The sequence below is a fragment of the Oncorhynchus tshawytscha genome, linkage group LG15 (genome assembly GCF_018296145.1).
Source record: "Oncorhynchus tshawytscha isolate Ot180627B linkage group LG15, Otsh_v2.0, whole genome shotgun sequence".
NCBI lineage: Eukaryota > Metazoa > Chordata > Actinopteri > Salmoniformes > Salmonidae > Oncorhynchus > Oncorhynchus tshawytscha.
This window is the reverse complement of record NC_056443.1, coordinates 2,235,345-2,378,792: the sequence shown is the minus strand read 5'-3', so window position 1 is coordinate 2,378,792 and position 143,448 is coordinate 2,235,345. Positions and strand designations below refer to the sequence as shown.

Genomic DNA, 143,448 nt, shown 5'->3' with positions numbered 1-143,448 from the left:
ATTAAGTTGACTTTTCTTCTACTGTTAACAGAATGGACCTCCACGAGAATGGGAAAGCCACCAGATGATGTGACCTGTCTCTGTACAGGATGCACCCACTCCACCGAACACCTTACCACAGCAGGAATATGAGCTTGGACCAGAGATCATGTCAATCTGAGGTGTATGGACTGTCCTCCCCTACTCTGTCCATACCAGGCATAGATTAATGGGTAGCAGTCAGACTTTGTAATTTTTAGAGTGATTTTTGTTCGTTTTCTACCCACGTTTGTATGGATAGGCTCACATATTGTGTGAAGCAATAAAGTTGTCAACAGGCAGTATTTTTTTTTCTGTGCCGTTCTACATTTCTCATGTTTTGGTTAATGGTACGGTGACCGCGAATGGTTGGCATCAAGTCTCATAACAAAATGCAGTTTTGTCAGTTTGGAAGGTTTTTGTCTGAAATATAGTCAAATCCAGCTATGATGGATATTGTATCTTAATTCTACTTTAAGATTCCACAATGAAATGAAAAACGACAATTTTCATGCTTTGTTGTACGTTTTGGTACATAAAGTACAAATGTGTGTAGATTATCACAGCAATACAGTTCCAGTATAAAAGGCACATTCATAATTGCCCTCCTAAGATCCATTAACACTTTGCCTTCCAAAACGGTTGTGCAACACATTTGTCTCAACAACCCTCGTAGTGGCATGAGTAGTGTGTGTATGAACATGTCACAACCTCACTTCCAAGAATGGATTCATTTGTTTGTATGCTTTTCTTCTTGGGATTTGTGTTCCCATGGTCTTATGTGGGTATTGGGGTGGGAACTGGTATTGCAGATGTGGGTGAAATACACTGCTCTTTGATAAGGTAGTCTTCCCTGGAGATATGTGGGAGAGATGCTCTCCACTGGCTGGTGAGGCATTAAGCCACAACCTCGGGGGAGGTGGGGGTACTTCTGGTTGGAACAGGGGGGGCATCCTTGGCCTTATTGTCCTCAGATCCATGGTGTGACCTGGGACAACCCCCTCTGAGGGCCAAATCGCAAGAGTCCTTACCCTCACACGGCTTCTAAAGAAACTGTAAATGTTAGGGTGACTGCCAGAAAGAGGCAGCAGACCACTAGCAGAGCTGTCAACACACTGGCCATCCAATGATAGGGGTCTGTCTGTCGCACTGATACACCAGTGGGATCCGAGGCTGGGACGGTGTTGACAGAAGTGCGATATGGAGTACTGGGGGAAAGAGTGGGACTAGAGGCTATAGTTGTGGCAGTATTTGGGCTGGAAAAACAGTCACGTCTGAAGCTCACAGGGCCTACCTTGCTGATGGGGAACTCTGGGAGCATTGCCTGGCTGAATGCAGGGCTACTCTGTCTGGCCTCTGAACTAATTTCCTCCCACATGCGCCAGACCTGACCCACAGGGCACCGTCCCTCGACACCATCTCCCCCCCACCTGTCATAGGGTGAAGTTGTATCAAGACACAATAGTGGATCCAGGTGCCAGGGACAGCATTGAAGAAGCGGGACCGCTTGTCCAGGAGAGGCTCCAACCTGTGGCGCAGTTGAACATGATCCTTCAAGTTGTCCTCCACATTGGTGTCATACCATGTCATTATGTGTCCAATTACTAGACTGCCTGGTTACGAGGAAACCAGAAATGCTACCAGGCAGGGACCCTCCAAAGGATTCTGACACATTCAAGGCTGGCTGAACACATTGCTTTCTATAGTTTTATATGTTCAGGGTTCCACTTTACTATCATATATAAAATAATATAAAATAACCTTACATTATAACTGTAACTCAAGTTATGTAGTCTACATATATGAAATGCACCTGTCAGCTCATTTATGTAGACAAAACCCTGTAGCAACATGCACAAGATACAGCCACCTCAAAAAGCAGCCCCATCCACCCCTATTATTCAGCCATGTCCTATTTCATCCCCCTCTTACAGTTGTGATGGATAGAGGGGGATGTTGACAAACCCAGGGGGTGACATCAATGAGAGACTTTTTGAAAAAATAAACTATCACTGAGTTTCTCAATGCCGCTAGGCTTTAGTTGCCCTGTCCTTTATTCAGCTCTCCACTGTGAAAGAATGTGGTCACGCAACAGGACAACAGTGGTCAGTTGTTGCTCAAAGTCTCAACATTTCCCTTTTGCCTTTTTCTTTACATATGGAGTTAAGTAACAGAGCGTTACTTAGCTTAGATTTTAATTGACCCAGTTTCCCTGCAGTGAAAGAATGTTTGGCTTGAGTTGCAAGCTGACCCTTGACAAAGTGACCACTTGGTCCCGCTGGGTTTGGGTTTATGCTGTGGGGTCACACCTGAACTAACTTGTATTGGGGGCCACCATGTCTCAGCAGGATATGGATATGGGCCAGGCAGTTTAATGATTAACATGAGGAAATTGGCGCACTGGAATCCCAGACCATAATGATTCCTTATAAGGGATGTAACTGACGATGACAGAATACAGCGCAGTGTAGTAGTGCAAAGCTCAAATAAATCAGTAAATCATAAATTCCACGAATATATTTTTCACAGTGTGGTCAACATATTATTACTACAATTGTTTTTTTAGTTTAGTCCACATGAGTGTACTGTAATGATCAATTATTAACTTGTTATATTCACCACACTAATAAACTCTTAGGACTAGAGGGAGGAGTTAGAAGATGTTCTCAAAGTACATTTAGGTTTTTCCTCTGAGAGGATCAAGGAAATTGCACATCGAGGTAAGTTTAAACAGTTCTTAGCATCTTATATTTGTTTTGCCATATTGATCGTACTTGGGAGCACACTTTGATGTTTCAGCATTGACATACCAATCAAAGAAGTGTCTACTGAACTTGAAGAGAAATACTACAAAGTATATAAAACCAATTAAATATGTGATACAGTATCTATTGAATATTGGAACATTAAAATGGGACAAAATTGATAATTTATATATATATATATATAAAATGTTATACTGTACTTGCATAATTGACTGACATTTAGAAATATAATAACATTTGAAGGATGTACTGTACTGTCTGGTCTTACGAAAATATTGCGAAGACATATTACAGAACTGTACAAGACCCGTTTATTTAGATAACAATAGTATTGTCTCAGTTTCCATATATGAAACAACAATGAATTTGAATGCAGAATGATATAACATTTTTTGTGTGTGTAGTAATTAAAGTGTAATGCTACATTTATGACAAGTCAGAAACTCGGGAACCTCGGAGTTAAAATTAACGTAAGTTGTTTGCGTAAAGCTTCCTATTGGTTGATTCTGATACCCAAGTTTCACACTTGGAAAGTATCATCTTTCTACAACTAGTTTCCAAGTTTGACATTTCCGAGTTTCCTAGTTCTGACTCAATCAGCCTGACTAACCGGTGTCTGTATGTAGCCTCACTACTTTTATAGCCTCGTTACTGTATATAGCCTGTCTTTTTACTGTTGTTTTATTTCTTTACTTACCTATTGCTCACCTAATACCTTTTTTTGCACTATTGGTTAAAGCCTGTAAGAAAGCATTTCACTGTAAGGTTGTATTCGGCGCCCGTGACAAATAAACTTTGATTTGATTTGACATGCAGCATAACTATTTTGTAATTATACAGTAAATACATTACCATTTTCTTATGTGCAAGACCATTCACATATTTCCACCTCTAGTATGTGATTCCAGTGTAATGCCTTTGTAAAGAGATTTTTTTGGTATGGGATGCGTGTGTGTGTGTGTGTGTGTGTGAGTCAGCATGTTAATGAAACCGACTGACTGACTGAATGCATATCTGCTCTCTCTTTACTGGTTGCCTTGGTGAGTTATTGGGCTAAGGTGAAGATGAAAACATCTCTGAACACAAATCCCTCCTAGCTTTACCCTTATTTGGGTTTCATGTTCATTTCTCCCATATATTCCATGTGGAGAAGACTCCTGTGGAGTGGACTCCTTTCTCTGTTGTTCTAAATGCTGGTGTTATGCAAATTAGATTGGAGTTCACCCTAACAGCACGTTTATAATGGACATTACTTTGAGAAATTAAACAACCAGAAATAAGTCATTTCCAATGGGAGGAAAAGACACAGGGAGACATTGTCAGAGGTTGTCCACTATATGTGATAAATTGCAGGAGTCATTATTTTTCAAAGGAGGGAAACACCTTCTGTTAACCTTCCTATTATGTTGCTGATCAACTTGACCCCTAAAATACTAGTTAACCTCTCTTTATCTCCATGAAATTAAATACCTTGTCCTCGTTTAGCGTCATGAACCTAATTCAAAATGTGGACACACTGATGTGTTGTAGAATGTCTGTAGATTTTGTGTACAAACATGATGTTGTGGGTCATTTTGACCCAGAGGCTTTCATGTGTATAGATAATTTCACAGGTCCAAAATAAACAAATGTCTGATGTATTTTGTTTTGACTGGTTCTGGTTGCACTTTTATAATTATGTTTGGGTGAAAAGGAGCTTCCCCAAGATTCTCAGTGTGAGGGCAGCAGATCTCTGACACAGACACTCAAAAATGAGCTCCAACAGAAAATGCTTGTTTGTGAGAAAGAAAATATGTTTAACAAATAGAACTTAAATATAGAGTTCTTTAAATCAAATGTTCTTGCATTTCTTCTTTCTGAAAGGTCTGACAAGACCAAATAAAGTTTTGGATGTTTTTACTTGATTCTTTGACTGTCTTGAGTGTGTTTAAACTATACGGGTCAATCTGACTCATACCACAATGGCCGTACATTTTTTTCAGCAAAGCACCAGGGTTAAATGAGTGAGGCAAACTACTTCTGGTGAACAGAAAGAGGCAAAAAGTTAGGCTGAACTTCATGAAAATCACAGAACAAAACCACTGTGTGATTAACCAATCGGGGGAGGGAAGGTCTCGCGAGTTTGAACAAATGGGCTGGATTGACTATTGATAAATTCCCTATCTGTGTGAATGTTGTTTGATACCACAAGCTACATTTCTTTGGAAATAATAAACTGAAGTGATCCGTCACTTACCGGGCATGTCCACTAGCAAGAGATGCCTCCGACAAAGTTACGCTGGAAGCTATTCTAAGCTTTAATTGGTTGTGCAATATTGGCAATAATTTACATATATCAAGCTTTCCCCAATTTAAGCCCTTCACTGTTCAGGGTCTGTTCAGCGAGCTTCTCTTGCCTTGCTAACTTACTTCCTTACGCTGAAAATGAATGGGCTCCCCCTACTGGATTGGCTGTCGATACCTAGCAGTACCTATCATGTTGTTGGCTTGCTAGCACCCACATGGCAAGCTACTCAGGGCGAAGCTAGCGTGGCTAGGTGAAGCATTGCTTGCTGGTGGATATTGGCCATTTATAGTAGACAGCCTCTGAGCGATTTAACAGTTTGTATCAAGAGGCAACCAGAGTTTTGCTAAACATTATGCAAATTATCATTAGATATACGTAAAAAGTATGAATTAGTTGAACTTTTGATGGACAAAGTGGACAAAACTATATAAACTCAGCAAAAAAAGAAACGTCCCTTTTTCAGGACCCTGTCTTTTAAAGATAATTTGTAAAAATCCAAATAACTTCATAGATCTTCATTGTAAAGGGTATAAACTCTGTTTCCCATGCTTGTTCAACGAATCATAAACAACTAATGAACATCCACCTGTGGAAGGGTCATTAAGACACTAACATCTTACAGACGGTAGGCAATTAAGGTCACAGTTATGAAAACTTAGGACACTAAAGAGGCCTTTCTACTGACTCTGAAAAACACCGTAAGAAAGATGCCCAGGGTCCCTGCTCATCTGCGTGAACGTGCCTTAGGCATGCTGCAAGGAGGAATGAGGATTGCAGATGTGGCCAGAGCAATAAATTGCAATTTCCGTACTGTGAGAAGTCTAAAACAGCGCTACAGGGAGAGCTGATCGCCCTCGCAGTGGCAGACCACGTGTCACAACACCTGCACAGGATCGGTACATCCGAACATCACACCTGCGGGACAGGTACAGGATGGCAACAACAACTCCCTGACTTACACCAGGAACACATAATCCCTCCATCAGTGCTCAGACTGTCCGCAATAGATTGAGAGAGGCTGGACTGAGGGCTTGTAGGCCTGTTGTAAGGCAGGTCCTCATCAGACATCACCGGCAACAACGTCGCCTATTGGCACAAACCCACCATCGCTGGACCAGACAGGACTGGCAAAAAGTGCTCTTCACTGACGAGTAGCGTTTTTGTCTCACCAGGGGTGATGGTCGGATTCATGTTTATCGTCAAAGGAATGAGCGTTACACCGAGACCTGTACTCTGGAGCAGGATCGATTTGGAGGAGGAGGGTCCGTCATGGTCTGGACTGAGCTTGTTGTCATTGCAGGCAATCTCAACGCTGTGCATTACAGGGAAGACATCCTCCTTCCTCATGTGGTACCCTTCCTGCAGGCTCATCCTGACATGATCCTCCAGCATGACAATGCCATCAGCCATCAGCTGCTCGTTCTGTGCGTGATTTCCTGCAAGACAGGAATTTCAGTGTTCTGCCATGGCCAGCGAAGAGCCCGGATCTCAATCCCATTGAGCATGTCTAGGACCTGTTGGATTGGAGGGTGAAGGCTAGGGCCATTCCCCCGCAGAAATGTCCGGGAACTTGTAGGTGCCTTGGTGGAAGATTGGGGTAACATCTCACAGCAAGAACTGGCAAATCTGGTGCAATCCATGAGGAGGAGATGCACTGCAGTACTTAATGCAGCAGGTGGCCACACCAGAAACTGACTGTTACTTCTGATTTTGACCCCCCCTTTGTTCAGGGACACATTATTCCATTTCTGTTAGTCACATGTCTGTGGAACTTGTTCAGTTTATGTCTCAGCTGTTGAATCTTATGTTCACACAAATACTTACACATGTTAAGTTTGCTCAAAATAAATGCAGTTGACAGTGAGAGGACGTTTCTTTTTTTGCCGAGTTTACATTTTCGTCCATCTCTGTGTGACATTGACCTAAGTCTCGATGGTCTGTCGTCAATATTCATGTATCTTATAGAAATTCCCTCTCCTCCCTGAAGATGGCGCTTAACTGGCCCGGCCTGCTGTCAATCGGGGTGTTCTACCTCATCGTCCTCGCGACAGGCGTCTGGGCATCTAGGAAGTCCAAACGCGAGGAGAGGAAGTGCACTGGAAACCTTAGTGAGGTTGCCATGGTTGGAGGGCGTAACCTCAACATCTGGGTCAGCATCTTCACTACCACAGGTGTGTTGTCAACCTAACTAACTTGTAACATAAGATCACCCAGATTTGAAAGTAATTGAGTCTCTTTCAAAGTACTTTAGTGTTTTTCAATGTTTAGTGGTTGTTCTGTGTGATCACCCACTCTCTACAGCTACATGGGTGGGAGGAGGTTTCATCTTAGGCAATGCTGAGGTGGTCTACGACCCTAAAAGAGGCCTGGCTTGGGCCATCGCACCAATAGGCTTCGTCCTTAGCCTGGTTGTAGGTATGTATGGTTATGTTATCATAACACTTGGGCTGTGGAGGCTGCTGAGTGGAGGATGGCTCATAATAATGACTGGAATGGAGCGAATGGAATGGCATCAAACATATGGCAACCATGTAGTGTAAGGTAAATAATTCACAGTAAATGGATTTGTGACTGCAGGTGCGTTGTTCTTTGTGAAACCGGTCCGAGAGAAGAATTACGTCACCATAATGGATCCGTTCCAGGAGAAGTATGGAAACACATTAACTGCTATTCTCTTTATCCCATCACTCCTTGCTGACATCTTCTGGATAGCCTGTGTGCTCGCTGCATTGGGTAAGTCAGTTGTTCTGTCAGCAAAATAGCCATCACAGCACCTTTTAGCACGTGCCAGGACTAGAGCCACGTTTACCTGGTTATGTCACGTGGAAAAACTGTCTCTAGCTTAGATTTCTCTGAGTGATTCTTTGAAGTCATTTATTGAAGAATAAGTCATTGTTTTCCACCACCACATTTTCTGGAAGCATGAGAATGAGTCTAAAGTCTAAACTCTTACATTATTAGTTGCTGATGTTGGCCAACTCCCTGATGCATGAATGAGTGCATGAACCTGCATGGCATGTCTGTAAGTTATACATTGGGTGAATGGTTGAGGCCTTCTAGCGACATCGTGACACTAGATCTCAGGGATGTTGATGGCTATAGGCTACACACAGAAGCTTGCAAGCTACTACGCTAGCTAGAATGTGTGAACAATCTGTACAATGCTTTGCTCTAGGGGGAACGGTGAGTGTGATCATGGATATCCCATCACCCTTGGCTGTGGCCCTGTCTGCTGCCGTGGCAGTTCTCTACACATTACTGGGAGGGCTGTACTCGGTGGCCTACACTGATGTCATCCAGCTCATCTTCATGTTCCTCAGCCTGGTGATAAAACTTTGTCCTGCACTCTTAGAAAAATATGTTTCAAAAGGGTTCTTTGTCTGTCCCCATAGGGCAACCCTTTATGGAAAGGGTTCAACATTTAACCCAAAAGGGTTCTACCTGGAACCAAAAAGTGTTCTTCAAAGGTTTCTGCTATGGGGACAGCGGAATAACTATTGGTTCTAGGGTCAATGTGTTATAGTGAGTGAGGCACGTGTGTGGTCTACTGTATATATACACGCCAAGATTCACTTTATTTACGTGTCAGAGTTTCTGTATGGGAATTGCTTCAACTTCTTTTTTTCTTCCCTTTCAATGGTTTTGTGGTTTAGTTTTTTTTCCTTTCAGCGATTTTGTGGTTTTGTTTTTTCCCTTCCAGTGGTTCTGTGTGCCCTTCATACTGATGAGCCCCGCCTCAACAGACATTACAGTCACAGCGGTGACAAAACTGTATCAGGAGCCATGGACCGGCAGGCTGAAGTTGGCAGACGCAGGGCGCTGGCTGGATGACCTGCTACTGGTGGTAATGTCAACTTAAAAAGTCACATTTCACTCCAATTTCACAGTTTGTCAGAGGTGTTCAGACCTCAAACATGGTCTAATATCTAGTTGATTCCACATCACAGACCATCTGTTGTATAGATCTATATCTAAATGTCTCCCAAACGAAGACCCTATAATTTTCATTGTATTGTGTTACCTTTCTATTTTCTGTGCTGGTTGTTTTGTCATTTAGATCCTGTCACTTTTTGGATTTCAACATTTTTATGGTCCATTTCAATGTCTCGCTCTCTCAGACTCTAGGTGGAATCTGTTACCAGGCCTTCTACCAGAGAGTCCTGGCCACAGCCACTGTGGCTCAGGCTCAGTTCACTTGCTATGCTGCCTCTGTCTTCTGCTTCATCCTCGCCATACCACCTCTTCTCATTGGTGCTGTGGCAGCATCCACAGGTACAGCAGTGTGTTCATCAAAATGGAGGAGTAGGCTTCATGGGAGGAGCCGACTCTGTCCCAATAATGTCAATCACTGGGAGTTCTGTAAATCTCATAAGCTTGCTTTTTTTCTCTCCCTCACTTAGATTGGAACCAGACCAGTTTTGGTCTACCTACTCCCTACGAGCAGGGCAAGGCGGGTATGATTCTGCCCATCTCCCTGCGCTACCTGTGTCCACCTTTCGTCTCTCTTGCCGGAATCGGCGCCATTGCTGCTGCTGTGATGTCATCTATTGACTCAGCCCTGCTGTCTTCTGCGTCCCTTTTTGCCCGAAACATCTACAAAAACATTTTCAGCAAAAGGGTGAGAGAAAGTTGGAGAATCTACTTACAAACATCTTAGTTTATTCTATGTAACTATCTTTTAAACATTTGTAAATGTTTCCCACAAATTTACTGAATAGGGCACTGCGATTGATTTTTCTTCTTCATTTTAGGCCTCTGAGAAACAAATTCTACGGGTTGTAAAGGTGTCCATCCTACTGTTTGGTTTCATGGGGGCGGGCTTGGCAATGACAACCTCCTCTGTGTATGTCTTCTGGATTCTCAGTGGAGATGTGATGTACACGGTAGTGTGTGCACAGTTGATCTGCGTCCTCTTTCTACCTGGGAAGGTCAATGGGTATGGTGCCTTGGCAGGCCTTGTGGTAGGGCTACTGCTGCGGCTACTAGTGGGAGAGCCCCTGCTTGGTGTGCCTGGACTCATGCCCCTTCCCTGGGACAGCCTACACGAGGACGGGCGTCTGCTGCATGTCTTCCCATTCCGCACCGGCATCATGTTGGTCTCTCTGGCCACCATCCTGGTTGTGTCACGTTTCGCAGCCTGCCTTTTCCTTAAAGGGCTACTGCCTGACAACTGGGATGTATATGGACTTGGTCAAAAAAGGAGGATTTTGATGAAGGATATGGTAGCTAAGGATCTGACTGAGAAGATTGGACTGAACACAAGGCAGATGGACCCATCTCCTCATGCGAGCACAGAAGATATGAGGTCTTTACAATGACGTGGGGTTCCATCATGTAGATAGTTACAGTGGGGCAAAAAAGTATTTAGTCAGCCACCAATTGTGCAAGTTCTCCCACTTAAAAAGATGAGAGAGGCCTGTAATTTTCAGCATAGGTACACTTCAACTATGACAGACAAAATGAGAAAAAAAATCCAGAAAATCACATTGTAGGATTTTTAATGAATTTATTTGCAAATTATGGTGGAAAATAAGTATTTGGTCACCTACAAACAAGTAAGATTTCTGGCTCTCACAGACCTGTAACTTCTTCTTTAAGAGCCTCCTCTGTCCTCCACTCGTTACCTGTATTAATGGCACCTGTTTGAACTTGTTATCAGTATAAAATACACCTGTCCACAACCTCAAATAGTCACACTCCAAACTCCACTATGGCCAAGACCAAAGAGCTGTCAAAGGACACCAGAAACAAAATTGTAGACCTGCACCAAACACATGAAAATCATATTTCAACCAGGCAGGTGCGCCACAAAAGTCAGAAATAGCGATATAATTAATGCCTTACTGTTAGTGGAATTCTAAATTCCTCTGTATTATTTCCCAATCAGAATTATTACTCTGTCAATGCATTCTAAAGGGATTGTAAGACCCAATATTTTTATAAGAAATGGACAGAGTCCCGGTCTTAAAAGTCAGGTAGCAGCGTTTATTACAAGAGAGTACTGAAGCAAAATACAAAGAACCTTACATTTTAAAGAGAGGACATGAAATGACATCATCAGTTTCTCACACTCTCTCCGATCCACACAATGGCACAGTGTTTTCAGGTCTGGAGATGTCTGCTACTCCCCTCATAAAGCAGACATTCCAATCTGTCTAAAAGATATCTTCTCCTCCACTAATGAAATATCAAGGACCATTCTTATCTGTCAGAAAAGATATATCATCCCTCTCCCTTAAACTTCCCGCAAGGTACAGACAATTAATTCGTTTTACTTACATTTTCAGTAACAGCTTAAGTTAACCAAGAACCCATACATTTCATACCAAAACAGTATTAGAATAAATGGTTCTTAAATAAATGTATACATAATTAATCATTTCAACTATAATTTCCTCCAACACTTACCTTTGAAAATCTTCTTCTGTTGGCACTCCAAAATGTCCCAGAAACATCACAAATAGTCCTTTTGTTCGATAATGTCCTTCTTTATGTCCCATAAATGTCAATGTATTTGCCCGTTTGATTCAGAAATACACCGGTTTCAACTCGCCCAACATGCCTACAAAGTATCTAATAAGTTACCTGTAAACTTGGTCCAAACATTTCAAACAATGTTCCTAATCCAACCTCAGGTACCCTAAAATGAAAATAATCAATCAAATTTAAGACAGAATAAACTGTTTCTAATACCTGATAAAAACAACGTGAAGCGTGCTCCAGTTCACGCGCACCAAAACAGTAGAGTCCACCTGGAGTGACTATTTCTTAACTTTTCAAAAGAAAAACATTGAACAATTTCTAAAGACTGTTGACATCTAGTGGAAGCCATAAGAACTGCAGCTAGGTTCTTAATAATAAGGGTATCCCATAGAAAACAACTGGAAAATCCTATGACCTCAATTTGTTTTATTCCCTGGATGGTTTGTCCTTGGGGTTTCGCCTGCCATATCAGTTATGTTATACTCACAGACAGTATTTTAACAGTTTTAGAAACTGTAGAGTGTTTTCTATCAAAATCTACCCATTATATCCATATCCTAGCTTCTGTGCCTAAGTAACAGGCAGTTTACTTTGGGCACGCTTTTCATCCGGAGGTGAAAATACTGCCCCATACCCAAGAGAGGTTAATTCAATAAACAATGTTACCTTTTCAAAGAAATGTAGCTTGTGGAAAGTACTGTTTCCTTTTCTTGTTACTTGTTTGTCATCTTCATGTTTATGGTACATTTGTATGAATATCCTTCAAAGTCTGTTTGTTTAGAAATAAATAAAAATACAAGCTAAATAATGAGTGATCAAGCATGAATGACACCATCCTAGTTAGGTGGAAAAACAAGGTAAAACGGTGAACTGTCACTTTAAGAGTTTGTCTCCCAGACACACATTAACTCGGTTCTGGACTAAGTAGCATGTTCAATGGAGATTCTTTGTGTGCACATTCTGGATCCTGAGTGTCTATAATATCATATACACAGTGGTGTTAGCCCAGTTAGCTATCCTATTTCTGTCTAGACAGATGTTGATTATGGAGTGTGTTTGGGCTTTGGCTTTTCCTCTGTGGCCTGTTTGATGTGCCCACACACACATACCTCTTCTTTGCTCTTTCCCTTACTTCTCTCCTCAGCCACAATCCTTCTTGTGTCATGTTTGGCAGGCCCCCTTTTCCTTACTGGCTACTGCACCATAGATGGGATGTGTTAATTAGGTCTGTCAGAAGGTGATCTTTAACAGCTGTGGCTGCTAAGGATCAGACTGAGGAGAAAGGACTGAATACTGTCAAAGAAAATCTAAGGCCTTTCTTCTGCCTGTATCTCATTTACAGTTTAATTAATTTGGTATTAATGAACTGATCATATTAGTTGTCAATTAATCAAACCATTATTTATTTAATTGGTATTCAATTCAATAAACATGTTTATGTTTTTGTTAGTTACTTCCACCTCATCAAAAAAAAAGAAACAGCTTCATGAATGATGTAAAGTAAGTTACTTCATGATCAGAACACGTGCAGCGAAAAGGACTTTTATTTTGACAATTTTGTGGACGTTCCCACCCGGAAGTAGCTAAATACTCGAGGACACGTTTTTTCTTTCTGTTTTGTTCATGCATTTTAGAACAACATCTAATAATAATACCGCAGTTTTACAGCAGAATGCTGTAAACAGTTTTCAGCATTGATACAGTCATTTAGCAGACTTCTAACACAGCAAAAGATGGATGCTATGGGTATGTAGCTAACAGCCTCCTGTAGGTAGCCTAGTTATTTATGGCTTCAAACTTGCCGTGGACATTGTAGCTATTTTAGCACACAGTTTATTTTTACATGAGGGATCTATATGTCTCTATGGCCCCAGCTAGCTAGTTTTGCAACCTGGTCTCAGAGCATGTCGTATTATTCTGTATGTAAATCGACACCTGCCGTTTATTATGATATGTTAAGTTTCGTATGGTATGTAATAATTTGTGGACGATCATTAGCCATTTTGTATGATATGTTACGAAGTACAATATTACGTATTATATTACGTATTATATGTTACACATTTTCAAACGTACAATATGTTACGAATTTGCAAATGTATGATATGTTAAGAATTCTAGCTTGGTGGCTAATGTTAGGGTTAAGTTTAGGAGTTAGGTTAAAGGGTTTGGGGAAAGGTTAGCTAACATACTAAGTAATTGCAAAGTAGTAAGTAGTTGAAAAGTTGATAAAATGCAAAAGTTGTCCTTGATGAGATTCGAATTAGCAACCTTTGGTTGATAGACATTCGCAGTTCGGCGCGAGATCACCGTTAGACGAAGACTTGTTTCTGCGCATGAGCTTAGCTAGCCAACGTTGCCATGACATGTCCTACAAGCAAGATCAGGGATTTCTTATTGGAGAAGCAGTTATCTTTATACTGTACTGTCTTTGATATTACTGTACATCCTTCTCTACACAATAGATTACCCCCTCCCTTTCTCCTCCCTGCGCCTTTTGGTCCCACCTCTACGGCTATTGTCTGCATTTATGTGGCAGGTAGCGCATCAGAGGGCCATCAAGCACTATGGAAAGTTAGAGGAGTTTGTGACAGTGGTTACACAAACTGTCCCAGAACTTATAACTGACAGACAGAGGACATTGCTTCTTCTGGCATTAAGGGCAAGGGTAAGTAAATTCTGAAACGTACCCTGGGTGTAGTAATGTGTTTAACAATGTGTCAGGTGTATGAAGGGCTGTGTCTAGCCCAGATGTACTCTTAAGGAGCCTACCATTACTCCTGAAGGTCCAAGGACCTTATGCTATTTTCAGAGGTAGATTGGCTATGACAGCCAAATACTACCATCTAAACGTGAATCGATTTCAATTGTTACGTGATATGGTTCTAGAAACAAAAAACCCTCTACTTTCATATCACATCAAAAATAATTTCATAAATTCAAAAATGTTAACTTACTGTACACTGTTTTAACTGGCTTTATCACAGTTGCAGCAAACAGTATATTTCAGGTTCAACACGATTCTGCCGGACTTCTTCAGTTACACACAGGTATGCTAGATAGATAATTAGCGCAATTGGTCCCTCTGTCTTCCGTAAACATGCGCTGTAACGAGATATGGCCGTGTGGGAACCATAATTATCCCTATAAAGGTGTGTATCAATTAAATATTTTTTATTATTATTATTTCTCACTAATATGAAAGGTCCTTATGTTTCCAAAACCGTACCGCAAGCGATGCGTGTTAATGTTCAGATTGAGCATAGGGGCTCTTAACAAAACTCTGTACAGAAGACACCTTCATCCAATGACTCTTATGTGTAATGTACTAAAAGTTAAATTAATAAAGGTTAAATCAATAAAAAATAATGGAACAGAGTCATGATCAAGGGCTAGGCTGTGTAGACTTGACAGTTAATGCTGTTTTTGTATTCTGATCATGGAAATCCGAGCACATCATGTGTCTACACCTACATTTAAATGTGGCCCAATTCCCTTTTCCTGCGCTATATTCAAATGCCAGTATGCATTCTGCAAACGGTGGAATAAGCTAAATATGATAACACGACAACAACTTGATGGGAGTAGTTAACTACTGTAGCTTACTAGCCAGCTAACCTCTGTAGCTAGCCAGCAAGCAAAGTTAAAGGGATTGCAAATAACTCTAGCCAAAAAAAGGGCATTATTTTTCAAAATAATGCAACCAAGCTTTAACTTCCTGACTGATGTTGCTTCATTATATTCACATAATTTTCCATCCTCATGATGCCATCTATTTTGTGAAGTGCACCAGTCCCTCCTGCAGCAAAGCACCCCCACAACACAATGCTGGCACCCCCGTGCTTCACTATTGAGATGGTGTTCTTCGGCTTGCAAGCCTCCCAACAGTTCTATTTTTGTTTCATCAAACCAGAGGACATTTCTCCAAAAAGTACAATCTTTCTCCATATGTGGAGTTGTTAACCATAGTCTGTTTTTTTTATGGCGGTTTTGGAGCAATAGCTTTTTCCTTGCTGAGCGGCCTTTCAGGTTATGTCGATATAGGACTTGTTTTACTGTAGATATAGCACCTGTTTCCTCCAGAACCTTCACAAGGTCCTTTGCTGCTGTTCTGGGATTGATTTGCACTTTTCACACCAAAGTATGTTAATCTCTAGGAGACAGAACGCATCTCCTTCCTGAGCGGTATGACGGCTGCGTGGTCCCATGGAGTTTATACTTGCGCACTATTGTTTGTATAGATAAATGTGGTACCTTCAGGCATTTGGAAATTGCTCCCAAGGATGAACCAGACTTGTGGCGGTCTACAATTATTTTTCTGAGGTCTTGGTTTCTTTTGATTTTCCCAAGCAACGAGGCACTAAGTTTGAAGGTAGGCCTTGAAGTACATCCACAGGTGCACGTCCAATTGACTCAAATTATGTAAATTATCCTATCGGAAGCTTCTAAAGCCATGACATAATTTTCTATAATTTTCCAAGCTGTTTAAAGGCACAGTCAACTTAGTGTATGTAAACTTCTGACCCACTGGAATTGTGATACAGTGCGTTATAAGTGAAATAATCTGTAAACAATTTTGGGAAAATTACTTTTGTCATGCACAGAGTAGATGTCTTAACTGACTTGCCAAAATTATAGTTTGTTAACAAGAAATTTGTGGAGTGGTTGAAAAACTAGTTTTAATGACACCAACCTTAGTGTATGTAAACTTCCTACTTCAAGTGTAGACACGGCCAAGGATACAGTTAATATTTTTCAGGTAACTCTTCAGCTGTTTCAAGGTGAGCATCCAGAAGACCTCAACAAAATTAAGATCCATCTTGACAGATTCTCATCCTCTGGTCTTTCACAGGTTAGTTGGTATGGTATGTTCTTGCACTTTTCTGTATATAGGGTCAAATATATCACATTTTCTGGTTGCCCTGCTTTTTGTATCAATGTGTTGGGTTTATGTTACAGAATAATGATGCACAGATGCATGAGTTGGAAGAGAACTTCCTCAAGCTCACCAAAAACCTTCTTGAAGACCCAGTCGAGAGGATCCAATTCTTCAAGGTATGGCTTAAATCTTAATTGTGAATAACAACATTTTGTCACTGAATAGCAGACATTATTAACCAGTTGAATTATCAAAAAAAGTTTATAGTTAATCTCTGACGAATGGTCAGTCTGCCCTTCTGCTATAGCAACTGTGCCAAGGGCAGCAACATCAATATTATCTATCCTTGGTTTGCGGACGTACTTGTCTGTCATACAAATTGTGTGACTCCTTTCACTTGCTCTCTCTATCTCCCTCTCAGGCAGATTTCCCTGTGGTGTATGGCTGTGATTTTGACAGAGCTTTGCAAGCACTTGTTTCTCAGTTCCTCTCCAGACTAGAAGATCTGCTACCAGTGCCAGACCTTAAGCAGGTAGAGAGAAAACCAAGGGAGATGTAAATGTCCCTGCTATTCAATGCAGTCTTTATGAGCTCCATTTTGGCTCTGTTTGTTGTTATATCATCATCTTTAAAATGTTGCATTTAACACATTGAGAGTGATGTTTGAGATGTAAAAAGATTTCTATGCTTTTGTTACACTCTCATTTTCGGGGGTGCTGTCTTCATAGACTGCATCCTGGCTCAGCGCTGTACCCTCTGCCTCGGATGAGTGTCTGCAGTCTCTTTCTCACACAGAGGACCTGCAATACCTGCTTCAGCACCACACATGCTGTGGAAAGTTAGACAAACGTGATAATCTAAGCTCCTTTATCACAAGAAACACATTGTGACAGGCCACATGTTAACTTTTCTGACATGTTAACTTTTCTTAACTTTTTACTTTACTGTCCTCTACCCTTGTGTCTATCAGCATTTCCCTCCTCGGCAGAAGACTGCATCCTTGCTTCACTGTCCCTCCCTACCACAGTGGGAGTGTCATATACCTTTGACAGCAAATTAGATGTCTTGCCTAACTTGGAAGGCTCTACCCATGTGAGCAGAGAGATGGAAACTTTGTCAGACAGCAGAGATTATCAACAGGCAGAATCAAGAGCACGTTTAGAGGGAAACCAGAACAGTAAAGAAGACCGAGTGTCTACCATGGGTAGCGATGATGATGAATGCACAGAGAGAGGTGTGGAAGAGGAGAATGAAAACACAAGTGCTATGGGAAGGGTTATTTCCGAAGCAAAGGACCAGAGGAGATGTGAAGGGGCTGTTGGGGACCTGTGCGCTGCTGGAGCACCAGACCTCGCAGCCAACTCTCCAATGGTCACCTCCAGTGTGGCTCAAAAACCCTCCATATTTCCCGCCCAACTTACACTCAAAATCAAAGGGGACCACAGAGTCAATTCCTCCAAGAGATCTAGAAAGAGCCCAGAAGGGAGGATGGCTGAGTCCAGTGTGAACTCTGATACACCTCTGCTTGAATCCTCACAGGAAACGTAAGAGCAAAGTGTGTTGGAATTGTGCTTGTGAATTAGGTTTATATTTTATTTATTTATATGTATTTCTTTATTTAACCAGGTAGGCCAGTTGAGAACAAGTTCTCATTTACAACTGCGACCTTGCCAAGATAAAGTATAGCAGTGTGACAAAAACAACAACACAGAGTTACACATGAACAAACGTACAGTCAATAACACAAAATAAAATAAAAATAGAAAGATCTATGTACAGTGTGTGCAAATGTAGAAGAGTAGGGAGGTAGGCAATAAATAGGCCATAGAGGCAAAAATAAATAGAATTTAGCATTAATACTGGAGTGATAGATGTGCAGATGATGATGTGCAAGTAGAGATACCGGGGAGCAAAAGAGCAAGTAATAATATGGGGATGAGGTAGTCGGGTGTGCTATTTACGGATTGGCTGTGTACAGGTACTGTGATCGGTAAGCTGCTCTGACAGCTGATGCTTAAAGTTTGAGAGGGAGATATAAGACTCCAGCTTCAGAGATATTTGCAATTCGTTCCAATCATTGGCAGCAGAGAACTGGAAGGAAAGGCTGCCAAAGGAAGTGTTGGCGTTGGGGATGACCAGTGCAATATACCTGCTGGAGCTCGTGCTACGGGTGGATGTTGCTATGGTGACCAGTGAGATGAGATAAGGCAGGGTTTTACCTAGCAAAGACTTATAGATGACCTGGAGCCAGTGGGTTTGGCGACGGATATGTAGTGAAGGCCAGCCAACGAGAGCATAGAGGTTGCAGTGGTGGGTAAGAAATGAGGCTTTGGTGATAAAACGGATGGCACTGTGATAGACTTCATCCAAGAATGCGGTGATTGACAGAGTCGAAAGTCTTGGCCAGGTCGATGAAGATGGCTGCACAGTACTGTCTTTTATCGATGGCGGTTATGATATCGTTTAGAACCTTGAGCGTGGCTGAGGTGCACCCATGACCAGCTCGGAAACTAGATTGCATAGTGGAGAAGGTACGGTGGGATTCGAAATGGTCGGTGATCTGTTTATTAACTTGGCTTTCGAAGATTTTAGAAAGGCAGGGCAGGATGGATATAGGTCTATAACAGTTTGGGTCTGTCTCTACCTTTGAAGAGGGGATGACCGCGGCAGCTTTCCAATCTTTGGGGATCTCAGATGATACGAAAGAGAGATTGAATAGGCTAGTAACGGGTTGCAACCATTTTTGCGGTTGATTTTAGAAAGAGAGGTTCCAGATTGCCTAGCTGATTTGAAGGGATCCAGATTTTGCAGCTCTTTCAGAACATCAGCTGTTTGGATTTGCGTGATGGAGAATGTTTTTGGGCTGGTCAAGGGAAGTCAAGTCTGGGGTGAACCAAGGGCTATATCTGTTCTTAGTTATACATTTTCTGAATGGGGCATGCTTATTTAAGATGGAGCGGGAATCACTTTTGACGAGCAACCAGGCATCCTCTACTGACGGCATGAGGTCAATATCCTTCCAGGATACCCGGGCCAGGTTAGTTAGAAAGGCCTGCTTGCTGAAGTGTTTTAGGGAGCGTTTGACAGTGATGAGGGGTGGTCGTTTGACCGCGGACCCATTACGCACGCAGGCAATGAAGGATGATCTCTAAGAGGGTGCCCATGGTTACGGATTTTGGGTTGTACCTGTTAGGTTCCTTGATAATTTGTGTGAGATTGAGGGCATCTATCTTAGATTGTAGGACGGCCGGGGTGTTAAGCAAGTCCTAGTTTAGGTCACCTAACAGAACGAATTCTGAAGATAGACGGGGGGCAATCAATTCACATATGGTGTCCAGGGCACAGCTGGGGGCTGAAGGGGGTCTATAACAAGCGGCAACGGTGAGAGACGTGTTTCTGAAAAGGTGGATTTTTAAAAGAAGAAGCTCGAATTGTTTGGGCACAGACCTGGATAGTATGACAGAACTCTGCAGGCTATCTCTGCAGTAGATTGCAACTCCACCCCCTTTGGCAGTTTTATCTTGTTGGAAAATGTTAGGTTTGTTTGACATACACCATCAACACCATGCATCTTTACATTTGAATCCATTATATTAAACTACTGTTATCTAATACTGTGGTGCATTAGTATTTAACTGTACATGTGCTGTGGATCCTCCCCTAACAGGACTGGTGCTGAAGAATCAAGACCATTTTCTCCAGACCATGATGACACAGAAGAGGAAAACAAAGGTAAGACTTTTGAAACTTACTTGTAAACGGGGCCCCAAGGATTCCATAGTTGTGCAAAGACAATGGCATTTATTTTATTGCTTTATTCTCCACAGAACCTGCTTCAGGGGAGTCTTCTCGGCTGTCTAGCTGCGCTCAACCACCACCTAGTGACGTATCGCCATCCTCGGAGACCCTTTCCAAAGCATTGTCCACTGCACGGCGTATTGCCAACAAGTGCTCCCAGTGTGGAAGGTGTTTTATCTATCCATCTCAACTGGTTCAGCATCAGCGAATTCACACTGGAGATCGACCCTACAAATGCACCCAGTGCGGGAAGACTTTCAGTAATTCAACTGGGCTTTCAAAACACCACCAAAAACACTGTCTAGACGCGACATTCGATTGCCCCAAGTGCGGAGAGAGTTTCAGATCTCTCCGCGAGCGGTTCAAACACTTATCTACTCACAAGTCCCTCAAATGTCTGTTGTGTGGAAAGAGTTGCCAGACGACTTCTGATTTGCGAAAGCACCAGCAAACACATAGTGTGACGCCGTCGTTCAACTGCTCTCTCTGTGAAAAACGTTTCAAGTTCCTGTCGAGCCTAACCAGGCACAACAGGACCCATTCAGTGGAGGGGGGGTATGCTTGTTCCAAGTGTGGGAAAACATTTGGATCTTTAAGTGAACGGCTCCAACATAAGAGGACACATAGGGCACAGCTCAACTGTACGGATTGCGGACGGAGTTGCAGTTCCCGCTCCGAACTAAAGAGTCACCAGCAAACTCACTCTCGTGAACCTCTCTTCAACTGTCGACACTGTGAAGACAAATTCTTTGGGTCAGTTGAGCTGAAGATCCACCAAAAAACTCATGCAGTGGACAAACCCCATCAGTGTGATGCGTGTGGAAAGTGCTTTGGTGCCTTAGCCACACTTGTACTCCACCAACGGACACACACGGGGGAGAAACCCCACACATGTCCTCGTTGTAATAAGCAGTATATCTCCAAAAGTCAGCTGACGTCACACATGCGGACTCACACGGGCGAGCGTCCATACAGCTGCTCTTACTGTGGGAAGTGTTTCTCTCAGTTGGCTAATCTTACTGTGCACACAAGGATTCACACGGGGGAGAGACCTCACATCTGCTCTCGGTGCAAGAAAGGGTTTTGCTCAGTCGGTGACCTGCAGAAGCATGAGCGCTCTCACACCAAAGAGAAACCTTACAGGTGCACAGTTTGTGGAAAGGCCTTCACAGTGTCAAGTCATTTGACGGTTCACATACGCAGTCACACAGGAGAGCGCCCCTACACCTGCCCTGAGTGTGGAAAGAGTTTTGCGCAGAGCTCTGTCTTAACTAAACATCAATTCACTCATACAGGAGAGAGGCCATACCCATGCCATCACTGTGTAAAAAGTTACACCCGTCTCACACACTTGAAGAGACACCTACAAACACACACTTGAGAGAGTCCGGTGTGTTTTCCTGTTTTGGTTTCATTCTGAAAAGCGTTACATGGATTGCTGTTTCACTGTCTGTCAATGTCTTATGCTGAATAACGTCAATGTATAACTGAAAACCATGCTCACCATGCCTTTTTGTGAAACTGTAGTTTGTGTACATTACTGCCAACATGTACGGAAAATAAACATTTCAAAATATAAAATAACCTCTTTCAAGTTACAGTATGTGTCATAGACAGTATGTGTCATGTCACTTTCTAGCTTGGGCCTGCTTCTCTCTGGACGTTTGTGGTTTGAGTCAGTTTATTTTGAATGTAACAAAAACTGAGAAGACAATATTTGAACTTTGAAATACAACTGTATTTTTTTTCTTTCTTCTATGCAAATGAAAGCTGTTACAGTAGGCTTAATTTATTATATTCTACCTTACCTATTCTATATGTAATAAGCATTTGGCTTAATTAAAAATACACAAACAGGTGTGTACGTAAATGTAAATATTGTTTTTATTAAACTTTTATATATTACCGTTTATAGATTATAATTTCAACACTTAAACTGCTACAAATGTCATCTACATTCCCACATGGAGGTAGTAGGTATTTGAGCAATTACATGTTTTCTATTGTTAAACGTAAACTTGTATGCAGGTGTGTGAGGTTAATTATGGCTTATGGTCATGTGCATGCAGGGCCACTTTCAGTTGCCAAACTTTGCAGTGTGCGGGTTTCTACTTTTTTCTCATTTTATTCAATTGTTACCATGCACCTGCAAAAATGTTAGCTCAGATGTGAGAGTGCCTTTTGAATTTTAAAACTTTGCATATAGAAATAGAGCCGACATGATTCCTTGTCAGAGCAGCATGTTTGTTTTACATTACATATTTATATCTGAAAGTTCCAAAACTAACTTGTGATGTACTGAACCTGCCCCTAGTGTGTGAGGTAACTGTGTCATGGTGACTGGCCTATGCCCATATATGGAGTTCCTGCTGCAAAGGCTGAGATGACACAGACAGCCCAATTCTGATACGTTTTCCTCTAACTGGTATATTGACCAATCCGATCAGCTCTGAAAAAGATCTGTGATTGGTCAAAAGACCAGTTAGTGGAAAAAATATCAGAATTGGCTACTTGTGTAAATGCAGCCAAATATTCATATCAAATACAACTTGTAGACCTTACAGTGAAATGCTTACTTATGAGCCCCTAACCAACAATGCAGTAAAAATAAATAAGTATGGATAAGAATAAAAAATAAAATGAACAAGTAATTAAAGAGCAGTAGTAAAATAACAATAGCAAGAATATATACAGGGGGGTACCGGTACAGAGTCAATGTGCGGGGGCACCAATTAATTGAGGTAATATATATATATATATATATATATACATTTTTAATAAACCTTTTATTTAACTAGGCAAGTCAGTTAAGAACAAATTCTTATTTTCAATGACGGCCTAAGAACAGTGGGTTAACTGCCTGTTCAGGGGCAGAACGACAGGTTTGTACCTTGTCAGCTCAGGGATTTGAACTTGAACTTTCAGTTACTAGGCCAATGCTCTAACCACTAGGCTACCCTGCCACCCCTGTGGGTAGAATTAAAGTGACTATGCATAGATGATAAAAGAGTAGCTGTGGTGTAAAAGAGAGGGAAGGGGGGCAATGCAAATAGTCTGGGTAGCCATTTAATTAGGTGTTCAGGAGTCCTATGGCTTGGGGGTAGAAACTGTTAAGAAGCCACTTGGGGCAGTATGCATAGAAGTAGTTTAGCTCGTCTGGTAGGCTTGTGTCACTGGGCAGCTGCACTACTTTGTGGCTCCATAGCTCCCTACACCATTAACTAGTTGCTCCATAGCTTCCTACTCCACTACCTAGTGGCACCTGTGGATCTGTTGGGGCGGTATGCAAATTAGAGTGGGTCTAGAGTTTCTGGGATAATGGTGTTGATGTGAACAATGACCAGCCTTTGAAAGCACTTCATGGCTACAGACGTAAGTGCTACGGGTCGGTAGTCATTTAGGCAGGTTACCTTAAGTGTTCTTGGACACAGGCACTATGGTGTTGTGCACATGGTCCTGCCAGTCCGTGGTGAGTAATTGCAGTCCTGATGTCCAGAAGTTATTTTTAGTCATAAGAGACGGTAGCGGCAACATTATGTACACAATAAGTAAAAAAACAAGTTACAAAAAACGTAAATAAACTAACAAAAAACACAAACGGTTGGGGAGATGTAAAATTTCTATGCCTTATTATTAAAATGCCTGTCAAACGGCCACATTCCCCATTGACTGTGGATTGAAAATGTCTGATTGCTTGGGAATGTCCTCCCAAGCCCACTTTATTATGTTTGATTGAGATATCTAGAAAATATTGTTTTTGTAGGCTCTGATGATATCTGATTGGATTTTAGTTATTTGGTTTGTGGGTCATTACCAGTATGTCAGCCCTGGGCCCAGTTTTAAAAAAATCTATATGGATTTCATAGAAATATAATGAATAGAACAGGAATCCCCATTCAAGTCAATGATTAGTCCGTTCTATTCATTATATTTCTATGCATTTCAACCTATCCGATAGAATAGATAACGTTTGAAAAACTGGGTTCTGTTGATTCAGAACTATAATTGTTAGTGAAAACAGATTTGATATAATACACAACCAACTCTTACAGTGCAACTGCAAAGGTATTCAAGTCTGCAAGTTTTTATTTGTATCACATGACCAGGTAAGCTTTCTGAAGGTTAGAAAATGCCCCCACCACTTTGCGTATATTGTTTCATTTGCAGAAATCACTTCAATGAGACCATTTGCAAGATTGACACACAGTGAAGAATGTCAGGAATAACAAATGACAAACATTCTGTAGCAGAGTAGCGATGCATCTCATACCTTTACCTTTCTGGGTGTTCAATACAATCACCAGCATTACTTTAACATCGTGAAGAAGAATTGTATTTATTTTATCCACACAGAAGATATCACCCTTCTAGGAAACTGGTCCTGAGGTCCATAGTGTCGGGTCTGGATGAGACACTACCCCCCAGCTGGAGGACTCAGTCCCAACTTGAAGCTCATCTGCATGTAATGTAGTGGTAAAACAAATAGATGGGTAAACCTTGATCGCCGGTCACGGTGAAAAAAGTAACACACCCTATAATTTCAATGACTTTTTCCTCAAAGGTGGGTAAACTGTCAAAAAAACACTTCCGCTGTAGTAAACAACTTGGAAGAACCCTGTGAAACCTGTATGTCTGCATTTACACAGGCAGACAAATTAATATTTTTTTCACTAATGAGTCTTTTGACCAATCAGATCAGCTCTGAAAAAGATTGGTCAAAAGACCAATTAGTGGGAAAAAAGATCAGAATTGGGCTGCCTGTGTCTACACAGCCTATGTGAACTGTGCTGATGGAATCATGTTTCTGGATGGGGTGATAAAGATATCTGTTTCAGCTCATGTTTTACCCACTGCAAAGTGAGAACATGTTACTGATAGAAGCAAAGGAAGATAGAGGTAACTTCCTAAAACGAACATAGTGTCTTAATAGGGCTTTGGGCCTGCCAGCACAGCTTCAATGCCCCTTGCCATAGATTCTACAAGTGTCTGGAACTCTATTGGAAGAATGTGACAAGATTCTTGCTCAAGAAATTCCACAATTTGGGTTTTTGTTGCTGGTGGTGATAAACTCTGTCTCATTGTTCAATTGTGTAGAGATCTGGTGAGACACACCCTTTAAACCCCCTATGCTTCTTTGAAATCCTTGTTTCAAAGTCACAGATCTCTTCTAGCCATTGTAGCCAAAATAATGGGCAACTGGGAATTTTTATACATGACGCTAAGCATAATGAGATGTGAATTGCTTAATTAATTCGGGAACCACACCTGTGTGGAAGCAAAACAGCTTTCAATTGTCTTTGTATCCCTCATTTACTCAAGTGTTTCCTGTATGTTGGCAGTTACCCGTCCTTCTGAGCTTTGGCTTGTTTGATTGCACGAGGCCCAGTCGGGGGCCCTCTGGTCCACCCAGGACATCTAGGGCAGTCACGTCCCAGTTCTGAACAGTCACCTGTACGATAACCCTGTAAGCCAGTGCCAGATGGGAGCACACCAGCATGTAATGATTATAAAAATGCTTGACTCAATCATTCATCTACTTTAATGTTTTGGAATGACACAAAGGCTAAACGGTTGGCATTTTTAGATGGATATGTTTATTGATATTTTAATGCATAACTAAATTACAGAAGAGTAGATTGCCGATTATACTGCATTCAACAGAACAATAAATCACTATATCACCATGGAAATAAATCCAGGTGCTGAACATTTAAACAGTTTCACCAAAACTCCATATAACATTACGTAAACAAACAGATGGAACAGCCCCAACCAGTGGCTTATGTACATATTTGCATCCTCAACTATTATGCAGTGATTTTTAAAAAGGGCAAGTTCACTATTTAACAATTTATTGTTAGATGGTTCATCACCTTGAAAGTAGTCTATGGGCCAGGAAAACCTGTAATCTATGGTTCAGTTTTCTTTAAGCAGCCACTACAAACTTAAGCTAATTTTAAACACCTATAACTATAAATCAAAGGGAGTGATAGGGTCAATTATGCAATTGTTCTAAATGTACAAGCCAAATCAACTGAGATAAATCCAATATTTGGTTTTACATTAGCAAAAGGTAATTTAGCAATTTAAAAAACTTTTTATTTTTTATTTTAATTCATGAATGCCCCATATCACTTCCATTGATTATCAGCTAGTGGAGGCTCACGTTAGTTTGTAGTGTCTGTTTAAAGAAAACTGAAGCACAGATTACAGTGTCTCCTGGCCCATAGACTACTTAAAGGATGAGGAATCGTCAAGCTGTAAATTACTGAACTTCCCCTTGAACTGGGAAACAAGGCTTTAAAGTGTTGAGGATATGATAAATTAGTTTGGTACTGGGTGTACTTCCTGCATCTCCACTAATGCCACTATTACAAAAGCTCTACCAAAAAAAACATATTGTAAATACACTACATCTTTCAATGATTTTTCTTCATGTGATAGTTCAGGTGTGAACTGCGTTTGTAAGTATTCGGGCAACGAAGACATGAATATGGCCTCTCCCCTGAATGAACTAGCAAATGTTTTTTTAAGCAAGTTCTCCGGATAAAACCCCTCCCACATTCATTGCAAGTGTAGGGACGCTCTCCCCTATGCCCACGCATGTGGACCACTAAATGGCTCGACTTAAAAAAACGTTTGTCACACTCTTTGCATTGGTAGGGTCTCTCCCCAGTGTGAAAGCGCTGGTGTACCTGCAGATCCCCTCCTGATGGAAACGCCTTCCCACACACAGAGCACATGTAGGGTCTCTCCCCTGTGTGGAGCCTTATGTGCACAGTGAGATTACCTTTCTGAGTGAAACATTTCCCACAGTAGGAGCAGGAAAAGGGACGATAATTCATATGAGTGCGCATGTGATCCTTGAGGCGACGGTTTGTTACAAAGGACTTTCCACATTGGTGGCAATGATGTGTTCTCGGAAGTTGCAATCCTTTCTTCTTTGGAAGGTGCGACGATGGCCTCAGATCCGACCTCTTGTGGGCTTCCACGTGGTGCACTAGACTGGGCAAGTTGCTGAAGGTAACGCCACATTTGTGACAGTCGAGCGTTTGGACGACACTGTGACTTTTTTCGTGGGCGTCCAGTTGATTCGATTCGGGAAAGCTCCTTGCACAGTGACGACACTGGAATGGATATTGTGGTGATGTCTTAAAACTCTTCCCGCTCTGTGGACAGATGGACATGGCTTCGTTGTGTGGACACTGGTGTCTCAATTTCTCACGCAGAGAACCAAACTCTCTCCAGCACTTGGGACAGCTAAAGGCAGTGCCCACACATTGCATCCTCTTATGGTTTGACAGACTTGTAAAGAATTTGAATCTATTCCCACAGTTGGAGCACTTGTATGGATTATCCCCACAGTGAATTTGCTGGTGTTGGACAAGTTGAGACTGATAATTAAAGCACTTCCCACACTGGGGACACTGGTGGAAAATGTTCATGTGTGATGAACTGGAAGTAGATGGGGCACACTCATTTGAAGCTGAAGAAAGGGGAGTCAACACCTGAAACGACACCCCTGCAACTGGGTCTGTGGAAAAATGAATAAAAACATTGACGTTTCCCCTACCATTGCCCCACAATGGTCAGCTGCGGCTTTCCAAAGGGTAAATGTACTTAGCTAAAAGTTTGTGAGGTCTCACCTGTATCACCACCTTGCATGACACTGGTAGGAGAAAGACCAGAACCAGCCCTGTGAAAGGCACAAAACAGACATGCAAATTGATGACCATTACTAAGTCAAGTGGTAAAGTTGTTTGATGCACTGTTTAAAACAACAAAAATGTATAAATAATTCTCACATACAGGGTCTCAAAATATTCACACCACTTGACTTATTCCACATTTTCTTGTTACAGCCTGAATTTAAAATTGATTAAATAAAAAATATTCTCGCCCATCTACACACAATACCCCATAATGACAAAGTGAAAACATGTTTTTCGAAATGTTTGCAAATGTATTAAATTATATACAGAAATAATTAATTTACATACATATTCACACCCCTGAGTCAATACCTTGTAGAAGCACCTTTAGCAGCAATTACAGCTGTAAGTCAAAACTGTAACTCGGCCACTCCAGAACATTCACCGTCTTCTTGGTAAGCAACTTCAGTGTGGATTTTGTCTTGTGTTTTAGGTTATTGTCCTGCATCTCCAAGTGTCTGGTGGAAAGCAGACTGAACCTGGTTTTCCTCTATAATGTTGCCTGTGCTTAGCTCCATTCCGTTTACTTTTTATCTTGAAAAACTCCCCAGTCCCCAATGATTACAAGCATACCTATAACATGATGCAGCTAACAGTATGCTTGAAAATATGGAGAGTGGTACTGAGTAAGTATTATTTTAGTGCCTTGTATTTTAATTGTTTATTTAACCTTTATTTAACTAGGCAAGTCAGTAAAGAACAAATTCTCATTTACAATGACGGCCTACTTGTAAAGCACGCCTGGCCAAACCCTTCCCTAACCTGGATGACGCTGGGCCAATTGTGCGCCGCCCTCTGGGACTCCCCCGATCACGGCCGATTGTGACGCCTCTAGCACTGCGATGCATTGCCTTACGCAGCTGCGCCATTCGGTAGGCCAAGCATAATGCATGTTTTGGAATATTTGTTATTCTGTACAGGCTTCCTTCTTTTCACTCTGTCAAGGTTAGTATTGTAGAGTAACTACAATGTTGTTGTCCATCCCCAGTTTTCTCCTATCACAGCCATTAAACTCTGCAACTGTTTTATATTCACCATATATTCACCATTGGCGGTTTTCTTTCTCTCCAGCAACTGAGTAGACGCCAGTATCTTTGTACTGACTGGGTGTATTGATACACGACCCAAAGTATAATTAGTAACTTCACCATGCTCAAAGTGATATTCAATGTCTGCTTTTTATTTTATTTGTACCCATCTACCAATAGTTGCCTTTCTTTGCGAAGCATTAGAAAACCTTCCTGGTCTTGGTGGTTGAATCTGTGTTTGAAATTAACTGAGGGACCTAACAAATAATTGTAAGTGTGGGGTACAGAGATGAGGTAGTCATTGAAAAATAATGTTCAACACTTATTGCACACAGTGTGAGTCCATGCAACTTCTTATGTGACTTGTTAAGCAAACTTTTACTCCTGAATTTATTTAGGCTTGCCATAACAAAGGGGTTAAATACTTATTGACTCAAGACATTTCAGCTTTTCATTTGTAAAAATGTCTAAAAACATCATTTAACATTGATATTGTGGGGTATTATGTGTAGGCCAGTGACAAAACATCTTAATTTAATCCATTTTAAATTCAGGCTGTAACACAACAACATTTGGAAAAAGTCAAGGGGTGTGAATACTTTCTGAAGGCACTGTACCTTTTCTGTGCTGACTCGTCCTCTACATCTATGTCATCTTCATTCGCTTCATCACAGGTTTCATCGCAGCCTATAATATCTCTTGTGCTCCCCATTGCCACTAAATGTGCTGTCCTCATAGCCACACCAGTGTCCAGATTGGTACGGTTTAACTGGTCAGGGAAGGCATCAGATTCAATATCTGATTCCTGAGGAATGTCAGAGGAGGAAACTGCACAGACAAAAACAAATACATTAAAAATAAATTAAATATCTGCCAGGCTGTTCTGAATATCCCTCATTTACATTTTAATCTGTCAAATTGTTTATTATTTGGCTAATCCATTCAAAAAGAACAAGAAAGGTAAGGAACATGGTGAGAGGAAGTTCCTGCACATAAATCAGATAATTTTTTTATGGAATCCATGTGAGAGATGCCGACTCAGTCTCGACCTTTAAGTCTTTATTGAAGACTCATCTCTTCAGTAGGTCCTATGATTGAGTGTAGTCTGGCCCAGGAGTGTGAAGGTGAGCGGAAAGGCACTGGAGCAACGAACTGCCCTTGCTGTCTCTGCCTGGCCGGTTCCCCTCTCTCCACTGGGATTCTCTGCCTCTAACCCTATTACAGGGGCTGTGTCACTGGCTTACTGGTGGTCTTCCATGCCGTCCCTAGGAGGGGTGCGTCACTTGAGTGGGTTGAGTCACTGACATGATCTTCCTGTCCGGGTTGGCGCCCCCCCTTGGGGTTTGTGCTGTGGGGGAGATCTTTGTGGGCAATACCCGGCCTTGTCTCAGGATGGTAAGTTGGTGGTTGAAGGTATCCCTTTAGTGGTGTGGGGGCTGTGCTTTGGCAAAGTGGGTGGGGTTATATCCTGCCTGTTTGGCTCTGTCTGGGGGTATTGTCAGTGTCTCCCGGCCCCTCCGGTCTCAGCCTCCAGTATTTATGCTGCAATAGTTTGTGTCGGAGGGCTAGGGTCAGTCTGTTATATCTGGAGTATTTCTACGGTCTTATCCGGTGTCCTGTGTGAATTTAAGTATGCTCTCTCTAATTCTCTCTCTTTTTCTCTTTCCTTCTTTCTTTCTCTCTCTCTCTCTCTCTGATGACCTGAGTCCTAGGACAACCTGGCCTGATTACTCCTTGCTGTCCCCAGTCCATCTGGTCGTGCTGCTGCTTCAGTTTCAACTGTTCTGCCTGCGGCTATGGAACCCTGACCTGTTCACAGGACGTGCTAACTGTCCCAGACCTGCTGCTTTCAACTCTCTAGACACAGCAGGAGCGGCAGAGATACTTTGAATGATCGGCTATGAAAAGCCAACTGACATTTACTCCTGAGGTGCTGACCTGTTGCACCCTTTACAACCACTGTGATTATTATTATTTGACCCTGCTGGTCATCTATGAACATTTGAACAACTTGGCCATGTTCTGCTATAATCTCCAACCAGCATAGCCAGAAGAGGACTGGCCACCCCTCATAGCCTGGTTCCTCTCTAGGTTTCTTCCTAGGTTAAGGCCTTTCTAGGGAGTTTTTTGTAGCCATCGTGCTTCTACACCTGCATTGCTTGCTGTTTGGGGTTTTAGGCTGGGTTTCTGTACAGCACTTTGTGACATCAGCTGATGTAAGAAGGGCTTTATAAATAAATTTGATAGATTGATCCTCAGATGCAGTTGTTACATCAATAAACCTTATCTGACCATGTTGTGCTAAAATGATGCATAAAAAAATTATAATTTTCTATGAACTTACTGTTTGTGTACAATGTTCGGCATTGTTTGTAATTCTGGAGCAGAAACTGGAGATCTTCTGAGTGAGAGAAAGACTGCAGGCATTCATCCAGGCCAGAGGAGCCAGCACTCAGCAACAATGCAGTCTAGGGAAAAGAAGGACACAAATAAAATGACAAAATAGATTCCAGGCCTACTACAGTTATTCATTTGAATGCTGTTGTCTCAAGACAATCTTACGAAAGTGATTCTGCACCTGCTTAAAGTCTGGTAGTGTAAGCAGCTCTTCCAACCTAGTGAGGAAGTCACAGACCAGTTCCTGAAGTGCTTTGTCAAAATCAGGTCTGAATTCCTCAAGGAACACCACCTGAAAAGATGGAGAGTCAGTGAGATAATGCAAAAGGAAAACGGTTAGCCTACTTAATGATTGGTTGGGAGACCCTGCATGATCCTACTTTGGGTGCCAAGTCTTTTTCTTCTCTCTTGCCAGAGTCTACTAGTTATGACTTATCATACAACAAAATGCAATTTTTCAAGGAAATTATTACTAGGTTCTCTCTGGCTGTACCATCGATCCAGTCAAGCCATATGGCAAAGACTGCCTTTCCAAACTGCCTCAACTATCCGAAGCTGACTAGACACCATTCACTTTCCATTTTGAATATTTGCTGTGCCGGTTTGTTTTGCTTTTGAAGCGTTTTGAGATTCCATTTTGTAATGAGAAGAGCTATATAAGCAAAATAAATTATTATTAGGTTGAGTCAGGCTAAAGAAAATGTTAAACTAAAACAGGTTCAAGACAAGCTTGACAAGCTGCTACTTACTTGAACGAAGTGTTCACGCTCAACTGGGTCTGTAATCAAGCTTTGGGTGAGCTTGGCGAAGTTAGCTTCAGGTGATTCCATGCCTGCATCATAGGACTGTAAAACAATGTGGAAAACACACTGAAACCGGACGGTCATTTTTAGACTTGGTGTTAAAGGGGGTGACAAATGGAACACAACTGTCCATACCAACACTCTTAAGGTCTTGATTTAAATGTGGCTGAATTATCAGGGTGTTAATTCTCATTTAAGTGTCCAGCAGGGGAAAAAAAGTTCAAATCCTGACATTGCACTATGACATTTGATTTACCAACCTGAACCTGTGCAAGTTGAGAAGACTTTATAGAATAAAGGAGGGTTTGGAGGCTGACAGGGTGTTCAGCAGAAAATCGCCCCAAAGTTACCTGCAAGAAAAGTGGTGATGGAGTCTGATACTTTGCATAAAACTATTCTCTGCACTTCACCAAATGAAGTGATCCTGTATGAAAGATTAGAAAGAATTGTCTTACCCTTGCTCTCAGCCCCAAAATAAGGAGGGTCCTCTGTCTGTCAGTCATAAGTTCTGGGACAGTTTGTGTTACCACGGTCACAAACTCCTCTAATTTTCCATAGTGCTTAATGGCCCTCTGTTGTGATACCTGCCACATAAATGCAGACATCAGTCGTAGAGGTGGGACCAAAAGGCGCAGGGAGGAGAGAGGGATGGGGGAATCTATAATGTGAAAAGCACAGTGTGTTACTGTTAGATGGCTAGTTAAATCAATTACGTTTAGCTATGCACATCTTAGCTACCGTTATGTCATAATAACATTGTCATAACAAATTTCATAACAATCCCAGCAGACAATAGCTTGCGCCAAATGCGCATGTGGACACTCAATAACATAATAATAGCTGGCTAGCTAGTCAATAACATATTATAAACTTGGTGGATGGAACCCTGAATGCTGATTGGCTGACAGCCGTGGTATATCAGACCGTATACCACAGTATTATAAAATATGTATTTTTACTGCTCTAATTACCTTGGAAACCAGCTTATAATTGCAATAAGGCACCTCAGGGGTTTTGTGGTATATTGCCAATATACAATGGCTAAGGGCTGTATCCAGGCACTCCGCGTTGCGTCGTGTGAAACAGCCCTTAAGCCGTGGTATATTGGCCATATACCACAACCTTTCGGTCTTACTGCTTAATAAAAAATATCGAAAGGCACAGCTAGCCAACGTTAGATATACAAGAGGTTTTGCTAGAAACGACACAATAGCTAGCTAGATATCCAGCTACTTCCTTGATGTCCGAGTCGTCTTAGCTAGACACCAAGTGCTAGAAAACTGACTGAAACGTGGAGCGACGACCCGAATTTGTCCAATTAGAAACGCTCGTTTAGATGTTCCGTTGCAAAACGTTTAGCTACGGTTTGTTCTTATACGACCCTGGTCATAGCTAGCTAGCGACCTGGTTTTTACGCCCACCTAGGTTAGAAAGCTAGCTATCAAACACACAATATTGTTTTCTAATCTTGCAAGTTACCACCAATACCGTATACATACCCATTATGGCCCATGTGCCAATCAATATCTTAGCTACCTTAGCTAGTGAGCGCCGCATGAGACAGTAGAAAGTAAATCTAGCTAGCTAACGTTACCACCATAAGAGGATGTGAAACCTTTGCCACCAAGTACTATTTTAACGTCAGTGTCCAAAATGTCTTCAAAATAAAAGTCATCAATTATGCTAAATGTGTAATATTTAACTATCAAGTTATTCAATATAAGTATTTATGAACTTGATTATTGCCAATACAATCTGCATTTTAGTTATTACTAACTATATTTACATGTAACCATTAACTTCAACATTAGTATAATAAGAGGTCTAAGACATCTGTAACAAGGGCGTTGTAGACTAACATGAGACATCTACATCATCATACCATTATAGACCATATCTGTCTAAAATAGTATGCCTACTAATCACTTCCTCATGCTGTGATTGTGAATTGAATAGTCATAATCAATGGCAGCCTAAGATGTGTCCCTATCAAGGAAAACTATGTAAGGGTAGGGCTTACATCCGTTATATACTTACATTTTTTATTATGCGAGCCACTTGACCTACTGGAGCTTCATGGGAGTGGAGTCATAATTCTCTGTGACGTGTCAGACCGAGGGACCATAGGGAATTTGGTCATTTCTGATAGTTGATAAGGTATCCACAAATGTGTTTACCTGTGTTGTTCATGATGCCTCTCCATTGAGTCACTTTGTGCCAAAATAGAGTACGGCAGTCACACACACTAAACCCTGTTCATATAATTCACTGTACACTATTCAGGGAGTAAATGCTGATTGCACCCACAATTCTATGAAACTGTATGGAAGAGGGTGAGTGTTTTCAGAAACAGTGTGTTGTGAGTAGGGTTGCACATTTTGGGGAATATTCAGAGGTGGAAACTTTCCATGGGAATTAATGGAATATGTGGGAGTTAACGGAAATATATGCAAAGTAATATTAATACCACTTAAATGTAGATGTTTTTTGCAATGGACATATTTACCATATATGGAGACAGAAACATAAACCTTTTACCTTATCATAAGTAGACATAATTGCAAATGATTAAATTCTTCCAATAGAAAAAACAAAAACAATTTAGTTACCAATTGAACTTTAATTAAATGAGTTGACTCTTCACATGGGATGATTTCACCGAACATCAAAAGAAAGGGAATATTGAATGATCCCCAATGATCCATCGCATCTCCCAAAAATGTTTTTAACATACATCTGTAAAATTATAGTTTAGAAACTAAATATTTGGTTGTCTTCCTCTCAGGCTTCCTCCTCAATCAGACTGAGGCCTCATCTTCACTGTCACTTTCCAACCTAGATGGCTCATTGTCAGGCTCAAAAAGCCAAAACAAATTTGCCCAGATGGCCACCAATTCTTCAACCCTTGTATTGGTCAGCCTGTTGGGTGATTTGGTGTGTGTTCCCAAACAAGGACCAGTTGTGCTGAGGCCGGCTGATGTTGGTGGGATTTGGAGGATGATGGAGGCAACAGGGGAAAGAGCCTCAGAAACACAAAGTCCTTTCCACCAGGTGGCTGATGAGATATGTTGGCACGACTGCCATATTGCATCTCCATCCCAAAGCCCTTGCTTGGAAGTGTACTTTGCCAGACTGCCAAGAACCTTGCCCTCATCCAGGCCAAGGTGGCGAGACATGGTAGTGATGACACCATAGGCCTTGTTGATCTCTGCACCAGACAGGATGCTCTTGCCAGCATACTTCGGGTTCAACATGTAAGCTGTGGCGTGTATGGGCTTCAGGCAGAAGTCTTCACGCTTTTAGATGGATTTCAGACCTGCAGTTTCCTCTGCTTGGAGCAACAGTGAAGTAGGCTGGGCAGTACGGATGTCTTCTCTTGCATCTGCAAGCAGAGTCTGAACATCAGACAGGATGGCATTGTCTCCCTTAATCCGTGCCATGGCTACTGCTATAGGTTTCAGGCTGCTTACCACTCTCTCCCAAACTACATCATCCAGGAGGATCCTCTTGATGGGGCTGTCCATATCGGCAGACTGTGATATGGCTATTTCTTGGAGACTCCTTCCCCTCCAGGAGACTGTCAAACATGATGACAACACCACCCCAACGGGTGTTGCTGGGCAGCTACAATGTGGTGCTCTTATTCTTCTCATTTTGCTTGGTGAGGTAGATTGCTGTTATAACTTGATGACCCTTCACATACCTAACCATTTCCTTATCTCTCTTGTAGAGTGTATCCATTGTTTTCAGTGCCATGATGTCCTTGAGGAGCAGATTCAATGCATGAGCAGCACAGCCAATGGGTGTGATGCGAGGGTAGGATTCCTCCACTTTAGACCAAACAGCCTTCATGTTCGCAGCATTGTCTGTCACCAGTGCAAATACTTTGTGGTCCAAGGTCAGTGATGACTGCCTTCAGCTCATCTGCAATGTAGAGACCGGTGTGTGTTGTCCCTAGTGTCTGTGCTCTTGTAGAATACTGGTTGAGGGGTGGAGATTATGTAGTTAATTATTCCTTGCCCACAAACATTCGATCACCCATCTGAGATGATTGCAATACAGTCTGCTTTCTCTATGATTTGCTTGACCTTCACTTGAACTCTGCATCCAGCAAATGAGTAGATAAAGTATGTCTGGGTGGACGGGTGTTTACTGGGCAAAGAATATTCAGAAATCTCTTCCAATACACATTGCCTGTGAGCATCAGAGGTGAACCAGTTGCATACACAGCTCGACCAAGACATTCATCAGCATTTCTCGGACTACGTTCCTCCATTGAGTCAAAAAAAACTTGATTCCAGGAGGCCCATGAGCTGTTGCTATTGATAAGGTGTCTGATTCATCATTTTCACCTCAAATAGAAGTAGAGGGACTTTTGTCAGAGGTTGCTTGTAGTGAGTGTTGAGGGAACTTTATGCACTTGGGACAGATGATTCTGCATCTTTGTTGCATTCTTCACATATGATTTGGCACAGTGTTTGCAAATGTACACAGCTTTTCCTTCTACATTAGCTGCAGTGAAATGTCTCCACACATCAGACAGTGACATTTTCCTGTAATGATTAGAAGAAAAAAAGAGAGTAAAAAAAGCTTCAAATACAATTCCATGTACAGATATAGATAAGCAGTTAGATTAAACAACTCCTTTGTAAGATACATGTTTTAAAATGAAACATGTATGGAAACAGGTTAATTAACACTCCTCAGTTAGCAGGCTCAAATAAGCGAACACCCACATGGTAGCAAAAACAAACTAGCATAAATTGTTAACAAGTTAGAAATGATTTAAACACACTTTGCTGTAGGTTACTGTTAACAAAAAATATTGTATGTCGTGTAAAATATATTCACCCCACTCAATATTGTAATGAAAACTTACCAGAAAGCATATAGTCCTTGGCTCAGACAGTGTTGTAGTGTGGGTTCAATAGCATCTCATTAGTGTGCAAGACCTTGAGAATCAGCTGTACATGTGATTGAAGATTGCACTGTGCATGCAGAGGGTTGCAATTCTATTGAATTGGGGATAGTTTAACCAAAATATGCCACAAGACCTAGAATTGCCTTATGTGTATCCCACAAAAAAAGGTTCACTTTTATGAGCCAACATTGACAAATTTAAGCAAAATTCCCCAAATTCCAGGCTTAACTTGCCATTAAAAATTTCAGGAACATTTCTGACCCTTTGCAACCCTAGTTGTGAGCAGCCAATAACGCAGAAAACAGAATATACAACCTGATGGTGTTGCGATAGCATGTGATTGTGCAGGTTGGTCACATGAAACACAGAGAGAGCACAGTGCTGAGTGCCCCTAAAAAATAAATAGAAGCTTAAGTATTAAAACCTTTAATAATAGGTATTACAAAGAATATCACAACCCTCCAAATATAACACAAGGAAATACACTTTTCTAGATTCCTTGAAAGTCTAGAAATACGCTTATCAAATAACACATTATCATTATTACTGTTAGAGTAAATACTTATATTACAATTGCACATGCATTTCACCAGCTCAACCTCTATCCATGACTACTGCTCCTATTACATAAACATGTCTACATGCAAACAGCTCTACATGTCTATAATACACCTGTAAAGGAATAATATTTGTAATGAGAAAAACAGAACATCACATGAAACTATAAAGTAGCTTCTTAACTGGTCCAGTAGATTGGCAACCAAATCAGCTACTTGATGAGGTTCTGAGACATGATGTATAGAGAGACTAGAGTCCACACCCCCTTCACCTTCCAAGGCTCCTCCCCCATCCGTGAATGACGCTGCACATTTTTGGAAAACCTACACCGGACAATTCCTTTGTTTCTGTGTTAATGATAAATTCTTAGTTGTTCCAATTAAATTCCGTGCATGAAGCCATTGCAGAGGGTTTGTTTGAAACCTACAATGAAAAATGCAGTTGTTTCCATGTTAACAATAATTAGAACACCCATTAATCTCTCTGGACTAGTATTGATTTTACCCCATAACCTGTTGCTTCGCTAGCGAATTGCACTCCCAACTACCCACTAAGAGGGTTACTCAAAAGTGAGAGGTAGGGCCGGAGGGGAAGTATTGGGACATTTTTCTGTGCGCAGGGCAGCGTTCAACAATTTGAAGGACCACCTCCTAGTCTCTCCATGGCATAGCCTCGGGACATGCCAACATGTGCCAACATTTTTATGTTAAGGCTATCATGATAGATCGCTGGTACGGCCACATGTCCAGCCACGGCGGCCACATGACCAGCCATGGCGGCCGCATGTCCAGTCATGGCGGCCACATGTCCAGTCATGGCAGTCGCATGTCCAGTCATGGCAGTCGCATGTCCAGTCATGGCAGTCGCATTAGTAGGATTCTCCTTCATATGATAGCTTGGTTGTGAACTGCGCTTGGAATTATTCGGGCAACGAGGCCGTGAATAAGGCTTCTGCCCTGAATGAACTAGCAAATGTTTCTTTAAGCAAGTTTTCCGGATAAAACTCCTTCCACATTCATTACAAGTGAAGGGACGCTCTCCAGTATGCCCACGCATGTGGACGACTAAATGGCTCGACTTAGTAAAACGTTTGTCACACTCTTTGCATTGGTAGGGTTTCTCCCCAGTGTGAAAGCGCTGGTGTACCTGCAGATTCCCTGCTGACTGAAAGGTCTTCCCACACACAGAGCACATGTAGGGTCTCTCCCCTGTGTGGATCCTTATGTGCACATTGAGATTACCTTTCTGAGTGAAACATTTCCCACAGTAGGAGCAGGGGAAGGGACGATAATTCAAATGAGTACGAACGTGATCCTTGAGGCGACGGTTTGTTACAAAGGACTTTCCACATTGGTGACAGTGGTGAGTTTTCGGAAGCTGCAATCCTTTCTTCTTCTTTGGAAGGTGCGACGATGGCCTCAGATCCGACCTCTTGTGGGCTTCCACGTGGTGCACTAGACTGGGTAAGTTGCTGAAGGTAATTCCACATGTGTGACAGTCAAGAGTTTGGGGGATTCCGTGAATTTTTTCGTGAGCATGCAGTTGATCCATTTCGGAAAAGGCCATTGCGCAATGACGGCACTGGAATGGTTGTTGCTGTGGCGTCTTAAAACTCTTCCCGCTCTGTGGACAGATGTACATGACTTCGTTGTGTGGACACTGGTGTCTCAATTTCTCACGCAGAGAACCAAACTCTCTCCAGCACTTGGAACAGCTAAAGGCAGTGCCCACACATTGCATCCTCTTATGGTTTGACAGACTTGTAAAGAATTTGAATCTATTCCCGCAGTTGGAACACTTGTATGGATTATCCCCACAGTGAATTTGCTGGTGTTGGACAAGTTGAGACTGATAATTAAAGCACTTCCCACACTGGGGACACTGGTGGAAAATGTTCATGTGTGATGAACTGGAAGTAGATGGGGCACACTCATTTGAAGCTGAAGAAAGGGGAGTCAACACCTGAAACGATACCCCTGCAACAGTGTCTGCGAAAAAATGAATACAAATATTGAACTCATGGAGGAATTTTCCCCTACCATTGCCCCACAATGGTCAACTGAGGCTTTCCAAAGGGTAAATGTACTCAACTAAAAGTTTGTGAGGTCTCACCTGTATCACCACCTTGCATGACACTGGTAGGAGAAAGACCAGAACCAGCCCTGTGAAAAGCACAAACAGAAATGCAAATTGTTGACTATTACTGGGTCAAGTGGTAAGTTTGTTTGATAGACTGTCCAAATGCAAATGGATATTAACCAACTGTACCATTTGAAATAACAAAAATACATTTATTCTCATACCTTTTCTGTTTTGGGTCATCCTCTACATCAATGTCATCTTCATTCCCTTCATCACAGGTTTCATCGCAGCCTATAATATCTCTTGTGCTCCCCATTTCCACTAAATGTGATGCCAATTCCATCCTTTGGCAGTCTCTGCTTTGTATCCCAGTCCTCATCCCCACAACAGTGTCCAGATTGGTACGGTTTAACTGGTCAGGGAAGGCATCGGATTCAATATCTGATTCCTGAGGAATGTCAGAGGAGGAAACTGCACAGACAAAAACAAATACATTAAAAACACACTTTTTTTATGTAGGTGACTGTTCCAAACACCTAGAGGCAAAACTTCTCAAATCCATAAATTACATTTTAATCCGTCACTTTATTTGACTAATCCTTCCTACTTTAAATCCCTTTCAAATGAACAAGGAAGGTAAGGAACATGGTGGGAGGAACTTCCTGCACATAATTCATATTATTCTCCTCGAATGCAGTTGTTACATCAATAAACCTTATCTGACCATGTTGTGCTAAAATGATGCATAAAAATTTTATAATTTTCTATGAACTTACTGTTTGTGTACAATGTTCTGCATTGTTTGTAATTCTGGAGCAGAAACTGGAGATCTTCTGAGTGAGAGAAAGACTGCAGGCATTCATCCAGGCCAGAGGAGCCAGCACTCAGCAACAATGCAGTCTAGGGAAAAGAGGGACACAAATAAAATGGCAAAATAGATTCCAGGCCAACTACAGTTGTTCATTTGAAAGCTGTTGTCTCAAGACTCTCTTACGAAAGTGATTCTACACCTGCTTAAAGTCTGGTAGTGTAAGCAGCTCTTCCAGCCGAGTGAGAAAGTCACAGACCAGTTCCTGAAGCACTTGGTCAAAATCAGGTCTGAATTCTTCAGGAAACACCACCTGAAAAGATGGAGAGTCAGTGAGATAATGCAAAAAGGAAAATAATTAGATCAATGAAGTATTGTTTGAGAGACCATGCACGATCCTAGCCTGGGTGCCAAGCCTGTTTCTGCGGTCTTGGCACCCAGGCTAGCATAATCCAGTACCCAAAGAATAGGAATCAGTGTTGTGGCATGTAAGGCTACATGTTGTGGCACTTTTGACCAATCATACCAGATCTGATTGGTCAAAACACCAATTACTGAAAATAAAATCTGAATTGGGCTGTCTGTGTAAACACAGCACAGACAAATTCATGTTAGTGAATGACTAGTTATGATTTATAGTAGCGTAGGCCTATTCACTATTCAAATACTATCTTGTTGACTAACAACCTTACTGAATCTCAACTATATTTTCCACAAACATCATAACTAACTTGAGTCAGGCCAGAGAAAATGTTCAAGTAAAGGCCCGCAGAGACTGCATGATTTTAGCCTCCTTATGACACGATTTTGTCATCCAAACAAAATGTCCACGTTGTGTGTAAATTCTTAGGTCGTAAACGATTGTCGGACGTCTTGGCTTGTTCAATGTGACAGGGTCTGCCTATTAAAGGAAAACTCCACTCTTTTGGTATTTGTTTCATTAGTCCATTGTTGATGTAGCCCCAAAATGTTTTATATGTCAGCAATCGAGTTAAGATGTAAAACTTTTAAAATACAGCTGCTTTTTGCACAATCATATGATGCTGCGTTTTGGTATTTGTTTATTTAGAAAGTTCTATATCTTGAAAACTCGATTGCTGACATGTGCCCTCCAAGCTCACCACTAAGCTAAGGACCATGGGATTAAACACCTCCCACTGCAACTGGATCCTGGACCTCCTGACGGGCCACCCCCCAGGTGGTGAGGGTAGGCAACAACACATCCGCCATGCTGACCCTCGACACGGGGACCCCTCAGGGGTGCGTGCTTAGTCCCCACCTGTACTCCCTGTTCACCCACGACTGTGTGGCCACTCACAACTCCAACAGCATCATTAAGTTTGCCGATAACATAGCGGTGGTAGGCCTGATCACTGACAATGATGAGACAGCCTACAGGGCGCTACAGAGAGCAGTGCATACGGCAGAGCTCCCTGCCATGCAGGACCTCTATACCAGGCAGTGTCAGGGAAGGCCATAAAAATGGTCAAAGACACCAACCACCCAAGTCATAGACTGTTGTCTCTGCTTCCGCACGGCAAGCGGTACTGACGCAACAAGTCTGTAACCAACAGGACCCTGAACAGTTTTTACCCCCAAGCCATAAGACTGTTAAGTAGTTAATCAATAGCTCCACAGAGTATCTGCATTGAACTCTTAAATCATCACAGCATGCTGCATTTACTGTTTATTATCCATCCTGCAGCAGTTAGGAAGGCACAGCCACACTGTGCCTACTCTCCCACTTACACTGTTTTTCGCTCCTTCCACAGACTCCCTTGAAGGGGAGTTACGCACTCTGCCAGTGAGGCCACACCACCGCAAGAGACTACAGGTGGCCGCCGTCTTCAAACACCCTCTGGCCTGAACGGTTTGTGGACTACAATGCCAGAGACACAAACACCTAATGTAAAAGCATCTGAAACTTGAACTCGTGTTTACACTCTTCCCGACAATACCCTGTGTATATAGCCAAGTTATTGTTACTCATTGTACTATTTCTAATTTATATTATTTCTATTTTCTCTGCATTGTTGGAAAGGGACACATTAGCAAAACCTTGCATAATGCACATTCACTAATAATGACTAACTTAACGTAGCAGGCATTAGGATACAGAAAATGAACAGGTTAAATCAAGCTTTATTTATACAGCACATTTCAGCCATGGAATGCAACAATTTTCTTCACAGGAAAAAAAAAATGTTTAAATGCTATATTTACTACACAACAAGAGGATGAATAACAATCTGAACAACTAAAAAGTACCCTAAGGAAAAGCAAAGCTAAAAAGGTGTGTTTTAAGATCAATTTTTTAAAATCACAGTTTTGGTCCTCAGGTTCTCTGGCATGCTATTCCAGAGGCTGGGGGCATTGTAACTAAAGGCTGCCTCTCCATGACTCCTGGTCCTAGGCTTTGGGATAGTTAATTGGCCAGTGCGCCAGAGGACCTGTGGGATCTACTGTACTGGACACAACTTAAAAGCATGCCTGACATGTATTGGGGTGCACAATCTTGGATTGATTTCAAATTTATTCTAAAAAAAACAACGACAAAAAACACACAGACAGCCAGTACCGAGACCTTAAAATTGGTGTAATATGTGCTGTCCGTCTGGTCTTGGTCAGTACCCGTGCTGCAGTATTCTGTATGTTTTGCAGTTGACCAATGGCTTTCTTGGGTAGACCAGGCAGAAGAGCATTACAGTCGTCAAGCCTGCTTGTAATAAAAGCATGGATGAGTCTCTCTGTATCAGCCTAAAAGAGAAATGGCCACACCTTGGCAATGTTCCTCAGGTGGTAAAAAGATGTCACATTCCTAATGTGTATTTCAAAATGGAGTTCAGAATCTAAAACACCACCTAGGTTTTTTACCTGGTGTTTTATCTCTATTGTCCGTGAATTAATAGGTGTGGACAGATTCTCTCTATGCTTTGGCTCCAACAAGATGTTCCTCGGTCTTGACTTGATTTAGTTGGAGGAAGTTGTGAGCCTTCCAAGTATTTAAATCACTAATACAGTCTAATAATTTATCAGTGGAGCTAAAATCCTCTGGTGACACTAATGTAAATAGTTGTATCGTCTGCGTAGCCATGAATATCAATGCTGTGCTTTCTGACAATGCTGTAACATTTATAAACTGAACCGGACCCAAAATCAAACTTTGTCAAACGCCACGTGATGCGTTCACCAAGGGTGACAAAACTCAGACTGGTTAAACAGGTACTAAACCACCGGCGAGGCCAACCCACCTCTCCAGAAGGACATCATGGTCAACAGTGTTGAATGCAGCACTTAGATGCACAAGATGCTCTCTCAGAATATCACAATGGACCTGTAACTTTTACTTTTTCTACTTACGCTCCTCCTTTCTGCAATTTCTCTTTAATTTATTAGTTTCCTCTCTCAACTGCAAATAGCAAGTTGAAACCGCTTGTCAAGGAGGAAGACGTGATCTCTCATCTTTGTTGTTGTGAGTGACAGGGAGAGTGGCTTGGTGTGTGTAAACCGGAGGAAGAGGTCAAGCGAGCAGTTTCACGCACGCTAAAATCTATCCAAAATAAGCCCAATGCGTTTCAAATGGGCTTATTTTGGACCTAAGCTTGCCTTCGGGACAACAACCCCAATTGTTAGTGCGAAGACATGCATCTCATCATTACATACAGATCACTGGTGTAAAATGGGAAGGCGCACACATCACAGAAGGAGCCGAGACCAAAAAGACATGAGAACAAGTGGACAAACACTCATAATTAAAAACACTTGATTCGATACAGTTACTTGAAATATCGTACAAAACATCATTTCAAATTATTTTGATATAGTCGCCCAGCCCTACAATGGACTAATAAAACAAATACCAAAAGATAGTTTTTGGGTGGAATTTTCCTTTAAATACCGCTACTTTTCCTAAGTTCCCGAAAAAAGTTATGGCAGTATCAATAAGAAACCGACCAGCAATGATGCCATTCATAACATTTATTTTTTATTTTTTAAATCACACTTTGTAAAATGAAAGCTTGGTGCAAGTAATTGGCTCTGTAGTTATAAATAACCATCACAGCTTGAATGTCAAAATTGCAATGCTTTTATTGAGTAATGCCAATGATTATGCTACAGGGCTTATATTCGGCATTAGCGTTTCCATGTTGTGATGAGCCTCTTCAAATCGAGAGTTTAGCTTTTTATTACAAGGACCGCTCAGTCACAGAGGTAGGAGGAGCAGTGTCTGTCAATCGACATAGCAACAGCTTGTTGTTTTTCTTTTGACGCCAATGCTTGATACGCCCAGTTGACGTAGCCTAAGTCGACTGACGTAGCCTCGCAAGCCAATCGCAGCATATGACGCCAGAACTGAGGTAAACCTTACAACCCAGCCAGGTTGATGTCAAGATTGTAATTTGGTCACGTTGCACAGTGTGACATGTAATAATCATAAAAGACTGAATCTGATGTAGTGTGGGAAGGCCTTGTAGGTTCAAGACAAGCTTGGCATTAACAGCTACTTACTTGGACGAAGTGTTCACGCTCAACCGGGTCTATAAGCAAGCTTTGGGTGAGCTTGGCAAAGTTAGCTTCAGGTGATTCCATGCCTGCATCATTGGACTGTAAAACAAAGTTTTAAAAAATAAATCATTTTTTAGAATTTCAGACAAATGGTGCACAACCATCCATACCAACAATCTTAAATCTCTTGTTTTTAAATGTTTCTGAATTATGAGGGTGTTAATTATCTCATAAGTGTTCAGCAGAACAAAATCTCCAATCTTGGCATTGTATTCATACTTTGATTCACCAACCTGTGCATGTTGAGAAGACTTTATTCTATAAAGGAGGGTCCGGAGGCTGACAGGGTTTACCTGCAAGAAAAGTGATCAAGTTTGATACTTTGCATAAAACTATTTTCTACATTTTACCTATACAATAAGAAAGTCCCCTTGCTTCCTGGATAAAGTTGCATACTCTTTTTTAATGGGCTTCAAGATTATATTAACAAATTCATGAAAACACAGTAATTTGAGCTATGTGAAATTCTACCTGATGCCTTATGTTTTTTTTCGATTACAAAAACAATTGCAAACCTCCATAAAAGGCATCAGGTAGAAGTAAATTAATCCACAAATATAACTTGAATGTAATATCTTAAATGCCCACGTTTTCATTATTTTTTAAAAGCCCATTCAGAAACAGTATGTGACAGGATGCAGGTGGGACTGTCCCAGCATATTGAAGGGATTCTGTATGGCATAATATGTGGCATTTCTTACCCTTGCTCTCAGACCCAAAATAAGGAGGGTCCTTTGTCTGTCAGTCATAAGTTCTGGGACAGTTTGTGTTACCACGGTCACAAACTCCTCTAATTTTCCATAGTGCTTGATGGCCCTCTGTTGTGCTACCTGCCACATAAATGCAGACATCAGCCGTAGAGGTGGAACCAAAAGGCGCAGGGAGGAGAGAGGGATGGGTGAATCTATAATGTGAAAAGTACAGTGAAGTGTGTTAGATGTCTAGCTAAATCAATTCCATTTTGTAAAAACATTAGCATGGCAGAACTAACTAAATTAGCTAGTTTTGCATATCTTAACTACAGGTAGTTATTCATTGAGTGATAAGAAATGTTACTGTTGGTATAACATTGCCAGCAGACAGCTAACTTAACGTTAGCTTAGCTTGCACTTACGGATTAGCTATAAGGCTAGCTTGCACAGAACGTGCGCAAACGGGCACAATAACATAATTCAAACCTGAACGTTAGTCAATAACATAACAGATCGCCGTAGCGGCACTGCTAGATAGATCAAGGGGTTTCGCTAAAAATGGCAAAGTAGGCCTAGCTAGCTTCCCAGCTACTTCCTTGAGATCAGGGTCGTGTTCATTAGACACCGAAGGAGAAAAAAAACGGACAGGGACAGCCTGAACTTATCCAATAAGAAAAGCTCGTTTTCGTTTTGCTTTGCAAAACGGTTAGTAAAGTGTACACGAATGAGGACAACCCTGCCTGATCATGGCTAGTTGGCCACCTAGCTAGAAAACACAACCTAGACAGATTAACAAGAAAAAAAAACCACAATATTGTTTTATATAATAAGTTACCACGAATACATACCCATTATGGCCCATGTGCCAATCAGTATCTTAGCTACCTTTGCTAGTGAGCGCCGCATGAGACGGTAGAAAGTAAACCTAGCTAGCCAACGTTACTGCCAACGAACAAAGAGGATGTGAAACCTTTGCCACCAGTAGGCCTATTCCTCCAGCGTCCAAAATTGTCTTCAAAATAAAAGTCCTAATTACGGGTTCACAGCAATAATATACTGTACACAGTCTACAAAACGTTAAGAGTACCTTCCTAATATTGAGTTGCACCCCCTGTCCTCAGAACAGCCTCAATTCGTCGGGGCATGGACTCTGCAATTCTTCCCACAGTTGTGTCAAGTCGGCTGGATGTCCTTTGGGTGGTATACCATTCTTTATACACACGGGAAACTGTTGAGCGTGAAAAACCCAGCAGAGTTGCAGTTCATAACACAAACCGGTGCGCCTGGCACCTACTATTATACCCCGTTCAAAGGCACGCAAATATTGTGTCTTGCCCATTCACCCACTGAACGGCACACATACACAATCCATGTCTCAATTATCTCAACACCTAAAAATCCTTATTTAACCTGTATCCTTCCATTCATCTAAACTGATTGAAGTGGATTTAATGCTGCAATATGTAATATTTTTAGGCAACCAAATTTACATAGAAAATTTACACACGTTAATCGAGGTAATTTGTAAAGTGACTATGCATAGATAGTGAACAGCGAGTAGCAGCAGTGTAAAAACATAGTAGGGGCTGGGCAATGTAAATAGTCCGGATGGCCATTTGATTAATTGTTCAGAAATCTTATGGCTTGAGGGTAGAAGCTGTTAAGGAGCCTTTTGGTCCTAGACTTGGCGCTCCGGTACCGCTTGCCGTGCGGTAGCAGAGAGAACAGTCTTTGACTTGGATGACTGGATTCTTTGACAATTCTATGGGCCTTCCTCTGACACCGCCTAGTATATACAGTAGGTCCTGGATGTCAGGAAGCTTGGCCCCAGTGATGTACTGGGCCGTACGCACTACCCTCTGTAGCGCCTTACGGTCAGGTGCCGAGCAGTTGCCATACCAGGCGGTGATGCAACCGGTCAGGATGGTCTCGATGGTGCAGCTGTAGAACTTTTTGGTTGTTTTCTCTTTGTCATTGTGGTATTGTGTGTAGATTGATGAGGGAAAAAAGTAATTGAATACATTTTAGAATAAGGCTGTAATATTATCAAAATGTGGAAAAAGGGAAGGGGTATGAATATTTCCCAAATGCACTGTATATTACACTTACATCATTTCCATGTGGGCAAGAATATTGGAAATTTAATCAAAGCCTATTGGATGATAACTTGTTTTTAACAAGGACAGAATCATTTTAAACTGACTTTTTCCTTCATGATATAGGTTCAGCAGATCCCCTTATTGTATATGACACTTTTAAATGTGCCTTTAGAGGCCATGCATTTCAGTACTCATCTCTAAAACAAAAGCAATTTAGGTCAAAAGAGTCCATATTAACAAAGGAAAAGGAATGACTAACAGTGCAGATAGATAGCAATAAAAACTACCGTAGAGGCTCAGAGTAAGTTAGAGGGAAAAACAAAAGGAAATGGAGGAACTTATTCAAGAAAGACCAAGTGTAATATATTATAAAAATAAAGCGAACTGGAGGGAATACGTGGAAAAATGCACCAAATAATTTGTTAATCTTCAACATAGAAATGCTACCAGAAAGAATTTACTGAAACTTGTTACAAATAATGGAGTCACCCATGATTCACCAAACAATATTTTGAAAGAGGAAGCGAAGTACTTTAAGCATATGTTTTTGTTTTAGTCTCCTCCATCTGCACTAAACTAAGCTAATTGTATGGTTGTTTTATCTATTAATAATGTAAAATTAACAGCTGTAAAGAGAGACTCATTGGAAGGTCAAATTACAGAGGAGGAACTTCTTTATGCAATTTATGACTTTAATTCAGGGAAAACACCAAGCCTTGGATGGCATACCAGTGGAGGTATACCAAACATTTTTTTATATACTCATCGTCATCCTAAAACGACAAGTTTTTTTTACATGGACGACACATTGGAGATAATAAAAGACAAGTACTGGAAACAATAGAACACTATGAAACATCTGGGAAACCAGGCCTGGTATTCATAGCAGACTTTGAAAAGGCTTTTGATAATGTACGACTGGAGTTTATATATACATGCCTGGAATATTTCAATTTTTGTAGAATCTCTTGTAAAATGAGTTGAAGTTATGCATAGTAACCCTAGTGTAAAATAGTTAATGGCTACTTCTCAGAAAGATTTTAACTGTCAAGAGGAGTAAAACAAGGTTGTCCACTATCGGCATATCTATTTATTATTACCATCGAAATGTTAACTGTTAAAATCAGATCCAACAATAATATCAAGGTGTTACAAAGTATCAAGGTGTTACAAAACAAGGTGCTTAAAAACAAAGGTGTCATTGTACGCTGATGATTCAGGTTCTCTTTTAAATCCACAATTTGGATACCTTCACAGCCTCTAGATCCTTCACAGGATCTAGATACTTTTTCTAACCTCTCTGGATTACAACCAAATTATGATAAGTGTACTATATTAAGTCATAAAAAAGAAATGAGGACCAAGGCACTCTTCATATTGTTAATTAAAATGCCTTTATTTGTATGGCATGTTCAATAGAAACAAAGTTTTAAAGATCCGACGCGTTTCGGCTGCATGGCCTTCGTCAGGGAGTACAAAGAAATAATACAATGTCCTCTTTTGAACAGCTTTTCCAATTAGCCCTAATTAGAAGAGGGAGTGGTTACAAAATTGATTGGACACACCTAGTAAGCAATACTATACACATTAAAAAGTGAAATACTGTAGCTATGTTATCATAAACATTCAACTCCAAACTAGAAGTATCAGAACACTTAGAAAGGTAGTTCTAACCTTAAATATGACTGGGAGAAGTGTCAAGAATAAAAAAGCAATATATTCCATAGTACACATCAAAACATGAACAACAACAGTCTAAACATGGCTGAGGGCAATTGAGCAAAATGTCCACTAGATGACAACAAATGGACCTATCACGAACCTACAGGAAGGGTGAGAAATCAATATCTTCATTTAAACCAGCGTATTTAGTGGCCTGTAGTTTGTAAATCCAAAATCAGGATGTCAAGGACCCAGTCGCACAGGGCGGGGGTCGAAACCCAGGGTCTCGAGCTTAATGACGAGTTTGGAGGGTACTATGGTGTTAAATTCTGAGCTGTAGTTGATGAACAGCATTCTTACATAGGTATTCCTCTTGTCCAGGTGGGTTAGGGCAGTGTGCAGTGTGATTGCGATTGAATCGTCTGTGGACCTACAGTGGGGCAAAAAAGTATTTAGTCAGCCACCAATTGTGCAAGTTCTCCCACTTAAAAAGATGAGACAGGCCTGTAATTTTCATCATAGGTACACTTCAACTATGACAGACAAAATTAGGAAACAATATCCAGAAAATCACATTGTAGGACTTTTAATGAATTTATTTGCAAATTATGGTGGAAAATAAGTATTTGGTCAAAAACAAAAGTTTCTCAATATTTGTTATATACCCTTTGTTGGCAATGACAGAGGTCAAACGTTTTCTGTAAGTCTTCACAAGGTTTTCACACACTGTTGCTGGTATTTTGGCCCATTCCTCCATGCAGATCTCCTCTAGAGCAGTGATGTTTTGGGGCTGTTGCTGGGCAACACGGACTTTCAACTCCCCCCAAAGATGTTCTATGGGGTTGAGATCTGGAGACTGGCTAGGCCACTCCAGGACCTTGAAATGCTTCTTACGAAGCCACTCCTTCGTTACCCAGTCGGTGTGTTTGGGATCATTGTCATGCTGAAAGACCCAGCCACGTTTCATATTCAATGCCCTTGCTGATGGAAGGAGGTTTTCACTCAAAATCTCACGATACATGGCCCCATTCATTCTCTCTTTTACACGGATCAGTCGTCCTGGTCCCTTTGCAGAAAAACAGCCCCAAAGCATGATGTTTCCACCCCCATGCTTCACAGTAGGTATGGTGTTCTTTGGATGCAACTCAGCATTCTTTGTCCTCCAAACACGACGAGTTGAGTTTTTACCAAAAAGTTATATTTTGGTTTCATCTGACATTCTCCCAATCTTCTTCTGGATCAACCAAATGCTCTCTAGCAAACTTCAGACGGGCCTGGACATGTACTGGCTTAAGCAGGGGGACACGTCTGGCACTGCAGGATTTGAGTCCCTGGCGGCGTAGTGTGTTACTGATGGTAGGCTTTGTTACTTTGGTTCCAGCTCTCTGCAGGTCATTCACTAGGTCCCCCCGTGTGGTTCTGGGATTTTTGCTCACCATTCTTGTGATCATTTTGACCCCACGGGATGAGATCTTGCATGGAGCCCCAGATCGAGGGAGATTATCAGTGGTCTTGTATGTCTTCCATTTCCTAATAATTGCTCCCATATTTGATTTCTTCAAACCAAGCTGCTTACCTATTGCAGATTCAGTCTTTCCAGCCTGGTGCAGGTCTACAATTTTGTTTCTGGTGTCTTTTGACAGGTCTTTGGTCTTGGCCATAGTGGAGTTTGGAGTGTGACTGTTTGAGGTTGTGGACAGGTGTCTTTTATACTGATAACAAGTTCAACCAGGTGCCATTAATACAGGTAACGAGTGGAGGACAGAGGAGCCTCTTAAAGAAGAAGTTACAGGTCTGTGAGAGCCCAAAATCTTGCTTGTTTGTAGGTGACCAAACACTTATTTTCCACCATAATTTGCAAATGAATTCATTAAAAGTCCTACAATGTGATTATCTGGATTCTTTTCTCATTTTGTCTGTCATAGTTGAAGTGTACCTATGATGAAAATTACAGGCCTCTCATCTTTTTAAGTGGGAGAACTTGCACAATTGGTGGCTGACTAAATACTTTTTCTGCCCCACTGTATTGGGGTGGTAAGCAAATTGGAGTGGGTCTAGGGTGTCAGGTAGGGTGGCGGTGATATGATCCTTGACTAGTCTCTCAAAGCACTTCATGATGACGGAGGTGAGTGCTACAGGGCGATAGTCATTCAGCTCAGTTACCTTAGCTTTCTTGGGAACTGGAACAATGGTGGCCCTCTTGAAGCATGTGGGAATAGCAGACTGGGATAAGGATTGATTGAATATGTCCGTAAACACACCAGCCAGCTCGTCTGCGCATGCTCTGAGGACGCGGCTAGGGGTGCCGTCCGGGCCGGCAGCCCTGCGAGGGTTAACACGCTTAATTCACGTTGGCTGCGGTGAAGGAGAGCCCACAGGTTTTGGTAGTGGGCCTTGTCGTTGGCACTGTATTGACCTCAAAGCGAGCAAAGAAGTAGTTTAGTTTGTCTGGGAGCAGAACATCGTGGTCCGCGACGGGGCTGGTTTTCTTGTTGTAGTCTGTGATTGACTGTAGACGCTGCCACATACCTCTTGTGTCTGAACCATTGAATTGCGACTCTACTTTGTCTCTATACTGACGCTTAGCTTGTTTGATTGCTACACTGTTTGTATTTGGTCATGTTTACCGGTCGTCTTTCCCTGATTAAAAGCAGTGGTTCAGTTTTGCACGGATGCTGCCATCAATCCACAGTTTCAGGTTGGGGAAGGATTTAAGTTGCTGTGGGTACAACATCACCGATGCACTTGCTAATAAACACGCTCACCGAATCAGCGTATTCATCAATGTTGTTGTTCAACGCTATGCGGAACATATCCCAGTCCATGTGATCGAAGCAATCTTAGGACCATGCCTCAGGACTACCTGGCCAGGTGGACTTGCTGTCCCTAGTCCACCTGGCCGTGCTGCTGCTCCAGTTTCAACTGTTCTGCCTGCGGCTATGGAATCCTGATCTGTTCACCGGACGTGCTACCTGTCCCAGACCTGCTGTTTTCAACTCTCTAGAGACAGCAGGAGTGGTAGAGATACTCTTAATGATCGGCTATGAAAAGCCAACTGGCATTTACTCCTGAGGTGCTGACTTGCTGCACCCTCGACAACTACTGTGATTATTATTATTTGACCATGCTGGTCATTTATGAACATTTGAACATCTTGGCCATGTTCTGTTATAATCTCCACCCGGCACAGCCAGAAGGGGACTGGCCACCCCTCATAGCCTGGTTCCTCTCTAGGTTTTGGCCTTTCTAGGGGTTTTTCCTAGCCACTGTGCTTCTACACCTGCATTGCTTGCTGTTTGGGGTTTTAGGCTGGGTTTCTGTACAGTGTTAATCTGCAAAATTGTAACTATTCGTCTACCTCCTCATGCCTTTTGCACACATTGTATATAGACTCCCCCTTTGTTTTCTACTGTGTTATTGACTTGTTAATTGTTTATTCCATGTGTAACTCTGTGTTGTCTGCTCACACTGCTATGCTTTATCTTGGCCAGGTCGCAGTTGTAAATGAGAACTTGTTCTCAACTAGCCTACCTGGTTAAATAAAGGTGAAATAAAAAAATAAAAAAATAAATAAAACAGCACTTTGAGATGTCAGCTGATGTACAAAGGGCTATATAAATACATTTGATTTGATTTGATCTTGAAGCGTGGAAACAGATTGGTCGGACCAGCATTGAACAGACCTGCACATGGGTGTTTCCTGTTTTAGTTTCTGTCTATAGGCTGGGAGCAACAAAATGGAGTCATGGTCAGATTTTCCGAAAGGAGGGCGGGACAGGGCTTTGTATGCGTCGCGGAAGATAGAGTAACAATGGTCCAGGATTTTTTCCGCCCTGGTAGTGCATTTGATATGCTGATAAAGTTTAGGGAGACTTGTTTTCAGATTAGCTTTGTTAAAATCCCCAGCTACAATGAATGCAGCCTCAGGATATGTGGTTTTGTTAGTGTTCAAATACTGGAGAGTCGAGACCAAATCACGGACGCTGGACAGAGTGGATTTCAGTTGTAACAAAAGGCAGTTTTAATGAGTCAAAAGTATCTTGTCCTGCAGTTTAACGTGCACGGACCTATTCGCATAACTCAGTAGGGAGTTAGGTGAAAAAGGGACCTATACAAAGGTTACAATCATTTTTATACATAGAATAAAGTAGGTAGAGTCTTGTCGTATCGCCTTCTGAATGGTCCAGAAGGGTTGGAGGCGGACCTGCTCTAGCCAGAGCAGGAGCCCCATTGGTGCAAAGCAGAGTCTTCTGTTCTGAGCACCCGACCAGTAGAGGGGGGGGGTGAGGTGTGTGTGTTTATGCAATGGTATTTGTGTGTCAGTGGATCGTGATGCAGGACAACAGAGAGGGGGCAGTTTTATGGCTGGGTGTATGTGTTCGTGCGATGGAATGTCTGTGTTTCCTGGGGTCGTGAGACAACAGAGCTGAGGGGGGTAGTTTTAGGGGGGTAGTTTTATTGCTGGGTGTGTGAGCTGGTTCCTGTTTTAGCAGGGGTACGTAAGATGACTTGAGTCAGGCGGTTTGGCTTGGCGCTGTATAATATATGAGCTATGTGTATGAATGTTTACAAATATATATATGACAGTTTCCAGTTTACATAGTCCAATGAAGTTCATTCAGGGCCATCGATGTGTCTGCTTGGGGGGGGGGGTATATACGGCTGTGATTATAATCGAAGAGAATTCTCTTGGTAGATAATGAGGTCGATATTTGATTGTAAGGAATTCTAGGTCAGGTGAGCAAAAGGACTTGAGTTCCTGTATGTTGTTGTGATCACACCACGTCTCATTAATCATAAGGCATACCTCCCCACCCTTCTTCTTACCAGAGAGATGTTTGTTTCTGTCAGGGCGATGTGTGAAGAAACCAGGTGGCTGTACTGACTCCGATAGCGTGTCTCGAGTGAGCCACGTTTCCGTGAAACAAAGAACGTTACAATCTCGGATGTCTCTCTGGAAGGCAACCCTTGCTCGGATTTCGTCTACCTTGTTGTCAAGAGACTGGACGTTGGCGAGTAGTAAACTTGGGAGTGGTGCGTGATGTGCCCGTCTACGGAGCCTGACCAGAAGACCGCTTCTTCTGTCCCTCCTGCGGCGCCGTTATTTTGGGTTGCTGGCTGGGATCCGATCCATTGTCCTGGGTGGTGGTCCAAACAGAGGATACACTTCAGGAAAGTCGTATTCCTGGTCGTAATGTTGGTTGACGTTTCCCTTATATCCAATAGTTCCTCCCAGCTGTATGTGATAAAACTTAAGATTTACTAGGGTAACAATGTAAGAAATAATACATTAGAAAAACAAAATACTGCATAGTTTCCTGAGAACGTGAAGCGGCCATCTCTGTCGGCACAGGATGTAGAAGTTTTTGGTCGCAGGTCTAGGAATGTTTGAAGGCCTAGGAATGGTTGAAGAAGTGCAACATTTACCTGGAGCTAACTCTGCAGATAGCACTACTGAGTGATTTGAAAAGTAATGATCAATCGATAAATAATATTTTTAGCAAAATATTTTCTTTTTAATTTACAATCTGTAAAAACTATGAGAATAGAAAGTTTCATAATTTGTGAAACATCACAGCACAGTTTAAAAATAGATGGCAAATAGATATAACAAAAATATATGGTGTTAAGAGATAAATGGGAGGGGTTGAGTGGAGCTGAAGGGTGGGATTAAAAACAACAAGATAACTAGTGTAAAATATTCTGTGTCCGTAAAATGTATATAGGTTCAGAACTTTTGTGAAACAGCAGTTAAAAATATATGGCAAAATATAAAACAATGAGCTTCAGAGATAGTTGGGAGGGGTTGATGGTAGCTGAAGCATGGGATTAAAAACAAACTATTGTAAAATACATTGTGTCCGTAAAATGTATGCAGTATGTAAAAGCTGGAAGTAGAAGTCTAAATGTTGTTGTCCATTAGTTTACTCCAATAAGGAGAGAGGGTTAGGGGAAAAAGGAAAATATATTAAAAACATTTAAAAAAAATTTTTTTTATATATATATATTCCATAATCAAAAACATTGTATTTTGATTATAGAAAATACATTTCACAGCGATTTACATGGTACAATTATTCTCTACACTACAGTGCCTTGCAAAAGTATTCGGCCCCCTTGAACTTTGCGACCTTTTGCCACATTTCAGACTTCAAACATAAAGATATAAAACTGTATTTTTTTGTGAAGAATCAACAACAAGTGGGACACAATCATGAAGTGGAACGACATTTATTGGATATTTCAAACTTTTTTAACAAATCAAAAACGGAAAAATTGGGCGTGCAAAATTATTCAGCCCCCTTAAGTTAATACTTTGTAGCGCCACCTTTTGCTGCGATTACAGCTGTAAGTCGCTTGGGGTATGTCTATCAGTTTTGCACATCGAGAGACTGAAATTTTTTCCCATTCCTCCTTGCAAAACAGCTCGAGCTCAGTGAGGTTGGATGGAGAGCATTTGTGAACAGCAGTTTTCAGTTCTTTCCACAGATTCTCGATTGGATTCAGGTCTGGACTTTGACTTGGCCATTCTAACACCTGGATATGTTTATTTTTGAACCATTCCATTGTAGATTTTGCTTTATGTTTTGGATCATTGTCTTGTTGGAAGACAAATCTCCGTCCCAGTCTCAGGTCTTTTGCAGACTCCATCAGGTTTTCTTCCAGAATGGTCCTGTATTTGGCTCCATCCATCTTCCCATCAATTTTAACCATCTTCCCTGTCCCTGCTGAAGAAAAGCAGGCCCAAACCATGATGCTGCCACCACCATGTTTGACAGTGGGGATAGTGTGTTCAGGGTGATGAGCTGTGTTGCTTTTACGCCAAACATAACATTTTGCATTGTTGCCAAAAAGTTCAATTTTGGTTTCATCTGACCAGAGCACCTTCTTCCACATGTTTGGTGTGTCTCCCAGGTGGCTTGTGGCAAACTTTAAACAACACTTTTTATGGATATCTTTAAGAAATGGCTTTCTTCTTGCCACTCTTCCATAAAGGCCAGATTTGTGCAATATACAATTGATTGTTGTCCTATGGACAGAGTCTCCCACCTCAGCTGTAGATCTCTGCAGTTCATCCAGAGTGATCATGGGCCTCTTGGCTGCATCTCTGATCAGTCTTCTCCTTGTATGAGCTGAAAGTTTAGAGGGACGGCCAGGTCTTGGTAGATTTGCAGTGGTCTGATACTCCTTCCATTTCAATATTATCGCTTGCGCAGTGCTCCTTGGGATGTTTAAAGCTTGGGAAATCTTTTTGTATCCAAATCCGGCTTTAAACTTCTTCACAACAGTATCTCGGACCTGCCTGGTGTGTTCCTTGTTCTTCATGATGCTCTCTGCGCTTTTAACGGACCTCTGAGACTATCACAGTGCAGGTGCATTTATACGGAGACTTGATTACACACAGGTGGATTGTATTTATCATCATTAGTCATTTAGGTCAACATTGGATCATTCAGAGATCCTCACTGAGCTTCTGGAGAGAGTTTGCTGCACTGAAAGTAAAGGGGCTGAATAATTTTGCACGCCCAATTTTTCAGTTTTTGATTTGTTAAAAAAGTTTGAAATATCCAATAAATGTCGTTCCACTTCATGATTGTGTCCCACTTGTTGTTGATTCTTCACAAAAAAATACAGTTTTATATCTTTATGTTTGAAGCCTGAAATGTGGCAAAAGGTCGCAAAGTTCAAGGGGGCCGAATACTTTCGCAAGGCACTGTATACTTGCTTGTTGTCACATAATGTAACGGTTGTCGTATGAAGGAGAAGGTGAGGACCAAGGTGCAGCATGGTATCTGTCCATATTTATTAAAATAAACACGGAAATAACAAAAAAAAATACCAAAGAGAAACGACCGAAAAACAGTTTTGGCTGGTGCAGACGCGCAACAGAAAACAATCACCCACGAAACACAATAGAAAACAGGCTCCCTAAATATGGTTCTCAATCAGGGACAACGATTGACAGCTGCCTCTGATTGAGAACCATACCAGGCCAAACACCGAAATAGCAAATCATAGAAAAACTAACAAACAACTCACCCAACTCACACCCTGACCATACTAAAACAAAGACATAACAAAAGAACTAAGGTCAGAACGTGACACATAAACTAAATTAGGCAAACTATTATCATTTTTGCAACTTGGAAATAGCGAAGCGATTTTGGGATAGTGCATCTTTAACATCAATAACGGATCATAGCTTTCACCTGGATTCACAAGGTCAGTCTATGTCATTGAAAGAGCAGGTGTTCATAATGTTTTGTACACTCAGTGAATATTAACCCTGGATTGCTGCCGCTATGTATTGGCCAATGAGGCTTTGAAGCTTCTGCATTCCTCCATAGGAATGAATGGAATTCTACAATATTTAAATTAAACGTTTCAAGGACAAAATTACATTTTGTATTTAGTAGTTGTAGTGGGGACGTTAACATTTGAATAAATAAAAATATATATACATGGTTGAGAGAATGCCAAGTGTACAAAGCTGTCATCAAGGCAAAGGGTGGCTATTTGAAGAATCTCAAATATTTGTTTAACACTTTTTGCTAGCTACATGATTCCATATGTGTTATTTCATAGTTTTGATGTCTTCACTATTACTCTATAATGTCGAAAATAGTAAAAATAAAGAAAATCCCCTGAATGAGTAGGTGTTCTAAAACTTTTGACCAGTAGTGTACTTTAAGGAAAATGTTTGAATTAGTTGGCCCATCAGCCAGATAGGACAAGTTCGACCCGGACGGAACGATGGGATACATTTGTTCGGCTGCCCAGATAGGATAAGTTCGGCCGGGCCAGATGGGACAAGTCGGCCAGATAGCATAAGTTCGATAGGACAAGTCAGTCAGATAGGACAAGTTCGGACGGCCGGACAGACAGGACAAATTGGTCAGTTAAAGACAAGTTTGGCCAGATAGGATAAGTTTGGATGGCCAGTCAGATAGGACAAATTCAGCCTGGGTGGCCAGATAGGACAAGTTCGGCCGCCTCGCCAGATAGTATAAGTTTGGCCGGCCGCCCAGATAGGGTAAGTTTGGCCGAGCGGCCAGATAGTACAAATTGGACAGATAAGATTGTAAGGCCTTACAGATTCAGTCCAGATTTTGTATTTAGACTCATTACATCCGATTTTTATGGTATCAATAAAACAACTGTTGTTGCTCATTTCAAATATGGCCACACTGTACTTAAAGATGCACGTTAGCACATATGCTAATGCTAAAAATACTTTAAAAATCTTCTTCTCATGAAACATAAATCAGATTGACTCCAGATTTGGTATATATACACAATGAATTAACCTCTATTGAATTTGAGAATGATTAGTTGCTGTATTCAACGGCGGCCACGCTACACCACTAGATGGCACCATACCACACCAGGTCTATTAACACTGACCTGATGGACATGGGGCCATGTAATATGTTATGTACACCTTATGCACAGTGCCCTTCCGTAATTATTGGGACAGTAAATATTTTTTCTTCTTTTGGCTCTATACTCCAAAAGGTTGGATTTGAAATTTTAAAAATTACCGTGCAGACTGTCATCTTTTATTTGGTATTTTCATTCATATCGGGTGAATCGTTTACCAGTTATGGACCAGTTATACTGGTCCAGATAAATGTGTCAACGACCATAAGCTCCTGCCAATCTCCATTGTTACGGCTATGAGAAGAAACAAATGGTGAATGGACCCAAGGGAGATGCCACAGCAAGTGTTTGTGCGGGTCACAAGTAATACAGAGGGAAAAGGATAATATAAATCAATACATGCACTCAAACTCATACATTGACCATCGATGAGATCAAAATGATAGTTTTCACCATGTTTTGAGACAATACAGTGCTGTTGTTTTTACAATTACATTGTTTACAAAAGATGGAGAACAACAAGCTTATATTTTGGATTCTGATGCGGTACAGACGTTGAATTAAGGCAGGGCTCTCCAACCCTATTTCCGGAGAGCTACCCTCCTGTAGGTTTTCGCTCCAACCCCAGTTGTAACTAACCTGATTCAGCTTATCAACCAGCTAATTATTAGAATCAGGTGTGCTAGATTAGGGTGGGAGTGAAAACATACAGGACGATAGCTCTCCAGGAACAGGGTTGGAGACCCCTGAACTAAGGTCATGAGGCATTTATACTGTACGTTTTATTCTGCAAGAAGCAATGGCTATATATCATTAATTAACACTGCCGATTTTGCAGGTTTTCCTACTTACAAAGCATGTAGAGGTCTGTAATTTTTATCATAGGTACACGTCAACTGTGAGAGACGGAATCTAAAACAAAAATCCAGAAAATCACATTGTAGGATTTTTAAGTAATTCATTAGCATTTTATATTTGGTACAGAAACCTTTGTTTGCATTTACAGAGATCATACGTTTCCTGTAGTTCTTGACCAGGTTTGCAAACACTGCAGCAGGAATTTTGACCCACTGCTCCATACAGACCTTCTCCAGATCATTCAGGTTTCGGGGCTGTTGCTGGGCAATACGGACTTTCAGCTCCCTCCAAAGATTTTCTATTGGGTTCAGGTCTGGAGACTGGATAGGCCATATATATATATATATATATATATATACACGAAGAATGACACAAATAACACAAATATCATTTATTATCAGTATTAATTGCATATTCATTGCACAAACTCACCCTCTATCCACACTTCTGCTCCTATGACAAACATTTCCACATGGAAACAGCCCTTCATGTCTATAATACATCTTTAGCGGTAAAGGATATAAACTAATTGAGAGAAAAACGGAACAACATAAGCTTGTTTACTGATCCAGCCACCTTCAATGTATACAAATAGCCGCATCCTCCTCCCTGGCCTAGATCCTGAATCTTGGTGCGACAGTGGCCACAGCATTACTTTCTTTTCTTCACGTTGGGCCGAACCTCTGCATAGTTCTTGTTGACCTGAGAGAAGCGGATTATTTGCACCTCGTTGTTCTTGGCCTTGAAGTCTTGCCACAGGTATTCCGGAGACAGAATCTTAGTGGGCTTGTTGTAAAGGAGATATCTGTTCAGGTGGCTTTCCTCCTGCCATGCCGCCTCGATGGAGTTGGCGGCATCGGCCTCCAGCTGCTCGCGGCAGTACTTTGTCAGCTTGTGCACGTCCCTCACATAGCCAGCGATGGTGGCGCCTCCATAGTAGTAGTCTCCTTCCCCCGCGGGGATGTAGGCCCGCGAGGCAGGACGGCGTTCGTAAGGGTAGTGCTCGTGGGTGTGCTCATAGTAACCTGGGTGAATAGTGGCCACCAGCCTGCTCAATGTTTCTGCCCCCCACCGTCCGTGGAACTTCGTGTCCACATCCAAGCAAAAGATGTAGTCCGCCTCCTTGCCTATCTGGTTCTCGATGGCGGTCTGGATCATCTCCATCCTCCTGGAGGAGATCTCCTGCCAGCGGTTGGAGCCAGGGACTGGGATGATGGTTACATTTCTACCGGGAGCGAGGACCACCGCTGGCACATCTTCCCTCCGGTCAGTGAAGATGTAGTAGTGCACTTTGAAATCCACCATGAAATGCTTCTCGGCAGTCTCTAGGAAGTCACGCAGGAAGCGCACATACCTAAAATACAAGGAGAACCAAGTAGGTTTCAGTTGCCCGTCTCATATGGCAAGAGGATAACTCAATTTTCTGTAATTATGACATAATGTACAGTCGTGGCCAAAAGTTTTGAGAATGACACAAATATTCATTTTCACATAGTCTGCTGCCTCAGTTTGTATGATGGCAATGTGCATATACTCCAGAATGTTATGAAGAGTCTCTCTTTGCCATGCAAATGAACTGAATCCCCCCAAAACATTTCCACTGCATTTCAGCCCTGCCACAAAAGGACCAGCTGACATCATGTCAATGATTCTCCCGTTAAAACAGGTGTGAGTGTTGATGAGGACAAGGCTGGAGATCACTCTGTCATGCTGATTGAGTTTGAATAACAGGCTGGAAGCTTCAAAAGGAGGGTGGTGCTTGGAATCATTGTTCTTCCTCTGTCAATCATGGCTACCTGAAAAGAAACACGTGCCATCATCATTGCCTTGCACAAAAAGGGCTTCACAGGCAAGGATATTGCTGCCAGTAAGATTGCACCTAAATCAACCATTTATCGGATCATCAAGAACTTCAAGGAGAGCAGTTCAATTGTTGTGAAGAAGGCTTCAGGGCGCCCAAGAAAGTCCAGCAAGCGCCAGGACCGTTTCCTAAAGTTGATTCAGCTGCGGGATCGGGGCACCACCAGTACAGAGCTTGCTCAGGAATGGCAGCAGGCAAGTGTGAGTGCATCTGCACGCACAGTGAGGCAAAGATTTTTGGAGGATGGCCTGGTGTCAAGAAGGGCAGCAAAGAAGCCACTTCTCTCCAGGAAAACATCAGGGACAGACTGATATTCTGCAAAAGGTACAGGGATTGGACTGCTGAGGACTGGGGTAAAGTCATTTTCTCTGATGAATCCCCTTTCCGATTGTTTGGGCCATCCGGAAAAAAGCTTGTCTGGAGAAGACAAGGTGAGCGCTACCATCAGTCCTGTGTCATGCCAACAGTAAAGCATCCTGAGACCATTCATGTGTGGGGTTGCTTCTCAGCCAAGGGAGTGGGCTCACTCACAGTTTTGCCTAAGAACACGGCCATGAATAAAGAATGGTACCAGCACATCCTCCGAGAACTTCTCCCAACCATCCAGGAACAGTTTGGTGACGAACAATGCCTTTTCCAGCATGATGGAGCACCTTGCCATAAGGCAAAAGTGATAACTAAGTGGCTTGGGGAACAAAACATCAATATTTTGGGTCCATGGCCAGGAAACTCCCCAGACCTTAATCCCATTGAGAATTTGTGGTCAATCCTCAAGAGGCGGATGGACAAACAAAACCACACAAACTTAAAAGCATTGATTATGCAAGAATGGGCTGCCATCAGTCAGGATGTGGCCCAGAAGTTAATTGACAGCATGCCAGGGCGGATTGCAGAGGTCTTGAAAAAGAAGGGTCAACACTGCAAATATTGACTCTTTGCATCAACTTCATGTAATTGTCAATAAAAGCCTTTAACACTTATGAAATGCTTGTAATTATACTTCAGTATTCCATAGTAACATCTGACAAAAATATCTAAAGACACTGAAGCAGCAAACTTTGTGGAAATAAATATTTGTGTCATTCTTTTGGCCACAACTTTATAATCTAAATCAAGATATTTTCCAACTTTGAGGTAGGCCTGCTGAGACTCACTAGTTTGGGAAAAGGGTATAGTGGAGACTAAGGCACTCAAAGGTTGGCAGTCAAAGTGTGGAACTTAACAGCGAGGAACATTTAAGAACAAAATGTGTGGGTTGTACATTTTTTAAACATTTCTTCTCAGGTAACCAGAGCAAGTTGCAAACTAAGTTTAAACCTATTTTTACCGGTCACTCTTGTACATGTCCAGGTGACATGTATTTTTATGTACCCAGGAGGTAGGTAAAGAGAAGCGATGGTCTAGCAGGGGCCATGCTCTATGTGTAGGCAACTGTGAGTGTGAGTGAGTGACACAGGGAACAGGGAGGAGGGAGGGAGAGACGAGAGACAGCAACCAACCAAGCCGATAGGCGCTATAGTAGACTAATAGCTGCCATAGCTAGGTTATTTATCATCCAATATGATTACGTAGTACCCGTTTTGACAGCATCAGGCCAAGCTCTACCACTCAGATGACTTAAAAAATATGGCGGCAGGAAGATGTTTTTCAATTTATCAGGGGGTGTTGCAGCACCCTCAGCACCCCTTCTGCCCGTGACTATGCCTAAACAACATAGAAAAACAGTTCTGTAGCAATGTGGTTTGTGCAATAGGCTATAGGCCCAATACATTATCATCACTGCATATGGGCTATGCTTGAATTGCCATTCCAATGCTGTTCTTCTCAGACCATTTTGAAATTATATTTCAAAACTGTAGGTACATGATCACACTGGTAATATATAATTTGTTATATTACTTGAGGCACAGCTGAGTGAGCATAATCATTTTTTAAAAAGTTTATTTTACTGGATTGATAGTCTGCATCTGATGGGGCCATTCTGAGGGGAGGGAGGGAGAGAGCAGCAGTGAAGCTGTCTCTCATCCGACTCATCATCCTTCCGCTCTCCCTCGCTCTGCTGACAAAAAGGGGACATTCTTCCAGCTGATGGCGAAACTCAAGTTGCACTGCATTATTTCTGCCTCATGCACCAATTCATGTTGTTACTCATGGTAGCCTAGTGGTTAAGTAGTTGAAAGGTTGCATGTTCAAATCCCTGAACAGACTGGGTGGAAAATATGTCGATGTGCCCTTGAGTTTCTCTCTAGTCATGACTTTGCAGGTTTCAAAATTTCACAGTATCAACTTTGCTGTGTGCTTGAGGCTTCTTTATACAGCCTAAGGCTCGAGGAATCCATAAAGATATGGTGATATGAGGTATCTGATTGGCCAGCGGTAGACCTATACGTGCACTTGATTTTCTCTCTGGGCCTGCCGGATATGCGGAGTTCTACCTTCAGACACATGAAATGGTTCAAAATGGGAACACAACGAGAAAAAAAATAGGAACGCAAGGTTTTATCATTGTTTGTTTTTACAGAAATGTTTGATGACTGACTACGAATGTTATTCTACATTTGAGGCTCAGTGCTACCAGACATCCTGGTAGGGACGGCTGACGTGTGTGAGACTACTTACTTGCCAACCGCAAAGACAGTTGTGGCAATGCTGAGGTGCATAGGCTTGTAAATGCTGTCAACAATCAAGGGATTAAAGGTGCCTTCCCAGACAATTGGTGCCAACCAAGGGGTAACAGTTACCACATTGGTGCGCCTGAAAAAACAAAAGATATGTTAAAAGCTTGTGAACGCCCAGAGATATTCAATGCATCATAAGCAACTCTTTCATAGTGACTACATTTCCTGTACTTCCAAATGCACCTTCTCCTACTGATACTATGTCTACTACTAACAATAATACATTCATAATAACTTACCCCTTTAACACACTGGGCTGCTTATACAGGAGTCTGAAAAGACCATGCAAAAAAATGACATTGTAAAATAGCGTACTGCTTTCAAAATGGCTGCAGTTGGTGAGTTTTGCAAAGAGGTGGTATCGGGTGAGATTATATTAGAGTAGACCAAAGAAGAGTCTCACCCCTGTGGGGACAGCATGTCCCGGGTCCTACAACTACAGTTTTCCCGCCTGAAATTGACAGGGTCCTGCTGACACAACCTTCAAAGGGGGTTCAATGTTAATACTGTGTTAATACTGAATGATAGCACCAGGAGAGGTTGTGGAGGGTTAGGGGTTCACAAAAAAAGTATACAAAAATAAGTTGTTTGATTATTATGTCAGTAACACAAATGGTCTTACCCCAAAACTTCTAGAATTCTGACATCCTTGTTTTTCACCTCACTGTTGAAGAAAAAAATGAACATTTTAGGTGACTTAACTAGTATGTCAAATCAAACAGAAAAGTACAAAATGTAATTATTTCCATATTTACAATGGTAATGTAATCAGAAAATGTGATCTCAAATTAGATCTTAATCTGTGGTCCTGACTCTCATTGTCATGAGCCCCCTGGGCTTTTTTTAGAAGGCTACATTTCAGCAATCACCTATAAAATAGATGACGGCATAGTGTCTTTCTGATGGGATTATATACGGGATGGGATTTCTATCAAGATTGGATTATATCATTGACAAAGATACAAACAAATGAACACTAAACAAGTTCCGATCTTACCCAAATGATGAGTAACAATATGTTAAAACCAGGACTCTAAAAATGAGATAGAACGAGGATTGATTAACACCATGTACATCAGCTATGATATCGACAATGCCCAAAAACATATATGTAAAAAGAAGTGATTTGCAGAGAAGCATACATTTTGGTTAAATGCCATTATCAGCTCTGTGCAAACACAAGTGTTGACACACATAGAGAAGAACAATGGTGGGTAATCAGAGTACATACACAACAAGTGGACGTAATTCAACAATGTGAGCAGAGCTAATAACAGAAGTATATTATAATTAAATATCATGATTATCAAAAGTGGACATCACAAAATTCATAGATTTACAAAATGAATGATATCTTAATCGTGGAAACCATCAGTATGACAACACTCATACATTGTATTCTGGTGTTGTTCTAATGTATTCAGAATGAGAACACTTGTATTCTGATGTTATTCTAAGACTATGATGAAGTTTCCCCAAAGATCAGATATCACTAATTTGACTTAATAAAAAAGTATGATTCAAAGAACTGGCAGAGTGTTACGGTTCTCTTTTGGTGAAGGATAGTCGGACCAAAATGCAGCGTGTAGATTGCGATCCATGTTTAATGAACAACGTGAAACACGAATAAACACAAAACACTACAAAACACTACAAAACAAAGAACATAACGAAAACCGAAACAGCCTATACTTGTGTAAATAAATAAAGCGATAGGAACAACGACACTAAGGACAATCACCCACGACAAACTCAAAGAATATGGCTGACTAAATATGGTTCCCAATCAGAGACAACGATAAACACCTGCCTCTGATTGAGAACCACTCCAGACAGCCATAGACTTTGCTAGATAACCCCACTAGCTACAATCCCAATACATACACACCAAAACCCCAAGACAAAACACACCACAATACAAAAACCCCATGCCACACCCTGGCCTGACCCAATACATGAAGAAAAACACAAAATACTTAGACCAGGGCGTGACACAGAGCCATGGAAGGACAGATATTCGTGCAAAAACACATTGTTTCTTCCAAAGTTTGTAATTCTATTCAATCAAACTTTGAGTGTTTGAAGTAATGCAGGACTGTATCCCAAAGCCAGTAGAATCTGTGCCTTTTACTGTTTCACCAGCAAGGATGTAGGCCTACCCAGTGCCAGTGGACCATGTAAATATGGGTGTGACCGATGCTCATGTGTAAGGTAAGAAAAGCAGCATATATCTATAAAACAACAAACACACCATGGAACAGGTTAAGCACCTTTTTTTTTATGTTGGAGGGCATTGAATGGCAGGGATACCATAAGCTGTTCCACTTTTTTTGTTAAAGTGCTACTCCAGTCACCTTTTCACCTGATCTGTCACCTGATTTACTTTTAAAAAAACATGTTGCTTCTATATTGTTCCTCAAGCAAGGTTTGAGGCCGATGACGTAGCTGGGGGAAGTCTTTAAACAACTTTGACTTAAAGGAATGAAACGGAGGGTAATTACCACCCATATTTCAACAAACAGTGCCTTCAGAAACTATTAATACCACTTGATTATTCCACATTTTGTTGTGTTACAGCCTGAATTCAAATTGTTTTAAATAAATAAAAAATCTCACATCTACACACAACACCATAATGACGAAGTGAAAATATGTTTTTTTGACATTTTTGTACATTTATTGAAAATGAAATACATAAATATCAATTTACACAAGTATTCACACCCCTGAGTCAAAACTTTGTAGAAGCACCTTTGGCAGCGATTACAGCTTTGAGTCTTTCTGGGTAAGTCTCTTAAGATAATTTTCAAGCTCTGTCAAGTTCGTTTCTGATCATTGCTAGACAACCATTTTCGGATCTTGTCATAGATTTTCAAATAGATTTCAGTCAAAACTGTAACTCAGCCACTCAGGAACATTCATGGTTTCTTGGTAAGCAACTCCAGTATTGTTTTGGCCTTGTGTTTTAGGCTATTGTCCTGCTGAAAGGTATATTCATCTCCTAGTGTCTGGTGGAAAGCAGACAAACAGGTTTTTCTCTAGGATTTTGACTGTGCTTAGCTCCATTCTGTTTCTTTATCCTGAAAAACTTGTCAGTCCTTAACGATTACAAGCATACACATAACATGATGCAGCCACCAGTATGCTTGAAAATAAGGAGAGGGGTACTGAGTAATGTGTTATATTGGACTTGCCCCAAATATAACACTTTTGTCAGTGCCTTGGTGCAAACAGTATGCACGTTTTGGAATATTCGTATTCTGTACAGGCTTAATGGACTCTGGCCATTAGATGAGTTTTGTGGCGTAATTACAATGTTGTTTTCTCTTATCATAGTCATTAAACTCTGTTTTGAAGTAACCATTGGCCTCATGGTGAAATCCCTGAGTGGTTTCCTTCCTCTCCAGCAACTGAGTGGGATGCCTGTATCTTTGCAGTGACTGGGTGTATTGATACACCATCCAAAGTGTAATTAAAAACTTCCCCATGCTCAAAGGGCTATTCACTGTCTGTTTTTTATTTCATTTTACCCATCAACCAATAGGTGCCCTTCTTTGCAAGGCATTAGAAAACCTCCCTGGTCTTTGTGGTTGAATCTGTTGTTGAAATTCACTGCTCGACTGAGGGACCTTACAGATAATTTCATGCGTATGGTATAGAGATAAGGTAGTCTTTCAAAAACCATGTTAAACACTATTATTGCACACAGATTCCATGCAATTTATGTCATTTGTAAAGCACATTTTTACTACTGAACTTATTTAGGCTTCCATAATAATTTTGGTGCAGCAGGTAGCCTAGTGGTTAGAGTGTTGGGACAGTAACTGAAAGGTTGCTAGGTCAAATCCCCAAGCTGACAATCTGTCGTTCTGCCCCTGAACAAGGCACTGTTACTAGGCCGTCATTGTAAATAAGAATTTGTTCTTAACTGACTTGCCTAGTTAAATATATATTTTTTTTAAATAACAGGGTTGAATACTTATTGACTCAAGACATTTCAGCTTTTAATTGTTAATTATACTGAACAAAAATTAAAATGCAGTAAGAAACCATTTCTAAGATTTTACTGAGTTACAATTCATGTAAGGAAATCAGTCAATTTAAATAAATAACTTAGGCACTAATCTAGGGATTTCACATGACTGGGAATACAGATATGCACCTGTTGGTCACAGATACCTTAAAATAATGTAGGGGCTTGGATTTGAAATCCAGTCAGTATCTGGTGTGATCATCATTTGCCTGATGCAGCGTGAAATCTCCTTCACATAGAGTTGATCAGGCTGTTGATTGTGACCTGTGGAATGATGTCCCACTCCCTTTCAATGGCTGTGTGAAGTTGCTGGATATCGTCGGGAACTGGAACACACTTTCGTGTGTACTCACTAACAGGGATGTAAACAAATTTGTGTACAAAATTTGAGAGAAATAAAACATTTTGTGCATATGGAACATTTCTGGGAGCTTTTATTTCAGCTCATGAAACATGGGCCCAACAGTTTACATGTTGAGTTTATATTTTAGTTGAGTGTAATTAACACAAAATAAATAAAACATAATTCCATTTTGACATTACGGGGTATTGTATGTCGGCCAGTGATAGAAAATCTAAATGTTATACATGTTCAACTCAGGCTGTAACACAACAAAGTGTGGAAACGGTCAAGGGGTGTGAATACTTTCTGAAAGCACTGTAATTCCTGTTCTAGAGCAGAAAAACTTGTTTAGGTTCCACCCCCGAATAATGATGCAGGCTACCCCCTCCGTGACCTAGTGAAAGTTATCTTGTTTCAATTCTATGAAATGATGTTGTATTTTTGTTATATGAAATTGTGCCAATTTTGTATTGTTACTAAGGGCTCTATTTGAACAAACATAACCCAAATGGGAAATCTTAGCACTGGCGGTAACACTAAAGGTTCGGGGGTGTGTCTGGGTTTTGATGAATAAACAAGTTGTGACAAAATTATCTCCAAGGCTCATGAGAAGATGTGTAGAATAGCATTATAAAACTGTACATTTTTCTCTCTGCCCCATGGTAAAATGTGTTGGAAAGCAGGAAGTTAGCTGAGGCTGTGATGATACCTGCATTTTAGTCCGTTTTCCATGGTAAATACGGATCAGATCGAACGCTTTGGTCCTTTAAAAACCTGCTGTCGGCTATCTAAAATAGTGTGTGCTATGGCTTGGAAAATAAATACATGTTACTCTGGATGACACAATAATGATGTTCGTTTCCAACAGTAAGGATGTTAAACATTAGGAAGTGACTCGAATGTTAGTCCGTTATAACCTAGATTGTTAAATAGCCTGCTCCATATTTGCTAAATATGTTGAACATGTTTGCAGTCCACATTTTTCAAACTGCATTGCTACAATACGGAAATGCATGACTCCATTGGCTATGGAATTCGCACTGATATAGATAGGAGCAATTTGCATTTCGAAAATGCACTGCATGTTCGACCCAAACTTTATAATAAAATGTGCCCACCATCGCCGTTGATATGGCCAGTCTATAGTAATAACTTGACGTCCCTAAACTGACTTCATACAGTTACTGACACCTTATATTCAATGTGCATTGCACATAGACCTAATGAGTCCAACATCTTCACAGAGGTCACATGGACAAAACTAATTTAAAAAAATGTGAAAGTCTGTTGACTGCTCGTGTTATTTTACTAAAACATTGGTTATAGGCTACTCATTAAGCTACTTTGCCCCTCCGCTTGCTAAATCAATGCCATAACCAATTACGTACCACTAAAACCATCTTTATGAGTCTTAAATATCACCAATATCGCTGACTACTAACCTAGGCGCCAGCGATGGAAAATAGCAGAGCGCTAGTTTAAACGCCATTTGACACTAGCGCCGCCTTAATGCCAGACGAATATAAAACACTAAGTATGATTATATGTATTTTACAGGTATAAGAAAAGTGTAATATTATAGTAAGTCATTTAAATCTGATTGTTACTATATTTAGAAAGCATTTCAATAATTTCAAGCCCAATTCCCACACTTTTGTTGAATAGAAAAGAAATCATATGATTTTTCATATCTTCATATCTTTTTCATACTGTGTACTTGAGTTCGTGTCCTCAAAATTGACTTCACCTCAGCAAATTATAAAAACATTTTTACTAGAAAGATGAGATGTAAATCTTTCTGGCAGTGTAAGCATTACGAGGTACTCGCAAAATTCATAGATTGACATAATGAATGATAATATCATCATCGTGGAAACCATCAATATGACAACACTCATACAGCCTGTTTCATTACAAGTGTATTCTGATGTTGTTCTGATGTATTCAGAATGAGAACACTTGTATTCTGATGTTATTCTATGATGAAGTTTCTCCAAAGATCCGATATCACTAATTTGACTTAATAAAACACAGAAAACGCAACATACCCCAAAAGTACGATTCCAAAAAGTGGCAGAGTGAAGGAAGGACGGATTTTTGTGAAAAAACGCATTGTTCCTCCCAAAGTTTGCAATTCTATTACATCAAACTTTGAGTGTTTGAAGTAATGCAGGACTGTATCCCAAAGCCAGTAGAATCTGTGCCTTTTACTGTTTCACCAGCAAGGATGTAGGCCTACCCAGTGCCAGTGGACCATGTAAATATGGGTGTGACCAAAGCTCATGTGTAAGGTAAGAAAAGCAGCATATATCTATAGAACAACAAACACACCATGGAACAGGTTAAGCACCTTTTTTTTTATGTTGGAGGGCGTTGAATGGCAGGGGTAACATAAGATCTTGCACTTTTTTTTGTTAAAGTGGCACTCCAGTCTCCTTTTCACCTGATCTGTCACCTGATTTACTTAACAAAACGTATTTTGTTCTATATTGCTTCTATATTGTTCCTCAAGCAAGGGTCGAGGCCGATGACGTAGCTGGGAGAAGTCTTTAAACAACTTTGACTAAAAGGAATGAACTGGAGGGTAATACCACCCATATTTCAACAAACAGTGCCTTCAGAAAGTAATACCCCTTGACTGATTCCACATTTTGTTGTGTTACAGCCTGAATTCAAATTATTTTTAGACATTTTTGCAAATGTATTGACAATGAAATACAGAAATATCTCATTTACATAAGTATTCACACCCCTGGCTCAATACTTTGTAGAATCACCTCAGTGTAGATTTGGCCTTGTGTTTTAGGCTATTGTCCTGTTGAAAGGTGAATTCATTTCCCAGTGTGGTGGAAAGCAGACTGAAACAGGCTTCCCCCTAGGATTTTGACTATGCTTCGCTACATTCTGTTTATTTTTTATCCTGAAAAACTCCCCAGTCCTTAACAATTACAAGTGTACACATAACATGATATAGCCACCAGTATGCTTGAAAATAAGGAGATGGGTACTGAGTAATGTGTTGTATTGGACTTGTCCTAAACATAACACTTTGTATTTTTGCAGTATTACTTCAGTGCCTTGTTGCAAACAGTATGCATGTTTTGGAATATTTGTATTCTGCACAGGCTTCCTTCTTTTGACTCTGTCCAGTAGATGAGTTTTGTGGAGTAACTACAATGTTGTTTTCTCTTATCACAGCCATTAAACTCTGTTTTGAAGTCACCACTGGACTCGTTGGGCGAAATCCTTAGAAGGTTTTCTTCCTCTCCGGCAACTGAGTGGGACGCCTGTATCTTTTTAGTGATTGATACACCATCCAAAGTGTAATTAATAACTTCACCATGCTCAAAGAGCTATTCACTGTCTACATTTTATTTCATTTTTAACCATCTAATAATAGGTGCCCTTCTTTAGGAGGCACCGGTAAACCTCGCTGGTCTTTGTGGTTGAATCTGTTGTTGAAATTCACTGCTCGACGGAGGGACCTTACAGATAATTTTATGTGTGGGGTATAGAAATGAGCTAATCTTTTAAAAATAACATTATATACTTTTATTGCACACAGAGCCAGTCCATGCAACTTGTTAAGCAAATTTTTACTCCTGAATTTATTTAGGCCTGCCATAAAAAAAAAGGGGTTGAATACTTATTGACTCAAGACATCTCAGCTTTTCATTGTTAAGTATTCTGAACAAAAATATGAACGCAACATGCAACAATTTCAAAGATTTTGCTGAGTTAAGGAAATCAGTTAATTGAAGTGAATAAATTAGGCCCTAATCTCACAAAGTTGTGCAAGGAGTTGATTGTGACCTGTGGAATGTTGTCCCACTCCTCTTCAATGGCGGTGTGATGTTTCTGTATATTGGAACACGGTATCGTATTTAATCCAGAGTATTCCAAGCATGCTCAATGGATGACATTTCTGGTGAGCATGCAGGCCATGGAAAAACAGGGACATTTGTGTACAGGTCCTTGTGTTGTGTGACAAAACATTTTAGAGTGGCCATTTTGTGTCCCCAGCACAAGGTGCACCTGTATAATGATCACGCTGTTTAATCATCTTTTTGATATGTCACACCTATCACTTGATTTAGTGTATCATGCAGCCCTCAGGTTAATTTATAAATCAAAAACATCTAACACATCATTGTGATCTCTACAGCGCTGTTGGCTGGTCATCATTGACCCTGCGTAGGCTTAAACATTGGTATACACTGACTTATAAGGCCATATTGGGTAAAATACCATTTAATCTGTTCTTTTTTAGTCAGGTCGGTAAATGAAATATCAATTACGGTCCCATTTTCATTTGCTTCTAACAGTACCAAAAATTAGAACAGGTCATGGTAGAATTAGAACAGGTCATGGTAGAAATAGTTTGAGTTACTTAGCACCGTGGTCCTGGAATTCTCTTCTGAACATTTTAAAATTTGATGATCTAGTTTCATTGGTGGAGTTTAAACACTTGATCGATGATTATATCATAGAAAAGTGTCATTGTTTTTAGGCCAGCTGTTTTTAGTCAAGAATAGTTTTTAATGTAAAATGTTTTTGTTGTACTGTATGTGTGTTTATAGTTTTGTTTAATGATGTGTTAGTTTATGTAAGTTGTTTTGTCTGAAACGTTGTTCCCCCTGCTGCTATTGGACCAGGTCTCTCTTAGAAAAGAGATGTTATCTCACTGAGAAAAACCTGTATAAATAAATGGAAAAAAATACATTAAATGTGGATGGATTATCTTTTTAAAGGAGAAATGCTCACTAACAGAGATGTAACCACATTTGTGCACCAAATTTCAGAGAAATAAGCTTTTGTGGATATGGAAGATTTCTGGGATCTTTTATTTCAGCTCATGAAATCAACACTTGTTGCATTTATATTTTTGTTCATTACCTATAATACAATGAGCACTTAAGTCTGACAAATGAGTTTGTCTTACGAGTTTTCAAACATATTCTCATGTTGCTCATCCGAGTAAATCCTTTCCCACACTTAAAGTTTTTATTAAGTGTATGACGGATAATAAATGTAGCATCATGTACATAATATACATACACATGATGTAGTATTAGTTCATTTACTAATTAGAGTCACCACAGACAATTAATGAGTGATTTTTATTACAATCAGACCTGGGTTCAAATATGCATTTCAATATCTGGTATTTCAAATACATTTTTCAGTGTATTTGAGCATTTTCAAAAACAAAACAAGTACTTCTATTTGAATGGCGATTTGTAAAAAAACAAAACAGTAAGAGTATTTTTAAACACTTATTTTAAATACTATTTTCAAATACCTGGGTAAAATGCATGGGAGTGTATTTGAGTCAGTGTAATTTAGTATTTTCAAATACAGTGCCTTGCGAAAGTATTCGGCCCCCTTGAACATTGCGACCTTTTGCCAAATTTCAGGCTTTAAACATAAAGATATAAAACTGTATTTTTTTGTGAAGAATCAACAACAAGTGGGACACAATCATGAAGTAGAACGACATTTATTGGATATTTCAAACTTTTTTAACAAATCAAAAACTGAAAAATTGGGCGCGCAAAATTATTCAGCCCCCTTAAGTTAATACTTTGTAGCGCCACCTTTTGCTGCGATTACAGCTGTAAGTCGCTTGGGGTATGTCTCTATCAGTTTTGCACATCGAGAGACTGAAATTTTTCCCATTCCTCCTTGCAAAACAGCTCGAGCTCAGTGAGGTTGGATGGAGAGCATTTGTGAACAGCAGTTTTCAGTTCTTTCCACAGATTCTCGATTGGATTCAGGTCTGGACTTTGACTTGGCCATTCTAACACCTGGATATGTTTATTTTTGAACCATTCCATTGTAGATTTTGCTTTATGTTTTGGATCATTGTCTTGTTGGAAGACAAATCTCCGTCCCAGTCTCAGGTCTTTTGCAGACTCCATCAGGTTTTCTTCCAGAATGGTCCTGTATTTGGCTCCATCCATCTTCCCATCAATTTTAACCATCTTCCCTGTCCCTGCTGAAGAAAAGCAGGCCCAAACCATGATGCTGCCACCACCATGTTTGACAGTGGGGATAGTGTGTTCAGGGTGATGAGCTGTGTTGCTTTTACGCCAAACATAACGTTTTGCATTGTTGCCAAAAAGTTCAATTTTGGTTTCATCTGACCAGAGCACCTTCTTCCACATGTTTGGTGTGTCTCCCAGGTGGCTTGTGGCAAACTTTAAACGACACTTTTTATGGATATCTTTAAGAAATGGCTTTCTTCTTGCCACTCTTCCATAAAGGCCAGATTTGTGCAATATACAATTGATTGTTGTCCTATGGACAGAGTCTCCCACCTCAGCTGTAGATCTCTGCAGTTCATCCAGAGTGATCATGGGCCTCTTGGCTGCATCTCTGATCAGTCTTCTCCTTGTATGAGCTGAAAGTTTAGAGGGACGGCCAGGTCTTGGTAGATTTGCAGTGGTCTGATACTCCTTCCATTTCAATATTATCGCTTGCGCAGTGCTCCTTGGGATGTTTAAAGCTTGGGAAATCTTTTTGTATCCAAATCCGGCTTTAAACTTCTTCACAACAGTATCTCGGACCTGCCTGGTGTGTTCCTTGTTCTTCATGATGCTCTCTGCGCTTTTAACGGACCTCTGAGACTATCACAGTGCAGGTGCATTTATACGGAGACTTGATTACACACAGGTGGATTGTATTTATCATCATTAGTCATTTAGGTCAACATTGGATCATTCAGAGATCCTCACTGAACTTCTGGAGTGAGTTTGCTGCACTGAAAGTAAAGGGGCTGAATAATTTTGCACGCCCAATTTTTCAGTTTTTGATTTGTTAAAAAAGTTTGAAATATCCAATAAATGTCGTTCCACTTCATGATTGTGTCCCACTTGTTGTTGATTCTTCACAAAAAAATAGTTTTATATCTTCATGTTTGAAGCCTGAAATGTGGCAAAAGGTCGCAAAGTTCAAGGGGGCCGAATACTTTCGCAAGGCACTGTACATTAAAATCTTCAACTACTTGTCTTCTGAAATAAAATATATCTGAATACTTACTTGGACAATGTAGGTGAAAGTTGAGATATTTGAAATAGTATTTGAACCCAGGTCTGACTACAATGGAAAACAAAGTGTACCCAATTGCACTTCAAGCCCAGCAAGAACCAGAAGGGAATCAGGTGCCTGACTGAGGGACTGAAAATGAAAATAAACATTCCTCAGACAAGGACACGTGAACAGGTGACTATGCAGGAGAAAAGGGAGGACTCTGTTCCAACATACATCAGGAGCTTGCCCCAAAACACATGAACGATTATTAAAAAGACAACTTGATAGTTGCAGTCAAAACATTGTTTTTCTTCTTCATTTACTTCAGGTACAGAACAGCCTACACAACATGCTTACATCATGTTAACCCTACTGTGCTCACAGAGTGCAGTACAGTTGGCAGTGCACTAAGTAAAACCTCAGTGTCATTGTGAAGTCTGTGCCCAAAGTTCCTTAACAACCGATCACCTTTCCAAGGGGGAAAATAACAGAATGGCTACTTAGTCAATGTGAAAACCTTCTCAGGGCGATGTACACTACCTATAATGCAATTTCATATTTTTCTTACTTTGGCTTTGAGCTCAAGGAGAAACACTAAAATAGGGTACAAATTCCATTAGTCTTACAAAGATCCAATGACATTTTTTTATGAGTTTTCAAATGTATTCTCATGTTGCTCAACTGACTAAATCCTTTCCCACACGTGGCAGCAATGGTGCTTCTCCTCAATATGAATAAACATGTGTCTTTTAAGGCCACCAGTTTCTGCAAAGCCCTTTGAATACAGGGAGCAGGTGAACGGGCGCTCGTTTGAGTGCCATCGCTTATGCGACGTGAGAGCGCATGACGTGCTGAGAGCCTTTCCACACAGTTTACAGCGGTAAGGTCGTTCCCCTGTGTGGAAACGCATGTGCACTAAGAGTTCCCCGGAAACAAAGCAAGCCTTCCCGCATACGCTACACAGGTATGGTCTCTCTCCTTTGTGCATCCGGAGGTGTCTAACTAATGTGTGCTTTTGATTGAACTTCTTCCCACAGACTGAGCAGGAGTAAGGCCGCTCTCCGGTGTGGGTGCGTATGGGTATTTTGAGGATAGCTGCACTAGTGTAACTCTTGCCACAGTGCTGGCAAATAGGCCTGTGCATCGGTTCTACGTCGTGACTTTTCTTGTGCAGTTGTAGATATCTCTCCAATTTGAATCTCTTCTCACAGAACGGCTGCACACTGGTGTGAACACTTTGGTGTCGTTTCAGGTCAGATGTGCATCTGAAACCCTTCCCACACTGTTTGCAGGTGTTCTTATTAATTCTCTTGGCTGAGGAGCTCTTGGCAGAGGAGCTCTTGGCAGAGGAGCTCTTGGCAGTTTGACTGGATGGCAGTGAGTTCTCAGCTCCTCCAGAGTCCAGGCTCCTGCTGTCCTCTGTTAGATGTTCCTTCCTGATGTGCTGCTGAAAGTTCACCAATGTTCACCAATGGGGGCAGGAGAAGACCTCGGAGGGCATGCCACTAGCCAGTTCTGTAGGCAGAAAGTAGACATACAATAATTCAGACGCTTATACATATCCTTCTATGACCCAGTTCCTGGAGTTCTTGGTACCATGATCCGCGTTACAAAACATATGCGAAGGGCAAACAAAGCCTGACCCAAATGAATCTTGGACCTGCCCGAGTGGCGGGTCCAAGATCTTGGACCAGAACAGCATGTATTGTGATGCAGCAAATGCGAATCACTTGGACATTTCTGCCAGTTGTAAATGAGCTAGCACGCTGCCGTCATGCTGAATGTACCTGATTTAGGGACAGGTATATTGTTCATTCAGCCAGACATTTTTTAAAAGTACATTAGCTTATTATTTTGCAAGTTTCAGCATCTCACAGTTAACGTCGCTCGCCAACCAACATCCCATTGAAATGAATGCCTTCAGTGTGGTGCTCTCAAAAGCACAAAAATGCCCTTCTCCAAAACAATAGACACAGCCACTCTATATTTGAAGGTTTAATAAGTAGGAACTGATACTCTAATTCATTATCATAAGTGTAAAATCTGACAGTGGTGTGAAGCAATTCCTGATTTTTCACCTGAATGTCAAGGAGCGTTAAAACCGCAAATAATATCTTTAGGTAATGTAACAAGTCAGGCTTTCATAAAACCACTTAAAATACATGGTGGAAATAGACTATCATTATGAATCTCTGAATTTCCTTACCATCCGAGACCTCTGGTTCACTCAGATGGGAAGTCCAGTTTGCATCATCCTCATCCTTCAATCCTCTCTCAGGGTCTTCCTTTCTTTCACTTCCATCATCCTACAAGTTCTTTTCAAAATGCAACTCTCCTCCTTCCTCACTGTTGATCGTCCACCCCTCTGTGCTCCCTTTCATGCCTTCATGTCCATCGAGACTTGACTTTAGGCCATGAATTTGAGGAATTGACAATGTGGACAAGATGTTATCTGCGATCTGGTTGGAAAATTCATCGGGAGGAAGGGAGAGAGAATATTCATCTCAGGAAACGGAAAAATGCAACTCCACTTATTTACAGAAGAGCACACGGTTGATATCCTGTTATTAACACTCACTTTTGCTCAAGTGACCCAGATGTCTATGATGCTGCAGCAGTGTCTTCAGGTGCTCGGGGTCAGAGACAGAATGCCAGAACTCCTCCAGGTCAGAGGGGGCAAGGCTGATACATGTTTCCACTACATGTGTGCCTTGCTTACTTCTGGAAGTTTGTTTTCACAAAGGCTTTTACAGCATTACTTACTATCCAGCATCAACTTCATTTTGTTCTATAATATTTCACCCCATAATCATAGAGCACCTCATGTATATTTGAGTCATTTAGCAGACACTCTTATCCAGAGTGACATACAGTTAGTGGAGGGGGTGTAGTTGGGATGCCAGGACAGGGAAGAGCTTTGACTGGGCTGAGCGGGAGCTGCCCACCCGTAGGGGTGCGAGGGCCAAGAGACCAGAGGTGGCAGAACAGAGTGCTTGGGTTGGGGTGTAGGGTTTGAGCACAGCCTGAAGGTAAGGAGGTGCAGTTCCCTTTGCTGCTTCGTAGGCAAGCACCATGGTCTTCAATCAAAGAAGCACTCCTCTCCTGTGTCTTTACATTAATCACAAAGGATTCAACTTTACTTGACAAAAAGGACAGTCATGAACAAGAAACTCTGTTCCCAAAGACGGGATCTTATACAGTGCCATTACTAAAACAATGACACCCCTAAGCGTATGATACTGAAGAAATAACATGACAAGCCTGACCATCTCTAAAGATTTCATGGTATTAAGATATTGAGCCTGTACCTCTGTGAGGTCTGGTACAGGCAGCAGCTCCTCCAGTCAGGAGGTAAACTCCCAACACCAGTATCTGCAGTGCTGTGTCATACCGAGGCCGTAACGTATTGGGAACCCCACCTGAGACTGAAAAATAAAAACATGCGTAGTTGAAACCAACACCTTGCTGGATTATTAATTTTGTTTGGCCTTTCATCAGTTACAGTAAAACAAGCAACATTTCACTACTGAGTTTTACATTGCTGGAACATGCTGTCCTATTGACTCTGAAAGCGACAACTATGATTCATTAGGGTATTTCCAACCTGGAAGAAGTGCTTCTTCTCAGAAGGGTCTTCGAGCAGGGTTTTGATGAGATCCACGAAGTTAGACTCTGAAGACTCCAACTCATTTCTACTCTTGTGACTGGGCATGTAAAATGAATGATACAGCATCCAGACTACTTTAGACACCGAAAGTTACATACATCCTCATGCACAGCATGTACTGAAGACATTTTGATTCTGTCCAAATGAAGTTGGATGGTCTGGGGGTCCGGTGGGTTTTCATTACGAAACAACTCTAAAACCATCTGAAAGTAGATTTTATGAGAATAATAGTCATTGGACCAAGATAATTTCTGAACACCCATCCCTCCACTCCTTCTCCACCCTCCCACTTCTCACCCTTGCTCTCAGTCCCAGGATGAGTTGGGTCCTCTGCCTGGAGCTCAGCAGCTCTGGAATCATCTCTGTCACCAAAGTCACAAACTCCTCCAGCTTCCCATACTGCATCACATTACGCTCTTGAGCCACTTGCCACATGAAAGCTGACATCAGGCGTAGAGGTGGAACCAGGAGACGGAAAGAAGATAAAGGGAACAGTGAACCTACAGTAAAATAAAAAAGGAGCCAGTATGGAAACATAAGGTTCGTGTCTGTAGCCAACTACACAATACATGTAGCCAACTACACAATACATGTAGCCAACTACACAATACCTGTAGTCAACTACACAATACCTGTAGCCAACTACACAATACCTGTAGCCAACTACACAATACCTGTAGCCAACTACACAATACCTGTAGCCAACTACACACTTCCTGTGGCCAACTACACATTTCCTGTAGCCAACTACACACTACCTGTAGCCGACTACACACTACCTGTAGCCGACTACACACTACCTGTAGCCGACTACACACTACCGGTAGCCAACTACACACTACCTGTAGCCAACTACACACTACCTGTAGCCGACTACACACTACCTGTAGCCGACTACACACTACCTGTAGCCGACTACACAATACCTGTCGCCGACTACACAATACCTGTCGCCGACTACACAATACCTGTAGCCAACTACACACTACCTGTAGCCAACTACACACTACCTGTAGCCAACTACACACTACCTGTAGCCAACTACACACTACCTGTAGCCAACTACACAATACCTGTAGCCAACTACACAATACCTGTAGCCAACTACACAATACATGTAGCCAACTACACAATACCTGTAGCCAACTACACAATACATGTAGCCAACTACACAATACATGTAGCCAACTACACAATACCTGTAGCCAACTACACAATACCTGTAGCCAACTACACAATACCTGTAGCCAACTACACAATACCTGTAGCCAACTACACAATACCTGTAGCCAACTACACACTTCCTGTAGCCAACTACACACTACCTGTAGCCAACTACACACTACCTGTAGCCAACTACACACTACCTGTAGCCAACTACACAATACCTGTCGCCAACTACACAATACCTGTCGCCAACTACACAATACCTGTAGCCAACTACACAATACCTGTAGCCAACTACACACTACCTGTAGCCAACTACACACTACCTGTAACCAACTACACACTACCTGTAGCCAACTACACACTACCTGTAGCCAACTACACAATACCTGTAGCCAACTACACAATACCTGTAGCCAACTACACAATACCTGTAGCCAACCACACAATACCTGTAGCCAACTACACAATACCTGTAGCCAACCACACAATACCTGTAGCCAACTACACAATACCTGTAGCCAACTACACAATACCTGTAGCCAACTACAAACCACTAATATTGGTTTACCTGTCTGGTCTGAAAACAAGGGAGTCTGATCCAGGTTGTCATCAGGACTCTCAACTCTGTCTCTGAAATCTATGGAAACCAACAAAACAAGAGGCAGTAATTGTACATCTTTAAAAGATTAACAGTAAGGCTAGCCTGTTGCAAACAAAACAGTACGTTCTCATTTTATGACTAAATTAATCATTGTCACTGTCATATGTTCTGAATAAAGCCGATTGCGATAAACAGTTAATTTTAATTTTTCAAACAGAAAATGTAACATTAATCTCTGCAATCTCGGACTGATGTATGTTGGTACTGATGATGCTGGCGTTGATATTGCACTCATTTGAACCGCGAACCCAGTGCCAAGAATAGTGGTTTCTTCAGTCGAACTATTAGATAATATTCTTTGATAATACCGATAATTACCGATCTACAAGTCTATGGTATTACACACATAACTAGTCATGATAGCAGTAGCTAGCTGGCTGGCAACTAGGTAACGTAAACTCACCCCATTCCGTACAAATGTGCACAACCGCGACATTCAAACGAAGCTACAAAGAAAACTAATGGGACTGTAGCGACTTCAAAATCGGGGGTGTGAACTAGGTTTCTATTCAAGCGTTGATCGACATGGTAATGGCTCTATAGTATTGGAGAAAAGTTGAAAAAACGGACCCTCCGTTACATCTAGACGTGTCATGTCGTTCCATATGCGAACACACGCCGTTTCCTACTCACAACACTGATCAACTCGTTGTTAGCTGCCTAGCTAGCATCACTACCTACGTCGATGACTGAAGGCAAAGAAATCTCCTATTCCATCGCTATGGCAGCGAACATTACGCCACCAAATCCCATGGTTCTCACAGGGGACTAAAATACTAATTGGGACAACTTCAGGGATGAATTCGAGGACTATGCGCTGGCGACCGGTCTACATGAGAAACCCAACGAGGTACAAGCGGCAACTCTGAGGAGTTTAATGGGCAGCGAATGCAGGCATATCTACCGGCACAATCTCACCCTCACAGCACGTCAACAGTGTGATGCAAAGGCTATATTGGATGCATTGGAGAATTACTTCAAACCCGCAAGAAACGTAATTTATGAGCGGTTCGTTCTTAGATCACTTTAGCACCGCCCTAAAAACCCGATTCAAATTCGACACAAACCTTCAAATAGGTATGTAATGACACATTATATAAACTATTTATAGTGTTTTATTTACATTATAGAGGCGATAAGGTGGACAGATCGAGTGAAAAAAAGCAATTTTCCCACACTACATCTGTCCTTATCACTATCACGCATTAGTTTCGCTTCCCCACCCGACATTTTTAAAAAGACCCGACGGGGCTCATTGCCTGCTTGAATTATGCAATAACGGGCAGCGTTTAGGTCATGTGATAGATTATGTTGGAAAGGGGAGAAATGGTTCTTTACAATGGTATTGATATTACAGTTGATCTGGAACTATTACGTTTTTGGGGGCTAAAATAATGGCAATTGTACGGACCAAGGCGATGTACGAGTTTACGTTAAGTTACTGTAAAGACACTTTTTCTGTATCTTCGCTAGCTCGCTACCTAGGGAAAGTTTGGGTTGGTTTGCCGATGTTTTATAAAAATGTTGAGCCAACTCAGGCTTCCAGGCCTCGGTACACCCTCTGGCATATCCTTAGACTTTATCAGTGCTAAGTGCTATCAGTGCTCTCACATGACGGTCCCTCGCAAGTCTCCATTTCTTCCTGCAAGTATCTGGATCGGAGTTGAAATATGTAGTAATTTCGCGCGAACTGTGTTCCGAGAGTCTCTTTGTCGAAATGTAAACTCATTGAGGTATCATACAAGTGTGTAAGCTCTTTGACAGCGATTACGAAACGTTCTTCGAACGATTCAGCAATTTTCCCAAAATTCACAAGCTGTTTAGCTATCTAGCAAGATAAGAAGCAAAATAACCGAACATTCACGGTCATCGTCTATATATGACATTTGAGGCCAAAAACGTTAATTTCCGGTTTCAACATCTTCTGAGTTTAACAGCGGTTGGCATGCAATATGTTCCATTAACGGCCAGAACTGGACTATAATATAAATGAATTATACTACAAAATTGAAAAAAAAAAAAGATATATACAGTCCCAGTCAAAAGTTTGGACAAACCTACTCATTCAAGGGTTTTTCTTAATTTTTTTACCATTTTCTACATTGTCGAAATAATAGTGAAGACATCAAAACTATGAAATAACACATATGGAATCACGTTGTAACCAAAAAAGTGTTAAACAAATATCAACATATGTTATATTTTTTATTCTTGATTCTTCTTTGCCTTGATGACAGCTTTACACACTTTTGGCATTCTCTCAACCAGCATTACCTGGAATGCTTTTGAAGGAGTTCCCACATATGCTGAGCACTTGTTGGCTGCTTTTCCTTCAATCTGCAGTCCAACTCATCCCAAACCATCTCAATTGGGTTGAGTTCGGGTGATTGTGGAGGCCAGGTCACCTGATGCAACACTCCTGAGTGGGTTGATTCACTGATGTGGTCATCCTGTCTGGGTTGCCGCCCCCCCTTGGGTTGTGCCATGGCGGAGATATTTGTGGGCTATACTCAGCCTTGTCTCAGGATGGTAAGTTGGTGGTTGAAGATATCCCTCTAGTGGTGTGGGGGCTGTGCTTTGGCAAAGTGGGTGAGGTTATATCCTTCCTGTTTGGCCCTGTCCGGGGGTGTCCTCGGATGGGGCCACAGTGTCTCCTGACCCCTCCTGTCTCAGCCTCCAGTATTTATGCTGCAGTAGTTTATGTGTCGGGGGGCTAGGGTCAGTTTGTTATATCTGGAGTACTTCTCCTGTCCTATTCGGTGTCCTGTGTGAATTTAAGTGTGCTTTCTCTAATTCTCTCTTTCTCTCTGTTGGAGGACTTGAGCCCTAGGACCATGCCCCAGGACTACCTGTCATGATGACTCCTTGCTGTCCCCAGTCCACCTGGCTGTGCTGCTGCTCCAGTTTCAACTGTTCTGCCTTACGATTATTCAACCATGCTGGTCATTTATGAACATTTGAACATCTTGGCCATGTTCTGTTATAATCTCCACCCGGCACTGCCAGAAGAGGACTGGCCACCCCACATGTGCTCTCTCTAATTCTCTCTTTCTTTCTCTCTCTCGGAGGACCTGAGCCCTAGGACCATGTCCCAGGACTACCTGACATGATGACTCCTTGCTGTCCCCAGTCCACCTGGCTGTGCTGCTCCTCCAGTTTCAACTGTTCTGCCTTATTATTATTCAACCATGCTGGTCATTTATGAACATTTGAACATCTTGGCCATGTTCTGTTATAATCTCCACCCGGCACAGCCAGAAGAGGACTGGCCACCCCACATAGCCTGGTTCCTCTCTAGGTTTCTTCCTAGGTTTTGGCCTTTCTAGGGAGCCACTGTGCTTCTACACCTGCATTGCTTGCTGTTTGGGGTTTTAGGCTGGGTTTCTGTACAGCACTTTGAGATATCAGCTGATGTACGAAGGGCTATATAAATACATTTGATTTGATTCCATCACTCTCCTTCGTGTTCTAACAGCCTTTACAAAGCCTGGAGGTGTGTTTTGTGTCATTGTCCCGTTGAAAAACAAATGATAGTCCCACTAAGCGCAAACCAGGTGGGATGGCGTATCGCTGCAGAATGTGGTGGTAGCCATGCTGGTTAAGTGCGCCTTGAATTTGAAATAAATCACAGACTGTGTCACCAGCAAAGCACCCCCACAACATCACATCTCCTCCATGCTTCACAGTGGGAACCACACATCCGGAGATCATCCGTTCACCTACTCTGCATCTCACAAAGGCATGGCGGTTGGAAGCAAAAATCTCTAAGTTGCACTCATCAGACAAAAAGACAGATTTCCACCAGTCTAATGTCCATTGCCTGTGTTTCTTGGCCGAAGCAAGTCTCTTCTTCTTATTATTAGTGTCCTTTAGTAGTGGTTTCTTTGCAGCAAATTGACCACGAAGACCTAATTCACAGTCTCCTCTGAACAGTTGATGTTGAGATGCGTCTGTTGCTCAAACTCTGTGAAGCATTTATTTGGGCTGCAATCTGAGGTGCAGTGAACTCTAATGAACCTATCCTCTGCAGCAGGGGTAACTCTGGGTCTTCCTTTCCTGTGGTGGTCCTCATGAGAGCCAGTTTCATCATAGCGCTTGATGGTTTTTGCGACTGCACTTGAAGAAACTTTCAAAGTTCTTGAAATTTTACAGATTGACTGACCTTCATGTCTTAAAGTAATGATGGACTGTCATTTCTCTTTGCTTATTTGAGCTGTTCTTGCCATAATATGGACTTGGTCTTTCACCAAAAAGGTGTATATTCTGTATACCAGCACTACCTTGTCACAACAACTGATTGGCTCAAATGCATTAAGAAAGAAATTGCAAAAATTAACTTTTAACAAGGCACACCTGTTAATTGAAATGCATTCCAAGTGACTACCTCATGAAGCTGGTTGACAGAATGTTAAGAGTGTGCAAAGAATCTAAAATATAACATATTTTCAGTTGTTTAACACTTTTTTGGTTACTACATGATTCCATATCTGTTACTTCATTGTTTTGATGTCTTCACTATTATTCTACAATGTAGAACATTGAGGGGAAAAAAAGAAAAACCCTGAAATGAGCAGGTGTGCCCAAACTTTTGACTGGTACTATATATATATATATATATATATATATATATATATACATATTACCATTCAAAAGTTTGGGGCCACTTAGAAATATCCTAGTTTCTGAAAGAAAAGCACATTTTTTGTCCATTAAAATAACACCAAATTGATCAGAAATACAGTGTTGACATTGTTAATGTTGTAAATGACTACTGTAGCTGGAAATGGCAGATTTTTTTAAACGAAATATCCACATAGGCCCATTATCAGCAACTATCACTCCTGTGTTCCAATGGCACGTTGTGTTGCCTTATCCAAGTTTATAATTTTAAAAAGCTAATTGATCATTAGAAAACCCTTTTGCAATTATGTTAGCACAGCTGAAAACTGTTGTTCTAATTAAAGAAGCAATAAAACTGGTCTCCTTTAGACTAGTTGAATATCTGGCGTATCAGCATTTGTGGATTCAATTACAGGCTGAAAATGGCCAGAAACAAAGAACTTTCTTCTGAAACTCGTCAGTCTATTCTTGTTCTGAGAAATGAAGTCTATACCATGCGAGAAATTGCCAAGAAACTGAAGATCTCATACAAAGCTGTGTACTACTCCCTTCACAGAACAGCGCAAACTGTCTAACTAGAATGGAAAGAGAGGGATGCCCCTATTTCACACGGGTATGCACACCTTTAGGAAGAGCATGTGAGTATCCCTGGAAGTTGACACATATTGTTACAACTATCCAGTGGCACTAAGCTATCTAGAATGTTCAAATGTTTAACAATGAAGGTTAAAATAAAGACTCCACACATATCTGCCTTCACATACACATTTTTCCAGGGTAAGTGCTATCTGGGATACTTGGGATATCTCTACCCTAAACCATAACCCCTACATAACCCTTACCGTAACCATTTTAAATGTAAACTTCAATGGGGTAACGTCAGATTTGGGACGTCTCAAGGATCCTGGATTGTATGGACCATTTCTCCAGGCCAGGGTTTTCAACAATGGACACATCAATTTACAAAAAATACAAGATTGTGGTTGAGTCTATATTTAAATGAAAAACAACCAAGAACTTAACAAAGGCTTTGAGAGAGTCAAACAGAGTTTGAAAATGAACATCTATGAAGAAATGTTGTGTTCGAACAAGACAACTACCTGAACTATGGCCCATGAGTTTTATTTATGGATGAGGTTTCTCTCCAGTATGAATAAGCATGTCATCTAAGGGCGCTTTTGAGATAAAGCGTTTTTCACAATGAGAGCAGGGGAATGGGAGCTCGTCTGTGAGTCCTTCGCCGCAACATGAGTATCCAATACATTCTAAACATCTTCCCACAAAGTTGACATCTGTGGGGGCATTTACCCATGTGTGTTCATGAGTGTACCAACAAGGCCCCTGAGGAATAAATGTATTTCCACAAACGCTACATACAGTAAGTATGATTTCTCCCCTGTATGCATCCTGAGGTGGCGTGTTAGTAATTGCTGTTGGATAAATCTCGTCCCACATATAGAACAGGTGAATGGTCTCTCCCCAGTATGAGTATGTGTAAGGGAAGTTAAAGGTCCCAGATGTCATAAACCCCTTGCCAAAACGTGAGCAAAGAATATATGGTCTTTCTCCTGTGTGGACACTTTGGTGCAGTATTAGAGTACCATTTGATTTTAAAATTTCTCACACTGGTCGCAATGAAACAGCTTTTCCTCTGTGTGAACACGTTTATGGTCTTTCATGTTCCCTTTGGTGGAACACAGATGTACTTCTTCGTTGTCTTGGCTGAGGAGTTCTTTACTGTTTCATTGGATGGCAGTGAGTTCTCAGCTCCTCCAGAGTTCAGAGCAACTCAATATTAGGAACGGGTCTTTCATGTTTTATACACTCAGTGTAAGTGAATTTGTCCCAATACTTTTGGTCCCCTAAATGGGGGTACTATGTACAAAACATGCTGCAATGTCTAAAAAGTTCACCTGATATGGATGTAAATACCCTCAAATTAAAGCTGACAGTCTGCACTTTAACCTCATAGTCATTGGATCACTTCAAATTGAAAGTGCTGGAGTACAGAGCTAAAACAACACAACATGTGTAACTGTCCCAATACTTTTGGAACTCACCTTAAATTCCATGGAGGCATTAAATGCCACTGGGAGAAAGGCAAAGCTGATAGATATCCACAAATCACTGGACCCTACACACCACTAGCCAGCTTTGTTAGTACAATAATGGTGCTTTTATTGAATCTGTGTTTACCACCAAATCACCTACAGTGCATTCAGACCCCTCTACTTTCCCCACATTGTTACATTAGTCTTATTCTAAAATTGATACATTTTTTTTTTTAACTCAGCAATCTACACACAATACCCCATAATGACAAAGCAAAAACAGATAAGGAAAAACAATTTAATCCATTTTAGAATAAGGCTGTAACCTAACAAAATGTGGGAAAGGTCAAGGGGTCTGAATACTTTCCAAGGCACTGTATATAGTGAAGTTAACGAGTGGAAAAAGGCTAAATAGAATTAAGCAATTGTTCAATTAATCTAAATATATTTTGGGTCTATAGGAAACAACACAGAGGTGGTGCCAGGTGTGTAAACTATAAATATGAGGCAAAAGTACAATGTTACTTTTTATTTGAGGGTATTGTTTAAGATGCCCTGCTATATTAGAAATGTGGTTTATAATAGTGTTTTTGGCCATTGTTAGTTTTCCAACTGGGTAGCATTGAACTCGGGAAATTATTTCAGGTTAAAATCTAATCTGTTCGCATATAACCAGACGTAACTAACATTTTACAGAACGGTTACAATATTTAGAACACAAATTTTGCCAATCATCTCTGAAGTTACACCGCCTGGTATTGTGACAAATTAGAAGATCTACAAACATGTCATAATCACCTGAAAATGTAGCAGAGAACTATATAGAGCAGAATCTCCAAAGAACATTTCAACAGCTTATGCTTTATCAATACATTTGTCGACCTTTTCTCTCTTTTTCATGCATTCGTTGATGTATTCTCATGTTTCCCCTTTCAGAGAATCTTTTGCCACACTTTACACATGGGTAAGGTCTCTCCCCAGTATGAATTCGCATGTGTTTCACTAGTCTGGTGGAGGTGGAGAAGCCTTTGGGGCACTGTGTACAGGGGTATGGGCGTTCGCCTGTATGACTTCGCTGATGCACTTTCAGTTTACTTGCTAGACTAAAAGTATTCCCACATTGTTCACAATGATATGGTCGTTCCCCTGTGTGGATCCTTGAGTGTACCATCAGTTCCCCTGAGCAAGCAAAGGTCTTTCCACAAATGCTACACAAGTATGGTTTCTCTCCACTGTGCATCCTGATGTGTCTTGTTAGTACTTGTCGTTGAATAAATCTCTTCCCACATATTGTACACCCATAAGGTCGCTCCCCAGTATGAATGCGTATATGAGATTTTAAGATATCCGATGTCCTAAACCCCCTGCCGCAATGTGAGCAATCATAAGGCCTTTCTCCTGAGTGAACCCGTTGGTGCTGTTTTAGACTACCCTTCGCTTTGAATCTTTTATCACACTGGTTGCAATGGAACGGCTGCATGTCTGTGTGAACACCCTTATGTCGTTTCAGGTCCGAGGGGCTTCTGAAACCCTTTCCACATTTAAAGCAGATGTACTTCTTGGTTGTCTTGATTAAGGGTCTCTGTATTGTTTGACTGGACGGCAGTGAGTTTTCAGCTCCTCCAGAGTCCAGGTTCCTGCTGTCCTCCTCTGTTAGATGTTCCTTCCTGATGTGCTGCTGAAGGTTCACCTCTCTCCTGTGGGAGAATGGGCACTGGGGGCAGGAGAAGACCTGGGAGGGCATGTCACTATCCGGTTCTGCAAGTAAAAAGCACATGGAAGTACACTGAACAAAAATATAAACGCAATATGTAAAGTGTTGGTACCATCTTTCATGAGCTGGTACCAAGATTCTCCATACACACAAAATGTTTATTTCTCAATGTTGTGCACAAATTTGTTTACATCCCTGTTAGTGAGCAATTATCCTCCAAGATAATCCATCCACATGACAGGGGTGGCATATCAAGAAGCTGATTAAATAGCATGATCATTACACAGGTGCACCTTGTGCTGGGGACAATAAAAGGTCACTAAAATGTGCAGTTTTGTCACACAACACAATGCCTCAGATGTCTCAAGTTGAGGGAGCGTGCAATTAACATGCTGACTGCAGGATTGTCCACCAGAGCTGTGGCCAGAGAATTGAATGTTCACTTCGCTACCATTAGCCGCCTCCAATGTCAATTTAGAGAATTTGGCAATACGTCCAACCAGCCTCACAACCGCAGACCACATGTATGGCATCATGTGGGCGAGCGGTTTGTTGATGTCAACGTTGTGAACAGAGGTCCCGCGGTGGGGCTATGGTATGGGCAGGCATATGCTATGGACAATTAACACAATTGCATTTTATCAATGGCAATTTTTATATCTGTGACCAACAGATGCATATCTGTATTCACAGTCATGTGAAATCCATAGATTTAGGACTCAATGAATTTATTTCAATTGACTGATTTCCTGTAACTCAGTACAATCAATGAAATTATTGCATGTTGCCTTTATATTTTTGTTCAGTATATAAAATCAGTGCTGCTATTTTAAGCATTTTTTTTCCCCAGATTGTTGTTATGTATATAGTAGTTGACAAGGCAATGAACTCCAAAAAAAAGGTAATCCTTGTAAAAAAATTTTTTTTTAAAAATCTAATAAAAAATGTAATTGAAAAAAAAAAAGTAACCTTTGTTTAATGAATTGAGACTGCTTTAGTATATTTCCGGCAATCAAAATCCCAAAGAAATCACTATTGTTTTCAGAAGTCCTGTGCTGTTTAGCTTTCTTTTTGTTAATTTGTATGTTTACTATGCTTTTCCTTGAAGACACACTCCAAGTAGGATTGTGTCAAGCACACAATATGAATGCGTAAATGTGATTTTAAGATCTGTGATGTTCTAAACCCCTGCCACAAGGTGAGCAAAAATAAGGCCCTTCTCCTTTTTGAACTTGTTGGTGGGGACAGGAGAACACCAGGGAGGGCATGTTGATTTCACAGCGAGGTAAAAGGACTACGGCTACTGTCACGGGCGGGATCTGAACCCGGGTCTCCCACAGGAGAAACCAACACCTTGACAGTGAGACCAAGAGGATACTCTAAGGCCGAGGGTGAGGCAGGGCTACCTCATCACGAGACCATGAGCCCGACTCATGTCTGCTACATGTACCGTATGTACAGTATAGTGCTTCAGCTGAACAAGCAATATAAGATGTACTGAATATTGGTCATCCATTTTGGAGGGTTTTCCTTCTTTTTTTTTAAAAGTCAGGGACCCTACGCGTAGTGCGTGGTCTGCATATAGGGCAAACCGGCCCTGGACTACTGTTACAGTATATTGTCAAACTGCCATAACCCTGGCTAGCGAGCAAACGATTATTGTAAATGTACTCAAAACCTATTGTGGTGACTGATTACACAGCATCTTCCCAGATGGTTCTCCATTTCAGCTGGTGACTGACAATTATAATAGGTACTTTCAGCATGCAGTGGCAAGACCACAGTCAACTCATCCATAATAAATACACCCCCAAAGAAGAACAACAAATAGCAGCTCAAGCAGATGGGTTTTTCTAAGAGGTCAACTCATTGTTACATCACATCAACTTCCCAACAATGTGGTAGTAAAATTTTTAAACATGTCGGCTTCTAGGAATTGTGGTAGCAACAGTAACAACTAACCCACCAGTTACAGAAGCAGACCTGGTTTCAACTTCAAATAGCCTACTATTTTAAATAATTTCACAATGGAACCAATAGAGTAGTCACAAAACGGCAAACCCCGCCCATCTGGCACTCCAGGTAGGCTAAAGCAAACGCTAAACATATTTCAAAGATTTCAAGTAGTATTTGAACACAGGTCTGAAGGGAATATATTACGAAATACTGAATTGTGTAACTTGTTAAAATCTACATTCTTAAATTGCTCATTGGTTACCTAGAATTAGAGCTAAAAATGAATCCATGTCATATGAATTAATGTCTTAATTCAATCATTAAATCCTTGGCTTTAGGGTACCAATATATCCCCCCAAACAAACAGACTTAACCTTTGGGGAATAGTCAAGTACTTAACTCTGATTGCAATGTAGAAATTCTAATAAGAGCAAACAGTGAAAATGATGTTTCATGCCACGAGAGGTACCGGATCAACATGTTCCTGTTCCGGCAGGATCCGGCTCAAATAAAGCTCTGTTGGTGGAGTAGCTATAGCCACAACGGAAACAGCAGATAAAAGTAGCCTGACTAGTCTAATGGAAAAAGCACTGTCGCTTAACTTAATAAATATTCTTCCAACTAGTAATAACAACCAGTTATCAATAACACAGTTTGGCAATTGCCATGAACAGTGCACAGATGTATGTAATGTGCTCTGCTCCAAATGTCCTTACTGTCTATGGCCACTGGATGAGCGTGTAGTGATGATCCTGGTTTCTGCTGTCCAGAACTGGATTCACCAGCCTCTTCAAGTCGTTCAACGTCCTGATCAGTTCCATTGTAACTGATTTCTGGTCGCCACTCTTCTCTACCCTCCTGTTCTTTCTTCCTAGTGTCATGACCTCGAACCTCCACTGAAGTTTGTTTCGAATTTACCAAGGAAGTGAGGGACAGAGCGGACAGGATGGTGTCAGAGTCGTAGAACAAATTATCTGGAAAAGAGGGAGAATCCAAACCAATTTTATTTACTAATACCTTGGAGGTGAATACAGTTTGTGCAACATTGTAGGTGAAGACATCTTTAACAAAACAAAGCACATTTCATTGGTGGAAAATGCAATCAAATCTAATGAAGGTCAAAGAATTTACCCTAGTGGAAATAGATAACCTGAAGGCTGCCTACCTCTATTTAGGTGTCCAAGGTGTCTTTGATGCTGTAGCAGTGTCTTCAAGTGCTCAGGGTCAGAGACAGACTGAACACACTCCTCCAGGTCAGAGAATGCAAGGCTGAGACAAGATGCTGTCTGAGGGTGAGAGAGGAAAACTTCTACCCACTGGAAACTTGATGTTCAGTCCATTTATTAAAGGGGTTTCATTCATTCATTCATTCACAACTGTAAACGCATTTTTTTTTAAACATTTGAATTGATAGGATGAAGATGCAGTCATATCAGTACCTGTGTAAAGCTGGGCACCGGCAGCAGCTCCTCCAATCTGGAGAAGAACTCCCACACCAGAATCTGCAGTGCTGTGTCATACTTAGTACCGTACTGCACTGGGAACACCTCCTTTAATGAAAATGTAGAGAGCTATTACACAGTTAGGTGAATGGTCTTGCCTACAACATGTTACCGTCAAAATGCATTAGTTTAATAAAATATATTTGTTTTGTCCATTTGCGCTAATATTCTTGATATTTGTCATAGTACCAAACTTGACACACAACACACGCTTGGGAGCATTACATTTAATTTCAGATGCATGCCTGCCTGCTTGCTCTTCAGGCATTTCCAACACTTTTGCTTGATTATGACACAGAACTACCCAACTGTGAAAAGTTAGATGTTCGATATTATCTCACCTGAAAAAAGTGTTCCCTCTTCGCTGGGTCTTCCAGCAAGGTTTGAACCAGCTCCCCAAAGTTAGACTTTGATGCCTCCACTTTCTTGTTTTCTCTCTGAACATGTAATTACACCCCAAAAAAGTAAGTTAAGAACTATAATTACAAAAAATAAATGTTGTGATAGAGATTTAACATAATCCATATACTCTGTGGTGTATTGCACACAACTTACCGCTTTGTGCTTTACTGTGCATGACTGGATTCTATCCAAGTGGCGTTGGATGGCTTGATGGTCCACCATGTCCTCTTTACCACAGCACAACTCAAGAACCAGCTGAAATAGCAGGCACATTTTAATATGCCGGAATGGAACATTACACATTCAGAGTCAGAGTGTTTAATGTACAGGGTTGCAGGTGTGATTGCAGGGTTCAGAGAAAATCTTAGGCTCCGAGCTCCAACATGCAGGACTAAGTGAAAATGATCATTAAAAAAAACCCAATAGAAATAGAACTATATACATAATAACAACCGTAGCAGTGATGAATAAATAAAATGTCCATTGGGGTGGAGGCAGAGTAAAGACTGTAGAGGGGAAAAGGGGAATGACCATAGGGGAGCAGCAGGCAGACTAAATTACCATTGAGGGGGTGTGGGGACCAAGCAAAATAAAAACTATAACAATTATAATAAAAAAGTAAAATTATATATATTAACAACTAACAATGATGAATGTATACAGAACAAAAACACTATGTATTGTTGGTCCCATGTTTCATGAGCGGAGATAAAAGAACCCAGAAATGTTCCATACGTACAAAAAACCTATTTCTCTCATATTTTGTGCACAAATTTGTTTACATCCCATTAGTGAGCATTTCTCCTTTACCATGATAATTCATCCACCTGACTGGTGTGGCATATCAAGAAGCTGATTAAACAGCATGATCATTACATGCCATTTAATCTTGTGATGGGGACAATAAAAGGCCACTCTAAAATGGGCAGTTTTGTTACACAACAAAATGCCACAGATGTCTCAACTTGAGGGAACACGCAATTGGCATGCTGACTGCAGAAATGGCCAACAAAGCTGTTTCCAGAGAATTGAATGTTATAATTTCTCTACCATAAGCCACATCCAACATTGATTTAGAGAATTTGGCCTCACAACCATAGATCATGTGTAACCACGCCAGTACAGGACCTCCACATCTGGCTTCTTCACCTGTGGGATCGTCTGAAACCAGCTACCCGGACAGCTGATGAAACTGAGGAGTATTTCTGTCTGCAATAAAGCCTTTTTGTGGGGAAAAACTCATTCTGATTGGCTAGGCCTGGCTCCCAAGTGGGTGGGCCTTTGCCCTCCCAGGCTCACCCATGCCTGCAGCCCTGCCCATTCATGTGAAATCCATAGATTATGGAGTCATGAATTTATTTCAATTGACTAAAATATATGAAATCGTTGCATGTTGCGCATATAATTTTGTTCAGTATAATTGGGGTGGGGGCAGAGTAAAAGTAATTTGGGGGGGTGAAATATCCATAGGGGGAACAGCAGGTAAGTTAAGTGACCATTAAGGGGGTGGGGAGAAATGTTCATAGGGGGAGTAGTGAGGGGAGCAGATAGCTGACCATTTAAAGACAGAGGGGACACAAACTAAGAAGTCTTAAGACAATGACAACAGAAGTTGATCATGAAAATGTGACAAGAACAATCTTTTGTCCACATTCCTGGCCTTCAAGATCCAGGCGCTTATGAGGAATTAAGGTCTGAATCTCATCCCACGTGTCACTTTTACATCCTCCCCTCCCAACATTTCCACCTCTCTCACCCTTGCTCTCAGTCCCAGGATGAGTTGGGTCCTCTGCCTGGAGCTCAGCAGCTCTGGGACCATCTCTGTCACCAAAGTCACAAATTCCTCCAGCTTCCCATACTGCATCACATTACGCTGCTCAGCCACTTGCCACATTGATGCTGACATCAAGCGTATTGGTGGAACCAGGAGACACAAGGAGGATAGAGGGAGATTGAGACCTGTCATGAAAACAAAAGGGAGGAATTTGTTAACATAACTTAAGCCATCAAATTAATAGAGACCCTTGCAACTAGTCAGACATTTTATGAGACTCCTGGTTTCCACAAATCCAGGACGAAGACCATATAGCCAAGCTAAGGTTGGTCGAAAATTCTCTGTGCTACCCCACAACAGTACCTATCCTGTAACTCCCAGTAATGGATACCAAAACATCTTTGGTTAAATTACATTATCTGGTGTAACAATCTGTAGCTAAATTGAACTAAGTTCATGAGGCATGTATAAGTTATATTCTTCAAGAATAAATAGGTATACGTAGACAACTCATTTAAAATGACTGAAAATGGATGAAGGGGCGATTCCACTGTAAACCTTTACAAGTTTGGACATCAGAGCGCAGTACAATACAGCACAGTAGAATAGAGTTTAGTACAGTGAAGTATAGTATATTACAGTACAGTACACTGTACTCTACTTTTCTTTACTATAGTGTACTGAAGTCATCTCACTGTACAGTACACTATTGTACTGTGCTCTACTCACTGTACAGTACTCAGCACTGTACTATCCATTTGTTCCAATCCAGTCCATCAGTGTACATTAACATCAAGGTCAGGGTGGACTGACCAAATATCAACTACTTTTCAACGTCCATGGACGTCCAGTGTTGGTCGGTGCTCAGTGGGATAGGATGCTTGTTACAGTAACTGGAAAGAGGGTGCTCAAGGGTAGGTTTCAGTAAGAGCTGGGAGAGGTGGCATTAACTGGAGAGTGAGGAAAGGAGAGGTGTTGTCCAGAGTCATGACTGTTCTAAGACAACAAAAAATAAAATAAAAAACTGTTATCTGAACATAACAGTAAGCCAGTGGAGGTCAGTAGCAGGAGACCCAACTGTGCTTTGTGACTATTACAATTTCCCATTGTAGCAAATTCAGTTGCAGTAATTCTGTTATTGATTTTGGTGTAATTTCGTACCAATTTGGTAATAGAATTACAAGTTTTAAAATCACTTAATAATTAATTAACACATCTGTAAAATCACTATAACTAAAGTCTACCATTTTCTTGTTACTTCAGTGAACTTTTATTCATTTTGGTAACGGAATTACAAGGCAATATTTCTTTAACTTACAGAAGGTAAATAATTAATTAAAAACTAAAATGTTGTCATTAGTTGGTAGGGGTCTTTACGTCAACATTATTGTGTTTTGATGCATTTCTAATAGTTTCCTGGTAGGCTAGATGTTTTCTAAGACACATTTTCTAAGACCCCTTCAGTTTATCCAGAAATCAAAGTATTTACTTAGGATCAAATCAAATTTATTTATATAGCCCTTCGTACATCAGCTGATATCTCAAAGTGCTGTACAGAAACCCAGCCTAAAACCCCAAACAGCAAGCAATGCAGGTGTAGAAGCACGGTGGCTAGGAAAAACTCCCTAGAAAGGCCAAAACCTAGGAAGAAACCTAGAGAGGAACCAGGCTATGTGGGGTGGCCAGTCCTCTTCTGGCTGTGCCGGGTGGAGATTATAACAGAACATGGCCAAGATGTTCAAATGTTCATAAATGACCAGCATGGTCGAATAATAATAAGGCAGAACAGTTGAAACTGGAGCAGCAGCACAGTCAGGTGGAAGTTGAAACTGGAGCAGCAGCATGGCCAGGTGGACTGGGGACAGCAAGGAGTCATCATGTCAGGTAGTCCTGGGGCATGGTCCTAGGGCTCAGGTCAGTTGAAACTGGAACAGCAGCATGGCCAGGTGGACTGGGGACAGCAAGGAGTCATCATGTCAGGTAGTCCTGGAGCTCAGGTCCTAGGGCTCAGGTCCTCCGAGAGAGAGAAAGAGAGGAGAGAATTAGAGAACGCACACTTAGATTCACACAGGACACCGAATAGGACAGGAGAAGTACTCCAGATATAACAAACTGACCCCAGCCCCCGACACATAAACTACTGCAGCATAAATACTGGAGGCTGAGACAGGAGGGGTCAGGAGACACTGTGGCCCCATCCGAGGTCACCCCGGACAGGGCCAAACAGGAAGGATATAACCCCACCCACTTTGCCAAAGCACAGCCCCCACACCACTAGAGGGATATCTTCAACCACCAACTTACCATCCTGAGACAAGGCTGAGTATAGCCCACAAAGATCTCCGCCACGGCACAACCCAAGGGGGGGCGCCAACCCAGACAGGATGACCACAACAGTGAATCAACCCACTCAGGTGACGCACCCCCTCCAGGGACGGCATGAGAGAGCCCCAGTAAGCCAGTGACCCAGCCCCTGTAATAGGGTTAGAGGCAGAGAATCCCAGTGGAAAGAGGGGAACCGGCCAGGCAGAGACAGCAAGGGCGGTTCGTTGCTCCAGAGCCTTTCCGTTCACCTTCCCACTCCTGGGCCAGACTACACTCAATCATATGACCCACTGAAGAGATGAGTCTTCAGTAAAGACTTAAAGGTTGAGACCGAGTTTGCGTCTCTGACATGGGTAGGCAGACCGTTCCATAAAAATGGAGCTCTATAGGAGAAAGCCCTGCCTCCAGCTGTTTGCTTAGAAATTCTAGGGACAATTAGGAGGCCTGCGTCTTGTGACCGTAGCGTACGTGTAGGTATGTACGGCAGGACCAAATCAGAGAGATAGGTAGGAGCAAGCCCATGTAATGCTTTGTAGGTTAGCAGTAAAACCTTGAAATCAGCCCTTGCTTTGACAGGAAGCCAGTGTAGAGAGGCTAGCACTGGAGTAATATGATCAAATTTTTTGGTTCTAGTCAGGATTCTAGCAGCCGTATTTAGCACTAACTGAAGTTTATTTAGTGCTTTATCCGGGTAGCCGGAAAATAGAGCATTGCAGTAGTCTAACCTAGAAGTGACAAAAGCATGGATTAATTTTTCTGCATCATTTTTGGACAGAAAGTTTCTGATTTTTGCAATGTTACGTAGATGGAAAAAAGCTGTCCTTGAAATGGTCTTGATATGTTCTTCAAAAGAGAGATCAGGGTCCAGAGTAACGCCGAGGTCCTTCACAGTTTTATTTGAGACGACTGTACAACCATTAAGATTAATTGTCAGATTCAACAGAATATCTCTTTGTTTCTTGGGACCTAGAACAAGCATCTCTGTTTTGTCCGTGTTTAATAGTAGAAAGTTTGCAGCCATCCACTTCCTTATGTCTGAAACACATGCTTCTAGCGAGGGCAATTTTGGGGCTTCACCATGTTTCATTGAAATGTACAGCTGTGTGTCATCCGCATAGCAGTGAAAGTTTACATTATGTTTTCGAATAACATCCCCAAGAGGTAAAATATATAGTGAGAACAATAGTGGTCCTAAAACGGAACCTTGAGGAACACCGAAATTTACAGTTGATTTGTCAGAGGACAAACCATTCACAGAGACAAACTGATATCTTTCCGACAGATAAGATCTAAACCAGGCCAGAACTTGTCCGTGTAGACCAATTTGGGTTTCCAATCTCTCCAAAAGAATGTGGTGATCGATGGTATCAAAAGCGGCACTAAGGTCTAGGAGCACGAGGACAGATGCAGAGCCTCGGTCCGATGCCATTAAAATGTCATTTACCACCTTCACAAGTGCCGTCTCAGTGCTATGATGGGGTCTAAAACCAGACTGAAGCATTTCGTATACATTGTTTGTCTTCAGGAAGGCAGTGAGTTGCTGAGCAACAGCCTTCTCTAAAATCTTTGAGAGGAATGGAGGACCCATATTTAAGATAGAAAATGGTTGAAAAATGTATCTATCATGCCTTCATTTCCCCAAAATATACTCTTAGCTTTCATTTGACACTGAAATTGATATGCTCCTATTAACGTAACATGTTGGTGCGCATGGGTCCATTTCGATGGAAATGCCCTGTAGCAATCGCAGACCTTTTATGTCTCAACATTTCAGGTGTTGACTCCACTATGGCTTTTACCCAGTTAGTGCATGCCTAACGTTAGCTATGTGAATTTAACCCAATATTATTTCACATACTGCCCCGCATATTCCTGATCTAAGCTTGAACAGAAACACATTTTGGGTGAATCCTTTCAGGAAAAGATGACAAACCTTGAGTTTTTGAATCCATTTCACCAGCAAAACAAGCTGCTGCTACGACCGTATGTTAACGTTGGGTGGGTAGCTAGCTAACTTGGAAACTGATAACGTTAGTTAAACATTTTATTGTGTGACGACAATTCATGAGTCTTCAAAATAAAAGTCTCCCGTGTTGTTTATAACTAGGACAGACCACATCCTGTCGTTTCCAATGCGGAAAAATGGCATTAGTGGGCAGAACAAGCAAGGAGGAGGGCAGAGCCAAGCACGAGCTAGCCAGATCCAATTGGCGCGTTCTGGTTAATTTGCATATTTCCGTCAGGCGAGGTGCGTGTGTGCAAAACTCAATTCGCCTTGTCACTTCTTCTAAACAACGCGTTTTTTATTTTGGCAAAGGGTAAAGTCTACAAAACGTAGTCCACTCTATTCGTAAAAGATTATAGTTTTGGGAACAGAAAAGTGTATTGAGATAAAATGTTTCATCGATGAGAAAATGTGCAGAATTTCGGCCAAAATCAATCTCGTTCCATGTTCTCCCACTACCGGCCACTGGGCTTGTTCTCACTACCATATTTGGTGGAAACGCCAAGCGGATGCTTCACATATATACATCTGGTGAAATATCTGTCTCATTGTGGCTTGATCGAGTACAGCTATGGATGGATCATACCAACATCCCGAAGCAAACATGTCTGCTCAAGAAAACCAAGGCCACTTTCACTTTCCCTTCAATTAAAATGTTTGAAATGAACGTGAAAAAGGTTTGAGGACCAAATTCGTAGTTTCAACGAAAGATACAACTTTTGGTCAATATGTAGCGGAATACTCAGTATACTCAATACGTTCCGTTCCGTTGTGTCCCTTGACAAAAACAAAACGTTAGCGCCCCCTAACGGAGCTTGTGGTTAGATCTAAGTCTGGACAGAGATACAGTATCTTAGGTCCGACAATGTACTGTACGAGTTTGAAGCTGGTTCACTGGCTGGCCATGTAGGCAGGCAGGATGGTATGTTATGATAAAGGACACCGATCATGTGGGAGGTTATACATGACCTTGGATGGGATACGCATTATGGTGGTAGAAAGGAAGGTCTAATCCTGCCACAAGGGTAAAGACAGGCACCAAAGGGGAAGCAGAAGAGCAAAAATAAATAAATATAGAAATGGATGTGTATACAGGGCTAATCTGTAAAATAGACCTTGGTCTTTTTTTTGAACCTTTATTTAACTACGCAAGTCAGTTAAGAACAAATTCTTATTTTCAATGACTGCCTGGGAACAGTGGGTTAACTGCCTGTTCAGGGGCAGAATGACAGATTTGTACCTTGTCAGCTTGGCAATTTGAACTTGCAACCTTCCGGTTACTAGTCCAACACTCTAACCACTAGGCTACCCTGCCACCCCAAGAATGACTCCCTGTCAAATAAAGGTACAAATAAACAGTTACATGCACTTTGGCTAAATTGTTTAACATGACCACACAATGCAATACGGTTCCATATACTGGTGTAATGTAAATTAAAACTGCCCTTGTCTATATTTTTTTATTTGATTTATTTCACCTTTATTTAACCAGGTAGGCCAGTTGAGAACAAGTTCTCATTTACAACTGTGACCTGGCCAAGATAAAGCAAAGCAGTGCGACAAAAACAACAACACAGAGTTACACATAAACATTCGTACAGTCAGTAACACAATAGAAAAATCAATGTACAGTGTGTGCAAATGGAGTAGAGTAGGGAGGTAAGGCAATAAATAGGCCATGGAGGCAAAATAATTACAATTTAGCATTAACACTGGAGTGATAGATGTGTAGATGGGGATGAGGTAGTAGGGTGTGCTATTTACAGATTGGCTGTGTACAGGTACAGTGATCTGTAAACTGCTCTGACAGCTGATGCTTAAAGTTAGAGAGAGAGATATAAGACTATATATGAGGTAAAATATGGAATTGTCTCTAGAAAATGCTAGTTCTAGTACTTGTCAGGGTGCAGGGTGTATTTTTCAATAGTCTATCTTCTCTCCATGTTTGTCTTAGCTTGAAGACCACTCGAATCACTCTTCTAAAAAGCTGCTGTCTGTCACATACCAAAGCTAATATCGCTGAGTTATAACATGAGATGCACCAGCTATTTTCTGCTCCCCTCTAGTGGTCAGATACAGTAACGACGCTTGGTCAGTTTTGAGGAACGAGACTGGTTTGGCTATTGTGTGGAGTGTTTGAGCAAAAATAAATATATGCAGTGGTGAGAACTTAAAGACCTTAAGTTAAAATACTTTCAAGTACTACTTATGCAGTTTTTTGGGGGTATCTGTACTGCACTATTCATATTTTTGACTACTTTTACTTTTACTTCACTACATTCCCAAAGAAAATTATGTACTTTTTACACCATACATTTGAATTTTGAATGATTAGCAGGACAGGACAATGGTCTAATTGACATACTTATCAAGAGAACATCCCTCGTCATCTCTACTGCCTCTGATCTGGCGGACTCACTAAACACATGCTTCTATTAAGGTATCTTTACTTTTACTCAAGTATGACAATTAGGTACTTTTCCCATAACTGACTATATGCAAATAATAAAATACTTTTGGGAAAAAGTTATATCTACAGTATTTGATAGGAGTTAAGGGTTTGACATTTTTTGGTCATCATGACAATATGGTCACAGTTGACCTCCTCAAATGACCAGTGTTCCATGGCACTGTCTCTTCTCCCCTCAGCACCTGCAGTAGGTCCCAGCTGTATCAGTACAGTCACTGTGCAGTCTGACTGAGGGAGAATTTTGTACGACTCTGTATCACTGTGTGAACACTGGACCACTGTGGTAACTCTGACAGTAGTAATCTCCTGCATCTGCAGCCTGGACTCCACTGATGGTCAGAGTAAAGTCACTATGAGATCCACTGCCACTGAACTTAGATGGAATCCCAGACAAACGTTGGTTTGAAGAGTGCATCAGGAGTTTAGGAGCTCCTCCAGGTTTCTGTTTGTACCAGGCCATACAGGTGTAATCACCAAAACAATCATTAGATACAGTCACACTGGTTTTACAGTTTATAATAACTGTATTTTCTGGGAGAACAGCTTTCACTGTTGGAGTCTGAGTCACAGTGTACTGTCCTCTGGATTCTGAAACAGAGACATTGAGGAATTTTCATTTCAAACGTGTTTTTGTGTACATGTACATTTATCTAATTCTATCAAGGTAGAAACAATATTAAGACTACATATTTCGATAAGAAAGTCATTTTTTAAGAGCTTTAAGTTGTCAAATCTTACCCTGAATGAAGAACATCAATATCCACAAAAAGCTCATGGTAAAAGTCATTGTTGAAGTTCTGTTGTCATAAAGGACTGCTCTGTCATGAAGTGTTAAACTCACAGGGTTATAAACACTCCCAGAGCACTGAAGCATGTGCTGTCTATGCAAAGCGTCTTGTATGTAAATCATCTTCCTGGACAGTCAGACTTTATTAATAAATGTTGTGTGATGTGATGTAGAAACCTGATAGCTATGTAATCACAGACATTGTTTCATATATAAGTGCTGAGTGGGGACTGATATTGTCACGCGGGACTAGGTGTGTGTGCAGGAATCAGACGCAGAGAGAGAGTAACGGAGTAAAGTGCTTTACTATTGCACGCCAAACTGATAAGCCCAATACAATACGCAGGACACTATACCAGACAACCCAAAACCACAGGGTGTCCAGTATAGAAAATAAAATACACCACGACCGAATATGTACACACATAACAAAGACAATCCCGCACAAAACAAGGGCGGGTCAAACTACTACATACAGGGAAGCTAATTAAACCAATATATACACAGGTGAAACTAATAAGACAAAACCAACAGACAAACGAAAAAGGGATCGGTAGCGGCTAGTAGGACGGTGACGACGACCGCCGAGCACCGCCCGAACAGGCAGGGGAGCCAACTTCGGCGGAAGTCGTGACAGATATATTGATTAAATACATTAGAGTTCAGAGGCCTTGCTTTTAACAAAGTTAACAATTTTCACTGTAGTATCCAAAACATCTTTCAAGCTGTCAGGCATTCTCTTGGCAGCAAGAGCCTCTTGTTGGATGTTGCAGTTTACCCAAGAAGCATCGGGAGCAACTGCTTGCACGGGTGTTACCACTCCGCTGTCATGGATTTTTAGCCATCAGTACAGATACCAACATGAGCAGCAGCTACATTTGACTACATACGGACCATTAGTAGAATTCCCGCGAGAGAGTAACAGCTAATGTGATTGGATGTTAATTATTTGACTAGGCTACCTGTATTTGACATTGTGTTGTTATTTCGCTGAACACTAGATGGTTTCATTTTATTTTTGGCAGTGAAACGAGGCTAAAAAAAATATAAATGGACTGTTTGAAAATGTGAAGGAAAAGAAATGTAATTTTTTTATAAACAATTATTATTGTTTAAAAAAATTTGAATCACTTTTTTATTTGGCGTACCCCTGACGGCAATGCGCGTGTACCCCAGTTTGGGAATACCTGGTGTAGATAGTGTATGTATGTAGTGTAGTATAGATAGCAGGGTTGGGGTCAATTCATTTAAATTCCAGTCAACTCAAACCCAAACTCCAATTCAAAATGTTCCTCATTGAAAAGCTTTGAAGAGACCTGGAATTTGAGTTTTGCTGTACTTCCTGAAATTAACTGGAATTGACCCCAACCCTGCTTGATAGTGTATGTAGTATCTAATGTTGTGTCATGACTGAGTCCAGCATCATGTATCAAAATAGTTATAATGTTAGAATATCACATCCATTTAAATCAGACATTTGGTTGAGGTCCAAATGAGGACTTGTTTTGGGGGGCTGAAGTGATTGTAACTTTGAAGTAATGTTGAGGTCATAACACCTTTTGTTTTACTTCTGTAGATCTTGATTTATATATGGACAGGTATTGTGTTTCAAATCATTGAATAACTTGTACATACACTTTCAGGCCATAATACATACTTTAAGACAACCATAATGATGATGATCATGGTCATGTGATCTCAATGATCGCTTTCTAACCATATTGTCACATGTCACAGTTGACCTCATATAGCAACCGGTGTTCCATGTCACTGTCTCTTCCTCCTCAGCACCTGCAGTAGGTCCCAGCTGTATCAGTACAGTCACTGTGCAGTCTGACTGAGGGAGGTTTTTGTACGACTCTGTATCACTGTGTGAACACTGGACCACTGTGGTAACTCTGACAGTAGTAATCTCCTGCATCTGCAGCCTGGACTCCACTGATGGTCAGAGTGAAGTCACTCCCAGATCCACTGCCACTGAATCTAGATGGAGTCCCAGACTGAAGTGTTGTAGCATAGTAAATAAGGAGTTTAGGAACTCCTCCAGGTTTCTGTTGGTACCAGGCTAGATAGTAACCACCGTGAACATCACTGCTGGTTTTACAGTCAAGAGTGACTGTCTGTCTTGGCAGAACAGCTTTCACTGTAGGAGTCTGAATCACAGTGTACTGTCCTCTGGATTCTGAAACAGAGAATAAAAACATTTCTATAAATGAAATATTACATATAGTAATGAATAATTCTGAATAGAAATAGTAACATTGGTATAGATGTCAACGGTGTAGATTTAATTCATTTTCAACAAAACATTCTGAAAATTGTAACCTTGAAAGCAGAAGGCAAGTGTCCAGATGAAGATGGTGATAAAAGTCATGGTTGTTGTGGGCTCTGTTGTCATGAAGAACAGCTCTCAGTCATGAAGTGTTAAACTCACAGGGATATAAATGCTCTTAGAGCAGCAGGGAAGATGCACTATGCAAATTAATGTTTCAAATCTATTTCAGGTTCCAAGTAGTATCCCATCAGTATATATTTTGGCTTGGTTGAGCTTTCTTTTATAATAATTAGGTGGGTGCTTACATTTGTCCTATTTCCCACATGTACACTTTTGTTTTATGCCCATTTGTGAATTGGAAATGTGTTTTTTGCATATTCCAACTCCCCTTGAGTCATCCTTGGAGAGTAGGTTCGAGACCAGGGTTTGCCAGTGCCTTGTTCAAAGGTACATCAACACATTTTTCACCTTGTCGACCCAAATATTTGAAATCGTGACCTTTCAGTTACTGGCCCAACACTCTAACCGCTAACTACCTGCTGCCCCTTTAATAACATCAAACAGCAACTGTTTTATCTGATGACTAATGTATGGTAACTTTTATGTCACACCACCATTATATTATTATTCTGATGATGATCAGATATAATGAACTGTCTGTTCACTCATGCTCGGTCTCTCATGTAAGTTCCTCTAATCAGTTAGTGAACACTTCTCTAAACTAAAGCTGCTAGGATTCCTCTGGTAGTGTTGTCTGTCCTCTGTGACTTTACCTCCACTGTTAAATGTGAGATCAACATGTTTAATAAAGGAATATACAACATGATCACTATCACTACTGCTGCTGCTGTTGTCTTTCATATGGACAATATGGAGGAATACTAGCAACACTGATCTGATGCTGGACTGTACCTCCAGACTAGGAGAACCTGATACACAGAGGAAGGAAAAATGACTCATATCTGGATTTAAGATACAATTCATATTTGTATTATCTAGAAACAGCTTATATGAAGTGTTTGTTCTACCTGGAAGATGTTAAAGTGTATTAGTGTTGATTATGATTCTGTATGAGTGATCTTCACTGTAACAGCTGCAGCATCACAACACAGAGAGGTTTTTGAACCAGCAGTAATAGTGTAATGAACACGATGGGAGACAGAGAGCTGGTTTCAATGCAGGGCGCAGCAGGTGTTTGTTTGTAAAGGACAACAGGAGGAGGCAGGTAGCTGTGTCCAGGGACAGGCAGAAGGTCATACACAGGGGTCCAAAAAGGCAACAGTACAGGCAGGGACAAGGCTAGTAATGTAGTCCGGGAGATCAGGCAAGAGGTTGATAACAGGAAATCCGTTAGGCTGAAGTACAGACAGGGAATAGGCAAAAGGCATCGTTAGTGAGGCAAGCCAAAAACTATCATACACAGGACTGAATACGGGAAAAACAGAGCTCCGAATAGAAGTGTGTCACAAAACAAACAATACCTCACAATGACGGGGTGAAAAGAACTGAACTAAATAGTGTGTGTAAATGACATACAGGTGTGTGAACAGAATTCAGGTGATTGGGATCTGGACAGTGAGCTAGAGGGGATCTAGGTGTTTGAGAGTGTGAGTTGGAAGCAGACGTTACAAATAGGGATTGTATCACAGTGGTACACTTTTGGTAGTGGCACCAGACTAGATGTTGGAAGTAAGTAAACAACAAAATGTATCATTTTATTCACTTTTGTTGTCGTGAGTCAATAGTTTTGAATGAGCCTTCTTTCAAATAACATTTTATTGAATCAAAATGATAAATTGTAAGTTTATTTACGTCTGGTTTGTATGATTGCTGACTATAACTCCCAATTCTGGTATAATAACTAATAGTATTGTATATAGTATTCATCATTGTTGCATTCTGTTCATGGTAGACTTCACTGTTAGTGTGAAGACAAAGGGTCTCAGTTAAGGTTGTAACTGACTTCATAATCCAACATGGATGATATGTGATGTAAATACTATTAATATGACTTGGCTGTTCTGATCAGATCCATTCGTCAACAATATCTGCATAACATGTATAACTGACACCATATGACTAGCAACTCTAGTTATTTAACCACTTTATACTTATTTTCTTAAACTGTAATAAGGTTATATAGCCTAATATTGCAATGGTTTGCATCATTTACTGTCAAATATATTACCTTGGAGACACAGGAAAATATACAGATGAAGACGGTGATAAAAGTCATGGTTGTTGTAGGTTCTGTAGTCAGGAAGGACAACTCTCAGTCATGAAGTGTTAAACTCACAGGGCTATAAACACTCCCAGAGCACTGCAGCATGTGCTGCTAATGCAAAAAGTGTCCTTTATGGGGCTCACAATTGACCCAGCGTCATCAGCATTTGGCCGGGTAGGCCGTCATTGTAAATAAGAATTGGTTCTTAACTGACAGCCTAGTTAAATAAAAGTTAAATAAAAAAATAAAATGTGTAAATAGTCTTCCTGGACAGTCAAACTGATGTGATGTAGAATCCTGATAGCTATGTAAGGACTGACATGGTTTGAGATATAAGTGCTGAATGGGGACTGATGCATTGATTGTAGACATCTACAAATGGAGCATATTGTTATTAATGTGTTATTAGATAGTAGCTGCTCTATGTCTCCCTCGAGTGGTCAGGCTCAGTAACTGCAGCCTGTGTGGACTGTAGTGCTGCTGACTGATTGATCTGAAAGGAGATCTCCCAGAGCTCTGACATCTCCAGTCTCCTGCTTCACCTGCTGCTCTCTGGAACTACCACAGTGGTGTGAGGGAGGATGTATGGGTAATGTTTAGGGCTTTATTGTATGTCTTCGAATCATATTGATTAAATTCTATCTATTTAAAGCACAGGTCATCTTTAGGGATTTGGATCTTTGCACATCATCTCTATCCAGATTGGTTGATGGTTTTCCTTGAGTTACTCAACAGAGTCAACATGTAGTTAATAGTCAGGAGAAACATTTAGTGATCAGTTATGATCTAAGGTCTTCTAGACATAGCTTTAGTTTGACTCTATTGTTGTTCATCTCTACTACACATTGCGTAATTGTACTGGATCATCTCCTCCCTCAGCACCTGCAGTAGGTCCCAGCTGTATCAGTACAGTCACTGTGCAGTCTGACTGAGGGAGGTTTTAATACGACTCTGTATCACTGTGTGAACCACCGAGTGCTACCAGGCCAGTGTAAACTCTGACAGTAGTAATCTCCTGCATCTTCAGCCTGGACTCCACTGATGGTCAGAGTGAAGTCACTCCCAGATCCAGTTTAGGAGCTCCTCCAGGTTTCTGGTGGTACCAGGCTAGACAGTAACCACCATGCACATCACTGCTGGTTTTACAGTCAAGAGTGACTGTCTGTCTTGGCAGAACAGCTTTCACTGTAGGAGTCTGAATCACAGTGTACTGTCCTCTGGATTCTGAAACAGAGAATAAAAACATTTCTATAAATGAAATATTACATATAGTAATGAATAATTCTGAATAGAAATAGTAACATTGATATAGATGTCGACGGTGTAGATTTAATTCATTTTCAACAAAACATTCTGAAAATTGTAACCTTGAAAGCAGAAAGCAAGTGTCCAGATGAAGATGGTGATAAAAGTCATGGTTGTTGTGGGTTCTGTTGTCATGAAGAACAGCTCTCAGACATGAAGTGTTAAACTCACAGGGATATAAATGCTCTTAGAGCAGCAGGGAAGATGCACTATGCAAATTAATGTTTCAAATCTATTTCAGGTTCCAAGTAGTATCCCATCAGTATATATTTTGGCTTGGTTGAGCTTTCTTTTATAATAATTAGGTGGGTGCTTAAATTTGTCCTATTTCCCACATGTACACGTTTGTTTTATGCCCATTTGTGAATTGGAAATGTGTTTTTTGCATATTCCAACTCCCCTTGAGTCATCCTTGGAGAGTAGGTTCGAGACCAGGGTTTGCCAGTGCCTTGTTCAAAGGTACATCAACACATTTTCACATTTTCCTTGTCGACCGAGATATTTGAAATCGTGACCTTTCAGTTACTGGCCCAACACTCTAACCGCTAGCTACCTGCTGCCCCTTTAATAACATCAAACAGCAACTGTTTTATCTGATGACTAATGTATGGTAACTTTTATGTCACACCACCATTATATTATTATTCTGATGATCAGATATAATGAACTGTCTGTTCACTCATGCTCGGTCTCTCATGTAAGTTCCTCTAATCAGTTAGTGAACACTTCTCTAAACTAAAGCTGCTAGGATTCCTCTGGTAGTGTTGTCTGTCCTCTGTGACTTTACCTCCACTGTTAAATGTGAGATCAACATGTTTAATAAAGGAATAATCAACATGATCACTATCACTACTGCTGCTGCTGTTGTCTTTCATATGGACAATATGGAGGAATACTAGCAACACTGATCTGATGCTGGACTGTACCTCCAGACTAGGAGAACCTGATACACAGAGGAAGGAAAAATACTACTATCTGGATTTAAGATACAATTCATATTTGTATTATCTAGAAACAGCTTATATGAAGTGTTTGTTCTACCTGGAAGATGTTAAAGTGTATCTGTGTTGATTATGATTCTGTATGAGTGATCTTCACTGTAACAGCTGCAGCATCACAACACAGAGAGGTTTTTGTACCAGCAGTAATAGGGATTGTATCACTGTGGTGGACTTTTGGTAGCGGTACCAGACTTGATGTTGGAAGTGAGTAAAGAACAAAATTAACTCTCTCTTTATTCACCTTTTGATGTCGTGTTTCAATTTCTCTATACGTTTTGCCTTGATATTGAGGATTTTTCAAATTAACTTTTTTAGATGATTTAAACAAAATACACAAGGCCTACACATACTATGGCCAATTTTAATATGAATGTTATTATCTAATCAAATTTGACCTGACTTTAAACTATGAAAGTCGTTAGCCTACATTTTAGATTAGTTGTATGAATAAACATGCTGCACCTACAGTAGTAGGAGATGTACAAGAAAAAGTCAGGTTTGGTCCATGTTAAGGAAATCAACATGAAAAACACTTTATTTCTCATTGAGTAGAATAATTCATTTCTGAAATGTATTCATACTATAGTAGAGTTAATTATTTGAACCACAGTCTAAAGAAATGAAGAGTGCCAAACATGCAGGAGGTTTTTGTACCAGCAGTAATAGGGATTGTATCACTGTGGTACACTTTTGGTAGTGGCACAAGACTAGATGTTGGAAGTAAGTAACACGCTCTTTGATATTTCTTTCTGATTATTTTGGGGGGTATTTTACTCTGTGAAACTCTGTCTCCATGAAAATATTGTTATTTTACGTATTTTACTTCCTAAAAAATATATTTTTGTTCAATTACTTTTGACTAAGCCTTCTTTCAAATGAAATGTTATTTAAATAACATGTTCAAATGTAGGTGTTTATTTAAATGTGTGGTTTGATGGATTGCAGAGGAGAGTTCTAGTATGATAACTATTTCATAATATGGAATATAGTTGTTGCATTGTGTATTACTGTGTATTATTGTTTGTGTGCGATTTGTTTAGTTATATTTTTATTGTCTTTAACTCAAAAAATGTTGGTTAAATTTAGATTTTGACTGAGCCTTCTTTCAAATAAATATTTATTGAATCAAAATGATACATTTTAGGTTTAAATACATGTCTTATTTGTATAATTGCAAAATATAACTCCTAATTCTGGTATAATAACTAATGGTATTTTATATAGTATTCATCATTGTTGCATTGTGTTCATGGTAGACTTCACTGTTAGTGTGAAGACAAAGGATCTCAGTTATGGTTGTAACTGACTTCATAATCCAATATGTTTGATATGTGATGTAAATACTATGAATATGAGTCGGCTGTTCTGATCAGATCCATTCCTAAACCATATCTGTATAACATGTATAACTGACACCATATGACTAGTAACTCTAGTTATTTAACCACTTTATACTTGTTTGGTTCATAAATCTGCTTTGTATCAATTGCCTTAGTGTTTTCTCCACATCTTTTCAACAATCCAACTTCTACATTCATATTTAGATGGCATTTCCAATTCACTATATTTTGATGAGTACTTTTCTGAAGATAATCTCTTACTAAAGCTGTACTTGTTGTAATTACTTAGTTGATGTGTTCTGTTTGTTCCAGGTAACAGTGCCCCCACCCTCACCGTCCTGCCCCCCTCTAGTGAGGAGCTGTCCAGTACAACAACAGCCACACTGATGTGTCTGGCCAACAAGGGCTTCCCCTCAGACTGGACCTTGAGCTGGAAAGTGGACGGGACCAACCAGAAGCAGGAGGCCAGTCCTACGGTCCTGGAGAAGGATGGCCTGTACAGCTGGAGCAGCACCCTGACTCTCACTGCCCAGGAGTGGACCAAGGCAGGAGAGGTGACCTGTGAAGCCCAGCAGAAATCCCAGACTCCAGTCACCAAGACCTTGAGGAGGGCTGACTGTTCTGGGTAGAACCCCTCAGTGACACAACCCTGTGGAGGGAGGCTGCTGGTTCCTCTGCTTTGACTCTGTTCTGAGATCAGATGTTCTCTGTCTTATTGATCACTGACATGTAGACTAACAGGGGGCTTTGCTTGAGTTCATGTGTCAATCCTCTCTGTAGACTGATGTTGTATCAGTGTTACATGTGATGTTTTCTGTTATATAACTATTAGAATCTGTAGGAATGTTTGCTTTGATGCTTTGATGAATAGATGAAAATAAAGACTTATCTTAGAAACAAATATGTTGTTGTCTCTTTCAATAATTTTACTTGAGTCTTAAATGTTGAATGACATAGAAAAATATTCTTAAAGTAGGACTCACAGTTTCTATGAAAACTATCTGACCTAAACCTTATTGCTTAGTTATTTATGTACCACAACGTCATTAACAGGTAGTTCATACTAACAAAGGATACTACTATTTTCACAGATTAACAGGAGAGGTTTAGCCATTTGTAGTACAGTAGGTACTCTTTATTCATATTTCTCAGAAGTTTTTGACCTGCTTGACTTCTAGATTTATAAATACAATAATGTAATGCTATTGAACATTTGATCGATATCTCACACCTGCATTTAGATACATTTATTTAAAAAGTTGTCCACATAATATTACCAGTATCACATCTGCAAGATAGTCATAGAGTCTTCTCTACCTCTAACACCCTGGTAACAGAGTGAACATCTGGTGACATTAGAGCTCTATTCTGGGACATGCAGGACCACCCAGCTCTGTCTATGTAAATTTTAGTTTCACTCCCACAACTTCCAGTCTAGCAGATGAACAGTTTCAATGCCTGAAATATCCTGGGCTGGGCCAGATGTGGGGGAGTGGACTGGTTTGAACGTGTATGGTTGATTCAGGGTGGGAGACATAACAGATGCATAAGTAATCAGTAATAAATGGACATCATACTTAAATTAGATATGTGCATAAACATTTTTAATATTTGAGCCCAGCATCATGTCTCATTCACTAATGTAACAGTCAGTAACCTGCTCATCAAGATAGTTCATATAATGCTAGATGATCACATCACATGTTTGGTTGTGAGGTTCATATGGAGATTCTTTTTATGGTGCTGATGCTGATGTAACATCACCATTGTTCATTTTTTTTACATCTGTGAATATGGACTGATTATTGTGTGTGTTTTAAAGCATCAAATAACATTTATAGATGTACTTTCAGGTTGTGACAAATATAATGAGTCAACAATGACATGATGATGATGGTGATGGTGAATGATGATGATACTGTTGATGACGATGGAGAACATGTGATCTGAATGAAGGTTTCATTATAAAACGTTATATTTTCAAAGTAGTTCAGTCAGTGTTCAGTGTTCAATGTCTCTTCCTCCTCAGCACCTCTCCCTCAGTCACTGTGCAGTCTGACTGAGGGAGGTTTTTGTACGGCTCTGTATCACTGTGTGAACACCCAAACACTGTTGGGATAGTGTAACTCTGACAGTAGTAATCTCCTGCATCTTCAGCCTGGACTCCACTGATGGTCAGAGTGAAGTCAGTCCCAGATCCACTGCCACTGAATCTAGATGGAGTCCCAGACTGAAGTGTTGTTTATCTGTAAATAAGGAGTTTAGGAGCTCCTCCAGGTTTCTGTTGGTACCAGGCAGATAGTAACCACTGTAACACCACTGCTGGTTTTACAGTCAAGAGTGACTGTCTGTCCTTGCAGAACAGCTTTCACTGCAGGAGTCTGAGTCAGAGTGTACTGTCCTCTGGATTCTGAAATTGAATGGTAAAAACATTTCTATAAATGAAATATCTGAAATATAGTAATGAATACATTATTATAGATAATAGTAACATTTATAGATTCAATTAGATTTATTCATTTTCAACAATACATTCTGAAAATTGTAACCTTGTATGCAGAAGACAAGTGTCCAGATGAAGATGGTGATAAAAGTCATGGTTGTTGTGGGTTCTGTTGTCATGAAGAACAGCTCTCAGTCATGAAGTGTTAAACTCACAGGGATATAAATGCTCTTAGAGCAGCAGGACAGATGCATTATGCAAATTAATGTTTCAAATCTATTTCAGGTTCCAAGTAGTATCCCATCAGAATATATTTTGGCTTGCATGAGCTTTCTTTTATAATAATTAGGTGGGTGCTTATATTTGTCCTATTTCAACATGTAAATGAAACATGTTTTGTTTTATGCCCAACTCCCCTGAGACAGCCTCAGAATGTGGGGTCATATTCCAATCTGCCATTAGTCATCCTTGCGACCCTGGAGCAATTAGGGTTGCCAGTGCCTTGCTCAAAGGGACACATCACAGATTTTTCACCTTGTCGACCCAAATATTTGAACGTGACCTTTCAGTTACTGGCCCAACACTCTAACCACTAGCTACCTGCTGCCCCTTTAACAACATCAAACAGCAACTGTTTTATCTGATGACTAATGTATGGTAACTTTTATGTCACACCACCATTATATTATTATTCTGATGATGATCAGATATAATGAACTGTCTGTTCACTCATGCTCGGTCTCTCATGTAAGTTCCTCTAATCAGTTAGTGAACACTTCTCTAAACTAAAGCTGCTAGGATTCCTCTGGTAGTGTTGTCTGTCCTCTGTGACTTTACCTCCACTGTTAAATGTGAGATCAACATGTTTAATAAAGGAATATACAACATGATCACTATCACTACTGCTGCTGCTGTTGTCTTTCATATGGACAATATGGAGGAATACTAGCAACACTGATCTAATGCTGGACTGTACCTCCAGACTAGGAGAACATCTGATACACAGAGGAAGGAAAAATGACTCATATCTGGATTTAAGACACAATTCATATTTTTATTATCTAGAAACAGCTTATATGAAGTGTTTGTTTTACCTGGAAGATGTTAAAGTGTATTAGTGTTGATTATGATTCTGTATGAGTGATCTTCACTGTAACAGCTGCAGCATCACAACACAGAGAGGTTTTTGAACCAGCAGTAATAGTGTAATGAACATGATGGGAGACAGAGAGCTGGTTTCAATGCAGGGCGCAGCAGGTGTTTGTTTGTAAAGGACAACAGGAGGAGGCAGGTAGCTGTGTCCAGGGACAGGCAGAAGGTCATACACAGGGGTCCAAAAAGGCAACAGTACAGGCAGGGACAAGGCTAGTAATGTAGTCCGGGAGATCAGGCAAGAGGTTGATAACAGGAAATCCGTTAGGCTGAAGTACAGACAGGGAATAGGCAAAAGGCATCGTTAGTGAGGCAAGCCAAAAACTATCATACACAGGACTGAATACAGGAAAAACAGAGCTCCGAATAGAAGTGTGTCACAAAACAAACAATACCTCACAATGACGGGGTGAAAAGAACTGAACTAAATAGTGTGTGTAAATGACATACAGGTGTGTGAACAGAATTCAGGTGATTGGGATCTGGACAGTGAGCTAGAGGGGATCTAGGTGTTTGAGAGTGTGAGTTGGAAGCAGACGTTACAAATAGGGATTGTATCACAGTGGTACACTTTTGGTAGTGGCACCAGACTAGATGTTGGAAGTAAGTAAACAACAAAATGTATCATTTTATTCACTTTTGTTGTCGTGAGTCAATACTTTTGAATGAGCCTTCTTTCAAATAACATTTTATTGAATCAAAATGATAAATTGTAAGTTTATTTATGTCTGGTTTGTATGACTGCTGACTATAACTCCCAATTCTGGTATAATAACTAATAGTATTGTATATAGTATTCATCATTGTTGCATTCTGTTCATGGTAGACTTCACTGTTAGTGTGAAGACAAAGGGTCTCAGTTAAGGTTGTAACTGACTTCATAATCCAACATGGATGATATGTGATGTAAATACTATTAATATGACTTGGCTGTTCTGATCAGATCCATTCGTCAACAATATCTGCATAACATGTATAACTGACACCATATGACTAGCAACTCTAGTTATTTAACCACTTTATACTTGTTTGGACCAAGGCAGGAGAGGTGACCTGTGAAGCCCAGCAGAAATCCCAGACTCCAGTCACCAAGACCTTGAGGAAGGCTGACTGTTCTGGGTAGGACCCCTCAATGACACAACCCTGTGGAGGGAGGCTGCTGGTTCCTCTTCTTTGACTCTGTTCTGAGATCAGATGTTCTCTGTCTTATTTATCACTGACATGTAGACTAACAGGGGGCTTTGCTTGATTTCATGTGTCAACCCTCTGTAGACTGAGGTTGTATCAGTGTTAAATGTGATGTGTTCTGTTTTATTACTATTAGATACTGTAGGAATGTTTGCTTTGATGAATACAGGAAAATAAAGATTTCCCTTTGGAACAAATATTGTCCTTGTCTCATTCAATAAACCCAAATAGACTTTAATCTTAAATGTTGTTGAATGATACAGCAACATATTCATCAAGCCGGATTCACCGTTTCTATGAAACTATCAGATCTAAACCTCATTGATTTAGTTGTTTATGTTCTAACCAAATCGTCATCAACCAGTAGTTCATACTAACACAATATACTTGTAACGGTTTTCTAGTGGTGATGAAGGAGAGTCGGACCAAACTGCAGCGTGTCGATTGCGATCCATGTTTAATACAACAAAGAAAACACGAACACTACACAAAACAATAAACGAAACCGAAACAGCCTATCTGGTGCAAACTAACAGAGAGTACACATAGGACACTAAGGACAATCACCCACGACAAACTCAAAGAATATGGCTGCCTAAATATGGTTCCCAATCAGAGACAACGATAAGCACCTGCCTCTGATTGAGAACCACTCCAGACAGCCATAGACCTTGCTAGACAACCCACTAAGCTACAATCCCAATACCACCACCAAAACCCCAAGACAAACACACCACAATTACAAAAACCCCATGCCACACCCTGGCCTGACCAAATACATAAAGATAAACACAAAATACTTTGACCAGGGCGTGACAGAACCCCCCTAAGGTGCGGACTCCCGAACGCACCTCAAAACAATAGGGAGGGTCCGGGTGGGCGTCTGTCCATGGTGGCGGCTCCGGCGCGGGGACGTGGACCCCACTCCTTTAATGTCTTAGTCCCCTCTCCCTTCGTCCCTGGATAGTCCACCCTCGCCGCCGACCATGGCCTAGTAGTCCTCACCCAGAACCCCACTGGACTGAGGAGCAGATCGGGACTGAAGGACAGCTCGGGACCGAGGCAGCTTGGGACTGAGGGGAAGCTCGGGACTGAGAGAAAGCTCGGGAGTGAGGAAAGCTCAGGAGTGAGAAAGCTCAGGAGTGAGAGAAAGCTCAGGAGTGAGAGAAAGCTCAGGAGTGAGAGGAAGCTCAGGAGTGAGAGGAAGCTCAGGAGTGAGAGGAAGCTCAGGAGTGAGAGGAAGCTCAGGAGTGAGAGGAAGCTCAGGAGTGAGAGGAAGCTCAGGAGTGAGAGGAAGCTCAGGAGTGAGAGGAAGCTCAGGCAGGTAGATAGATCTACCAGCTCCTGGCTGGCTGGTGGTTTCAGCAGATCCTGGCTGACTGGCAGCTCCTGGCTGACTGGCAGATCCTGGCTGACTGGCAGACTGGCTGACTGGCAGATCCTGGCTGACTGGCAGATCTGGAAGAGTCTGGTTGACTGGCAGATCTGGAAGAGTCTGGTTGACTGGCAGATCTGGAAGAGTCTGGTTGACTGGCAGATCTGGAAGAGTCTGGTTGACTGGCAGATCTGGAAGAGTCTGGCTGACTGGCAGATCTGGAAGAGTCTGGCTGACTGGCAGATCTGGAAGAGTCGGCTGACTGGCAGATCTGGAAGAGTCTGGCTGACTGGGCAGATCTGGAAGAGGCGCTGGGCAGATCTGGCGGCGCTGGGCAGACTGGCGGCGCTGGGCAGACTGGCGGCGCTGGGCAGACTGGCGACGCTGGGCAGACTGACGACGCTGGGCAGACAGACGCTGGGCAGACTGGCGGTGCTGGGCAGACTGGCGGTGCTGGGCAGACTGGCGATGCTGGGCAGACTGGCGGGGCTGGGCAGACTGGCGGCGCTGGGCAGACTGGCGACGCTGGGCAGACTGGGGGCACTGGCGGCGCTGGGCAGACTGGCGGCACTAGCTGCTCCATATAGGCTGACAGCTCTGGCGGCTTCTTACAGACTGACCGCTCTGGCGGCTCCGTGCTGACTGGCAGCTCCTTGCAGACTGGCAGCTCCTTACAGACTGACAGCTCCGTGCAGACTGACAGCTCCGTGCAGACTGGCAGCTCCATGCAGACTGGCAGCTCCATGCAGACTGGCAGCTCCATGCAGACTGGCAGCTCCATGCAGACTGGCAGCTCCATGCAGACTGGCAGCTCCATGCAGACTGCAGACTGGCTGCTCCATGACTGACAGCTCTGGCTGCTCCATGTAGACTGGCTGCTTCATGCAGACTGGCAGCTCGGGCTGCTTCATGTAGACTGACAGCTCTGGCTGCTCCATGCGGACTGACAGCTCTGGCTGCTCCATGTAGACTGACTGCTTCATGCAGACTGGCAGCTCGGGCTGCTTCATGTAGACTGACAGCTCTGGCTGCTCCATGCAGACTGACAGCTCTGACTGCTCCATGCAGACTGACAGCTCTGGCTGCTTCATGCAGACTGGCAGCTCTGGCTGCGCTGAACAGGCGGGAGACTCCTGCAGCGCTGTGTCGGAGGAAGGCAGCGCAGGAGAGGAGAAAGGCTCCGACAGCGCTGGAGAGGCGAGGCGCACTGTAGGCCTGATGCGTGGTGCTGGTACTGGTGGTACTGGACCGAGGACACGCACAGGAAGCCTGGTGCGGGGAGCTGCTACCGGAGGGCTGGGGTGTGGAGGTGGTACTGGATAGACCGGACCGTGCAGGCGCACTGGAGCTCTTGAGCACCGAGCCTGCCCAACCTTACCTGGCTCGATGCCCACTCTAGCCCGGCCGATACGAGGAGCTGGAATATACCGAACCGGGCTGTGCACCCGCACTGGAGACACCGTGCGCTCCACAGCATAACACGGTGCCTGCCCGGTCTCTCCAGCCCCCAGTAAGCACAGGGAGTTTGCGTAGGTCTCCTACCTGGCATAGCCATACTCCCTGTGAGCCCCCCAAGAAATTTTGGGGCTGACTCTCGGGCTTCCATCCGCTCTGCCGTGCTAGCTCCTCATAATGCCGCCTCTCTGCTTTTGCTGCCTCCAGCTCGGCTTTGGGGCGACAATAATCTCCAGGCTCATTCCAGGGTCCTTTACCGTCCAATTCCTCCTCCCATGTCCATTTCTCCAGGTGGTGCAACCTCTCCCACTGTAGCTGCTGCTGCTCCTGCTGCTGCTGCCTCTGTTGCCTCTTCTCCTGTTGCTCCTTTGGGCGGCTACACTCCCCTGGTTTAGCCCAGGATCCTCTCCCGTCGAAGATCTCCCATGACCAGAAATCCTTGTTGAGCATCTCCTTTTTCGGCTGCTCCTGCCTGTTGACACGCCGCTTGGTCCGTTGGTGGTGGGTGATTCTGTAACGGTTTTCTAGTGGTGATGAAGGAGAGTCAGACCAAACTGCAGCGTGTCGATTGTGATCCATGTTTAATACAACAAAGAAAACACGAACACTACACAAAACAATAAACGAAACCGAAACAGCCTATCTGGTGCAAACTAACAGAGAGTACACATAGGACACTAAGGACAATCACCCACGACAAACTCAAAGAATATGGCTGCCTAAATATGGTTCCCAATCAGAGACAACGATAAGCACCTGCCTCTGATTGAGAACCACTCCAGACAGCCATAGACCTTGCTAGACAACCCACTAAGCTACAATCCCAATACCACCACCAAAACCCCAAGACAAACACACCACAATTACAAAAACCCCATGCCACACCCTGGCCTGACCAAATACATAAAGATAAACACAAAATACTTTGACCAGGGCGTGACAATACTACTATTTTCACAGGAGAGGTCTAGATAATACAATGTTAACAGGAGAGGTCTAGATAATACAATGTTAACAGGAGAGGTCTAGATAATACAATGTTAACAGGAGAGGTCTAGATAATACAATGTTAACAGGAGAGGTCTAGATAATACAATGTTAACAGGAGAGGTCTAGATAATACAATGTTAACAGGAGAGGTCTAGATAATACAATGTTAACATACAATGAGGAGGTCTAGATAATACAATGTTAACAGGAGAGGTCTAGATAATACAATGTTAACAGGAGAGGTCTAGATAATACAATGTTAACAGGAGAGGTCTAGATAATACAATGTTAACAGGAGAGGTCTAGATAATACAATGTTAACAGGAGAGGTCTAGATAATACAATGTTAACAGGAGAGGTCTAGGTACAATGTTAGGTCTAGATAATACAATGTTAACAGGAGAGGTCTAGATAATACAATGTTAACAGGAGAGGTCTAGATAATACAATGTTAACAGGAGAGGTCTAGATAATACAATGTTAACAGGAGAGGTCTAGATAATACAATGTTAACAGGAGAGGTCTAGATAATACAATGTTAACAGGAGAGGTCTAGATAATACAATGTTAACAGGAGAGGTCTAGATAATACAATGTTAACAGGAGAGGTCTAGATAATACAATGTTAACAGGAGAGGTCTAGACTACAATGTTAACAGATTAACAGGAGAGGTGTAGATAATACAATGTTAACAGATTAACAGGAGAGGTCAAGCCACATGTACTACATGGTACTCCTTATTCATCTTTCTTGAAAAGTTTTTTAACCTGCTTGATTTATAGACTTAGTCTAACGCTATTGAACATTTGTTCGATATGTCGGACTCTCACCAATGTGATCATTCCTGTATTTTGCTTAATTGCAATACATTTAATATTATGTGGACAAATGTCTCACATCTTCAATATATAGTATTCTCTACCTCCAACCCCCTGGGAACAGAGTGAACATCTGGTGACAGTGCTGCTCTATTCTGAGACAAGCAGAACCACCCAGCCCTGTCTATGTAAATCTCAGTTTCACTCCCACAGCTACCAGTCTAGCAGATGAACAGTTTCACTGTCTGAAATACCCTGGACTGGGCCAGATGTGAGGGACTGTCTGATTTAAACCTCTATGGTGGATTCAGGAAGGGAGACATAACAGATATGCCAACATGTAATTAATGACAGATAAAATGGGTATTATACTTTATGATGATAGTTTATGTACAAGTAGTTTACATGTGTCTCATGTTGAATCCAGCGTCAGGTCTCATTCACAGAGCTAACAGTCCGTAACCTACTCATAAAAAAAGTGAATACGCCTCTGTTGATGATCACATCCATTGGATTTCCACAGCTGGTTGTAAAGTCCATTTGTGGATTTTTTGAGTGCTTGGGAGCCTGAAGCGATTGTAACTTTCAAGTAATATTCAATTACGTGAATAAAAAGGGCATAAATACAATGCTATTATTTTTATTTATTTATTTATTTAGTAAGACAAAAACTACAATGAATAATGGAGATTTTTAAAAGTCATATATCATGTAACTTCTGAACATATATCACTTTATCTGTTTATTAGTGTTATGGTAATATGCTATGGTAACATATTGATATCCATGGAAAAGAGGAATACCAGTCAGTTTCCACCTTCCAGTGATCATTGGCACGGCCAGCCCGCTCATTAGGCAGGATTAGGTGGCCGCCTATGGCGTTAGATTGACGAGGGCGGCATTTTCTGAGCTAAACTGACCAGTACACACATACAGGAACACATAAAACCTTGCATAATTCTGCCCAAAAACAATGATAATTTCTCTCAGCCAGTGGCATATGGGCTTTTTAGGTGAGCGCTGATGCAGCCCTATGATAAGCAGTGCCCACTTTGACAAAGGCAGGAGCGCAAAACATTTTGCTTGTCCATTCCCAGTGCGCCTCTCCAGGGTGCTGTTGGAGAGACACATCGCTGCGGCGTTCCACCAACGTTCCGTCGAAAATAATAATCTAACATAAATCATGTAGCGGATATAGGATATGGTAGAAAGAGTATGTGGATTTCCTGTCACCTACAGGGCAGAGATCAAATACAAAAAGTGTAATGAGATGGACACTTATATCATGCAGGTTTCTCTGATCAATTCCTCTATTTATTTCACCTTTATTTAACCAGGTAGGCCAGTTGAGAACAAGTTCTCATTTACAACTGCGACCTGGCCAAGATGAGTCAAAGCAGTGTGACAAAAACAACAACACAGAGTTACACATAAACAAATGTACAGGCAACAACACAAAAGAAAAGAAAAATGGAAAAATCCATGTACAGTGTGTGCAAATGTAGAAGAGTAGGAAGGTAGGCAATAAATAGGCCCTAGAGGCGAAAATAATTACAATTTAGCATTAATACTGGAGTGATAGATGTGCAGATGATGATGTGCAAGTAGAGATACTGGGGTGCAAAAGAGCAAGAGGGTAAGTAATAATATGGAGATGAGGTAGTCGGGTGTGCTATTTACAGATTGGCTGTGTACAGGTACAGTGATTGGTAAGCTGCTCAGACAGCTGATGCTTAAAGTTAGAGAGGGAGATATAAGACCCCAGCTACAGAGATTTTTGCAAATTGTTCCAGTCATTGGCAACAGAGAACTGGAAGGAAAGACAACCAAAGGAGGAATTGGCTTTGGGGATGACCAGTGAGATATACCTGCTGGAGCGCGTGCTACGGGTGGGTGTTGTTATGGTGACCAGTGAGCTGAGATAAGGCGGAGCTTTACCTAGCAAAGACTTGTAGATGACCTGGAGCCAGTGGGTCTGGCGACGAATAAGTAGCGAGGGCCAGCCGACGAGAGCATTCAGGTCGCTGTTGTGGGTGGTATATGGGGCTTTGGTGACAAAATGGATGGCACTGTGATAGACTGCATCCAGTTTGCTGTGTAGAGTGTTGGAGGCTATTTTGTAAATGACATTGCTGAAGACGAGGATCGGTAGGATAGTCAGTTTTATGAGAGTATGTTTGGCAGCGTGAGTGTCACGAGAATTTTCAATCCCAATGATGATAACAATCACTATAGCTTTGACCAATTCCCCCTAGGTTGTAAAGGTAGGGTTAATAAGAATTAGGCAAATCTCAGATTCTGCAAAAGGTTCGTTGTAGTTTATTCAGGAGAGATCTCAAGTCAACCAAAATTTGAACAGTCTTTATAACTCCCTCTACGCACACACGCACGCACACACACACACACACACACACACACACACACACACACACACACACACACACACACACACACACACACACACACACAGACATCACTTTTCTACCAGCCTTGGCAGTTTCTCGCCGTTCTCTCCTCTCCTTCCTAGATTAGAGAGGCCTTGAAAGGGCCCTCCTGTTGTCAGTTTTTTCAGAGTTATCATGTGTAGTCTCTGTTTTTTCCACATATTTCTCCCTCTTAACTTGTCCCACACATGTATGACTGGAATATAGTCTTATACGTTTCAGGGTGGAATTCTTTAGTCATTACTTTAAACATATAAATTCCCTTATCAGTGGGTGAAGGAGGTCTTGTTGACAAATAGGAAGCCGATTCTGGATTTAATTATGGATTTATTTTAGGTTTTTTTGTAACAGTATTTTTATTGGAATTTCACAATTTTCACCCATATTAAGAGATACAACAACAGAGACAAAGCACACAGAACAAAAACAAGAAAAACAGCACCCACTTACACATATCTACGTGCATATATATACACATACATACACACACATACATATACCCATGATTATACACACACATACGCATACATACACGCACGCACACACACACATATACACACCCATACATACATACCATTTTCCTCTTCCCGCTCGGTGCTTCTCTCACCCCATCACCATCATTGCGTCTCTCAATACATACATTTTAAACAAACTTACAAACAGAAATTAAACAAAAAAGCTCAGTTTAAACCAAGAGGTTAGGTTCCACACATGGAGCGTACAGTGTAGTTCTGAAATACATAGATCCCCGCCATTCTAAGAGAATCCTTGCAGCATAATAGCTGATACCTCAGGTTCTAGGTAATTTAGATAAGGTTCCCATACTTTGTAGAACTGGTCTGTTTTAGAATGCAATGTACATGTCAGATATTCCAGAGGCACCCATTCAAATAGTATCTTATGCCAATCTTTAATAGAAGGAACCTTATCACTAATCCACTGTAAAAAGATGTTTTTCCTCGCTGCGAAGGTAAGGATGTTGTAAAGCCTCCTTTTACCGACAGAAGTAACATGCCTACTAGGGAGACCTAACAGTAAAGAAACTGGGTCCAATTCTAGATCAACCCCTAGGATCTTTTCAATTTCTTGCAGAACACCAGACCAGTATCTTTGTATTTTGGTACATGACCATAAACAATGTGTTAGGGTGCCTGTATCAGTTTTGCATTTAAGACACTGAGGGAAGAGGAAGTGGGGCTAAAAGCATGTCTGCGATTTGGGGATATATGCAATCTGTGTATTATTCTTAATTGGATTGCTCTAGTACGGTTACATATAGATATTGTTTTTGCATATCTCCAAATGTCCTCCCACATCTCTTCGTCAATAGTAACAGACAATTCATTCTCCCACACTTGTTTCACCCTCCGTGTGTTGACAGCAGAAAAGGACCTTAAAGTATCATAAAACAGACTTACAGACATTTTCCTTTGTGGGAAAAAAAAGCATTCTTTCAATGACAGACACATCAGGGTTACCAATTAAGGTGGTGCTCTTCAGAATATAATGTCTTACTTGTAGGAAGCGGAAAAAGTCCTGCTTTGGGAGTCGATATTTCTCGACCATCTGCTCAAATGACAACAAAATCTTATCAGCAAATAAGATTTAGCCTGCGTATGCCCTTATTAAGCCATAAGTTAAAGCCAGCATCCAGCAATCCTGGACTGAAATCTGGGTTGTTAAGAATTGGGGTAAGAGCAGAGGTTAGTTTGGACCTTCCCAGGAAGCGTTGAACTGACCTCCATACTTTGAGTGTGTTAAGTGTAACAGGATTATTGCAGTGATCTTCCACAGACTTGAAACTTCTGAAAAATAAAAGATCCTGTAAGGGGTATTTTGAAAGAGAAGTCTCAATGTCTAACCAAATAGAGGAGTCATCATTTGTGATCCAGTCAGAAATATAACAAAGGTGGGCACACCATTGATAGAACCTGATATTGGGCAGGTCCAAGCCACCCATAGAACTTGGCAGCTGCAATATTGCCATCTTAAGTCTTGGCTTGCGTTTACTCCATATAAAGGAACTTAGCCATCCATTTACATCCTTTATTACCTTATTGGAGAGTAATACTGGGATCATTTGGATTGGGTAAAGTAGTCTAGGTAAAATGTTCATTTTCAAGAGGGATATTCTACCCAACCAAGAAATCGGGAGAGAGTTCCAGCGATCCAGATCCTGTCTTATTGTATCAAACAAGGGAACAAAATTGGCTTTGTACATTAGCTGGAATTTAGGAGTTACAAATATACCCAGATACATGAAACCTGAGGGAGACCATTTAAAAGGGAAGGGGGGAGAAGTATTAGGTACAGAGTGTAGGCTACCAAGTGGCATAGCCTCTGACTTAGTAAGGTTAATCTTGTAGCCTGAGAATTCGCTGAATAATTCAATAATATTAATAAGAGATGTAATTGAAGTCTCGGGACTAGAGATGAATATCAGGACATCATCAGCATACAAGCTTATTTTATGGTGAACATCACCAATGAGCAGCCCCTGTATAGCAGGCGTTACCCTGATGGCCTCGGCCAATGGTTCCATAACGAGTGCAAAGAGGAGGGGGGATAAAGGACAGCCCTGTCTGGTACCTCTGTGTATAGAGAAGCTATTTGACTGTAGCCCATTAGTAAGGACAGCAGCCTGAGGATCATCATATAAAACTTTCACCCATTTTATAAAGTTGTCCCCCAGACCAAATTTATTTAGAGCAAATAATAGGTAAGACCACTCCACACGATCAAATGCTTTCTCAGCATCTAGGGAGAGCACAAGACCATCCACAGCACTTTGTTGGTAAGCTTGAATTACATTAAGAAGCCGCCTGACGTTGTTGCATGACTTACGGCCCCTAATGAAGCCAGTTTGGTCTCCTTTCACAATTAGTGGCAGTGAGTCCTCTAATCTTGTGGCTAGAATTTTAGAAAGCAATTTTCTATCCACATTCAGAAGGGAAATTGGTCTGTATGAGGATCAAGACTCTGGACATTTTCCCTTTTTGAGAATAAGTGAAATGTTGGCTTCTCTCAGCGTTTGAGGGAGTTGGTCATTTGAAAATGAGTGGTTAAACATATCACGCAATGGCTCAAGTATCAGGCCATGGAACTCTTTATAGAACTCACTACAAAACCCATCTGGTCCTGGGGCCTTACCATTTTGCAGATTCTTAATTGCGAACATTATCTCTTCCTTGGTAATAGGGGCATTAAGGAGGGACCTCTGCTCTTCGGAGATAGTAGGGAGCTCAATCTTACAAAAGAAGTTCTCCATTAATTTGGGTGCATCCTTTGGCAGTTCTGAGGCATAAAGGTTTGTATAAAATTTCTTAAATGAGTCACTTATCAATTTATTTTCATATAAATGATTACCATCAGAATCAGTAATAGTAGCAATTGACTGAGAGTCAGCCCTCTTTTTAGCTAGGTATGCCAAGTACTTTCCTGGCTTATCGCCATGTTCATATACAGTGCCTTGCGAAAGTATTCGGCCCCCTTGAACTTTGCGACCTTTTGCCACATTTCAGGCTTCAAACATAAAGATATAAAACTGTATTTTTTTGTGAAGAATCAACAACAAGTGGGACACAATCATGAAGTGGAACGACATTTATTGGATATTTCAAACTTTTTTAACAAATCAAAATCTGAAAAATTGGGCGTGCAAAATTATTCAGCCCCTTTATTTTCAGTGCAGCAAACTCTCTCCAGAAGTTCAGTGAGGATCTCTGAATGATCCAATGTTGACCTAAATGACTAATGATGATAAATACAATCCACCTGTGTGTAATCAAGTCTCCGTATAAATGCACCTGCACTGTGATAGTCTCAGAGGTCCGTTAAAAGCGCAGAGAGCATCATGAAGAACAAGGAACACACCAGGCAGGTCCGAGATACTGTTGTGAAGAAGTTTAAAGCCGGATTTGGATACAAAAAGATTTCCCAAGCTTTAAACATCCCAAGGAGCACTGCGCAAGCGATAATATTGAAATGGAAGGAGTATCAGACCACTGCAAATCTACCAAGACCTGGCCGTCCCTCTAAACTTTCAGCTCATACAAGGAGAAGACTGATCAGAGATGCAGCCAAGAGGCCCATGATCACTCTGGATGAACTGCAGAGATCTACAGCTGAGGTGGGAGACTCTGTCCATAGGACAACAATCAGTCGTATATTGCACAAATCTGGCCTTTATGGAAGAGTGGCAAGAAGAAAGCCATTTCTTAAAGATATCCATAAAAAGTGTTGTTTAAAGTTTGCCACAAGCCACCTGGGAGACACACCAAACATGTGGAAGAAGGTGCTCTGGTCAGATGAAACCAAAATTGAACTTTTTGGCAACAATGCAAAATGTTATGTTTGGTGTAAAAGCAACACAGCTCATCACCCTGAACACACCATCCCCACTGTCAAACATGGTGGTGGCAGCATCATGGTTTGGGCCTACTTTTCTTCAGCAGGGACAGGGAAGATGGTTAAAATTGATGGGAAGATGGATGGAGCCAAATACAGGACCATTCTGGAAGAAAACCTGATGGAGTCTGCAAAAGACCTGAGACTGGGACGGAGATTTGTCTTCCAACAAGACAATGATCCAAAACATAAAGCGAAATCTACAATGGAATTGTTCAAAAATAAACATATCCAGGTGTTAGAATGGCCAAGTCAAAGTCCAGACCTGAATCCAATCGAGAATCTGTGGAAAGAACTGAAAACTGCTGTTCACAAATGCTCTCCATCCAACCTCACTGAGCTCGAGCTGTTTTGCAAGGAGGAATGGGAAAAAATTTCAGTCTCGATGTGCAAAACTGATAGACATACCCCAAGCGACTTACAGCTGTAATCGCAGCAAAAGGTGGCGCTACAAAGTATTAACTTAAGGGGGCTGAATAATTTTGCACGCCCAATATTTCAGTTTTTGATTTGTTAAAAAAGTTTGAAATATCCAATAAATGTCGTTCCACTTCATGATTGTGTCCCACTTGTTGTTGATTCTTCACAAAAAAATACAGTTTTATATCTTTATGTTTGAAGCCTGAAATGTGGCAAAAGGTCGCAAAGTTCAAGGGGGCCGAATACTTTCGCAAGGCACTGTATATGGAAAAGAAAATCAATAGAAGAAGATTGAGGCTCTTCCACCTAAAACCAAGCCTGGGCACCAATATGGATTCACACATATCTCAGCCTGAGCTATAGCGGCTATTACTTTAGCAAGAAAAATAATAAAGATACGAATATTACTGAGCCGGAGTACGTGAGGACTCACACCACTGTTTCATGATCAGATTCAACCAAAAATAAACAAAGTTATTCAATGCTGTGGAGGTGCAGCTTAAAGTTATTTACCCGAGAGAGTCAATAAACGCAGCAGCCTCTTCAGGTGTGTAGAGCTTTTAGGTGATCCGTTGACCATAATCTTCAATGTGGCCGGGTACAACAGTGCGTAGTCCATCTTCATTCTCCTGAGTCGAGCCTTCGCCTCATCAAACGCTTTGCGTCTTCGTACAACCGCTGTGGAATAATCATTGAAGAATGAGACCTTTGGACCTTTATGTTGACTACCATCAGAGCCGATGTTTCTAGCCGCATCCATGACGCGCTGCTTGTCGGTGAAGTTGTGGAACTTTATAACCACCGGCCGTGGGCGCTGATTGGGACCGGGTATCGGTGCTTGAGAGCGATGGGCTCTGTCCAGCTTCACACGACCAGCCTTAGTGTCCATTTGTAGGTAGCCAGGGATCCATTCCTCAAAGAATTTTACTGAACGTGTCCCTTCAGAATTTTCCGGGAGTCCCACAACACGAATATTGCATCTGCGTCCTCGATTATCCAAGTCGTCAATGTGCTCCGCCATTTCGCGCACCTGTTTCTCAAGTGCTTTTATCTTAGCGTCCATAGATGTAGTTGAAGTTTCCACTGCAGCAATTCTCCCTTCCGCCTCAACAACACGTTCCACAACGCTCTGTATTTCAGCTGAATGGCCTGCTATTGCTTCCAAGACCGTTCTTATCTTAGCATCGATCACTTTAGTAATGTTATCAGTCATCTTTTGAATCATCAGGTCCATTGTGCCTGGATCCGCAATGGTGTTAGCTTCGCTAACGTTAGCTAGCTCCTCATGCACATCCACAGGGGTGGTGGTTTTGGTCGACTTCTTAGTAGTTCTATTGGGCATGTTGTCGGAGATTTTTGCGAAATAGTCGTCAAGACTCATTATATGGTAACTTATTTAGCCAATTCTACCACTTTTTCAAGCTAGGAGATTAATGTAAGAATATAAATTTACGAATGCCACGAGAGCTCGCTGAAACACTGTGTTCTCTCTACGGCGCCATTTTGTCCCCCCCTCGATTTATTTTAGTTTAATATGAGTCTGGAAGGAGAGTTTACAATCCAGCAATTTAATTTGTAGTCGTAGGTATTTGTAGTTGTCCATATATTCTAAGTCAGAACCGTCCAGAGTAGTGATGCTAGTCAGGTGGGCGGGTGCGGGCAGCGATCGGTTGAAGAGGATGCATTTAGTTTTACTAGCGTTTAAGAACAGTTGTTGTCCATGGAAGTAGAGTGGTATGGCATTGAAGCTTGTTAGGAGGTTTGTTCACACAGTGTCCAAATAAGGGCCAGATGTGTACAGAATGGTGTCGTCTGCGTAGAGGTGGATCAAGGAATCACTGATATCATGATATATACAGAGAAAAAAGTCAGCCCGAGAATTTAACCCTGTGCTACCCCCATAGAGACTGCCAGAGTTCCGGACAACAGGCCCTCCGATTTGACACATTGAACTCTATCTGAGAAGTAGTTGGTGAACCAGGAGAGGCAGTGATTTGAGAAACCAAGGCTGTTGAGTCTGCCGACAAGAATACGGTGATTAACAGAGTCCAAAGCCTTGGCAAGGTCGATGAAGACGGCTGCACAGTACTGTCTTTTATCGATGGCGGTTATGATATCGTTTAGTACCTTGAGCGCTGCTGAGGTGCACCCGTGACCAGCTCGGAAACCGGATTGCACAGCGGAGAAGGTACAGTTGGATTCAAAATGGCCGGTGATCTGTTTGTTAACTTGGCATTCAAAGACTTAAATGCTGCTGACTGACTTCATTTAAAAACATATATATATTTTTAAATTACTACTTAGGCAAGTCAGTTAAGAACAAATAATTTATTCCGATGACAGCCTACCCCGGGACAATTGTGTGCCGCCCTATGGGACTCCTGATCACTGCTGTTTGTGATTCAGCCCGGGATTGAACCAGCATCTGTAGTGACGCCTCTAGCATTGAGATGCAGTGCCTTAGACTGCTGCGCCACTCGGTAGCCCAACTGATCTAAAGTGGAGATCTCCAGAGCCGGCTGCTCTCTGGAACTACCATAGAGCTGTCTGACCGAGGGAGGTTTTTGTACGACTCTGTATCACTGTGTGAACACCCAGACCTAGTTGGGGTTGTATAACCTCTGACAGCAGTAATCTCCTGCATCTTCAGCCTGGACTCCATTGATGGTCAGAGTGAAGTCACTCCCAGATCCACTGCCACTGAATCTAGATGGAGTCCAAGACTGAATGGTTTTTGCTCAGTATACAAGGTATTTAGGAGCTCCTCCAGGTTTCTATTGATAACAGGCCATCCCCTGTCCATAGATGTTACTGTTTTCAGCACTGCTGGTCTTACAGATGAATGTTAATGAGTGACCCACTGAAACAGTTTTCACTGTTAAATTGTTCAGCATTAAATTGTTCATTTATTTGTCCATATAGATTATTTTCTTAAACTGTAATAAGGTTATATAGCCTAATATTGCAATGGTTTGCATCATTTACTGTCAAATATATTACCTTGGAGACACAGGGAAAATATACATATGAAGACGGTGATAAAAGTCATGGTTGTTGTAGGTTCTGTTGTCCTGAAGGACAGCTCTCAGTCATGAAGTGTTAAACTCACAGGGCTATAAACACTCCCAGAGCACTGCAGCATGTGCTGCTAATGCAAAGTGTCCTATATATGGGGGCTCACAATTGACCCAGCGTCATCAGCGTTTGGCCGGGGTAGGCCGTCATTGTAAATAAGAATTGGTTCTTAACTGACAGCCTAGTTAAATAAAAGTTAAATAAAAAAATAAAATGTGTAAATAGTCTTCCTGGACAGTCAAACTGATGTGATGTAGAATCCTGATAGCTATGTAACGACTGACATGGTTTCTGATATAAGTGCTGAATGGGGACTGATGCATTGATTGTAGACATCTACAAATGGAGCATATTGTTATTAATGTGTTATTAGATAGTAGCTGCTCTATGTCTCCCTCGAGTGGTCAGGCTCAGTAACTGCAGCCTGTGTGGACTGTAGTGCTGCTGACTGATTGATCTGAAAGGGAGATCTCCAGAGCTCTGACATCTCCAGTCTCCTGCTTCACCTGCTGCTCTCTGGAACTACCACAGTGGTGTGAGGGAGGATGTATGGGTAATGTTTAGGGCTTTATTGTATGTCTTCGAATCATATTGATTAAATTCTATCTATTTAAAGCACAGGTCATCTTTAGGGATTTGGATCTTTGCACATCATCTCTATCCAGATTGGTTGATGGTTTTCCTTGAGTTACTCAACAGAGTCAACATGTAGTTAATAGTCAGGAGAAACATTTAGTGATCAGTTATGATCTAAGGTCTTCTAGACATAGCTTTAGTTTGACTCTATTGTTGTTCATCTCTACTACACATTGCGTAATTGTACTGGATCATCTCCTCCCCTCAGCACCTGCAGTAGGTCCCAGCTGTATCAGTACAGTCACTGTGCAGTCTGACTGAGGGAGGTTTTAATACGACTCTGTATCACTGTGTGAACCACCGAGTGCTACCAGGCCAGTGTAAACTCTGACAGTAGTAATCTCCTGCATCTTCAGCCTGGACTCCACTGATGGTCAGAGTGAAGTCACTCCCAGATCCAGTTTAGGAGCTCCTCCAGGTTTCTGGTGGTACCAGGCTAGACAGTAACCACCATGCACATCACTGCTGGTTTTACAGTCAAGAGTGACTGTCTGTCTTGGCAGAACAGCTTTCACTGTAGGAGTCTGAATCACAGTGTACTGTCCTCTGGATTCTGAAACAGAGAATAAAAACATTTCTATAAATGAAATATTACATATAGTAATGAATAATTCTGAATAGAAATAGTAACATTGATATAGATGTCGACGGTGTAGATTTAATTCATTTTCAACAAAACATTCTGAAAATTGTAACCTTGAAAGCAGAAAGCAAGTGTCCAGATGAAGATGGTGATAAAAGTCATGGTTGTTGTGGGTTCTGTTGTCATGAAGAACAGCTCTCAGACATGAAGTGTTAAACTCACAGGGATATAAATGCTCTTAGAGCAGCAGGGAAGATGCACTATGCAAATTAATGTTTCAAATCTATTTCAGGTTCCAAGTAGTATCCCATCAGTATATATTTTGGCTTGGTTGAGCTTTCTTTTATAATAATTAGGTGGGTGCTTACATTTGTCCTATTTCCCACATGTACACGTTTGTTTTATGCCCATTTGTGAATTGGAAATGTGTTTTTTTGCATATTCCAACTCCCCTTGAGTCATCCTTGGAGAGTAGGTTCGAGACCAGGGTTTGCCAGTGCCTTGTTCAAAGGTACATCAACACATTTTTCACATTTTCCTTGTCGACCGAGATATTTGAAATCGTGACCTTTCAGTTACTGGCCCAACACTCTAACCGCTAGCTACCTGCTGCCCCTTTAATAACATCAAACAGCAACTGTTTTATCTGATGACTAATGTATGGTAACTTTTATGTCACACCACCATTATATTATTATTCTGATGATGATCAGATATAATGAACTGTCTGTTCACTCATGCTCGGTCTCTCATGTAAGTTCCTCTAATCAGTTAGTGAACACTTCTCTAAACTAAAGCTGCTAGGATTCCTCTGGTAGTGTTGTCTGTCCTCTGTGACTTTACCTCCACTGTTAAATGTGAGATCAACATGTTTAATAAAGGAATAATCAACATGATCACTATCACTACTGCTGCTGCTGTTGTCTTTCATATGGACAATATGGAGGAATACTAGCAACACTGATCTGATGCTGGACTGTACCTCCAGACTAGGAGAACCTGATACACAGAGGAAGGAAAAATACTACTATCTGGATTTAAGATACAATTCATATTTGTATTATCTAGAAACAGCTTATATGAAGTGTTTGTTCTACCTGGAAGATGTTAAAGTGTATCTGTGTTGATTATGATTCTGTATGAGTGATCTTCACTGTAACAGCTGCAGCATCACAACACAGAGAGGTTTTTGTACCAGCAGTAATAGGGATTGTATCACTGTGGTGGACTTTTGGTAGCGGTACCAGACTTGATGTTGGAAGTGAGTAAAGAACAAAATTAACTCTCTCTTTATTCACCTTTTGATGTCGTGTTTCAATTTCTCTATACGTTTTGCCTTGATATTGAGGATTTTTCAAATTAACTTTTTTAGATGATTTAAACAAAATACACAAGGCCTACACATACTATGGCCAATTTTAATATGAATGTTATTATCTAATCAAATTTGACCTGACTTTAAACTATGAAATTCGTTAGCCTACATTTTAGATTAGTTGTATGAATAAACATGCTGCACCTACAGTAGTAGGAGATTTACAAGAAAAAGTCAGGTTTGGTCCATGTTAAGGAAATCAACATGAAAAACACTTTATTTCTCATTGAGTAGAATAATTCGTTTCTGAAATGTATTCATACTATAGTAGAGTTAATTATTTGAACCACAGTCTAAAGAAATGAAGAGTGCCAAACATGCAGGAGGTTTTTGTACCAGCAGTAATAGGGATTGTATCACTGTGGTACACTTTTGGTAGCGGCACCAGACTAGATGTTGGAAGTAAGTAACACGCTCTTTGATATTTCTTTCTGATTATTTTGGGGGGTATTTTACTCTGTGAAACTCTGTCTCCATGAAAATATTGTTATTTTACGTATTTTACTTCCTAAAAAATATATTTTTGTTCAATTACTTTTGACTAAGCCTTCTTTCAAATGAAATGTTATTTAAATAACATGTTCAAATGTAGGTGTTTATTTAAATGTGTGGTTTGATGGATTGCAGAGGAGAGTTCTAGTATGATAACTATTTCATAATATGGAATATAGTTGTTGCATTGTGTATTACTGTGTATTATTGTTTGTGTGCGATTTGTTTAGTTATATTTTTATTGTCTTTAACTCAAAAAATGTTGGTTAAATTTAGATTTTGACTGAGCCTTCTTTCAAATAAATATTTATTGAATCAAAATGATACATTTTAGGTTTAAATACATGTCTTATTTGTATAATTGCAAAATATAACTCCTAATTCTGGTATAATAACTAATGGTATTTTATATAGTATTCATCATTGTTGCATTGTGTTCATGGTAGACTTCACTGTTAGTGTGAAGACAAAGGATCTCAGTTATGGTTGTAACTGACTTCATAATCCAATATGTTTGATATGTGATGTAAATACTATGAATATGAGTCGGCTGTTCTGATCAGATCCATTCCTAAACCATATCTGTATAACATGTATAACTGACACCATATGACTAGTAACTCTAGTTATTTAACCACTTTATACTTGTTTGGTTCATAAATCTGCTTTGTATCAATTGCCTTAGTGTTTTCTCCACATCTTTTCAACAATCCAACTTCTACATTCATATTTAGATGGCATTTCCAATTCACTATATTTTGATGAGTACTTTTCTGAAGATAATCTCTTACTAAAGCTGTACTTGTTGTAATTACTTAGTTGATGTGTTCTGTTTGTTCCAGGTAACAGTGCCCCCACCCTCACCGTCCTGCCCCCCTCTAGTGAGGAGCTGTCCAGTACAACAACAGCCACACTGATGTGTCTGGCCAACAAGGGCTTCCCCTCAGACTGGACCTTGAGCTGGAAAGTGGACGGGACCAACCAGAAGCAGGAGGCCAGTCCTACGGTCCTGGAGAAGGATGGCCTGTACAGCTGGAGCAGCACCCTGACTCTCACTGCCCAGGAGTGGACCAAGGCAGGAGAGGTGACCTGTGAAGCCCAGCAGAAATCCCAGACTCCAGTCACCAAGACCTTGAGGAGGGCTGACTGTTCTGGGTAGAACCCCTCAGTGACACAACCCTGTGGAGGGAGGCTGCTGGTTCCTCTGCTTTGACTCTGTTCTGAGATCAGATGTTCTCTGTCTTATTGATCACTGACATGTAGACTAACAGGGGGCTTTGCTTGAGTTCATGTGTCAATCCTCTCTGTAGACTGATGTTGTATCAGTGTTACATGTGATGTTTTCTGTTATATAACTATTAGAATCTGTAGGAATGTTTGCTTTGATGCTTTGATGAATAGATGAAAATAAAGACTTATCTTAGAAACAAATATGTTGTTTTCTCTTTCAATAATTTTACTTGAGTCTTAAATGTTGAATGACATAGAAAAATATTCTTAAAGTAGGACTCACAGTTTCTATGAAAACTATCTGACCTAAACCTTATTGCTTAGTTATTTATGTACCACAACGTCATTAACAGGTAGTTCATACTAACAAAGGATACTACTATTTTCACAGATTAACAGGAGAGGTTTAGCCATTTGTAGTACAGTAGGTACTCTTTATTCATATTTCTCAGAAGTTTTTGACCTGCTTGACTTCTAGATTTATAAATACAATAATGTAATGCTATTGAACATTTGATCGATATCTCACACCTGCATTTAGATACATTTATTTAAAAAGTTGTCCACATAATATTACCAGTATCACATCTGCAAGATAGTCATAGAGTCTTCTCTACCTCTAACACCCTGGTAACAGAGTGAACATCTGGTGACATTAGAGCTCTATTCTGGGACATGCAGGACCACCCAGCTCTGTCTATGTAAATTTTAGTTTCACTCCCACAACTTCCAGTCTAGCAGATGAACAGTTTCAATGCCTGAAATATCCTGGGCTGGGCCAGATGTGGGGGGAGTGGACTGGTTTGAACGTGTATGGTTGATTCAGGGTGGGAGACATAACAGATGCATAAGTAATCAGTAATAAATGGACATCATACTTAAATTAGATATGTGCATAAACATTTTTAATATTTGAGCCCAGCATCATGTCTCATTCACTAATGTAACAGTCAGTAACCTGCTCATCAAGATAGTTCATATAATGCTAGATGATCACATCACATGTTTGGTTGTGAGGTTCATATGGAGATTCTTTTTATGGTGCTGATGCTGATGTAACATCACCTCACTTGAATATGGACTGATATTGTGTGTGTTTTATAGCATCAAATAACATTTATAGATGTACTTTCAGGTTGTGACAAATATAATGAGTCAACCATGACATGATGATGATGGTGATGGTGGTGATGATGATACTGTTGATGACGATGGAGAACATGTGATCTGAATGAAGGTTTCTAACGTTATTCAAAGTTTCGTCACTGATCAGTGTTCAATGTCACTGTCTCTTCTCCCTCAGTCACTGTGCAGTCTGACTGAGGGAGGTTTTTGTACGGCTCTGTATCACTGTGTGAACACCCAAACACTGTTGGGATAGTGTAAACTCTGACAGTAGTAATCTCCTGCATCTTCAGCCTGGACTCCACTGATGGTCAGAGTGAAGTCAGTCCCAGATCCACTACCACTGAATCTAGATGGAGTCCCAGTGAACTTGTTGTTTATCTGATAAATGAGGAGTTTAGGAGCTTCTCCAGGTCTCTGTAGGTACCAGTGCAGGTAATTACTGTATATACCACTGCTGAGTTTACAGCCAATGTTGACCGTCTCTCCATTGCCATCAGCTTTCACTGCAGGTGTCTGAGTCAGAGTGTACTGTCCTCTGGATTCTGAATATTGAATGGTGAGAGAAACAAACAAAACATATCTGAAATGATGTAATGAATACATTATTATGAGATAATCATGCATTACTTACTCAATTATTGTTACTTAGATAATCATAATTCTTATACCTTGTATGTAGAAGACAAGTGTCCAGATGAAGATGGTGATGAAAGCCATGGTTGTTGTGGGTTCTGTTGTCATGAAGGACAGCTCTCAGTCATGAAGTGTTAAACTCACAGGGATATAAATGCTCTTAGAGCAGCAGGACAGATGCATTATGCAAATGAATGTTTCAAATCTTTATCAGTTTCCAAGTAGGCTCCCATCAGAATATATTTTCTCCTGCATGAGCTTTCTTTTAGAATAACTAGGTGGTGCTTATATTTGTCCTATTTCAAGCATGTGTAAATGAAAAATGTTTATGTTTTCATATCCCAACTCCCCCTGAGACAGCCTCAGAGAGTGGGGTCACAGCCCAGATCTGCCATTATCAACTGCGACCCTGGAGCAATTAGGGTTAAGTGCCTTGCTAAAGGGAACATCGACAGATGTTTCACCATGTCGGCCTGGGGATTTGAACGAGCAACCTTTCGGTTACTAGCCCAACACTCTAACCGCTAGCTACATGTCGCCCCTTTAATAACATCAAACAGCAACTGTTTTATCTGATAACTAATGTATGGTAACTTTTATGTCACACCACCATTATATTATTATTCTGATGATGATCAGATATAATGAACTGTCTGTTCACTCATGCTCGGTCTCTCATGTAAGTTCCTCTAATCAGTTAGTGAACACTTCTCTAAACTAAAGCTGCTAGGATTCCTCTGGTAGTGTTGTCTGTCCTCTGTGACTTTACCTCCACTGTTAAATGTGAGATCAACATGTTTAATAAAGGAATATACAACATGATCACTATCACTACTGCTGCTGCTGTTGTCTTTCATATGGACAATATGGAGGAATACTAGCAACACTGATCTAATGCTGGACTGTACCTCCAGACTAGGAGAACCTGATACACAGAGGAAGGAAAAATACTACTATCTGGATTTAAGATACAATTCATATTTGTATTATCTAGAAACAGCTTATATGAAGTGTTTGTTTTACCTGGAAGATGTTAAAGGGTATTAGTGTTGATTATGATTCTGTATGAGTGTAACTGTAACTTCACTGTAACAGCTGCAGCATCACAACACAGAGAGGTTTTTGTACCAGCACTAATAGTGATTGTATCACTGTGGAGGACTTTTGGTAGCGGCACCAGACTTGATGTTGGAAGTAAGTAAAGAACAAAATTAACTATTTATTCACCTTTTGATGTTGTGTTTCAATTTCTCTATACATTTTGCCTTGATATTGAGGAATTTTCAACTTAACTTTTTTAGATGATTTAAACAAAATACACAAGGCCTACACATACTATGGCCAATTTGAATATGAATGTTATTACATCTAATCAAATCTGACCTGCTTTTAAACTATGAAAGTGATTCGCCTACATTTTAGATGGGTTGTATGAATAAACATGCTGCACCTACAGTAGTAGGAGATGTACAAGAAAAAGTCAGGTTTGGTCCATGTTAAGGAAATCAACATGAAAAACACTTTATTTCTCATTGAGTAGAATAATTCATTTCTGAAATGTATTCATACTATAGTAGAGTAATTATATGAACCACAGTCTAAAGAAATGAAGAGCGCCAAACATGCAGGAGGTTGTTGCACCAGCAGTAATAGGGATTGTATCACTGTGGTGGACTTTTGGTAGCGGCACCAGACTAGATGTTGGAAGTAAGTAACACGCTCTTTGATATTTCTTTCTGATTCTTTTTGGGTGTATTTTCCTTTGTGAAACTTCGTCTATATGAAAATATTGCGATTTTTCATATTTTCCTTCCTAAAAAATATAATTTTAAAAAATTACTTTTGACTAAGCCTTCATTGAAATGAAATGTTATTTAATTAACATGTTCAAATGTAGGTGTTTAGTTAAATGTGTGGTTTGATGGATTGCAGAGGAGAGTTCTAGTATGATAACTATTTAATAATATGGAATATAGTTGTTGCATTGTGTATTACTGTTTGTGTGCGATTCTTTATTTATATTTTTATTATCTTTAACTCAAATATTTTTGGTTAAATGTAGATTTTGAATGAGCCTTCTTTCAAATAAATATTTATTGACTCAAAATGATAAATTGTAGGTTTATTTGAATGTCTGATTTGTAAAATTGCATAATATTACACCTAATTGTGGTATAAAAACGAATAGTATTCTATATAGTATTCATCATTGTTGCATTGTATTCATGGTAGACTTCACTGTTAGTGTGAAGACAAAGACAAAGAATATGAGTAGGTTGTTCTGATCAGATCCATTCCTAAACAATATCTGTATTACATGTATAAATGACACCATATGACTAGTAACTCTAGTTATTTAACCACTTTATACTTGTTTGGTTCATTAATCTGCTTTGTATCCTATTACTTTAGTGTTTTCTCCACATCTTTTAAATAATCCAACTTCTACATTCATATTTAGAGGGCATTTCCAATTCACTTTATTTGGTTGTGGACCTTAATGGAGATAATCTCTGTGTTGCTGTACTTGTTGTAATTACTTAGTTGATGTATTCTGTTTGTTCCAGGTAACAGTGCGCCCACCCTCACCGTCCTGCCCCCCTCTAGTGAGGAGCTGTCCAGTACAACAACAGCCACACTGACGTGTCTGGCCAACAAGGGCTTCCCCTCAGACTGGACCATAAGATGGGAAGTGGACGGGACCAGCCAGAAGCAGGAGGCCAGTCCTACGGTCCTGGAGAAGGATGGCCTGTACAGCTGGAGCAGCACCCTGACTCTCACTGGCCAGGAGTGGACCAAGGCAGGAGAGGTGACCTGTGAAGCCCAGCAGAATTCCCAGACTCCAGTCACCAAGACCTTGAGGAGGGCTGACTGTTCTGGGTAGGCCCCCTAGTCACACACCCCTGTGGAGAGAGGCTGCTGGTTCCTCTGCTTTGACTCTGTTCTGAGATCAGATGTTCTCTGTCTTTTGATCACTGACATGTCGAGTAACAGGGGGCTTTGCTTGAGTTCATGTGTCAGTCCTCTCTGTAGACTGAGATTGAATCGGTATTAGATTTGATGAGTTCTGTTTTGTTACTATTAGATACTGTAGGAATGTTTGCTTTGATGCTTTGATGAATAGATGAAAATAAAGATTTCCCTTTGGAACACATATTTCTGTTGTCTCTTTTAATAATTAGACTGCAGTCTTAAATGTTGTTGAATGGTATAGACATACATTAATCAAGCCTGATTCACAGTTTCTTTGAAAACTATCAGACCTAAATGTCATTGCTTAGTTATTTATGTTCTCACTTGAAACCACATCATCTTCAACCAGCAAATCAAATCAAATGTTACTAGTCACATGCGCCGAATACAACAGATGTAGACCTTACAGAGAAATGCTTACTTACGAGAGTCCTAACCAACAACACAGCTTTTATGAGAATAAGAGATAAAAGTAACAAGTAATTAAAGAGCAGCAGTAAAATAACAATAGTTAGACTATATACAGGGGGGAGCCGATACAGAGTCACAGGGGGGAACTGATACAGACCTTCTGCCTATTATGTACATTAGGTAGAGTTATCAGTGACTATGCATAGATGACAAACAATTTATGGTGTTGGAGTGAAGCTTGGCCATGGGGGAATGGGTGAACTGGGAGCCAGGATTTGACTAGATGTTCAGGAGTCTTATGGCTTGGGGGAATCAGCTGTTGCAGATGTCTTGACCTAGACTTACCACCTGGGGGTACTGCTTGCCATGCTGTAGCAGGAGAACAGTCTGGAAAGGGTGGTGTTTATTCCCATGGTCCTTAGCTTATTGATGAGCTTTGAGGGCACTATGGTGTTGATCTACAGATGAGCTGTAGTCAATGAATAGCATTCTCACATAAGTGTTCCTTTTGTCCAGGTGGGAAAGGGCAGTGTGGAGTGCAATAGAGATTGCATCATTTGTGGATCTGTTGGGGCGGTATGCAAACTGGAGTGGGTCTAGGGTTGCTGGGATGATGGTGTAGATGTGAGCCGTGACCAGCCTTTCAAAGCAATTCATGGCTACAGACGTGAGTGCTACGAGTTGGTAGTCATTTAGGCAGGTTACCTTAGTGTTCTTGGGCACAGTCACTATGGTGGTCTGCTTGAAACATGTTGGTATTAATGACTCAGACAGGGACAGGTTGAAAGTGTCAGTGAAGAGACTTGCCAGTTGGTCAGCGCATGCTCGCAGTACACGTCCTGGTAATCCGTCTGGCCCTGCGGCCTTAAAAATGTTGACCTGTTTAAAGGTCTTACTCACATCGGCTGCAGAGAGCATGATCACACAGCCTTCCATGACAGTTGGTGCTCTCATGCATGTTTCAATGTTATTTGCCTCGAAGCGAGCATAGAAGTTATTTAGCTCATCTGGTAGGCTCGTGTCACTGTGCAGCTCTCGGCTGTGCAGCTCTCGGCTGTGCTTCCGTTTGTAGTCTGTAATGGTTTGTAAGTCCTGCCACATCCGTCTAGCGTCAGAGCCAGTGTAGTACATTTTGATCTTAGTCCTGTATTGACGCTTTGCCTGTTTGATGGTTTGTCGGATGGGATAGCGGGATTTCTTTTAAGCTTCCGGGTTAGAGTCCTGCTCCTTGAAAGCGACAGCTCAAGCCTTTAGCTCAGTGCGTGTGCTGCCTGCAAACCATGGCTTCTGGTAGGCGTATGTTTATTTTTTATTTTTTTCACCTTTATTTAACCAGGTAGGTTAGCTGAGAACATGTTCTCATTTTCAACTGCAACCTGGCCAAGATAAAGGATAGCAATTCGACACATACAACAACACAGAGTTACACATGGAATAAACCAAACATAGTCAATACTACAGTAGAACAAAAGAAAACAAAAAGTCTATATACAGTGAGTGCAAATGAGGTAAAATAAGGGAGTTAAGGCAATAAATAGGCCATGGTGGTGAAGTAATTACAATATAGCAATTAAAGCACTGGAATGGTAGATGTGCAGAAGATGAATGTGCAAGTAGAGATACTGGGGTGCAAAGGACCAAGATAAATAAATAAATATTGTACGGGGATGAGGTGGGTAGATAGAAAAGCTCTTTATAGATGGGCTATGTACAGGTGCAGTGATCTGTGAGCTGCTCTGACAGCTGGTGCTTAAAGCTAGTGAGGGAGATATGAGTCTCCAGCTTCAGAGATTTTTGCAGTTCGTTCCAGTCATTGGCAGCAGAGAACTGGAAGGAAAGACGACCAAAGGAGGAATTGGATTTGGGGGTGACCAGTGAGATATACCTGCTGGAGCGCTTGCTACGAGTGGGTGCTGCTATGGTGACCAGTGAGCTGAGATAAGGTGGGGCTTTACCTAGCAAAGACTTGTAGATAACCTGTAGCCAGTGGGTTTGGTGACGAGTATGGAGCGAGGGCCAACCAACGAGAGCGTACAGGTCGCAATGGTGGGTAGTGTATGGGACTTTGGTGACAAAACGGATGGCACTGTAATAGACTGCATCCAGTTTGTTGAGTAGAGTGTTGGAGGCAATTTTATAGATGACATCACCGAAGTCGAGAATCAGTAGGATGGTCAGTTTTACGAGGGTATGTTTGGCAGCATGAGTGAAGGATGCTTTGTTGTGATATAGGAAGCCAATTCTAGATTTAATTTTGGATTGGAGATGCTTAATGTGAGTCTGGAAGGAAAGTTTACAGTCTAACCAGACACCAGTATGTACGTATGGTAACTGTGGGGATGACGTCATCGATGCACTTATTGATGAAGCCAATGACTGATGCGGTGTACTCCTCAATGCCATTGATGGAATCCCGGAACATATTACAGTCTGTGCCAGCAAACAGTCCTGTAGCTTAGAATCTGACCACTTTTTTATTGATCAGGTCACTGGTGCTTCCTGCTTTAATTTTAGCTCGTAAGCAGGAATCAGGAGGATTTAATTATGGTCAGATTTGCAAAATGGAGGGCAAAGGAGAGCTTTGTATGCGTCTCTGTGTGTGTAGTATACAGTGGGGCAAAAAAGTATTTAGTCTGCCACCAATTGTGCAAGTTCTCCCACTTAAAAAGATGAGAGAGGCCTGTAATTTTCATCATAGGTACACTTCAACTATGACAGACAAAATGAGAAAAAAAATCCAGAAAATCACATTGTAGGATTTTTTATAAATTTATTTGCAAATTATGGTGGACAATAAGTATTTCTGGCTCTCACAGACCTGTAACTTCTTCTTTAAGAGGCTCCTCTGTCTTCCACTCGTTACCTGTATTAATGGCACCTGTTTGAACTTGTTATCAGTATAAAAGACACCTGTCCACAACCTCAAACAGTCACACTCCAAACTCCACTATGGCCAAGACCAAAGAGCTGTCAAAGGACACCAGAAACAAAATTGTAGACGTGCACCAGGCTGGGAAGACTGAATTTGCAATAGGTAAGCAGCTTGGTTTGAAGAAATCAACTGTGGGAGCAATTATTAGCAAATGGAAGGCATACAAGACCACTGATAATCTCCCTCGATCTGGGGCTCCATGCAAGATCTCACCCCGTGGGGTCAAAATGATCACAAGAACGGTGAGCAAAAATCCCAGAACCACACGGGGGGACCTAGTGAATGACCTGCAGA

The 143,448-nt window shown here is 41.2% G+C and overlaps 8 protein-coding genes and 5 gene segments (V, D, J or C); 6 read left to right on the top strand and 7 right to left on the bottom strand.

Moving 5' to 3' along the window:
- The window catches only part of LOC121839373 (integrator complex subunit 13-like), a gene marked incomplete at its 5' end in the record, with an annotated part of 1,293 nt that extends 970 nt beyond the window's left edge, over window positions 1-323 (top strand). Inside the window, 1 exon segment of the mRNA XM_042297915.1 lies at window positions 32-323. Within this exon segment, the coding sequence (XP_042153849.1) occupies window positions 32-68 (37 nt within the window).
- A 132-nt stretch (window positions 324-455) lies between these two features.
- Window positions 456-10,484, top strand: LOC112264546 (high-affinity choline transporter 1-like). The gene is made up of 9 exons (XM_024441217.2): window positions 456-2,738; window positions 7,058-7,241; window positions 7,372-7,485; window positions 7,648-7,803; window positions 8,246-8,394; window positions 8,771-8,914; window positions 9,189-9,342; window positions 9,471-9,688; window positions 9,822-10,484. The coding sequence occupies exons 2-9, from the start codon at window positions 7,058-7,060 to the stop codon at window positions 10,386-10,388; spliced, it is 1,686 nt and encodes a 561-aa protein (XP_024296985.1). The 5' UTR covers window positions 456-2,738; the 3' UTR covers window positions 10,389-10,484.
- A 2,630-nt stretch (window positions 10,485-13,114) lies between these two features.
- Window positions 13,115-22,140, top strand: LOC112264542 (zinc finger and SCAN domain-containing protein 2-like). 3 transcript variants are annotated; one of them, XM_024441213.2, is made up of 10 exons: window positions 13,115-13,299; window positions 14,093-14,221; window positions 14,541-14,603; window positions 16,313-16,405; window positions 16,513-16,608; window positions 16,854-16,964; window positions 17,161-17,281; window positions 17,403-17,976; window positions 20,100-20,164; window positions 20,260-22,140. In XM_024441213.2, the coding sequence occupies exons 1-10, from the start codon at window positions 13,291-13,293 to the stop codon at window positions 21,609-21,611; spliced, it is 2,613 nt and encodes an 870-aa protein (XP_024296981.1). In that variant the 5' UTR covers window positions 13,115-13,290; the 3' UTR covers window positions 21,612-22,140. The 3 variants fall into 3 exon arrangements, with proteins under 3 accessions (XP_024296981.1, XP_024296979.1, XP_024296980.1); XM_024441211.2 differs by having other exon boundaries at window positions 14,019-14,221; XM_024441212.2 differs by lacking the exon at window positions 14,541-14,603 and having other exon boundaries at window positions 14,019-14,221.
- Window positions 22,141-25,801: 3,661 nt separating this feature from the next.
- Window positions 25,802-33,809, bottom strand: LOC112264541 (zinc finger protein ZFMSA12A-like). 4 transcript variants are annotated; one of them, XM_024441207.1, is made up of 9 exons: window positions 33,670-33,809; window positions 32,626-32,828; window positions 32,431-32,520; window positions 32,117-32,212; window positions 31,549-31,659; window positions 31,315-31,438; window positions 29,588-29,798; window positions 27,877-27,926; window positions 25,802-27,764 (listed from the first exon to the last, which is right to left on the bottom strand). In XM_024441207.1, the coding sequence occupies exons 1-9, from the start codon at window positions 33,725-33,727 to the stop codon at window positions 26,650-26,652; spliced, it is 2,058 nt and encodes a 685-aa protein (XP_024296975.1). In that variant the 5' UTR covers window positions 33,728-33,809; the 3' UTR covers window positions 25,802-26,649. The 4 variants fall into 4 exon arrangements, with proteins under 4 accessions (XP_024296975.1, XP_024296978.1, XP_042153845.1 ...); XM_024441210.1 differs by having other exon boundaries at window positions 32,626-32,754; XM_042297911.1 differs by lacking the exon at window positions 33,670-33,809 and adding an exon at window positions 33,142-33,650 and having other exon boundaries at window positions 32,626-32,754.
- A 3,692-nt stretch (window positions 33,810-37,501) lies between these two features.
- LOC112264540 (zinc finger protein ZFMSA12A-like) lies at window positions 37,502-46,803 on the bottom strand. Its single transcript, XM_024441206.2, has 9 exons — window positions 46,646-46,803; window positions 45,807-46,009; window positions 45,339-45,398; window positions 45,049-45,144; window positions 40,742-40,852; window positions 40,508-40,631; window positions 39,953-40,202; window positions 39,762-39,811; window positions 37,502-39,637 (listed from the first exon to the last, which is right to left on the bottom strand). Exons 1-9 carry the CDS (start codon window positions 46,701-46,703, stop codon window positions 38,277-38,279), a joined length of 2,313 nt encoding a protein of 770 aa, XP_024296974.2. The 5' UTR covers window positions 46,704-46,803; the 3' UTR covers window positions 37,502-38,276.
- A 13,370-nt stretch (window positions 46,804-60,173) lies between these two features.
- On the bottom strand, window positions 60,174-70,962 carry LOC112264537 (globoside alpha-1,3-N-acetylgalactosaminyltransferase 1-like). 2 transcript variants are annotated; one of them, XM_024441203.2, is made up of 7 exons: window positions 70,761-70,961; window positions 65,334-65,369; window positions 64,959-65,000; window positions 64,740-64,817; window positions 64,576-64,608; window positions 64,278-64,412; window positions 60,174-61,151 (listed from the first exon to the last, which is right to left on the bottom strand). In XM_024441203.2, the coding sequence occupies exons 1-7, from the start codon at window positions 70,823-70,825 to the stop codon at window positions 60,449-60,451; spliced, it is 1,092 nt and encodes a 363-aa protein (XP_024296971.1). In that variant the 5' UTR covers window positions 70,826-70,961; the 3' UTR covers window positions 60,174-60,448. The 2 variants fall into 2 exon arrangements, with proteins under 2 accessions (XP_024296971.1, XP_024296973.1); XM_024441205.2 differs by lacking the exon at window positions 65,334-65,369 and having other exon boundaries at window positions 70,761-70,962.
- A 5,467-nt stretch (window positions 70,963-76,429) lies between these two features.
- Window positions 76,430-79,456, bottom strand: LOC121839343 (zinc finger protein 239-like). Its single transcript, XM_042297789.1, has 2 exons — window positions 79,349-79,456; window positions 76,430-77,191 (listed from the first exon to the last, which is right to left on the bottom strand). The coding sequence occupies exons 1-2, from the start codon at window positions 79,454-79,456 to the stop codon at window positions 76,430-76,432; spliced, it is 870 nt and encodes a 289-aa protein (XP_042153723.1).
- An 8,740-nt stretch (window positions 79,457-88,196) lies between these two features.
- On the bottom strand, window positions 88,197-99,722 carry LOC112264535 (zinc finger protein 239-like). 2 transcript variants are annotated; one of them, XM_024441201.2, is made up of 8 exons: window positions 99,520-99,722; window positions 95,244-95,446; window positions 93,641-93,742; window positions 93,427-93,522; window positions 93,023-93,154; window positions 92,749-92,869; window positions 92,300-92,557; window positions 88,197-89,671 (listed from the first exon to the last, which is right to left on the bottom strand). In XM_024441201.2, exons 1-8 carry the CDS (start codon window positions 99,536-99,538, stop codon window positions 88,779-88,781), a joined length of 1,824 nt encoding a protein of 607 aa, XP_024296969.2. In that variant the 5' UTR covers window positions 99,539-99,722; the 3' UTR covers window positions 88,197-88,778. The 2 variants fall into 2 exon arrangements, with proteins under 2 accessions (XP_024296969.2, XP_024296970.2); XM_024441202.2 differs by having other exon boundaries at window positions 88,198-89,671; window positions 93,023-93,133; window positions 99,520-99,721.
- A 4,903-nt stretch (window positions 99,723-104,625) lies between these two features.
- LOC112263311 lies at window positions 104,626-105,371 on the bottom strand. The segment is given in 2 exon segments: window positions 104,626-105,030; window positions 105,174-105,371. Coding segments are annotated over 2 exon segments (390 nt in total).
- Window positions 105,372-109,299: 3,928 nt separating this feature from the next.
- LOC112254509 lies at window positions 109,300-111,894 on the top strand. The segment is given in 2 exon segments: window positions 109,300-109,349; window positions 111,306-111,894. Coding segments are annotated over 2 exon segments (333 nt in total).
- A 20,755-nt stretch (window positions 111,895-132,649) lies between these two features.
- On the top strand, window positions 132,650-135,278 carry LOC121839371. The segment is given in 2 exon segments: window positions 132,650-132,733; window positions 134,690-135,278. Coding segments are annotated over 2 exon segments (333 nt in total).
- A 682-nt stretch (window positions 135,279-135,960) lies between these two features.
- LOC121839372 lies at window positions 135,961-136,984 on the bottom strand. The segment is given in 2 exon segments: window positions 135,961-136,747; window positions 136,874-136,984. Coding segments are annotated over 2 exon segments (396 nt in total).
- Window positions 136,985-138,069: 1,085 nt separating this feature from the next.
- LOC112267816 lies at window positions 138,070-139,992 on the top strand. The segment is given in 2 exon segments: window positions 138,070-138,545; window positions 139,406-139,992. Coding segments are annotated over 2 exon segments (402 nt in total).
- Window positions 139,993-143,448: the final 3,456 nt, after the last annotated feature.

Bases quoted from the DNA above. Each gene is read 5' to 3' on its own strand.
- LOC112264546 (XM_024441217.2), top strand. From the start codon at position 7,058: ATGGCGCTTAACTGGCCCGGCCTGCTGTCAATCGGGGTGTTCTACCTC. The intron at 7,486-7,647 runs GTATGTATGGTT...TTGTGACTGCAG, and splicing joins CGTCCTTAGCCTGGTTGTAG to GTGCGTTGTTCTTTGTGAAA. The intron at 9,689-9,821 runs GTGAGAGAAAGT...TCTTCATTTTAG, and splicing joins AAAACATTTTCAGCAAAAGG to GCCTCTGAGAAACAAATTCT.
- LOC112264542 (XM_024441211.2), top strand. The intron at 17,282-17,402 runs GTGATAATCTAA...TGTGTCTATCAG, and splicing joins CTGTGGAAAGTTAGACAAAC to CATTTCCCTCCTCGGCAGAA. The intron at 20,165-20,259 runs GTAAGACTTTTG...TATTCTCCACAG, and splicing joins CACAGAAGAGGAAAACAAAG to AACCTGCTTCAGGGGAGTCT.
- LOC112264541 (XM_042297911.1), bottom strand. From the start codon at position 33,282: ATGGCCAATATACCACGGCTTAAGGGCTGTTTCACACGACGCAACGCG. The intron at 32,213-32,430 runs GTTGGTAAATCA...ATTGTTTTACAG, and splicing joins CTCAACTTGCACAGGTTCAG to TCCTATGATGCAGGCATGGA. The intron at 31,439-31,548 runs GTGCAGAATCAC...TCTTTTCCCTAG, and splicing joins CACTACCAGACTTTAAGCAG to ACTGCATTGTTGCTGAGTGC.
- LOC112264540 (XM_024441206.2), bottom strand. From the start codon at position 46,703: ATGCGGCGCTCACTAGCAAAGGTAGCTAAGATACTGATTGGCACATGG. The intron at 40,853-45,048 runs GTAAGTAGCTGT...CCATCTTTTCAG, and splicing joins AGCGTGAACACTTCGTCCAA to GTGGTGTTTCCTGAAGAATT. The intron at 39,638-39,761 runs GTGAGACCTCAC...ATTTTTTCGCAG, and splicing joins CATGCAAGGTGGTGATACAG to ACACTGTTGCAGGGGTATCG.
- LOC112264537 (XM_024441203.2), bottom strand. From the start codon at position 70,825: ATGCGTTTTTTCACAAAAATCCGTCCTTCCTTCACTCTGCCACTTTTT. The intron at 64,413-64,575 runs GTAAGTTATTAT...TTGTTTTTTCAG, and splicing joins CAGCCCAGTGTGTTAAAGGG to GCGCACCAATGTGGTAACTG. The intron at 61,152-64,277 runs GTAAGTAGTCTC...CTTGTATTTTAG, and splicing joins ACTGTCTTTGCGGTTGGCAA to GTATGTGCGCTTCCTGCGTG.
- LOC121839343 (XM_042297789.1), bottom strand. From the start codon at position 79,456: ATGCCCAGTCACAAGAGTAGAAATGAGTTGGAGTCTTCAGAGTCTAAC. The intron at 77,192-79,348 runs GTTGGAAATACC...GTGAACTTTCAG, and splicing joins AGAAGAAGCACTTCTTCCAG to CAGCACATCAGGAAGGAACA.
- LOC112264535 (XM_024441201.2), bottom strand. The intron at 93,155-93,426 runs GTGAGATAATAT...ACTGTGTAATAG, and splicing joins AGAGGGAACACTTTTTTCAG to CTCTCTACATTTTCATTAAA. The intron at 89,672-92,299 runs GTAAGGACATTT...TTTTACTTGCAG, and splicing joins TCATCCAGTGGCCATAGACA to AACCGGATAGTGACATGCCC.